This window comes from Cimex lectularius, unplaced genomic scaffold (assembly GCF_000648675.2).
Source record: "Cimex lectularius strain Harlan isolate CLEC.00 unplaced genomic scaffold, Clec_2.1 scaffold145, whole genome shotgun sequence".
NCBI lineage: Eukaryota > Metazoa > Arthropoda > Insecta > Hemiptera > Cimicidae > Cimex > Cimex lectularius.
The window spans coordinates 260,329-379,111 of record NW_019392922.1 but is presented as its reverse complement, the minus strand read 5'-3'; the positions used below and the strand labels follow the sequence as shown (position 1 = coordinate 379,111).

The following is a 118,783-nucleotide window of genomic DNA, read 5'->3' as shown; positions in this document are numbered from 1 at the left end:
TCTGGTGTAATGTGTTCTAATCACCACACACTTTAGAATAATGAAAGCAATATCTATGCATAGCATTAGAACACTATGAAATTAAATTATCGTCAAGGCTTTGATCTATTTTAATTTTTTTTTTCCTGCATTCTGACTTAGGAGTGAGGTGACTATGGGTGACACCCATGGAAGTGCGCAGGCAGACTTAAATGGACTTTAAAAGTTAAAATTCTTCAAGGGAAGGCAGTAACAGATCTCACGTCTGAGGATGTGACTAAAAGCATTTACAATGCTACAAAACCACATCCAGATGGGATCCGGAGATGTCATACCAAACACCACTTGTAATCTGAATTTCATTTACTTTCAGGACAAGGTGGTAAACCATAAATCTGCTGCCTTTATAATAAAAGTTCTCAAAAGGATTAACCAATCTTCAAATTGCAAATTTTGACTCAGTATTTTGTTAATATTAATAAATTTGTGTTAAAAAATTTAACCGTGCATCAGTGTATTTCGCGTTGTTCTTAAATATATTTTTTAACCATTGTATTCTGCCAATTTTGAGATGATTTTTAATCTAAATATATATAAATAATTAATCGCAATAATCAAAAGATTTTTAAAAAGTTGACAAATATAGAAAAATGGAAACTGCTGTCAAAAATTTGAAAACCTTCTTCTTTGAGGTTACAGACGACCAGGTTACACATCACGCCGGTCCCAAATCCCAGGCAGATTCGAAGTGTGAAATAGAAAGCCAACATTTTCAACCATGAAGTGCGTTATTCCTGGACAAAACGTTAAAAGTAAGTCGAAAAGTAATTTAACAAATTTTTATATTACTGTTTTAACTATTTGTAATAGGGATGTGTAGCTTCTTTTAAGTTTATAGCTGTAATATAAAATGTTATATTACAATGTTTATAAATGACTATAAAATGTTCAAACAAGTTAGTGTTTTCAATAAGTTATTTGAGTGTATGCTCAAAGTTTATGTATAGTCGTGTAATAATTAAGCATGTATAATTAATAATATTGATTTTTGATTGTATAAAGATCTTAGAAATGTGCCAATACTGGCTTTATAATAGTAAATGTGAAAGTTTCAATGGTTACATTATTATCAGTCTAAAAAAAAGATTTGTGTTTTAAGAGACAGTTTTATTTTTGTTCCAGTCCTTGCCCGTGCTTTCCACTCACTTTCAAAAATAGGAGATGAAATGTTTATCGAGCCGTCGGAAAATGAATTGGTCTTCAGGACCACCAACATGGCTCAGTCGGCTTGTGCCGAGTTCAGGATATGGCGGAGCTTCTTCTCGTCTTACATTTTCAACGAGAATGACTTAGAGGCCAAATGCAAAATCACTATGAAGGTAAAACAAACAGGTTTTTTAAAAATTTTATTACTTTTTTTTTTAATATATGTTACAGTCATGCCTTAGCGTTTTTAAACATACACACAGTATGGAGAAACAGGTTGAAAGCTGCGAAATTAGAATGAAGCCTGATACGACGATCGTCATATTCCAGATAAAGTTTACAAACTCTCATATAAAAAAATATTATCTTCCTATTGTCGAAAGTGAAACAGATCTGGTAAATCAAGAACAGTTTGGTTTTTAAACAGAATTTTATTGTTCATTTTTTAAGGCAATCGTTCTGAATGAAATGTCCAATTCCCTCACGACCTCGTCGAAATTCCTTTCTTCCGTAGTTAAGAACTTCCGTTATTCCGAAGACGAAATAGCGATAACAGTCGAAGAGGAAAAGACAGTGATCAAGAACCATCTGGAAATGCAAAAAGGTGATTTGACCGAGTCTTTGTAGCTTTGGGATGTGTAATTTTAATATTTACTTTCCAGGCTAATTTTCGTTTCAGATCAACACCTGATGAGGACGGAGCTGTCCTTTCATCCGACTGAATTCGAATCGTACACGATCGGAAATCCGTCTTGTGTCACATTCTGTTTCAAAGAATTGAGGGCCGTTCTCGCATTTGCAGAACCGTCTAATCTCTCTGTCAAAATTTCTTTTGACATGCCTGGAAGGTAACGTTTACAGATTTAACTCTTTGAATCAGCATTGACACAGTGCTCATCATTGTAAGGTAATGGTCGTGGGTTCAAATCCAGTGACCCTGCATTTGAACCTGACATACTTGCAAATGGGTTGTTTTATTTTTTCAAAAACACCAATACCTCAAGGGTTGATGTAACCTCTGCTGTAGTGACTCCTCATTTAAAAAACAAAAAATATACATAATATATACACCAAGATAACGATTTCTTGTGATAAGCCAGAAGAATCACTCACTTTGGTGTTTTTGTCATCCACCCATCTTGCCACCAAGGTGCTATATCCAAAGTTAGCTCAACATGTAGGATGTTTCAGCCCTCATGCACATTTCTAAACATAGGCACACTCCCACTCATTATTTCCACTTTACATACCATTACTTAGTGGGTGGTGATGTGCTCGATATTTCTCTATCACCCTTTACACATAATAAACTAATCTAATTGACTCGATATTCCACTAACAGCTCTCTCACCCTGCACATTCACTCTAATAAATACATTCACAAAAGTAAACACAAAACAAGATATCTACCAAGTGCTCAATACAGTAAAGCAGCCCCTTTTCCTCAAAATCGGAACAGGTGGCCCAAATACTCGCCATGCTCGACGACAATATCAAGTAACATTTCAACTTGCTCTCTATATGGAACGAAGGAATGACACAATTAAGTGGGACTCATTGAGCAACCTTTCTCTATATGCCAACTTTGCCCGGAAAATCAGTGTCCCTGTGTTAACCTCATATAGTTCATTACTAGTTTAGTATGATCGATCATTTGATTCAGATCCTCCAACCCCGAGAGTGTCACCCGCCCACCTATCAATCATTTATTGCAATTTTAGCATCCATTGGTCCAGAGATTGGGATATCCGGGCTTTAACTGCCTCCTCCTTTCCATTATATTTGAAATGCTCCAAGTTCATGGTATCTCTCAAACAGGACATGAGGCAGTCAAGGTTACAGACCATCCACTCAAGTAGAGTCCATCACCCTTTATCACTATATCACTAATCTAATTAATGTACTCAAAATTCTACCAATGCCCTCTCACATTATACATTCACCCCAATAAATACATTCCCAAAAAGAAACACAAAATGTGATACCTACCAGTAACCTTCCTTCAAATATCGGAACACATGCTCTCTATATGGAACCAAGGAATGAAATAATTAGGTGGGACAAATTGAGCAGCCTTTCTCTGCCAACTTCATTTGGTTCTTGCTTAGTCAAGTTTTCTTTGATTCACATCCTCCGAGGACCACGTATCAACTGTGCTCTGATATGTCTGAGCTTCTCTGCCGATCCAGACTACCAATGCTGCCGCTTCCTTTTAACCATGTTTTTTAATCCATTTTTAGTGCCTGCTAGGTCCAGAGGTTGGGATGTCATGGCCTTAGCTGCCTTGTCTGCCCTTTTATTACCCTCGAGAGATGGCCCAGGACCATGACAAGAGGGTTCACGGAGGGCTGTTGTTAATGATGATGACAAATGCTCTGCTGAATAAGCATTTTTAAACTAATAGAATTGGGTGTTTGAAAATAGAATGAAACACCCCAAAAAAAATTTTAGTTAAAAATAATAATAATTATTATATAAAGGGAGAAAACACTCGGTTCTTTTGCGGAATATATTCCCCCTTCATCAGGACTTTAAATCTTTAATTAATAATTTAAAAATTTAACAGGGGCCACAACGGTTTAGGCGTTGACACAGCACTCATCACTGTAAGGTAAAGGTCCTGGGTTCGAATCCAGCAGTACTGCATTTGAACCCAACACACTTACAGATGGGTTCATATAACCTCGTAGTTGAAATACCCTTGTAAAAAATAATAATAATTTTTTAAAAAATAGTTTAATCCCTATAGTTTAATCTTAATTGAAAATTTTGATTAAATTTTAGCCCAATTGTCTTTCGAGCGATGAATCAACCCGTTTATGAGGCCAATTATATTATTTCAACACTGAACCCTTCCCATAATAGAACAAGAGTCGGCAGTCTGTCAAGAGTTCAGTGCGAAAACACACCATCAGGACGAAAACGGAGCCTCGAAACGCCTGTACGCCAGCCGCTGAGCCCTTTCAGTTTCACCAATGAAATCGCGAACAACGAAGCCAGACAGGAGCTGAGGCCGAACGCCACGACTCCATTGCAAAATAAAACGCCATTGATCCCGTCTGATGAAAGCCAACCGATCAGCGAGAACGTCCACTCAGAGTACGACGCGCTCTCGAGTCAAGCTTTCCAGACAACACTGGGCAGTGACAAGTCATACAACACATCACCAAATCATTCGAAAGAACTCATACAAACAGTTTTCGCAAGATGTTTCAGAAGGAAAAATCTACTTGACGATTTAATAGGTGCTAATGATATATTAGTGGAAGACTCAGATAATGATCGACTGTGACATTTACAACTTTTATAACTTATTAAATATAACATTCTTAAATTATTTCCAAACTAATTAATCACCTAATTAATAAAAGTTCGAAATTGTCATTATGTAATAATTTATGAGTAAAGGAAAATAACATACAATTTTGTTTCATTAAATAAAATAGTCAATATTTTATTTATATACAGACTTTTTTTTAACAAAATAAATTATTATATACACAAAAACATTAAATAAATATTATATACATTGCAGTTTCATTGGGCAAAAATTAACGTTTGAAAAAAAAACAGTTTTTAACTTTGATAGATACATTAATATCTTTGGCCGAATTGTAAATTTCTTATCACAATTTGTAATTAATTCTTTAATTAATTATAAAATTCGAGTATGTTAAGTATCGTCTTGCACAATAAATAATAAATTGATTTTATATATGTTAAAAGTGCGTCTAAAAAGAATATTTTCCGAGGAGGAAATTCAAAAATTCACTTTGTATTATTTTAGTGATGTCTGGGGTTTTTTTTTTTTCTTTTTCTCCAACACGGACGTTCAATCATTATTTCTGTTATCTCATCATTCTCCGAAAATTTTCAATCTCGTGTATGCTCGTCGATAACCTAAGGAGAGGAAACAAAGAATGAATAATCAGCGACGATGTCGTTAAGGACTGATTTACCTTCCGAGTGCATTAAACAGGGAAACAATTTCGCTTCTTTCGAGATGGAAAGTTTTGTTGTTTCTATACTTCTCGACATTGAGAGGATTGATGCTGTCGAACTTTTTCGAAAAGAGTATCTTTAGGGCCGTCCCCAAGCCTTGAACCTGTAAACGTAATCAAAACTTTTATTCTCTTTATTTTTTTTAAATATTTTTTTTATAGTTATAATGACCTGTAATTTCCCCCATAGTTTGCACTTTTCACAGCCCACGCAGTCCATTATTCTGGAAATGTTGTGAAAATGAAGGCGGAACTCTTCTTTCAGCTTGGCCGCTTGCTGACCACCAGAAAACATGCTGCGTTCGTTAAAATGGTCTGGAAAAGAACTATAAACACACTATTAGAACCAAAAAAATAAAAAATAATAATAAATCAAACCTGACAACTTGGAGGAAATCCTTAATGGCAGTACGAGTGTCTGCGTCCTCCATGCTATTGCCCGTATAGTAAAGGTCGTTTGACAAATACGGTGCCGCCTTGGCTACAGCCCTCAGTTCAAGCAGGTATAAGAAGTACAGGTTCTTGAGCCACTGAGGACCCTCGAGGGATGTCTGTTCAGGACTGAACCGTCGCTTGAACTCTTCCAAGTTATGGCCCCAGTGATCGCCTTCGCTGCTTTTTGTCAGACTGAAAGCCAATTTGTCTGCAAAATTTAAACAATAAAATAATCTACGATTCTTCAGGTCACAAGTTTTCTTTTAAAATTTCTTTTTAATTTTGCAAAAAAATTATGTATATTGCAGTCCAAATTATGGAAAAAAATGACCAAAAATATTTTTATCCTCATAAAGTATTGGTTTGGGAGAACCATCTGTAATATATTAATTGAAACAAAATAAAGTTGATAATAATTTACCTGTGAATAAATAGTTTGCACTTAAATGAATGTTTATGCTAGCATGCAAACCAGAGATGACCCTATAAAAAGCTCGTTTTTCCAAGCAGAGACCTGTAAGAGAACAAATAAATTTTTAAAAAAAGTTTTTACAAATATGTGTGGTGTTTAGTGACCATTAGTCAATTATTCGGAGATCATGAGTTGCGGTCTGGTGTGATGTAGGTTTTAGAAAAACGTTTTCTTTATCGTGCCAAAGTTTCGATATTTATTGAGATCATCTTGAGGGCTTTTCCGTGTAGCTGGGTCATTCTTGTGCGTCATGTTGAGAGTGCCCAAGACACCAAGGTGGGCACCTGAAGACGATCTCAATAAAGATCAAAACGTTGGCACAATAAAGAAAATGTTTTTCTAAAACCTTTGTCACTCCAAATAATCATTTTTTACAAATAATTTACCGTTTAACTTGGAAGATGGTATGTACTCGGCGTAACTGTTCTTAGGCCGGAAACAGTTTTCCATGTAGATGCTACGCCAGATGCGATGCGCCGAGTCGCCTTTGTAACCGGTGTACCGCTCTGGGTTCAGCATAAGGTCGACGTACTGGGCGTCGCTCCCATCGTCCGGCATTGTACAGAAGTTGTCTTGCGCCGTATCGTGAGCGTTCCAAAGTTCAAAATCCTTCGCAGCCGATGCGCTTATCGTCATGTTCAAGTAGCCGAGTTCGTCGACCGAGTCCGAATTACATTCGGACTCTTGGGGATTTTGCGACGATTCGAGATACTGTTGAAACATTTCGTTTGTAGAATTAATTTTTTTGATAACAAATTACAATTTTTAATCGGTTTTACCTTGACGTGCATATCTTCATTATAATGATTATCAACACCTTTCAATCCAGGCGGTATCTCTTCCTAAAAATCAAATTTATTGTTTAAATATTCAAATATATTTAGTATATCTTGATTGAATTTGTCCTTTACAATTTACAAGAGTAAATAAAAAATTTAACATTGTAGAAAAGTTTATTTATTAATTAACACTGATAAAATTCATCGTTTCTGCCTTAGACAATAGTGATGAAAGATAGCATTGAATGTTAATTTTCAGAGCTGAAAATTTATATTTTGAACTGCCAAAACTAAGTGTACAGAATATGAATATGATTTAAAAATAACAAGATTAAAAAACAATTCAACACAAGGAGGACAGAAAGTCTTTGAAAACTTTCAAACTTGAGCAAAAATAAAATTATATTCATAACAGGCAATTCTATAACATTAAATTCTGATAAAATGTTAATCAGTGCAAACATGATAAATTAGGGGGGGATTAATTTGTGTCAACACTGAAAATGGCAAAAGCCAGAGCGGATTATGAACTTATTTCTTTAAATTAATATTACCAACTGGGTAATAGTACAAATTTATGAATTCAGTCAAAAAACTCATCGTTTAAAAAAGAAAATTAAAACGGTAGACCCTTCAGTCATGGGTTCAATTCACACAATCACTCTTGTTTTTTTCCCCACGCCCCCTTCCCCAAAAACTTAATATAAACAATCTGGCTAATACAGAGAAAAAATAAATAAAAATAATGCTATAAAAAAATTACATTTACCTCTTTTGTAAGCCCAATAAAACTAATTAGTTTGGGTAAAAAATTAAATTTTACATAATAATAAAGAAAACAGTCTATGAAATTAATAGCTGGCCAAAAATCTAATTTAGCCTATAATTAGCTGCCGAAGTTTTCAAGCATTACACCAAGTCAATAAAATTGAAAAAAAAAATTATCCAAATAATCTTGTTACCAAAACTAAATATACGAAATCATTCAATTGTAAAGTGTAAGACTATTGAATTCTTTTGGAATCTGGTGCATCACGCAAAATTACAACAAAAACACATTAAGGTTTTTAATAAAAGAAGTTTAGCCTAAAAATAAGTTTTACTGGCCAGAAAATAATCCAAAAATGTAGCCTGTAATTTTTATCTAATAAATTCAGAAAGATAAATAATAAAAACAATAATAAAACAACCGTTTTAGTGTAAAATTTGCTATTGGACAAAATCGTTCCAACTAGTTTTTTTAATCGATCATTTATCCTGATACAATAAAGCAATCAATTTGAGCAACAATAAACTTTTGTGTAATAAAAAAAGAGAACAATTTCATCCACAATTGGATAAGGGATATAAAAAAGCTATTTATCGAATCAGCTATTAACTTGTAACCAACTCAACCTGTGTTTGTCGAGAACTGACTTTTACCCATGAACAGTGGCTAATATAATTATAATACAACAATTTTAACAATTTTTTATAGAAGCAGTTAATGAACTTGTAGTTGCTTTAATCAATGCAATTAAAAACAGGAAAAAAAATTCATTAAGCAATGGAGGCAAAGAACCAAAGACTGTATAATCTATAATAAGAAAATTTATAAAATCTATCCGAAAATAATATTAAATCTGCTGATAGGGGAATCTAAAGGAACATTGCATATTAGAGAACTTGCAGGACCACTGGAAATAAGGAAGCTTCGTAAATGCGAAAACAGGGCTTTTTCACCTTCTAAAATTAAATAAATAAAATACCAAGAAGAAAATTAATATTAACACTATTTAATTTGTCAAATTTAAATGCAAATCTTACGAATTAAGCTAAAAAAAATTAGGTGTTTACATTACACTAGCATTTGGACTGTTATGAGGTCAGAAAATTCCAATAGTTAAACTAAATGTGATTATGACAAAAAAGATGATCATCTAGGTTTAATTTTTTTCTGTTTCAGAGCATGTGAGGCTTGTGCAGCCTGATCATCACTGATGATATGATTGGTTATGATGAAGTTACATTTAGCCTCACTGTTAATTTGATTTTTGCTGATCATTTTGATCTTCTTATTCTCTCTGGATTGGACTGATATTTGTCGTTCTTACAGCTGCATGATTTATTTAAAAATCATTACTTATGATTATATTGTATAGTATTTTAATTACACTTAGCTAAAAACTAAAATATTAAATCAAAACGACTCCCAGGTTAGTAATGGGTTTCAATAATCCGCAGTAACTGATGTCCCGGATGGCTGATCCAGGGTTAATAAACAACTAACTTATTAAGTCTAAAAGTCTGTAGAGTGTAGTGGGTTAGCATAATTTTATCAGCTCTTGCAACAATAAAGGCAAAAAACCCTGGAACTGGAAAGAAAAAAAAAGGAAAATTCAATCTGACTTAATCGTGCAATTACTTGTGTTAATATCAGACCTGAGACTTGATCCCAGAGTTGGGATTTTTTGTATGGAGGACGACCTAAGGCCTCAGATTACCAACCCCCAAAGCATAAACTTGAGTAGGACTTGACAAATAATGAAAGTAATACACTATTTTAAGTAATAAATTAAATATATTAACGCTTTACAGCCCCTGTGTGTGCAATTTAATATATCCTATTTAATTGGCTTTTTTTAATCAAGCAATTAAAAACCTCTTGAATGAGTTTATAACCTAGAAATTACTGTAGTTAAGCCTATATTTAATGACAATTTTTAATTTGAGTTAAATTTTGAATGACAGCAGTTGAGCAATATTTTTTCTAATCTACCATTCTATAATAAGAAAGCATTACTACTTCGCACATATGGGTGCCAATTGAATAAATAATTCCTTAATTGTAAAAACATCAGTCGTTAAAAATTTGTTCAGTGTCGTAACAAGAGGGGTTTACGCAAAATTAACATTGTAAATAATGTTAAGTGAGCAATGCTTAACTTGTTCAATATATAATAGTCTTTTCTCCATGTATAATTAATTATTAATTGGCAAATTTAATTGTCTGTACAGTTGCAGTGATCAGTTACAGTATGAAATCAGCCTAAGAGCCAAAACAGCAGTTTTCAGTCAATTTGGTTGAAACAAACCAGAACAAATGTTTGATTGCAACTGAATATGCCTGGATGACACTGGCACCGTGATTTCTGATGAATTGGTGCGATCATTTGACTACTTGAAATGATAAAATCGTACATTTCTTGCTCTTCAAATGGACTCATTTATAACTATCTGTTTTAAATTTTTGTTTACTAGCCTCTGATAATTTACCTATTTCTAAAATTAAACTTTTAAAAAATGTCAAGTTAGGTTTTCTGGCACTTTTGGCTTTGTTCTGGACTGCAAAAAAAATTATGGGTCCGGAACCTTGTCAATAGTAGGAGATGGTTTCTTGACAGATAAGAGTCAAGTGCTACTACTTTCCTACTTTCATTCAAATGCTACGAAGTACATGCTACTTTTCTTTGGTATTATTCGAAGAAAACCAGGACTCAAAAAACATCATTGGCAATGACTGTGCCTGGAGTGTACTGAAGCAGAGAAAACATTTGATTTGGATGGTGTGGTTTATCCTCACTTGACCCTTTATTAAAATGGGCATCAAGGTTTGCTTGAAGCTTGAAACATCCAAAGGCCATTTGGAACAATCCTTCAGTTTTGGGTCTAAGATTTGACAGTAAGGTGAGAAGTGTTTGGTGTGGTTTATCTTCTCTTAACCCAATATTAAAATGGCCATCTCAGTTAACTTCAAGCCTGGAACACCCTCAGGCCATTCTGAATAATCCGATGAGTTTCGGGTCTAAGATTTGTCAGTAAGGTGAGAAACGTACGGTGGTTTTTACGTACCTCTTTGCACGGCTTGACATTGCAGAACTTCAAAGCACACATGCTGTCGTCCGACCAGAAAGGGCAGGCCTTATTAAGATTGACCTTCAAAAAAAAAATTATTTTTATTGCATTATGGGTGGCTCATCGACAAGCTTACCTTGTAAAAACGAAAATAGTCCCTACGCAGGAGGCTCAGGAGCCTTGGGAATATCTTCACATTGTTGAAGTAGTCTACGGTGTCCACTTTGCAGCTGCAGTCATCGATTTGCCCTTTCAGCTTAAATTGTATTCGGTGAGAACTGTCATAAAATAAAATAATACAAACTATGAGCTTACCTTGCAGAAACAGTGGTCACCGGCTTCGAGTGGGTTTTCACAAATGCTACCGCATAAAACCATAAAAATTATGAAAATGTTTGTTAAACTTGGCATTTCTTATGTGTTGATTGATGTAGGATCGGTTTCAACCAAAGACATTTTTTTTATAATGTAAAATGGGTTTTTTCTTTTAATAATTCATGTTTTTCAAGGGAGTTTGACGATATTTGAAATTATGAAAAAATAGAAATGGTGGTACGGGTGAATGACAACGTTGAATGGAGTTCGATGGGGGACTCAGCAAACCTATGTTGAGTGAAGCACGCTCCCCCTCCAGGTCAGAGCGATCAACCGGCGAGCACCACGCAATCTCACTATCCCGTCCCTTTGACTGTCGAAAGACGACGAAATTCCACGAAAGACAACACGTCCCCGTTTTTTTCTTTTTTAATTTATTTTCTATTTTTAATCCACTATATATATTTTCAGCATACTGTCTCGCCGATTGTAACTTGGGCGAGTTACACCGGGTTGCGTGGCGGCCGAGATAGGACACGTAACACGGATTCTATGGGGCACGGGTCACTCCGCTGCCGTCATCCGTGCTTTTTCGAGCATGAGTAAAACGTCGAGTTATCAATGAATTGTACATAAAAACAAATTGGGTCAGGGAGAATGACGAGCTTTTTGTTCATCCAGTCGTAAAAAAAAAAAAAAAAAACGCATTAACCGAGACCCGGTCACCAACAATGGACATCGACGGGAAATTCCAATTTTGGCCGACAAGAGAACAAAACGAACATTCATCCTAATCTCAGCTCAAAAAAACAAACACTATTAAAAAGATAATTTTTCAAATTACAAAAACAAAAACGATGACAGACCGAGACAGCAATGGCGCAACATGTTCAAAATCCAACATGATGGAGTGTGTTCGATAGTTCAAAAGGATAATTCTGCTCGAAACCAGCCAACAGAACAGAAACGTCCTTTTTTCCCCAACATTATTCTCAGAATAAAACCGCATTAAAATATAAATTTATAAATCCAAAACTTATAAATACCTATATATACGAACGACATGCATTTAGTTTTCGAATACTATGAATAAAACTTTGAAATTATTGACTTATATAAGCTGAAATCTGCACACGAGTGTACAGAGTTCAGGCAATTCCAGCTTTTCTAATTTACGAATTGCCGTCCAACTGCTGAATTGAGCTACAGGGGCAAACAGCAGTTAGGTCATGTCAGCCCCCAATGGACTCTGTTCCTAAATCTCATTGATATTTAGGAACGATATGTATACATTCGCTACCAACTACTACGGAAAAAACTTTGTTATTACGGAATTATATAAGCTCAAATCTACAAACCCATATACATTCATATAGCCTATTAACTCTCGCAGTACACCAGCAACTCCAGCTTGTGTAATTAACAAATGACCAGCAGCCCTCGGGAATCACCCAGGGTGTTGGCAGTGCCGGTTCAGATCTCGTTTTTATCCGACCAGCTACTGAGGAAGAGATCCAGGGGCTATCAAAAGTTAGGTCATGGCTGCCCCCCCCCCCCAAAGTACTCTGTTCCTAAATCTCATTGATATTTAGGAACGATATGTATACATTCGCTACCAACTACTACGGGAAAAACTCTGTTATTACAGAATTATATAAGCTCAAATAAACTCACATTCATATACGCGCGTATAAATTGAGCCTATTACCTCTCGCAGTACACCAGCAACTCCAGCGTGTGTAATTTACAAATGACCAGCAGCCCTCGAGAATCACCCAGGGTGTTGGCAGTGCCGGGACAGATCTCGTTTTTATCCGACCAGCTACTGAGGAAGAGCTCCAGGGGCTATCAAAAGTTAGGTCAGGCAGCCCCCCCCCCCATGCACTCTGTTCCTAAATCTTATATGACTGTAATGTAGGAACGACAGGCGAACATTCGTTACGAACGACTAAAAACTTTGGAATTACTGATTTATGTAAGCTTAAGTCTGCCCACGCATACACGCGGGTACAGAAACTATTACTTCTCGATGTTCAACGGCAATTCAAGCTTTTCTAATTTACAATAAATTATCAACATGCCTCGAGAATATTCCATCCCGGGCGTTGGCAGTGCGAGGTCTGAATTCAGTATTATCCGTCCAGCTGCCGAGAAAGAGCTCCAGGGACTACCAACATCTAGGTCATTTAAAGCCCCCAACGCAATCTTTTTTTTAGATTCAAACCTGCTCACACACTCTACTCGCTCTTAAATGCATTCATTCCTATACCTACCATTCGGGTGGTGGAGTACATGATATTTCTCCATCACCTTTTGTATATACTAACCTAATTGAGGATCGATGGGGTACTTAATATCCCGCCATGTCCCTCTCCCACTATACATTCAAGCCAATAAATACATTCACTATCAATACATGCTAGGGATACAAAACTCTCAGTACATGCAATAAAACAACTCTAATTTCTGTAAGAAGTAAGTGTCGCAAGGCCTATTATTAACCGGGTAGGATGACCCTTCTACGAATCAGGTCCTCCATAGGCCACCTGTCGACAATGTTCTTTATACGCGAGAGCTTTTCTGCCCATTTTAATCATGTTTTTTATTTTTTTATCTTCAAAGGGACGGATCGGTAATGTCCGGAGGTTGGACGTCCCGGATATAGCCAGAGTATATACTAGTAGATTTAACGTTTTGCTGATTATCAGCCATCAATGCTGGGTTGATACCAAACTACTGATTTTTTTTTAAGGAGTATGGGTATTTGCAGTTCCTACAAAAGTGAAGATATACGGAGAATAAAATGAGTTGTTTAGAATCTTGTGATGAGCTGTTAGTATCTGGCTAGTCTCGGGAATAGACGATTAGACCTAGAGGAAATGATTTTCTTCAAATCAAGTTTTCAAAGTTCGAAGTTCTTCAAAAACTTCAAATCGAGAAAGACACGTCTGGAATATAAAGACATTTCTCCAGCATTTGCGTGAGGGCTATTCCGGAGAGCATCTTTGACCATCCTAAGTCCTGTATGCTGTACTGTGTCGAGCAAGCTGATTTTATTTTCGGTAGTAGAATTGTATGTATTACATCCATAGTCCAGTCGTGTTCTTACTTGATTTTCATACAATGTCATAAGACCGCGGCGGTCAGCACCTTAAGACCTTGACCTTAGTACAGCTTGAAAGCATTTTCTTTTTAATCGTTTTAGATGGGCATTCCAGTTCAATGTCCTGTGAAAGATGACCACCAGGTATCAGACTGTGTCCGAGTCCGAGGGAAAACTGTCCGATCTGTTTTCTTTGACCCCAATTTGAAACACGGTTTCTATTTTAATGAATTCTGGTAACTTCACGACCTCCGTCATATATTCCAGAACAACAGCAACAAGATCATCTAGTTTGCGCGCCAGATCATGCATGTAATTTATCCAAAAATTTATCATTATTATGATTTCCTGTTTTGCTAAGATCACAAATCCCTGCTATAAATGTCATGAAAACGCAATATTACTATGGTAAAGAGTCATTTAAAACTTGACATGGCAACATGCGAGTAAAAACGGTTCTTTGATCAAATCTCATCAGAAATCTCATATCATATAACACACGCATAGACAAAAATCGGACACTTGTATTTATTGGTTTATATTCCATAATAACTTGGTATAACAATTTAGGCTGACGGACTTAGTGACCGTTACATAGCACAAGCCCTGGATGCCATGTTCTACCATGCACGATAGTCTACAGGGGTTTAGGACCACCGGAAGACTCGATCGAAGAGAAGGTGCTAGCGTGATGTACCTCAACTCGAGCTCATTTTACTGTTCTTATCGCATTCCGGAACCGTTTAACGGCTTCCTTATGTAGGTAGTCAACTCCAAACGGTTTGAAACGTAAGGAAATTAGCATGTCTCTTGGACCCTTGAACATGGGGGTATGGTATGGTAGAAAAGGATACTAGGAAGCGGGGTTCGTACTACCCAGGCATTGGAGCCTTCTGGCTTATTGTACCTTCCTAGTTCCTTAGTTCAGTCAATAGACTCAATCCTTCTTCTTAGCAGTATCAGGTCATTGACTTTTGCTGCTGTAATTTGATTCCTTAAGTTTTTTCCGTACGTTAGGTTAAACCTCCATTGAGCTGTTGCTTCGCATGCGAAGATGATATGAGTGGCTGTTTTCTCCTCCTCATTATATAATCTGCAAATGGGATCATCGCTGTATATACCCATGTTGTGTAGATGTTTTCTCAGATGCCAGTGACCGGTTAGTAGTCCTACCACTCCTCTGAGTTTGGCCCTCTCCAATTGCAACAGTATTTTTGCCAGTCTCGGTGAGGGTTGTGAACATGGGGGGGGGGGGCTGTTCTCTTCACTGATGAGCGCCGGTTTTGTTTGTGGCAATCAGACTGAGACCATGTGTGGAAGAATACTTTGCTTGATATGCCATGAATAAGTCACAGCTTTTTCAAAGAGTCAGTTAGGAAGGATTATCATACAAAATGGATCTTACGATAGAAAAAAACTCGTGTCTATAGACAAAATTCTACGATTGGCTATAGACAAATCGCTTGTTGTGCTACTATCTGCAGACAAAATCTCAAGCCTATGGTCTCCCAGCTTGGATGGACTTGAGAAATGTTACGGTACATTTCGTTACAGAGAGGCTGACATGATTGTTCTGAATTTTCTTGCTTGCTTATTTTATTTCCAACCATAAATAGCAAATTTTCAAAATCCGTGGAGGTTAGCCGGGTGAAATCTGAACCATATTATTTTTCCAGAAGATTCAATCCAAATGTAGGACCTGCTAAAACGTTCCTTGTCCACTATCTTTTACGATTAATTATCTTTTGATCCAAAATTAAAACTGTACAAGCAACAAAGTCGCAGACCGCTATCTTACTCGTCCTGCTATCGCGGAAACTAGTATAACTGAGCTGTGCAGGTGTGGAAGTGTGACAAAGGTTCTAGATCATCTTGGATTTGTTCCGCAACAGATTACAGATAAAATCGGCGATTTGTCTATATACAGCCGAGCTATTTTGTCTACGAGTACTAGTCATTTGATTGTCCTAATAGAGTAAGGTCTTCTGGTTGCTTGTCATCCCATAAGCTCCATTTATTGGTGACAGCTTAGTGTTAATGCAATTATGATGTGATTATGAGGATGTAGCTCGAGTAACTACTATCACCCATCACTTGGAGGTTATAGGGATTACTACTATGATTTGGCCAGTACGTTCTCCTGACATGAATGTCATAGAACACTTATGAGACTTGATAAAGAGATGAGTCAGACGTTAAACAGCTTCAAACTGCTCTTGTCATAAATTTCTAATCTCGTTTAATTTGGTTTAATTTAAAATAAGTATGTAATTGGCTTGGAGATAAAAATACAAATTTGAAAGTGTATGAACAGTTGTACAGGTTTTTTAAAATCAAATTTACCCTTTTGTAAAACAAATTTCTATTTAGTCATTATTGTTTACGCACTCTGAAAATGGATTAGTTAAGGTGTTTTTTACTCGTCCGTTTTCCTCCAAATCTGGTATTTTTACAAAGTGATTAGATATTCAAAATTGAGGAAAAATAGTGCGTTTGCGTCATTTAATGCTCTTTTTATTCCTGCAAAGAGAAATCACAGCTCAGACTTCTAGAAATTTTTCTGTGTATTGTTTTAATTATTGGGTCTTTAGAATTACTTCCCAAGCAGAACAGAAGATACTGAATATGTGACTGAATATAAGCATAGTAGACCTTCAATAAAGAAGTACAGCTCTGTCTGGTTTCTTCGGACTTTATCAGTCATTCTAATCGTTCATCGATAATTAATCCCAAGTGCTTTATCTTACTTGCTTGTTCGATTTCAAAGCATTTAATTCAAAAATTATTCATAATATTTCATAATCATACTGATATTAGAACAGAATGGTCTGAATCATCTAAATTTTGGACTTAATATCAGAAGATTGCGGGGATTCGCTCCACTGGGCTTATATCAGGTTCCACTTGAATTTGCACGTTCTACCAACTATTACCAGAGTACTAAATGTAAACATCGTCAGGAAAGCAGTCAATGTCGGTAAACATCAGAAATAAAATTGGTCCTAATATATTTTATGAGAGTATAGTGTCATTGAAAGGCTGACATAATTGAGAATGAAAAGGTGGACAAAATGGTGAGAGAGGCTCAACGGTTCTCCTCGAAATGAGGTTCCAGTCAGTGACCTCAATTAGGCAGCTCGTCTGGCCTCTAGGCGTGAATGAGGTGCCTGTACAGCAATAAAAAAAGATTTAAGAAAACGAGAACCCTTTTCCAGACCACCCAGAAAAGAAAAAACCTCTCCGAACCCGGCTTTCAATTGGCCACCCCCGACTTTTCCATAGTTTTCGTCTTGAACCAACCCTTAAACCCATATATATATCCTAACACTATATCCCAGATCATAATTGATTGTCCAGAACCCGCCACCAAATCTCCAAAGACCTCCATCCATACTAAGCAGTAGTACATGAATAAACAAAATTTTTAACTTCTTAACAGACAATCAAACAATAGTTAAAGTGCATTCATTTCCCCTTAATTCTCGTATCCTCCCATGTTGGCGGTCAGTTTTGGGGTTAATGGGTGCCTTCCCAGATTCTGAGATCAAAGTATCTCCAGTGGCTTAGAGGAGATGTCGATGGTGACTATCAGTATAAACCGGCAGAGTTGCTGTCTATTGGTACAATTTGGTGGCGCTTGGTTATGGCGACGCCAATGCGAGGTCTAGGATTGAGGGTGCCTACCCGGACACAGATCAAAGTATCTCCAGTGGTTTAGAGGAGATGTCGATGCCTACCCGGACACAGATCAAAGTATCTCCAGTGGCTTAGGGGAGATGTCGGTGCCTACCCGGACACAGATCAAAGAATGTCCAGTGGCTTAGGGGAGATGTCGATGGTGACTATCAATATAAACCGGCAGAGTTGCTGTCTATTGGTACAATTTGGTGGCGCTTGGTTATGGCGACGCCAATGCGAGGTCTAGGATCTAGGGTGCCTACCCGGACACAGATCAAAGAATGTCCAGAGGGTGGGAGGAGATGTCGATGGTGACTATCAGTATAAACTGGCAGAGTTGCTGGCTATTGATACAATTTGGCGGGGCTCGGTTATGGGGACGCCGATCCTGGGCCTAGAGTTGAAGGGTGCCAGATCAAAAAATCTCCAGTGAGCTTGAAGGTGTAGATAATGACTAGACATCGATTCCTTCTCGATAAACCCCTGCGCACAATTAACTTAGGCTAAATGAGGAGTTTGTCCTAGGGTTTTTGATCTGGAAATCCTCGTTTTAAAACTGTTTAGATGCATTTTCACGACATTTCAATCTAGAAAGCAAGTTTTTTCTCCGCGTTTTTGTCGTGAATTTTTTTTATGTTGACATTTTACCATTGTAATAGTGTATTTTCATGTAATTTTACCACTTTCTTATTGTTTCTGATCTGACCAAGCATGTGGGAATGCGTTTATAATTTTTTATTAATGAATTATTATTTATTTTTGTGAAGGCTACGACGTTATTGGTCTTTAAACCTTAGATATTCCCGTAAAAAATCTAGAAAACTGATCTTTCCACCCAACATTTGAAAAATTATTATTTTCACGTCAAAAAGGCGAGGAAAGCCTGTTTTCTGAATTCAAACATCGTGAAAATGCAACAAAGCAGATTTAAAAACAGGATTTCCGGATCAAAAACCCTAGAACAAACAACTTATTTAACATAAATCAACACTACAAATTATGATTTCTCTGTAATAACGTAGCGAAATCATGATTTTTAAAATACACCACTCCAGGGAAACCAGGATTTCTTAACTTAATTTTAAATTAACTGTCTACAGTAATCTGCTAAAAATATTTTTGTATTAAAAACTCCATAAAAACTTTTTTAATGTTCTTTAATCTTTAATTTTTTTTAAATAAGAAAGACGGTTTTATTTGTTAATCCCCATAAAGAATATTATGTATTTTTGTGTCCAAATTTCATGCAAATATATGAATTTCATAGTTTTAAAACTACTTTGATCTACTCTAACGAAAAACTAGTCTAGTCAACAGTTTTTATATTATAACAAAATTTATGACCAATTACATGCTTTTTGAATCAAATGAGAAATTAACATTTTTGATTAATTTTAAATTTAAAAGAACTTTTGTATGTAATTGTAAGACCTTTTTTTTATAAATGAAATGTTTCTCAATTATCAATTACATATTCATAAAGCAGCTGATTAAAACATGAGTAACGAACAGAGTAAATTTATGTTACCAGATGATCGACTCACCCTTCAACTTCATCGGGAACGCGTCCCGTCTCGGGCCTGTACTTTTCGTCAAGGTAGAACTTCTTGCAGAGGAGGATAAATAGGCAGAAGAATACCAAAATGACCCGTTTTCGTATGGCTGTCATCTTGAAGAGCGCGGCCTCCGAAGGCGAACGTTCCAGAAGCCTCCTGATGACCATCTAGCCCACGGAGTCGTGATGACCTCTGAGCTATCACGCCGTTGATGATCCTCGTCTTATGTTTGCTGTAGTGATTTTGGCTTCTGGGCATGTGAAGCTGTCAGTTGTTTTGTGTCAGCTAATTATTTTTTATCTGAATAGGGCGTTCTGAGATAAAAAGGGGGAAAAGAGTTTAAAAACTGAATACTCTGGATTAAGACAGATTTTGGTGAAAAGATTAATAAACTATTAAAAACGAATATTTTCTTTTTAGATTTCTCGCCTTAATCCATTAAGTATGACACAATTATCTTTACAATTCGATACACAGTGTTAGAAAGAGTTTTAGCTTCATAATTTTTACTATAAATTTACTAAAGTTGGTGAATAATAATAAAATAGAACGGTTGTGAAATAATTATTTATACAGGGTTAGTAATTACTAGATACAATTATCAAGATCTATTATATTAACATGTGACTAGAAATAAAATAATTTAGTATTGACAATATTTGTACATTATTTACATACAAAAAAATTGTCATGATTTTTCAATAAAAACTCATATACATGTCTGGTTGGAATAAACCTTTTTTTGTCGAAGTATATAACTTATAAAATTATTATAAATTAATTTAACTATAGGTCAACTCGGTTTGATTCACAGTTGGTTTCGATATGGATTGAACTTTTACGATAATTATTCCATTGAATTTATTGTTTGTTTCATTAATGTTAAATTGGTCATTTTTGGACATTATTAATTTTTTTATTGACATTACTCGTTCAATTAAATTTATTTATTTAAATGAGCTGTCAAATGAGTTCGGTGTTATGTGACGTCATTGAAGTATACAATGAGGCGACCTGAAGTCATTAATGACATGTATAGTAAGTATACAACAACAATAACCTTGCTTCTGCACGCTTGTTTTTCCCTTTCTTTTTGATCTTGCCCGAAATATCAAATAATTTCTGGGATGTCGGATGTCGAAGAAAATAAATACGGCGAGTTGGCCAATGAAAAAGAAGTGGTCGAGAATATCGAAGCATTCTCTGGCAGTATAACCGAGGTAATATTGAATTTTACTAAATAATTTGCACAGAATTATTTTTTTTTTATTAATACAAAAGGTTCAAGACTTACTGGAGACTCTGATAAAGGAAGACGTTTATGACAAACTGGGCACAGAAGACAGGATCAAGCACGATTTGTTTCTGTCGTACGCCCTCACATCTCTGTACTGGATGTATTCGAGGACCCTGGGCGAAGACCCGTTCACGAATGTGGTCAAGAATGAGGCCGACCGGGTCCAGGATTACATGAAGAAGTACCAGAGGATCAAAGAAAGGAAGAACGCGCCCCAGCTCAACGTAGCTGCTTCGAAACGGTTCATCAAATCCGGACTGTGGACGCCTAAGGACAACTCTAAGCAGAGCAACAAAAGAAAAACATTCGACAACGATGAATAGAATCGACGTTCTATTTTGTTGTAAATTTCTTGTATATTCTCATTTGTACATTAACATTATTTTGGTTTTAATACACGTGTGTTTATTATTTATATTTTCTTTACAAGTGCCACTGCTGGTTTCATCACCATCTTAGTCAGGATTCAAACACAATATGCAATCCTAGCCTTTTATTTAAAAATTAATTTCATTTTAAACCTGTGGTAAAAAATAAAAAATAATTTTAAAAAAAGTTTGTTTAGTGATAAACTTACATCCATTCAAAAACTGGAAGAAAAGTCTGGATGAGGATTTTCGCACAATATATTATTTAAAAACAACTAAATTTAGATCACTTTAATGTTTCTGACTTTCACCCGTAAAAGAAAATCAATTTGAGATCGATTTTCTTTAATTAAGACCAAAAAATAAATTAAAAGACATGCATAAAAAAAGCTAACCCTAAAATTTGCTAGGCTAAAAATAAAGGCTGGGAACTTATTTATTTATTCAATTTTACCTGATAAAAGCAACCGGATTTTTTGTCAAGAATTGTCTTCCATCTATAAAACAAAAATGGAAGAAAAGCAATAATCCAAAAATAGTGTGGGCCAAAATTGGCTTTTACCTACAAGCTTTAAAACATTTAATTATACAGGACATGGTTGAATCATTAAGTTATAAGACTTAATTTACCATACTAGCAGTTCTGGGCCTTCAACTTCAGAATAATTTGAAAAAAAAATGAAAAGTGGTTCAGACCCGTTGGCTGTTAAGCTCTCCTATACAAATTACTTATATTACTATTCATTATTTTTCGTTGTACACTTGACCCAATTAATATCATTCAATTATTTAAGGTTTTAAGTTGAGATAAAAAAGTTGAGGGGATCGAAGTCACGATAGCTCAAGTGGTAGAGCAACGGCGTATCAAGCCGAAGGTCGTTGGTTCGAATCCCGCTCGTGACACTGACTTTTTTATCTCAACTTAAAACCTTAAATAATTGAACTATATTACTATAGTACAGATTTATATTTTAATAAAACCATTAGTTAGCAAAAACAGGACCGGAACCGCAAATTGGCATGCCCAAAAGCTTGCTAAGCTGCTAACTGAAAAAATGGATTGAGAAAGACACAAACACTGGATGAACGTACCAGGTGCAAAATAATCAAACAAGCTACTCAATCAGGAAAAAGTACCTTTCTCCCAGCAGGCAAAAATATTGAAAAAATAATTGGCCATTGTCAATAAACATATTATTTTTCCAAAGATATTTAACAATACAGCAACTACTTCAAGTATTTTTATATGAATTTGTATAAATCTTAAGGTGTGCTTTTACTCTCGAGGATAAAACTCGCAAGTGCTAAGGCTTCTGAAAGTTATCGCCAAAAGTAGTGGGAGAGCTCAAGTACATTGCATCTTCCTCATTAGTGTAAAGATTTTCCCCATGCTCTCAGGGAGTCAATCAGTTTAAAAAAAATTGAATTTGCCGAGAGTAAAAAGCCAAATCCAATAAAAAAAATCCAAGAGGACGTTTGCAAGCTCATTGAAGCATACAAATTGAATCAAATCCTTTTGGGACATCCAGAATGCAGATTTTAAAAATAGAGTTAAAAATTAACTCCTTGTGGAGGATAAATTAATGAGACTTAAATTGTCCGACTCCTGAAATTGTAAGGCAACCATAACACGCTCATGGACAGAATCGCTTCTCTCATTGTACAGTGTCTTTTTTTAAAAATTATGGTCCTCACTAATTCTACCAGCAATTCAACTTCAAGACATGAAAATCTGTAAAAATTCCTAAAATGCTGGCCATCTTCAAGTTTCAATTCCCGTGCTAAAGGGTGATACACGACTAAATGATAACTCCTTTGTTTCCATGACTTGATCCACTTTTTTTGTTTTTGAAGATTTTTTTTTCCAATAAGCACAGTAACGCTGCTGCTACTTTTCTTTTTCGTTTTGAAGACATCTTGTCTAAAATTCATTCTCAGAACTGTCCAGTACGTTTGTGTAAACGGTCTAAAGTAGATTTGTGAGAGTTGCCATGGAGAGTTGCTCTCCGAGATTTAACTTGTGCGAATTTCTCTCTTTCATGCAAAGGGCTCTGAGAGTAACTCTCGAGAGCTCCAGCTGCCAATTCCTCTCATGTGTAAACGTACCTTATACATGTGTAGAGATTAGTGACCGTTAATCGATAGTTATTCAGATATCGTGACCGCATCTCACGATATCTGAATAAGTACCTTATACAAATTATTATTTAGTAATCATTATAAATCGTAAAAACAATTGTATAACTAAAAACCAAATATAATTCATTTACAATAAATTAAGGTTTTTAGTTGAGATAAAAAAGTCAATGGCATGGCAGGATTCGAACCCACGATCTTCGGCTTGATGCGCCGCTGCTCTACCACTTGAACTATCGTGACCTCGATCCACTCGGACACCAACTTCCTAACCCCACCTTTTTTTAATTTTCCTTCCTTTTTGCCATTTTTCAAATGTCGTGTAATCGGATTGGATTCTCGACAGCAAATGAAATGGCCACGGAGAGCTTTAGTGAAGTATACTTGATTTTAAATCATTAAATTCACTAATTTTTTTATCTCAACTAAAAACCTTAATTAATTGTAATATATTAATTGGTCAAGCGGACCACGAAATTAGTGAATTTAATAATTCATTTATAAATGATTATCATACAACTAGCTAAGAAGACATAAAACTTTATTTAAAATATATACATTATTAAATAAAAAAATAAAATAAAAATATTCCAGCTCAATCGCTTATAAGACCTGTAAAAAAATAATGAATTATTTAAAACTTAATATGAAAATTTATTGAAAAGATTCTGTTTTTACCTAAGTAGTCATCCATTAATGTACCGATTGCAAACTGAAAGAAAAAGTTTTCAGTTATTAATAAGATAAAATAAATAGATTTTTTTAAAGAAGAAAACATACAATTCCGGAAGCATCCACCCTGGTACCAACAATTTTCAGCCTGATCACATTTTCAACCGCTATCGTTATTTCCTTTTAAAAATACAATGAATGTGATTTGAATTGAAGAAAATGACTTTTACAAATATTAAAAAAACATACCTCATCTTTTGATTTATAACAGGCAGGGGTTTCATTCGGATAATATTCCATGTCTGCTGGTATGGACTGTTGCAGGGGTAAAAGAAAAATTAGTAAAACTACAACCTCGAATAATCAGAAATACTCACATGATGAGATATGAAGCAGGAAAGGGGTCCGATTTCAGCGAAAATGCCAACCTGTAAATGTTTATATTATATCGTCGGGTTTAACGCGATTTCCAATCGATCTTACCTTGTTGACCTGGGTCACCAGTGCGTCGACGACTTCACCCTTGAACGGGCGGAACACAATCGCTTTATACTTTACAGGATAGACAACGAAACCCTGACCAGGTTGAATCAGACCCGCACCTATGTTGTCAATGTTTGTGACCGCTATTACAAAACCGTACCTGCAATGTAAATAAATTTTACTTTTTTTTTAAAATAATTAACTTGATCCTTACTTTCCCGTGCAAGTCCCTTCCACTTCTTTGTACAACTTCTGCTTGACGAAGTCGTATAAATGAGGGCCGAAATACCTCGGATGGAGGAGGATGTCGTGCTCCAGGGATATCTGAAAGTTCAGAAAGTCAGGCCAGTTTGAACACGGATTTAGGACAGATTTATTTTGTTTTTGTTCACTTACGTGGTAAAACATTTTCAAATATTTGTCGAGAGTACTTTTTATGAAATGAAACAAACGTCGGCCACGGATTTGAATTTTGTAAACAAGCCGAAAACCAACTTGGTAGGTTCACCACAAAAAACATCCCGTAAAGCTTTTCAGTTGGAAGGCAGGTGGCGTAATAGTTCAATTTCAAACATTAAAAAGAAAATTGCAATCCCATCCTATTTTTAACTAAATATGTAAAAAAAATGACATATCCGAATAAATTATAAATCTGATTGATATATAGGATATTTAAATAATTACTGTCATAATATGGAACTATTTTATTAATACAAAGTCAAGTAATTAAAATTTCCTGAAATACTTGCTTTTTCATTTATCTTTGGTGAAATAAAATAATTATTAATATACACAGTAAAAAATCTGAAGGTATTGCAAATACAAACTGCATGGAATTAAGTCCTGTAGGAGTGATGTCTCAAGAATGCATAGAAAACAACACTCAAAATTAATAAAGTAACAAAAAGTTGAATTCTTCAATTAAAATTATCCTGCCATAAGCATTTCATGTTCTATAAAAATTTCTTCCTTTATGTTAAGCTAATGGTTTAAGTATAGTTAAAAAGCAGCGGTAAAAGGAGACAGCCTTGCTTTACCCCAACATTTATCTGAAAAGGTTGGGTAATGACATGTTTCTTCCAGACTGTGGATTATTAAAAAGTACCTTAATTCAAAATTGATTTTATCTCAATTAATTTTTTTTAATGTAAGGTCTTAGTATGATCTCTCTCTCTCTCTCTCTCTCTCTCTCTCTCTCTCTCTCTCTCTGTGTGTGTGTGTGGGTAAAGTTAGTGTAAAACCCACGGTCTTCGGCTTCGGTGGGTTCGAATCCCTCTCGTGACACTAACTTTTTCATCTCAACCAAGACTTTACGTAAAAAGAACAATTAATTGAAATAATTAATACGGTCAATTAGACCACTAAACATAAATGGATTGATTTTATCGTCGCAAAACACAAACCGACAAATTTGATTTATTTGTGAAAAACCTAATTTAAGACTTTTGCCAAGACTTAAAAAAAAGTTTTTCTATTAAAATCCTTGAAAAACTTTATTTTTCTTGTCAAATATTGAAACCAGCTTATTAAGTCCCCAGATGAACTAGGACTTCCCGGTGTGCATTAAGCACAGAACGGGGAATACAATAGTTCTTAAAGGGCACAGTATAATACATCTATCTCTCTATCAGTAACATGGATTAAATATGCCTTCATTATAACTAATTATAACTTTGTTATAGATACTTCATTTTGACCAAATTGTGCCAAATAATGTACTTTTTTGTTTATTCAACGGGGCCCAAAGTCACAGAAACAATTTATTTTCTTCTTATTATTCATTTTCACTGGTTTTACACAATTAATAATGGAGTCAGAACACTTTCACCCAAATCCAATATGACACCACAAGAATAGCACCACACTTTATGCCCTGAAGATGAACCGAATAAAGGTTGAAACATCAGCAAAAAATAAAAAATAAATAAATAAAAAAGGTGTTTTTTTAAAAAATTAATAATGGAGATACACAGTCTCCTACAAAAATTCCTCCCTCTATAGTTTTTTTTCCAAATAAATGTTGGGCTAAAGCATGGATGTCTCCTTTCGCCACTGCTTTTATCACTATATTTAAACGATTTACATATCACAAAGGGAGGAATTAATTTTTTTTAGTAATTTTAATTTAATTTAGCAGTAAAAATATTTTAAATCTAGAAAGTTGGTTTATTTATTTATTTTTTTAAACTAAACACCATTTATTTTTATCCTATAAAATTTAATTGATACTTCATTTCAAGCCAGTCCGCCCTCACCGGTGAGTTCCATTTAGCTAAATAGTGAGCTCTGAATAAGGAACAAGGACATGGCTCAAATTGCATTAGCTATTAAAATTTGATATAAAGGTAATTGAATGTTTAATTTAAAAAAATAAATAAAAGAAAAAAAATATAAACAACTTTCTAGATTTTGTTATTCAAAAGGGCCCAAAGTCACAGAATGCAATTTATTTTTTTCTTCATTGGTTTTACTTCAAATAGAGATATGCATAAAAACCACCTCAACCCTGTACTAAATTTTTAAATCTTGGTTTAGGTATGATGTATTTAGAAAAAAAATGAACAATTATATAAAAGTAAATTATTCTTTTTATAAAAGGTCTTGATTGAGATGAAAAACTAGTGTCACGAGTGGGATTCGAACCCACGAGGATGAGGAATATCCTAGAGGACTCAAAACCCACTTGTTACTCTAACTTTTTCAACTCAGCCAAGGCCTTAGGTAAAAAGAATAATTAATTGAAATAATTAATAAGGTCAATTATAATCGCTAAACATATATGTATTAATATTTTACGGTAAATTGATGGCATATGAGATGGTTGTACCATCTCAGATGGAAAGTTTTGTCCATTTTTAAGGTTTAGTGTAACTGCACAATTGAAATAAACTTACCGAAGACAGGAATTAAGTTAATTGATGAAGTTAAATGGGTGAAATAGTGTTGAACTTTGATGAAATGTCAGCAAGTGTTTTCTTGTTAATCCGGTCATGATTTAGACGTACTTGGAAAAAGTTTCATTTTTTTTAAAGATTTCATTTAAGAATTGAAGTAAGAAATGGGTAAAATTGGTTTTTGTATTATTTTCGTCCGATACAGTTTGAATTTTGAAAACGGAGGAAAGTGTTACGGGTTGCGCGGGGCTTTATGGAGGGGGAACAGCTGTTCCCGGCCTATCCGGGCCGCTTTGCCGTTTTTCCCGCCCGATTCACTCGGCGCGCTGAGGTTGGCCATCGTGGATCGCGACGTTCGACCACAACTACGGAGTTTTCCTTGTCCTTGTCCCGTAAAAAGTCTGCGGCCCCGGCTTCCCCGACGACCCCGGGCGTTTAGCGAGACGGCGACCGGATCTGGGACCCGGCCCCTCACCCGACCCGGGCCATGGTCAAATACAGGTTCCCAGGCAGGCCGGGCAAGTCGAGCCAGAAGCGGAGGCGGCACTCGGCCCAGGACTGCGACGATTTCGACGGACGGAGAGCCGCGGATGAGGCGTACTGCAAGCTGTCCGTCTTCAGCATCCTCTTCTCCGACGACGAGGACGAGGTTCGTCACATTTAAACCTCCATTTATCACATTTTCCCCTTCATAAATACACCCGATGTCTAATGACAACATAACCTGACTCCCGTCTTATTACTCTTTTTACATCCTGTTTGCCATTTTTTTACTATTTCTTCGTCAATTTAACAAACCAAAAACAACAAATTTAAACAGGACATTAAAATCAACAACCTTTAAATCCCTCCCCTCTTTTTTCCTTATTGTCAACATTTTGACAATTCTCGACTTGACAGCGTACTGTCATAACTCTATGTCGCAAAGGTCATGCCTAAATTTCATAAAAACACAATAACTGAATTAAACTGCAATAAAAAAAAGGAAAATTGTTTAATATTGTTCTTGAAAGACTATTGTCAACATAACCTGACTCGCGCTCATTACTTTTTCCGTTTTCTCATCTTTGTTAGATAAAGTCTAAAATGGCAACATAACCTGACACCTCTGTATACATTTTAAATGTTAAATCTATTTAATAACAAAAACAAATATTCTTAGGAGAAAAAATGACCAATTATCTTCTTTTTTTTTTTTTAACCTGATCATCGTTAACCATTTTAATTTACTTAGAACAAATTTGATCCAATTATTAAAAAAGAAAACCAAATATTCTAAAAGTTTCTTTGGTATATCATCCTTTTAAAATCGTTTTCTGTTCGTTCCTGTATCAAAAAAATATTAACGAACCCCCACAGCATCTTGGGACATATTAATTTATTTTTATTAATTTACTACAAAAAAAATGACTATCACAAGATCTGTATTCATTGATTTATTACAAATCATATTTAATCCATTTATGTTTTAGTGGTATAATTGACCGTATTAATTATTTCAATTAATTCTTTTTTATCTAAGATTGAGATGAAAAAGTTAGTGTCTCGATCGGGATTCAAACCCACGACCTTCGCCTCAATGCGCCGCTGCTCTAACCACTTGAGCTATCGTGACTTCAATCCACTCGGACACCAACTTCCCATCTCAACGTTTTGAATTTTCCCTCTTTTGGCCATTTTTTCATCTCGCACAAGACCTTACATAAAAAGAATAATTAATTGAAATAATATGGTCAATTAGACCATTAAAACATAAATTTAGTAAACTGACTTGCACTTTTTCTCTTTCATCTTCATTGGGTCTAAAATGGAGACAAAGCTGACACCTTGGTATAAGAAATTAAATTTATTTAGTAATAAAAGCAATAAATTTTATTAGAAAAAATGACTATCACAAGATCTATATTCATTGATTTATTACAAATCATATTTAATCCATTTGTGTTTTAGTAGTCCAATTGACCATATTATATATTTCAATTAATTATTCTTTTTATGTAACATCTGGTTGAAATGAAAAAGTCGGTGTCACGAGTGGAATTCGAACCCACGACCTTTAAATACACCGCTGCTCTACCACTTGAGCTATCGTGACTTCGATCCACTCGGACACCAACTCCCCATCTCAAATTACATTTTGAATTTTCCCTCTTTTGGCCATTTTTTCATCTCATACAGGACTTTGCGTAAAAAGAATAATTAATGGAAATAATACGGTCAATTAGACCATTAAAACCTAAGTTTGCCTGTTTATACCCTGTGCGTTGTGTTAAGAGTGCCCTGACCACGACACACAAGATTGGCACAATTACGCAGAAAACAAACACTTTGAGCCCTGAAGATGATTTATCGAAACATTGGCACGATAAAGAAAATGTTTTTCTGAAACATGCATCACACCAGACCGCATCTCACGATTTCCGAATTATCATAGACTTACAGTCACTAATGACCACACTTATTGCAATGGCCAACTTTTGCGACAAGTGTCGAACAAGTTTGAACTTGCAACTAACCAGTGTTTACATCTATTGGTTTAGAAATGTTGATACAAATAGTGGCTGAAATATAAATTTCTGATATAAATTCTTCTCTGTTAGGCACAATTTCTGTCTGACATAAATATGCAATAACTGACAGATATAAACGTACCTTTACTGTATTTCAGAAGAGTTGCAGCATTTCACATTTCAAGTGATATACGATAGATAATTTTTTTTTTTTACTCTTCATGTGAACGTTTAAGTCTAAAATGGTTGATAATATACCACTGAATACACATAATTATGCTAACTTTGGGTGAAACAGTCTAAATTTAAAAAAAGATTAAAATTGTTTAATGTTCTCAGAGTTTTGAATTGACTAAACAACATAAACTGACTTCTGCTCTTTTTCTGTTTTCTCATCTTCATTATGGACATGGTATCAAACTTGACACGCCACCTATACACAATAAATTTATTAATTAAGGCAAATATGTTAAGAGAGTTAGAAAGAAAAAAAATTGTGTTCCTCTTGTACCTGATCATGCTTACTCTCACTGATTGTCTGTCACTGTTTCAACATTTTGCCATTATCAGTTCTTAGACTGGTTAATTTTTGTACTTCATCGTTTGAAGATTAAATGCTGAATATTTTTGTTAGTTTATACATTAAAATTTATTCTAAAATATTCATATTTATTTATTACAGGGCTCTTCTTTCCATGGATTCAGCCCACATGAAATCGCTCTGTCAAAGAAGAGAGGGTCAGAAAAATCTAAGCTGAACAAAAAAAGAAAAATTAAAAAAACCGACGAGGATGTCAATGTAGGGGTTGTCGATCGCAAGGAAGTCATTCCCGTCGTTAAACAACCAGAGGAAAACCCTCAGAAGGAGAAGCCAAAGTCGAAAAAGGAAGAAAAGCCCAAAAAAGAGGTCAAAAAAGACGAAAAGCCTTCTAGCAGTCCAGTCAAGTTCGTCCTTCCGACTCGGAGCGTCCATTCGTCCCGCGTTATAAAACCGAACAAGCGATTTTTTCAAAACGAAACCGCGGACGAAGACGGCAACAAGAAACAGCGCTTGGCCAACGGAGACGCATCGGAGAAAAACGAACCGGCTAAATGCATACTCAGAAAGCCGATGCTTAACATCAAATCACAATCTGTGTCGATCGAAGGCCCCTTTTCATCGTCTGGCGGTTCTTCAATTGTCCAAGTCGGAGACCAGGCGCATCCTACAAAAGTTGTCTGTGGTGTTTGCGGCACTACAAGGCCTTGTAAATCCTACAGACAAGCTAGGAAGTTCGGTATCTTCTCATGCGACCCCTGTCGTAGGTTCATTATCAAAATAATCAGGAAAGAAAAGGACAAACTTATTGATAAATTTATCTGCGACTCTGGGACAGGTAATAAACAAATTTTACCTTATAAAACGAGGGTTTATAATGTTTTTTATTTTTTTTTTAAAGGAAATTGTTCCATAAGATACTCAGCTCTTGTGACTCAACCCTTTTCAACTGAGCCGCAGGTAAAAGAACACACAAGGTGTCAAGGGTGTTGGTTAAATCTTTGCCTACGCTCTTTCAAACTTCCGCCTCAGCTGACCAAACGACTGGCTTCTTATTTACCACTCGAAATATCTAAAAAAACTAGCCTTTTTGACAACCTTGTAAGTTTATAAATCAACGTCAAGATGTTTATATTAAAAATAAAAATTTATTTTAAAAAAATGCTTTAGGTTACAAAATGGCCAGATAGTTTAAGTGAAAAACTTCTTTTGGACTCAACCGTCAAAGATGTAAATGAGAAAAGAAAGACGGGTATGTTTCAATAATGGGAAAATAAGCATAAAATATCTCGAATGGTTTATTTTGTGTTGCGCAGGTTTGAAAATTTTCCGAGAGCCCGATTTTAAACAGAAGGGCAAACCAAAGATGACGCCGGCTGGCCCGAGGGTGAAGCACGTCTGCCGGAGTGCATCACTCGTCCTCGGTCAATCCTCGGCCAAACTCGCCCCACGAATACAAAAAAGTACAATAAATTTTTTTCTATACAAAATTGAGTCGTTTGTTTTTAGTTTTAAGTTGTGTTTTTATTAGATAGATTGGAGAAATACTTGGTTTGCGGAATAATATGTGTATTAAAATTGTGTTTGTTTACATTAATTTTATAGGTCCGGCTGGTCAAGAAGTAGAAGAGAGAAAGGTTGAAATGGAAAGAAAAATTCCAGAAATAAGGTAAGATTTTTACATATTTTAACTTTTATTGTAGTTTCAAAGCTATAAGCTTTGGTTAGTCGAAATTTAAGATTTTTAGAAATTTTCTCTGGATAGGACCTCTAACAGCATTTTTCTGATGATAAATTGGTCATGGGGTTTGTGCACAATTGGCTGATGAGGCCCCTTCAGTAATTTTTTTTTTGTATTGAACCAATAAATAAAAAAAAAATCTAGTTTATGTTTGATTGACCCTTCTCAGTCAATAATTTTGTATTTAAACAATAATACTATAATTAAAAGCATAAAGGACTTTTCAGATAATACATGTTAAACTGCATATGAAATTAATTGGTATTTGTTAAAATGTTAATGTTTTTCAGGGTTGAACAAGAAGTAACACTTGTTCCTGAAAAGCCACAAAAGGAAGATGTGTTTCAGCACAAATCTGAACAAGTTCAGAGCAAAGCGGACCCTAAGGAAAAGGAACCAGACAGGCCAATTGTAATTTTTTGCTATTTTTTTTACTTTCAAAATTTTTGCCAAGGTTTATATTTGATTAACTTTCATCGTTTTCAGGCGAGAATGCTGCAGGACCTCGGGAGAGACAACTGCGACCTTCTCGATGGAATCGAGAGGCACGAGTCAGAAAAGCGTTTCGCAAAAGTTTCCATCGACTTTTGGGAGAGCTACGATCCCGATGAGGTCGCCCAGATGGGATTTCCTCTTCTCGCCTGCACCCCTTTGAAAACCCAAGCTCTCTGTTTTCTCTGCGGGAGCGCTGGTTTCGAAAAGGTACAGTTCGAAATTTTTGATAAAAATTTATTTTTTATTCATTTTCTTCCCCCGCCATTTTAGTTAATACATTGCGCGAGTTGCTGCGAGCCTTACCACACTTTTTGTGTGGCCACTTTACGCTTTGCCAAAAAGGAAATCGAGTGGTGGAAGATCGACTGGCTTTGCCCAAGGTGCAGCCAGTGTGAGATATGCCTCAAATCGGGCGCGCAGCTTACTTGCACAAAATGTTTCAAGAACTACCACACAAGCTGCATGCCACAGGGAAGAGCAAACATATCTGAAAGTTGGGTAAGTGTATAAATATTGTTTATTATTTTTTATTTATACTTTATTATTATTTTTTATTATTACACTTTTAGGTCTGCCCTTCTTGCCTGTACTGCAAGAGTTGCAATGATCCAACTGTGCATGTATTTGTCGGAAATATGCCTCTTTGCAAAGCGTGTTTCAAGCTGAGGAAACAAGGCAGTTTCTGCCCGCTTTGCCAAAGGTGTTATGATGACAACGACTATAGTACCAAAGTAAGTTAATTTTTTTGTAGATTTGTAGTTTTATTTTTTTTTTTATTTTTTTTTTTATTGTACCAATCGAATTTTATAGATGATGGAATGTGCTAAATGTAATAGTTGGATACATGCAAAATGTGAAGGACTTTCAAATGAAAAATACCAGGTTTTGAGTTACTTGCCATCTTCAATTGAATTTATCTGCAGGTAGGGTTTTATTTTGCTGTTTGAATAAACGTTTCAAGTCATGCGTTTAGATTTTCTGTTTTATCGTGTTGTTTTTTTGTTTACAGGCTTTGTTGTAAAGACCCTCCGCCGTTTTGGTTAAGGGCTGTCAATGCCGATTTAAAAGCCGGTTATTTGAATGTAATAAAATCATTAAGCAAAAACCGTCTTCTGTGCTCTCTTGTAAAAGCAAGCCCTAAGAAGAGGGTCTGTGACTGCCAGGACATCCACCGAAAGCCGATCCACCTGAGAAATCTCACTCCTCAGAACGATATTTCAGAAAAGCCCTATCTCTCTGGAAACGACAGCCCGACACCTACGATCGACGATAAGAATTCAGACCTCGGACTTCTAACGCCGAAGCTTACTAAAGACGACGAAGAGAGTTTGAAAACTGTCAAAACCGGGTTTTTGGATCTAGTCAGCGAAAAAGAACAACCTCAGTTAAACGATGAGACCATCAAAGCAAGTAACAATTTGCTTAGTATTGCGTTTAAAAGTGACATCACAGTTATAAAGAGCGACGCTGAAAGCTTACCGGCAGTTCCTCAAGAATCGCAAGAAAAAAAATGTACCTGCAATTTGTATAATTCATCACATCAGAGTTTAAGTTTAATGGGTATTAAACATAAAGCGTCCAGTGATGAATATTCATCAGTCGTAGATTTTAACAACGACATGGAAAAAGTCATCGGAGAAATTGGCGAGATGGAATTGACTAAGCTTTATTGGAAATCGTTAAAACAAGTATTTCCTTGGTACGACCCCAGTATAAAAGAAGACGGGTTGGATACTTCAATTCAAGATTTAGATTCTTCATTAAATGATTTAAAAGAAAGGCGGAAAAGTGTTGACGCAGATTCTCCGAAAAAAGCCAAACTTAATGATTCACTTAAAAAACTTCTTACACACGAACCGGATTATTATTACATCGGATTAAAAATACAGGACACGAGGTTTTGCATGTTGTGTAAATCGATCGGCGAAGGTCATCCCAAGAGGGAAGGCAGGCTGCTGTACTGCGGTCAGAACGAATGGGTTCACGTCAACTGCGCGCTGTGGTCTAGCGAAGTATTCGAAGAGATCGACGGTTCATTGCAGAACGTGCACAGTGCCATTTCAAGGGGGAGACTAATCAGGTGTTTCGGCTGTGATAAAAAAGGCGCTAGTGTTGGCTGCTGTGCTAAAAGTTGTCCATACGCTTACCACTTCTCTTGCGCCTTGACAGCAAATTGTATTTTCTTAGAAAACATGGAAGTTTATTGTAAAAACCATGGTAGTTTGGTTGTAAATAAGGCTCAAAGGAGGGAAGAAGATTTTTCTATTTCTAGGTCCGTTTATGTAGAATTGGATCATAAAAAGAAAAAAGACGTTCTGTACAATGAAGTCAAGTTGTACATAGGAGCCCTGGCGATTAATTGTGTAGGTGAACTATTACCGGAATATTCAGATTTAATAGATTTTATTTTACCCTGTGACTATAATTGCACTAGGCTGTACTGGTCAGTGAAAGAACCGTGGAAAATCGTACCGTATCATATTAAGACTAAATTGACAAAGTCTAGTGATGAATATTGCTTTGAAAACGAGACGAATTATACTCTGGATCATTCTTTGGAATTCACACCGCCGCCGTCTCCTGTCGAAGAGGTGAATACTTTCGACGCAAAAGACGACAAAGTTGTAAAAACTGTCGTCTCTTTCCTCATAGATACCGTTTGCTCCAAGGACGATGATAACACAGATCAGCAAACGGCCGATCTTCTACCACCTGAGTTAAAAGAAGCGATTTTCGAAGATTTACCACACGACCTCCTCGATAGAATATCGATGCATGACATTTTCACCAAAATGAATTTCGACGATGACAAGTTGGACTTGGGCGAGACGTCAGTTTTATCAAAAAAGCCCATAAAAGACTCAAAATCTACTTTTAAATACAGTTCCTCGTTAGATATAAAAAAACCGAGTTCCTATTTTAAGGGCATTAACTTCTCGAACAAAGTGGACAAGCAAGAAAACTATTTAGAAAGGGGAAAAGACTACTGGAAAACGCACAATCTGTTGCAGGTTGACGGTGCTATGGATTTCAGCGAAAGTGATCAGTCGAATGACTCAACTGATATAAACATGCAAAATTGCAATGAAAACGAAGAACCCGTTAAATGTACTCGTTGTCGTAGGACTTACCGTTCAAGCGTAGGCTATGAAAGGCACTTGCCTACCTGTTCGGATTACTTGTCGAGTACAGAAAGCGATTCTAGCGAAGAGGAGAAGACACAAGATGCGACTTTTCAACAAAACGACGTTCAGGTCCCTTGCCAAGCCTCATGTCCTCAGAATGTAGAAGTAAACCCTTCTTATGTTCAAGTTGAACAGCCTAAACAAATCGGTATTCAGAATACTCAACCTGCTATAATTTTGCAACCTGTACAAACAGAAATGCCGACTTACATGCCTTACCAACAGCAGTCGCAATCGGGCGTTCAGTACATCACGGTCGATTCACAGACACCGACTTACCACATACAACAACCGATTCAACAGCAAGTAGTTCAAACCGTGCCGACCGTTGTTGGAACGATAATAACTAACGGAGTCGATCAGATTGTCCTTAACAATCCAAATCCTCCTTTAGATGTTTATCCACAACAAAATAATGTCTACCCACAGCAGAATAACGTGTACATTTCGAATCAACCTATGATCGTCGGTATGGAAACAGTCGTAAGCAATACAGTAATGAGCTCGAGTCAGTTTATATCTGGTTCAGTGCCTGGCATGCTTGCTAGTAGTTACTCAGCAACAACCACGCAGGTTTTTCAGGCTACAAAACCTGTAATTGACGTCCCACAGAGCTACGTTGTTGTAAACACAAACCCTCAAGTCGTGAACAACTGCGTGCCTAACATCATGCAAAGCTCGCCGCAAACCCCTTGGAACAATTACCAAGTCAATTACCAGGAATCTTATAAAGTCAATAAAAATGTATCGTATCAGACAGTCACGAGGCAGATTATTCATGAGCAAAAAGAAATCGATGGTGTAAAAATGATAAATTCCACCCAAGAAACTATAGTCATCGAACCTATTACAAAGCCGCAGACACAGCTCAAAGAGATAACTGTGAACCCTATTATCGATTCTGCAACTGTTTCATCCCAACAGCTACAACCGTACGTCCCACCGAAGCCTAACCCAGAAAATCAGATACTGAAGTTAAACCAAATCAAAATTGATCTTCCACATTCTTCTGCGATCCACAAGGAAAAACCCCAACAAGCCGTAGCTCCTGTAGTTGTGAAAAGAATATCTCAGAATATCTGTAACAAAGTTAATAAAATGCCTTTACTGAAACCGATCCAGGAAGCAAAGAAGATAGAACAACCATTACAACAAGGTAAAGTCGAACAAAAGCCGTCACTTGCTCTCCCTCAGCCTCCACCGAAACCAAAACCGCCTGGCGAACCAATGGAAGTGGATAAAGTACCAGAGCAAATTGCTGTAGTCAAAACAGCAGTTAACAAAAACGTTGAAAGAGTCAAACACAAAAAACCTGAGAATCCGTCGAAAAGAAAGATTGTGCAAGAAGAGCCTAAAATAACGTATGAAATAACTTCAGAAGATGGATTTTCTTATTGTACTAGCGATATACAGTCAGCATGGGAGAAAGTGTTCGAGACTGTGCAGAGAGCAAGAGAGGCAAAGGGACTTCCGCTGTTGAGCCAAAATCCGTTTCCCAGTCCAAACTCCATGCTCAAAAAGATGATGGGCCTGGGGAACAACAGCGTCAAATACATTTTGGAACAGCTGCCTGGAATAAGCGGCTGCTCTAAATACAAACCTATCTATCACAAACGGAAACTGTCCGCTTTGGAGCAGGAAATGTCCAAAGTCTCAAAAGAAAATGCCTCCGGATGTGCGAGGACGGAGAGGGTCAAACATTCACATCACAAATACGACATGTTCAGCTGGCTTGCGTCGAGGCACAGAAGACCGCCTAAACTTTTAGTCACTGAAAATGACAGCCTAAGTGTTATAAGGTAATGGAGTTAATTTATTATAATTATATAATTTAATAATAATATTAATAAAATATTTCAGTCGGAGGGCGGCTAGTATGAACCTCCCGATGGCAATGCGGTTCAGGCATTTAAAAGAGACTTCGAAAATCGCGGTTGGGGTGTTTCGCTCCGATATTCATGGAAGAGGATTGTTCTGCCTTCGTGACATCGAGAGCGGTGAAATGGTCATCGAATACGCTGGAGAAGTGAGTTAACTAAAATATTCGCACAGTAGGACCAAAAAACAAAAAAGTGAAAAAATTCAGTAATGCCTAAGCTATTTGAGGTAAATGCCACAAATTTAGTACGTTTAAATTTTTTGGTGCGCCGAATCCAATGAAACTTTTTCCGAATCGATTGGACCACAGCAAACCATCAAAAATTGTGGCCCAAAATCTCAAAATGGAACAAATATCACCAATAATCATCATGGGCATCGTTTTATGTTTTTCTATAAGCTGAATTCAATGAAACTTCTCGAATCAATTGGACTACAGCAAACTGTCCAAAATTGTGTACGATAGACAGAACTGCTACTGCAAGAAAATAATCTGACATACTGACGCTGATGTACGCACAATAATTGTACCTGAATTACTAATATTTACAGAATATTGAAACACAAAGTGTTAAGAAGATAAGAACAAATTCTAAAAACTTTATAGGGAATTTAACGCAGCTCACAAATATAACCTGACAAAGGCATTAAGCTGTTTTTTTTTCAAGTAAATCATCAAAAATCCCGTTTTGAGATAACCAAAATGAAGCTTGCGCAAGTTTTTCTCTATGAAATTCTAACTAAAAATTGTAAAATTGTGTTTAAAATAAAAGCTGAACTCAAGAGCTTCCCAATGGTCATATTTTTAATTGTTTTTACTATTCCTGCTAGAATAGTGAACAGAATTATAAAAAAAAAAATTAAAATTTTGGGTTTTCATTGAAATTGCATACTATTAAAATTAGGGATGGTTAAGTTTTAAAATTTCAAAATACCAGTGAAAGACTTTCTGCAGTGAACGATACGATATTGCATCTCTCTGTCTGTGTGAATGGATAATAATTAGAACACGATCGATCGGTACACTGATCGATTACAATAATTTGTTATTCCAAGAATGTATAATAAATAAAAACTTAAGAACTGACAAAATAACTATAAACTAACAAGTGATAACTATAATTACGTACCTACTAAACAAGTCATCAACTTTTTGCAGTTTCGTCCACAATGAAACTAAAGTTTGTGATCCCTTATAGATATACTTTTTACAAAAGAACGATAATAACAAACAATTTAAAATAGTCTGCAAACAGATAGACAGCTGAAAACCACATAGATTGTACTTCGGAAAAAAGACGGTGCCAAATCAAAGAACAACGAAGCTTTTTTTGAATGTCTAAAAAATCTAATATTGCTGGTTTTCCCTCGACTAATCCACTTGTTTCCATTGCAACAGTCTTTATCCCCAAACTGGGTGTGTACATAAAAGGAAATTAGAATGAGTTTTTACAGCGAACTGCTGGGTGCGAGGGTAAAGGTGACCATTCACAATTGTTCCAAATGGAACTGCGCCAAGCCGTATAGCTCCATTTGGAGTGTCTGAAATTTGAGGGGGCATTTACAACCGCTCCACAGCCAGTCGCTCCGAATGTCAACTAGTGAATTAACTTCTCAAAATGGATGATGAGCTCTTGTACTATGCTGCTGTTTGTTTATATATTAAAAGCAAAAAACTGAAGAGGAAATGGTGTAAGAAGTGGCTCCTGAACAGAAGCTGTAATACCCACATCAATTTGATGAAAGATCTTTTCCTTGAACCCGCTGATTGGAGGAACTATTTAAGGATGGATGAAACGTCTTATTTACTCATTATATTTAGTGTTCTATTGACCAAATTACTTCTTTCAATTAATTAATCTTTTTTTTTGTAAGGTTTTGGTTGAAATGAAAAGGCTAGTGCCACGAGCGGGATTTGAATCCATGACTTTAGGCTAAATATGCCGCTGCTCTACTACTTGAGCTATCGTAACTGACAAAAAAAAGAAAAAAGAAGAAGATTAATGTCTTATTTATATTTACTCCAGCTTGTTACCCCTTGATTAGAAAACAAAAGACAGTCATGAGAGAAATCATCACTCTACATGAAAGGTTGGCAGCCACATTACGATTTCTCGTTACAGGGATGAACTACGAAGAAGTTCTCTACTACGATTTCTGCTCAGTGCTTAGGGGTTATCAATACTGCATCTCTCGTTGCATTTGTATCTTTTGTTTTGAAAAGGTCGACCAACTGGTTGAGGACTGAATTTCTTTTATTTCTATTGTGGTAATCATTGTCCACCACTTTCCATAAATATGGTAAATTTCATTCAATTCAATCACCTCAATGATTGGATGTCATTGCCAATAAAGAATAAACGTTTTCGACTTTTTGAGGATGTACGATGGAGATGTTTACTCAGTGACAGAAAGACAGAGACTGCGCCAAAAAAACACAGGTTTTCCCATTCACTAATGCGCCCTGCCGTCGTTGTGCCGTAGATATTTGGAGTGGCGCGATGGAGTTTGGACCGGTCGAATATTCGGCAGTCGGGCACGTCAGTTCAGTTTTGCCATTGACGTGGTTTTTGTAACGGCATCGCTCCGTTTGGACTGCTACCTTAAGGTTCAGAAAATAGCTGAATATCTTGCAAAATTGATAAGTTTCAGGTTTCAGCAGTGATTACTGGTTTTAATAAATTTTTACCCATAAAACCATTATTACAGCCTTATTCTCTGGCTCAAATACTGTATGAAAAGTGAATTGGGTAATAAAATTTTCAGTTTTTAGGAAATCGATTTTTTGCCACTTTTGCCCTAGTGGCTGCAATGGTTTATGCGTTGATGCGATGCTCATCACTGTAAGGTGAAGGTCCGTGGTTCAAGTCCGCCGGCGCATTCAAACTCGACATAGTTATAAATGTGTTTTTTCCTCTCCTCAAAAATACCGGCTTCTGGTATATATAACCTCATCAAAAAATTCTTTGCCTTGCTGGCTGTCCTGCTGAATAAACTTGCATATTTTAGGTATAGTGCTTTCCACTTGGAATTTACTGCTATGCCAAGTCTAACACTGGTGGATGTAGGTCGACTGAGTGTAGATGATCTGAAGTCTCTCAGACTGCTTCTCCTTTAAGGAACATCTCACTTCCTCTGCCAGATTCATGCAGATAAAGTGGAAGGCCAATATAGAATTTATTAAGTAAAAGATGAGTGTTCCAACCTCCAGGAGGCACCTGGTGTGATGGTAGCTCCAACCTTCCTTCTAGGAGACACGGAGTACACTTCAGCCTTCCTCCTTATCTAGTCTCTCTAAATCCTCCTTATGAAAGATCTGCGTACGCTTTGGCTTTTCCTTCCTCCTTGCTTAGAGAAACCCAATAAGCTTGGTCAATCTAACCCTCCTCCAGGAAGAAGGGTCACAGTACACTTATCCCTTCCTACAATCTTTCTTCCTTGCCTGCTCGCTCCAAACCATCGTTCTGGAAGAGCTGCAGTACACTTCGGCCTTCCTACTTTCCTATCTCCTTGCCTGGAGTTACCCAATAAGCCTGGTAACTCCAAACCCTCCTTTCGGATGGTCTTAGTTCATCAGGCTTCCTACAATTCTTCTTCCTTTCTGGTCACTCCAAACCCTCTCTCTGGAAGAGCTGCAGTACGCTTTGGCCTTCCTACCTTCTTATCACCTTGCCTGGAGTCACCTAATAAGTCTGGTCACTCCAGACCCTCCCTCTGGAAGAGCCTCAGTTCTTATCCCCTGCTCCCTTTGTACTTGATGGCCCTCACCATCATCTTGACTTGGCACTCCACTTAGTCAGGTCTTCCTACTGCTGTTAAGCTTTTAAACTAGGGTTCAATTCCACTGTTGCCCCTGGAATTGCTGATGCTTATCCCTCCCTCGAAAAATATTCTGATAATTGTTCATACTACATGTAAAAAATAACATACCAGGAGTAATTAAATTTTCACAAGGAATTCTTGTTATGTAATTTTAGGTCATTAGATCAGCATTAACAGACAAAAGGGAACGCTACTACACTGCAAAAGGTATCGGCTGTTACATGTTCAGGATAGACGATAAGTCCGTCGTCGATGCTACCATGAAAGGCAACGCCGCGAGGTTCATCAACCATTCTTGCGAGGTGAATACAACGCTACAAACCCGTTTAAAACGAGTTTATTTGACGTATTAAATTTTCTTTCAGCCCAATTGCTACTCGAGGGTCGTCGACATCTTGGGTAAGAAGCACATTCTTATATTCGCCCTGAGGAAAATTCTTCAAGGCGAGGAATTGACGTACGACTACAAGTTTCCCCTCGAAGAGGAGAAAATTAATTGCCATTGCTTGTCTAAGAGGTGCAGGAAGTATCTCAATTAATTTATTAATTTTGAGAGAGAAAAGTCATTCCCCATTTTGCTACTGAGGCTTTTTTTTTTTTTTAATTTAAAAACGTACTAAAACCAAAGATTGATATTTTGAAAAAAATTAATTTGTTTTGGTTAAATTTTTTTTTTCCTTTTTTTAAGTTACCAAATTTTTGTTTGGATGTTATTTTTTATTTATTTATTTATTTTTTATTTTTAAAAACCAACAAAAATCTAGACAAAAAAATTTCATTTTGTTTTAATTTTTTCAGAATTACGAAAGTCGAAAATGTTTAAATTGTGCCTTGCATTTTTCTTCTATTCTTAAAAAAAACAAAAATGTTACGCTTGTAAATATTTTCTTTCTTTCTCCCCCCCCCCAATCTACATTTTTGACATTTTTAAAATCAATATTGTGTAAATATTAAACACATTACAAATCCAAGTTAGAATGATTATGAATTTTTTGCCTTTTAATTATTGACAAAAGCTCCCACTCCCCATTTATTATTTTTATGTAAATAAATTAAATTATTTTTGTTAAAATGTTTATTTTTGGAAAAATATTTGATCATTTGAAAAATGTCAAAATGGTAATATATTTGACAGTTCGGTCATTAAATGTGTGAAACAAACAAAAAAACCCACAATGCTTGAAATGTTTGTACAAAATATATTTAAACAAACAAAAAAGTTGTAAATAATAATGTTTCGTTTATTTTTATGTAAATATTTGTTATGTTGATAATATTCCCCCGATATTCTTTAATAGTTTAAAATAGCCAGTAGTTTTTATTATATGCGACTTATTTTACTTTTTTCTATATTTTTCTAATTAACAAGAGCAATTAAAAAGTTATTTTTACTAAATTGTAAGGGAAAAAAAATTTGTGTATGACTGTGATAAGTTGTATGCGTTAATTGTAAAATGAAATTTAAAAATGTGTTGAAAAAGTGACAGAAAAAAACGTTTGATGTATCTGTGATGAACGTTTATCTTTTTCGAACGATTTAACAACTGTGCCTAAGTATACTCATTTTTTGTTTATAAGTGTAAAATTTAATTGTTAATAGCGATAAAAAAATATATAAAAACTATGTTAGTATTTATGACAAACTAATGTGAGGCTATTTACAATGAAATAAAAATAAAAAAGCACTGTTTGAAAATAACCAAGCCGTTTTCGTTCAACCTTTGTCTGTAGAAATGATTATTGTACTTTTAAATCTTTGTAAAAGGTAGATTTTAAAAATGAGAGCAAGACCTTTCTTAATGGTCAACCCTCTATAGCGGACGTTTGTACAGCTCTGGCAAAAACGATTTTTATACATTTTAAACCTTTCCTTACCCTCCTGGAACGGACAATGTCCGGAATGTATGTATAAAAAAAATAAATTGTTACAATAATTTGTATTTATTTATTTCTGTTTTTAGCGCAAAAACAATTTATAGTTAGGGATGGCATGTAATATTTTACTGAGAAACAAAAACCATGTCACTACTTGGATGGAGATATGCAAAGGGAATGCCAAGAAATCGTCGAAAGATTTTTAGAAGAGGAGATTCCAAGTCAGTGTACATTAAAAAGAACAGGATCAGTTATGATTATCACGCTTTTAATGGTGCTAGTGAAGGGAATGACTCCACTCGCACAGATTTAGAAAATGCGAAAATGAAAAATACTGCCATAGAAATATAAACTTCCTTTGGAAAAAATACAAAACAAAAAAGGAAAAAAAAACAATCAGGAAGTCACAACCTTTTTCTATAGATTTATAACTAAAGCTGGAAGAAGGGTATTTATATTTGACCATGCTACATTATTTTTAAAATAAAAAAAGACTGCTAAATATTTTCCACTTTATCTTGTCTCGTACTCGACCAGGTTTGGAAAAGGACAGGCCTGCATTTTTGAATTTTGAACAACTTACTTTTTTTTACATTGAAAGCAGTTGTTAGATTTTTTATTTTGATTTGTATTTTTGAAGTTATTTTAAATCATTTGTTTTGTGCTGAAGCGAAAAGATCCAGTTTTGGATGGATCCAAAAGATCCATCCATGTTGAAAAGATCCAGTTTAATCCATTTCCGTTTTCCATTTTTCCCTTCCTTCAGTTTTTTGTTTGTTTTGGTCTTACAAGGGGACGACCAGGTTGGTTGGTAAGGATTTTGACCAAATTTTGGTCATTCTATGACACAAAATATCAGATGCGTATCTGCCATTTCTTGGCTGTACACCCTCGTTTCGCCAACTTTTTTTTTTTTTTAATTTTCCGTTTTTTAATATTTTTATTTCGCTGTTTTACTCAAGTCAACTATGAGAATATATCGTTTTACAGCATTTTTTATGTACACTGCAATAAAAATATAGTAAAAGCTATCAAAGTTTAACAATAACCAAAAAATTTCTAAAAACAAAATAATTTTCAAGTAAACTGTCATATTTTTTTTGCGTGAAACTAATATGAAATTTTGTTTTAGCACCTTTAGAGACCTTAAATATAAATTTTGTTTGAATTTAAATATACTGACTTTTTGATCCCTAATTTTTTTTTTTTCCGATTTGTACCGTAGTTATCAGAATATCTGATTGAAATGGCGATAATTGAAAAACGGCTAAAACAATTTTAACTTCCAACATACCATTTGAAAAAAGGAAAACATAGCCTTTTAAGGACGGATGAACCGTAAAAATATTTCTATCAGAAAATACACAAAATATATATAATTATAATAAAAAATACTAAAAAAATAAATATAATATAAAAATATAATAAATTATAATTTTTTTTAAATGCAAATAATCATACAATTTTATTGTTATAAAATGCCTTTGACAATTTCTTTAAAACGAATTATCAGCAATGAAAATTGGTCCAATAGGTTTTGAGAAAAATTATGTTGGAGTTTGCACTAGGAATATCAGTCGGGTCGTAGAAATTATCAGTTGAAAAATTGATTTTCATTTTTTGCAAAAGTGTGTGCAAACTAAGGGTTTTATAGTTTTTAAAAAGTTTTGACAATTTCTTGAATAACGACATCTCAAAAATCAGAAAAAAATTCTAACACCTGCGAATACATAGATCTCATAAAATCTATACAAACATAACTTAATGCAGTTGGGTTCAATTGACTATTTTGCAACAAAATTGACTTAAAAACGGTTAATTACCAATTTATATACTTAAAAAAAATTGATTATGATTTAATTAAACAAAGTTGGTTATGTCGTAATAAAACAATGTTAAAGACTGCTAAAACCAAGTTAGAAATTGTCCACTGCAATGTAATAAAAGTTGGAATACCATTGTTTACAGCTTAAAACAAAGGTTTTAGTCACACAACTTAAAAATCTAGGCTGATTATGACTTAACGAAAACTGCATTGCAAAACAGGTGACTATGGCTTAACAAAATGAAGTTGAAAACAGTTGGTTACGACTTAAAATAATCAAAAAATTAATCAATTTTAATAAATTAAAATGACCATCTGTGGTTTTCATAACCCTAGAGGGATGTTTCTTCAGAAGTTTCCAGTTAAAAAATATAAAGAAAAAAAATAGAAAACAATGCAGGTTTTTATTTTCCAGCTGAGAGTACAATTTTAAATTTTCCAAGCAGGTTTCTTCATGAAACAATTGTACAACTGACAATTACAAAAATGTAGCGAAAAAGATTCATTATGGTAATGTATAATTGGCAAGCATGTGTGTACTGTTTTATAAAGTTTTCTAATGAAACACTTATATATATGTATTATATATATATTTTTTTAAATTCTTCCGAAGGGAGGTTGTCTTTGTTGCAGGAAGCCTATCGATTACGAAAAATTACTTGAACAATTGGTACACAAGCACCGTGTTGTGATATTCTCCAAAACATTTTGCACCGATTCCGACATTGCAAAGAATGTGAGATAAAAATATCTCTTTTGAAATTTACATTAACGCCTTATTTTTACAGATATTCCAAATGGCGGGTGCTGATTATTTAGCAATCGAAATGGACCAACTGCCAATGACTGATGAACTGATGTTAACTCTTATTAAGAAAACTGGATTCGATTCAGTAAGATATTAAAATTTAAAAGTTGTTTATACAAGAATAAATTTTATTTTTCAAGGTCCCTCAGATATTTTTAGATGGCCATTTTATCGGTGGCATACGGGAACTCAAGCTGTATCTGAAATCTGGATTGCTCTACGAGACTCTTTGCCCAAATAGCCCCCTTTGCACGACGACTAAAAATAAAAAAACAAATGTCAACAAATTTATTAAACCGGTACGCACATGCAACAGACGACCTTGCCAAATAAAACCCAAATGAACCAAACAACGACCAATGGCGTATTTTTATTATTACAGTCGACGATACGACTGAAGCCTCAACCACACTTGAGCTTCATCAGGACCTGCTGTATCTTTATGATACATTTATATTTTTGTAAATCAGTTTGCAACCTGTGTGTTTCACTAGAAAAAAATTAATTAATTAAAAACATAAATAAAAGAACATTAGGTGTATAACATACTGCAGATTTTGAGCGTCGATTGTGTTTATAACATGACCGACCATATCTCTCATGTCTTTTGAAATTTTTGCCTGGTAGTATTCAACTGCAAACAGACAAAATTATCAACATTAGGTTGAAAATAATATAGGATATTGTTTTGAACCTATTTCACTGACGACGGCCTCCTGGCTGGGGATATTGAGAGGTATATTATCAGAAGTAGCGACTATTTTCATCTCTTCGTAGTTGCTGCTGAACAATTTATAAAATCAAAAAATTCAAACGGTCACGTAGACCTAATAGTTAGTATTTTAAAGGAAAAAATCAATTTTTGCTAGGCGGCACTGAACGCGACCCAGAGGTAGTTAAATTTTACTTGATGCATTTTGCCCAAATATGTTGGCGACTTTACAAAAAGAAATCAATCATGAATGATTCAGACTGATATTAACATATTGAAGGCTGTAAATTTTATAATTTCCTCCTAAATATTGACTTTTTTATTTTCAAAATGTCAATATTGAACCCGGTGGAATCTCAATAGGGCTGAAATTTCGTGGAATATAATTTTTTGAATTCTATAGGTTGTTCACCAGCCCTGATCCACAGATTCTTGCTGGATTATGTCCAATCATATAGATATACTTTTCCAAAAGAAATGGGAAGAATAGAAGGACCAAGATCAAATTATGAATGGATCATACTGGTATTAAAAATACATATTGTAGGTTTTAAATTTTATAATTGCATCCTAAATAATGGTTCTTTAGTTTTAATACCTCAATACTGAAACCAACTGGCAGTTTACAAGGCTGAAATTTCACTGGGTTATCTTTTTTTTTTTAAATTGCTTATCCCTGATCCAAATGTTCTGGCTGTATTTTGTCCCCTCTTTGGCTAATATCGACCAACTCGACCAAAAGAAACAGGGAGAATAGAAGGACCAAGAACAAATCATGATTATATATGAAAAAATATATGTTGAAGGCTGTAAATTTTATACGAAATATTGGCTCCTTATTTCCAATATGTCAATATTGAAACCCAGTGGCAGTTCATAAAGATGAAATACCACTAGTATGTAATTTTTTGAATTATAAAGGGTGTATATTAGCCCTGATCTGCAAATTCTTGCTGGATTTCATCCAAATGTATAGATACACTAGTCCAAAAGAAACGGGAAGAATACAAGGACCAAGAACAAATCACGAATGGATCAGGCTGGTATTAAAAATACATATAGCAGGTTGTACATTTTATAATTTCATCCTAAATATTTGCTCTTTATTATCAATATGTCAACATTGAAACCCAGAGACAGTTCACTGTCTGATATTTCATGGGGATATGATTTTTTGAATTCTATAGGTTGTTCACAAGCCCTGATCCACTTGCTGTATTTTGTCTTAATTTATAGCCTCGGCCAAAAGAAAAGGACTTTGCATTAAAATGTGAAGGATTCGCTGGTAGGAACTAGGGACAAAACAAAAAAAGGATTCTAGACTGTATTCTGTACATTAGCCTTGATCAACAGTTTCTAACTGTATTATCCAACTATACAGAAACACTGGACCAAAAGAAACAGAAGAATAGNAAAATAAAGCTAGGGACAAAAAAAGGATTCTATAGACTGTACATTTGCCTTGATCAACAGTTTCTAACTGTATTATCCACCTGTACAGTAACGCTTGGCCAAAAGAAACAAGTAGAATAGAAGGACCAGACCTCTACTAAAAATATATATATTGAGGACCGTAAATTGTATTGATTTCATCCTAAATATTGATTCTTTTATTTTCAATATGTCAATATTGAAACACGGTGAAATGTCACTAGGCGGAAATTTTGTGGAATATAATTTTTTGAATTCTGTAGGTTGTTTACTACCCCTGAATTCTTGCTGTATTTTGTCTAAATTTATAAGACTCGGCCAAAAGAAAAGGACTTTAAAATGTGAAGGATTCACTGGTAGGGAAAAAAAGGATTTTATATTCTGTACGTTTGCCTTGACAACAGTTTCTAACTGTATTAACCAAATATACAGAAACACTCAACCAAACCCCCCCCCCAAAAAAAAAAAAACTGTAAATTTTAAATTTTGTCATAAATATAGACTCTTTTATTTTCAATATGTTAATATTGAAACCCAGTGGAGTGTCACGAGGCTGAAATTTCACTGGAATATAATTTTTTGAATTCTCTAGTTTGTTCACTCAACTTAATCCACAGATTCTTGCTGTATTTTGTCTAAATATACTGACACCGTCGACACAAAAGAAACAAGGAGAGTAGCTGGACCAAGATGTCATAAATGGATCAGACTGCTACTAAAACTATATATTGCTGACTGTAAATTGACAAAAAAGCCTATCTGGTGAACATTGTATCGAATATAAGCTGAATAAAGACAAAAAAATTATGTGCTGGGCAGATTATAACCAGAGTACACCAAGATCTATTCAATTATTTTCTGCAAACCCCTATCCTTTTTACTAATTTAGTCTTTTTGCCCTATTATACATTTATTATGAGATACCAGTTTTCTTTCTCTTAAAATAAGTGCTAATTAATCAAATTAATCTCCGATGGATTAATAATACTATTATGAATGGAAAGTATTTTGTATCTATTAAGTATACATTTTTTTATGATATAGAGAGAATTTAATCATGAGACATCTTACGTAGAAGAAATGCCTTGATCCATTTCGTTTAGATAATATTGCCACTTTTGAATATAATTGTTATTAATAAAAATAATGAACTGGAATTATAGCTAATGTTCTTTTGTTTTAAAAATCGTTTTATAACCCTTGTGAAACCTCCAAAGATAATTTTGATCTTGTAACTTCCTTGACTGTTATCAAAATAAACAAGCGGTGTTTCTTTGAGAGCACAAGGAAATTGCAAGTTTTAAAAATATAAAATGTGTTTTTTTTAATTATAAATAATCTAATTGTTGTGTAATTAGTGTAATGCAATATTGAACAAAATATGAATGAAGGTGAGTAGTAGATTTTTGTTGTTTTTAAAATTTTACATGTTGTAAACTTTCAGAGGAAATTATTAAAAAAAGACTCCTTGTCGATGGAGACGGAGCTGGTGACGATAGGAGGATTAATTTACTGTTGAAACAGTTTCAGCAATGGTGTGCTGACGATGAGGCTGATGTGTAAGTCCAAGTAGATTTCTAGTTGTCGGTGTATTGACGTCTTAACGTTTCAGGAAATTGACCAGAGACCATCTCCTCTCTCAGGTCAACAAGTGCGAGTACGCGTTCCTCAAGTCACGGCTGACGGCTACAATGGCAGAAGCCGAGGTCGAGAACTACGAGTTCATAAGCAAGCAGATCGAACAGGAGATTGAGAGAGTCAAGGAGGAAATCGTAAAGACAAAAGAGGATTTCAAAGAGGCTAAGGTGATACGGAAAAACCGGCTCGAGTATGAAGTTCTCGCCAAGGTCATAAACGAACAGCAAGACAGGAAAGAGACAAATGAAAAACTTGAAAAATTACGCTCCGAACTTGAAACACTCGAGGTTCGCCCTTTACAGCTTAAATTGATTCATTATTACATTTTTTTAATTTTCTTCTTTTGTTAAAGGTAAAATACAACCAGTTGGAAAGCAAATTAGACATGAGGCGTAAACAGTTTCATGTCTTGTTCGCTTCGTTACACCAGCTCCAAGTATTGCTCGACGAAGATGACAATGACGAAAACAACCTCATCGACGTTTCTTTAGAGACACTCGACGAATTAGATACAAAACGAGAAATAACAGACGAAGTAATGGATATAGTAATGTAGTTATTTTGTAATATTTAAATATATTTGTAACTGAGTTTAAATAAATCTCTTTTTAAAAGAAAATCTCATTATCAGCCCTTGTTTAAAGTTCATAAATAAATTAAAGTAAATATTATATTGTCACTTCGCTCAGAAGCCTTTCATATAATAAATAATTAATTCACTATTTTCGTGGTCCGCTTGACCAATTAATACAAGACAATTAATTAAGGTTTTTAGTTGAGATGAAAAAAACCTAATGGCACGAGAGGGATTAAAAAAAATGGCAAAAGGAGGGAAAACTCATAAGGTGGGGTTGAGATGGGGAGTTGATGTCCGAGTGGATCGAGGTCACGATAGCTCAGGTGGTAGAGCAGCGGCATATCTAGCCGAAGGTCGTGGGTTCGAATCCCTCTCAACCATTAGCTTTTTTTCATCTCAACTAAAAACCTTAATTAATTGTCTTATAATAAATAATATCAATGAGGAACCAGTGAGGTTCAAGGGTCCACAGCCTCACCAACCAAGATTCCCAAGCTGAGGTCATGTCCGGTTGAGCCAGAATATAAGGAGTTTTTGTTGAAAGTTGAGTCAGTAGAGAAATCGAACAGAACACGAGATCAATCACCTGTGTTCTGGAATTCCTCACTGAAAGGAGAGCACACAGCCACCCATCACCTGCAACATCAAATACCCAGCATCACAACAATCCTCCCCTGCATGATTTATGCAGAGGAATAAAGCAGACTGTAAGCCATGGGTGCCACCCCTTAAACTGGAGCAATTATTTAATTAATTCCTTATTCCTGCGTAAGTCGCGCTACTTCTTTGAGGGAGATATCCAGGGGAACAGTGGAAAGATCTGTTCTACAAGATGAATATAATAAATCTACAACATTAAAAAATAATATTTCTTGATTCTCTGTTGAATATTTCACATCTGGACTATAAAAACATTTTCAACTTTTTAGGTAGCTTTTTGACTTGTCAGTTATGCAGTTATCTTGAGCTTCTCTTTTTGTTATTTATTTCACAACTTGATTATAAAAATTTGTAAGCTTTTTCAACTTTTTTTTTACTTTTTAGGTATCTTTTTGGCTTGTTGCTTGTGTAGTTATTTTTTATCCTCTTTTTGTTGTTTATTTCACAACTGGATTATGAAAATTTGTAAGCTTTTCAACTTTTTTTTTATTACTTTTTAGGTATCTTTTTGGCTGTCGCTTGTGTAGTTATTTTTTGATCCTCTTTTTATTGTTTATATCACTATAAAAACTGTAAGCTAATGTAAAAACACTGAAAAGCTTACAAAATTTTTATAATCCAAAAAAGATTACTTTTTTGTAGTTAAAATTAAAAGTTCGATTACAAAAATGTAAACAAGTTTTTATTTAAAAATATTGAGCTTGAATTTACAAATTTTTGGTACGTTCCTTATTGTAAAAGATATCCTGGTCTTTCTCGTGACCTTTTCACCTTTTTTGGGCTTAATTAAATCAGCATTTACAATCGAATCATCAATCTTATCCTCGTATATTTCTTCAATCGAGTGTAGGTAGTTTTGGTACATGCTGTCTTTAACAATAATCAAACTCCTCGGTTCTAAAAACATAGAAATAGGCTTTTCTGATTCTTTCTTGTCCTGAAAAAGAACAAAAAAAATATCAGCAAAGGGAAATTTTTATCTAACAATGACAACATACTTCATCATGTCGTTTCTTTTGAAATTTTAAAACAGTATGGGAACCGCAGTTAATTGTAACGATCGTCGGGTAAAACAAAGGGCCATCTTCATGAGGCTGGAAAAAGAAAGTTGAGTTTTTTCTTTGACGAACAACTTGCTTTCAGGGACCAACCATAATCCCCTGGCCTGGTAGGTACTCGTTGACGAGGACATGATTCGCTTTAATGTTGTTTCCAAATACGCCCAACTCGTTCACCCTGTCTACGTAGAACTTGAGCCAATCCGGCAACGGCTCCGTAATCATGCCCTTCGGAAGGGGGAGCCCTCCCCAGTTCTGAAGCCGGCGGTTGCTCAAATACGTCCACTTCGGCTTCGGCGCATTGTTCACCTTGTCGACGAGATAACTCTCTTCCATCTCATTTATGAAGTCTGGAATGTATAATATAGTCGCTGGTGCCTGCAACGGTTGCACAATTATTAACCTACGTTCAAATTTAAGAATGTGAAAGAGTAAAATTAACATATATGATTGTACTGCAACAAAGCCAAACACAATTGACAAGTTTATAAAAGCTGAAATATAAAATATATCAATTCTTTGATGTTTTTTACTTTTCATACATTAAGTTTACTAAATTTATTGAAAATGTACCTTTTGTACTAAATAAGGCTCCATATCAATAGTAAATAAATTATTGAGGCGTTTTGAAAAATCAAAACATAACTTCTAAAATAGCAACTTTGATATCAATTCTTATCTTTTGTTGAAAAGCTTAAATCGATTATTTTATCAAAACGATGGCTTTTTTTTTTTTATAAAGCTTAGGAATCTTTTTAAGTATAAAATTGTAATTATTTTCAAGTTTTTATAAGTTAAAACAAAATTTCATATACTTTATTATTCTTTAGACATGTTTAGATCTTTATAGATCAAAATCGAGTTTTATTGTTTAATCGATTGTCTCCAGATAGAGAAACAATCTAACCTTCCAGTAATTTTGATTTTTAAAAGCTAACGGTTTCTATTTGTCTGGAGTGATTTTATAAATCATCAACGATGATTGGCAGATGATTGAAAAATGTCGGTACGCGTGTCGGTGAAGACCGACCCGGTGACCATCAACCGGAGCAAGATCTTGCTTGTGGACGTCGAACAGGCCAAAAAGAAGGAGTTCGAACGAAGGAGGAAGCTGCGACTGCAGCAGGTAAGACAGCAGTCCAGAGACATAGCCGGCAAGGTGAGGAAGAAAGTGTCTGTAGAGTTAAAAGCCATAGAGAAAGAGGAAGAAGAGAAGAGGCAGCAGGAGAAGGAAGACTGGAAGAAGAAGCAGCTTGAACACCTCAAGCAGGAATTCGACAAATGCCTCCAGTCTGTCGGGTCTGCTCATCAGTCCGCTTCTTTGCAGGTATATTTAATTTTCTGTAAGAATTTTGCAGGTATGAACTGGTATGAATGTACATCCGCAGTCTTGATTGCCCGCCATAGTTTTGTTATTACTGACAGAACATTTGCTCTGGTTTTGCAGTCTGATAGCTTCTTCTGCTGCTTTGCACTATCTGCATATGCTGTATTCACAGGCGTCCATACTTTTTGGATGTCTACTTAGTTTGCTAATGCAAGAAAAGTACAGCATTAAGCTTTCAAAATTGTCAACAAACTAAAATATCCTGATTGGCCATCATAGTTTTGTTTTTACTGCCATAACATTTTCTCCTGCTTTGCAGAATCTACGCACGATGTATTCACAAGTGTCCGTATTTTTTGGATGTCTACTGAGTTTGCTGATGCAAGAAAAGTACATCATTAAGCTTTCAAAATTACCAACAAACTAAAATATCCTGATTGTCCGTCATAGTTTTGTTTTTACTGCCAAAAATTTTCTTCTGCTTTGCAGAATCTGCACACGATGTATTCACAGGTGTCCAGATTTTTCGGATGTTTATTATAAGTTCTAAAGCATTAAACATTCAAAATTGCCAGCTTATTGGGTTGATGCTAAAATAATGCAGGTTTTTGATGTTCAGTAAAAGCTACAATTTAACTTCAACAAAATATATTTATTCGCAATAACTTCCATTACTATCTATTCATTTCTGCCAACGCACAACCAATGCATTGATCCCAGAAGAGTAGGAACTAGAGTGTCTGGAAACGACTCCTGAAATGCATTTTCCAAGTTCTGAAATGTTTCTTGCACAAAAAGTTGTTGAAATGTTTAAAAAAGTGATAATTTGTAGGAGAAAGATCTGGTGAGTATGGCGGATGTAGTAAAGCCTTAACCTGACTCTTGAAGTCGTGCCAGAGTCTGTTGTGCAATTTGTGGTTGTGCATTGTCTAAAGGAGGATAGACTCCTGTTTAATTAATGCTGGTCATAAATGTCGCATTGTTTTGATCAATTTCATTAATTTCATTACAGTATTTTTCAGCAGTGATGGTTTCCCCCGGATTGAGGAAGCTGTTGAATTAGTGCTGCAGATGACTACCAGACAGTGACCATAATTTTTTTGGATGTAAGCTTGGCTTTGGAAAGTGCCCTGGTTTTTCACTCTTATCCAGCCACTGTCTATTGTAAAATATCCATTTTTCTTCACACATTACTATACGACTGAGACATGGATAATTTTTCTTGCATACGGAAAGCATTGAACAGATTTCATACCTGTGATCCTTTTGGCGGTCATGCAGACCTCACTTGGTGAGCTTCTTTGCTTTCCCAATAGCTTCCAGATGGAGAATGACTGTGAATAGGTCAACACCAAGTTCTTCTGCCATTTCGCGAGTAGTTTTTTTGGGGTCAGCTTCATCTTTAATCTTTAATCGGTCGTCAGTGACAGGACGGCCATCCATTCTTTGCTCATGAGGTCATAATCTCCATTATGGAATTTTTGAAACCAAAGCTGAGCTGTGGGTTCATTTAGGGTTCCTTGCCCCCAAATGTACCGTAATGATTAGGGACCACAGTAACAATGAGCAGTAGATTCATGTCATTGGCTTGGGTGTATCCTGCAAAGGTGAGCCTGGGCAAGTCCATTTCTCTCAGTCCAATTCCTGGGACTGTGCAGTGGGTGCTCCTAGGAGACTCCAACAACCCTTCCCATCGCTTGGATGCGAGAGGGGTTTCCAGGCACAAAATAATGGTGTAGCCTTGAGAACTTAACAGATTCTCTGGAGCACAAGCTGTTCGTGTTTCCTGGCGCACATGATCACCTTAAGCACCCTCTGCGTGCATTTGGATGATAGGACCAAGGAAGTTTATAGCATGCAAGGATGCAAAGACTAAGCTTACCTAATCCCTAGAAATGTATTAAGGGAGTTGTTTGTTTGTGAGCTGGCTGCGGATGGCGGGTGCTTGATCAGCGGCACACGTGGGTTAGGGTACCAGATCCTGTATGCATAGACGGTAGCACAGTTCTTCAGTAGGGTGCTATCGGGGAATGGATGCGACGTAGGCCGTAGGTGGACCCCTGGCGGGTACCTAGAGAAGACGTTGTTCGGTGGTGCCCCCATGGTTTTCTTTTGCCGAAGATGGCAGTCTCCTCTAGGAGGTGGTTAGAAATTCCACTTTTAACGAAACCGTGGCCGGAGTGGTCNACTCATTAAGGATAAGGGAAGTGGTGCTGGAATACACATACCTAAATTAGGGATCAGCATCTCCTCTCCTCTTGGTAATAATACCTCGGTCTTTCAGGCAGAGGTCTGGGCCATTAATGTTTGCTGTAGAACACTTATGGATAATAAGATTCAGGGAAAAGATATTAAAATTTTTTCCGACAGTCAGGCCAGTCTAAAATCATTACAAAAAGAACGTGGGCTAGGGTACCAGATCCTGTTTATAGACAGGTGAGGGTGCATAACCAGCTGTGCAACAGGATAGCACAGTTCTTCAGTTCCAAGCCCTGTAGCATGCTATGTGGGAATGGATTCGTTGTTGGCCATAGGTGAGCCCCCTGGCAGTTACCTAGAGAAGAGGCTGTTGTTCTGTGGTGCTCGCATGGGCTTCCTTTACTGAAAGCAGACTCCTCTATGGGGTGGTTAGAAATTCCACTTTAAACGAAATCGCGGGCGGAGTGTATCTGGAAGTTTCGACGCTAGCGGGACCCCTACACTCAGGGAGTTATCATCTATCTAGGGCTGATGCATTTCAACCCCTTTGGAAATCCCTTTACACATGGCACACGGTTAAGCACAATGCTGACCCACCCCTTCGGACAGGGCAAGCGGGAGAAGTCGACATGTCAGACTAGTCTGCGGATGTGGTGGTTTCTACATGGAACCTCACGGTGTTCATACTATCTACCATGTGCGGAGGTGAATTGCTCTTAACTTGAGAATCTAAATGTGTGATAAGGCCTATGTGCTAGGTGCGCACGCTCATTGTCTAAAGACATTGTGACCCCCAATACATGCCCCCAAATGTCATTAATATTTCGAGCAGTTTGCGTTGAACTTCGCCAAAGTTTAAATACATAGAAATAAATTTACTGAAAATCGCTTTTAGACATAATTTTTTTGTAGGCGCTGAACAGACTGAATTAAATGTTTAAATACATAATATATAAAACTTAAGGGTTGTAAGAGAAAGAAAGCGAGATAAATAGGCTTTAAAATGATACCCTTAGCATAATGGATTAATTTTGTTTATACAATTCGTATTAAAAGTGAAGTGAAAACGAAAACCTGCGTTTATTTTGCATCCCATACTTTTCAGATTACACTGACGCAAGAAAAGTAAAGTTTTAAACATTCAAATTTGTCAAAAACTTTAAAGTCATGATTACTCACCACAGTTTTGTTTTTATTGCCAAAATTATTTCTCTTGCTTCACAGTCCGATAGCTTCTTCAGCTGCTTTGCAAAATCTGCACATGCTGTGTTCATAAACGTCTAGACTTTTAAAATGTCTATTGATTTTGCTGAAGAAAATAAATACAATAAACAATTCAAAATTGTGAATGAGCTTTCAAGAAAAATGTTGTACACTAAACCATTAAACTTAATAGCCCATTTGTACGTCGGGTAAGTATACTGGGGCCGCTGGATTCGGGTTACTTGATGAGCGCCGGGTCAACTCTTGCGGCCACTGACGCCCCTACACCATTGTGCTTAGAATAAATGAACCAATGTTTTTATTGCTTCCTTGCAGAATATGATCTTACTATGATCATAGGAGTCCAACTTTAGTGGCAAAAAACCTGCCAATATTAAGAGTGTCTTCCTTCATTTGAGTATGTTGAGTATATTTACACTTCTTTACACACATTTTATTTTGAGTGTATTTACACATCCATTATACAAGTGTAACCCGAAGGTTCTCTGTTTCTGCATTCCTGACTTTAGTTTGGACTTACGATCAAGAATTGTATTTAAGCTGATGGTGTTCGGATTCAATGTTTTGATGATCACGTGGATATCAGACATGATGACTTTATTATTGTTTATTTTGATTAAATTGAGCCAAGCTAGCTCTCAGTATTGTGGACAGAAGGATATTGCTGAATAGGCCCAAGGGTTCTTAAATTCTTGGCTTAGGACTGAAATTCTTTTTTTTTTTTACTTTATATTTATGTAGGCCTGTTAGTTTTGTTTAAATGGAAATATCTTGCTCGCATTGTCTAATTATTCCTATGTTCAGCCAGTAACAGGCAAAAGTCAAGTAGATTTTTTGTCTTTTTTCAGCCAGACGCAAAGCTGATATTGAAAGAGCAGAAGAATGTCATGCAAGCTGTCGCTAGGGCGAGGGGCTCCCTTGCCGAGGAAAAGGCCAAAAAGGAAAAACACGCCATCAAGGATAAAGAGAACAAAATCGCCGAGCAGTTGGAGTATGCGCGCAAAGTCGAGAAACTCAGATCAACCATGGTGTCGCGACTTCCGCCTGCTGTGGAGCGGTTTTCAAAACCTTCCAAACCCAGTGAAAAATCCGTGAAAAAGACCATATCGAAATCTTCAAAGAAGAAACAGACAAAAAACGCTGTAACAAGCCCTGTTCATTCCCCGCGTAAACCTTTAAAGGACGTTCAGACCTGCACTGAGTTAAAATCACCAAATCATAAAATGACGTCGCCTTTGAAGTATGTTAAAAGATAATAAATAAATAATATAGAGAGTGTTAACCAGTTGTGTAGATTTCAGGTATGCAGAGAAAGAAACAGAAGCCTCACGATTCCTGATGAAGAGTTTTCTGATGATAGCGACGATTCGAGTGCAACTTGGCCTCCGCGGTCGCAGTTGAGCACTAGACCATCTCTCCATAAGGTGAAACTTTACAATCACAACGAACGGAAAACAACCGAATATTTGAAACCGACGACGAGCGTTAATCGCATAGGAGACGACTTTGTAAGTAAATCGCCTTTTATTAAGTTTCATTGTTTTTATAAGTTTGTTTTTATGTGCAGGACATGAGAATGGAAATTGATAAGGAAAAAGCGGAGAGAGCTGAACTTGAAATGACCAATAAAATGAAATTGGACAAATTGGACAAAAGGGGAAAAGAGGCGATGCAGAGAGAAAAAACAGAAAAAGAGTTCGATCAAATGTGCAGTGCCATCTCTGAGATCAATAAACAAGAAAAGATACAAAATGTTTCCGCTCCACCGGTAAATAATTTCTACTATTACAATTTTGTTATTTTTGAATAGTGACTATTTTGTACTTTTTTTGTTTTGTAATTTCCCAGGGTTCTAGCTTTTTGAAAAAACCATTTCATAATCAAGATAGATTACAAGAGCTTTTGAAAGATTTGCAAGAGAGCCCTGAAAAGTGTCCGAAGCTTTTTGACAAACAGAATAGCCACGAACGAAAAGCAGTAGACAGCCTCAAAGAACTTTGCGATCGTTTTCAGAAACACAGGGAAAAACTGCTCCATCCGAACAACCTGAGGAACCTGAGCCGTTTGAGCGAGTCGTCCGACGAGGAAAATGAAATCGCAGGTTGGATGGAAGCTAATTTACATGCCAAACCTTCGCCGAAAAGTCCCGACATTCAGCCTGTTGCTGAAAAACCGCCTTTGCCTAAGAAAAAACGGCAGGTGCCACAAGCCGAAGAAAACCAAGGCCGAGTCCTGCCTCATTATGACCCCCGACCGGCAAAGATTGAAGAGAGGAAAGGACAGTCTTTAATTACTGAAAAAATCCACGTGGAACCTCAACAACCCGAAGCATCATTTCGGGAAGAATCACCTCATGAAACTTCTCAAGAAAATGAATCGCAGTATGAAAAATCTTCAGAGCATTCACCGCATCTTTCCGAGAGAATGTCTACAAGTGTAAAAGAAGTTGTTTTGACACAAAATCAAAGATGCTTGGCTGAAATTATTAATCAAAAGCAAAGATCGCCGTGTTCGTTAGAGCAGAATTTTGGAACTGTACTGCCTAAACACAAGCGAGTAGAGGATGAAACAACAGAAAATGATGTTTCACCAAGAAGACAACTGTTTCATGATTCTACAGTTTCTCCGAGAAGGTCTTTACCGTGTGGTGAATCATTCGCTCCTGAGAGATCAGTAAGACAAAGCTGGCCTCAAGAAAAAGAAAAATCGCCTTCAGCCAGGGTTGAAAGAATTTCCCTAGACCCTGATTCAACAAGGTCTTCATCTTCAGGGGATAATTACAGGGTTTCTGAAAGTGAAGTAGAAAACATCTTCCGGGGTAGTTTTTCTACAGAAAATTCTGCAACACCAAGGGAGTCATCAGGTTCTGATGCTGTTGAAGTCGTTGTTAGAATATCTGGAAAAGAGAAAAAGCCAAAAGTCAAGAAAATTGTAAAAAAACCGGTTTATGAATCAACACCGGTAAACAGAGTAAAAGAACAATCGAGTTCAACATCTTATTACAGTCCCCCAACCAATCTAAGTCCTGAACAACATTCTCTACTTAGCAACGTTCTCAAAAAGTTAGTCGTAAAAAATAAAAATTCCAAACTGCATGACTACATCGTTGAGCTTTTAAACAAGACAAAAAGTTCGGTGAGTGAACTAGGCGTATCTAGTGTTAGCGACATTACAGTCCAAAGTGATATATGCAACTTGTCAGACATCTCATCTGTTAATAAAATAAAAAAATCCGACAAATTAAGTGTAAAAGATATTAGCAAAAGTAGTGACAGTACAGAAACGACATACACAAGTTCCATTTCTGATGATGTACCGCAGTCAGATATAATAAACGCTTTTGTAAGAAGGATAGAAAAGTTGACAGACATCGTTGATGACTGTAATGTTATTTTCACACATTCGTCAGATGAGTTTAAAGACGAATCACTCTCAAATTATCCCCTTATAAAAGAAACAGTTAAAGAGAAAAAGAAAACAGATAAACAATATCCAGCGCCTGAGGATTCCGTTCTAAGCAATGAAAATTACATCGAAGAGAATAAATCCCAAGAGACTTCGGATGGAATTTCGATAGGTGTACCTTCTTCTTTACACCCCAAACCGTTTCTTACCCAGGAGGAAGAATCTTCAAGCTCAAATGAAGTCCCTTTCATGAGGTGGGTTTTTATTTTTTTTAAATTATTTTTTTTAATTAATTTAAAATATTCTTTTAGGAAAAAAGAGGCAAGGCCAAGACCGTTTGAATTATCGACGATACAAGAAGTTGAAACACCAATGTCTATAAAAACAAAATCTATCAATGAAAAGAACAAAGAATCATCCGAATTGTCTGATTTGACGAACCAGCTTAACAGGCTGCATAGTTTTTACGAAGCTGAAAAAGAGCCAAATTTGGAAAATTCGGTCTCTTCAATTTCTGAAAGCGAGTTCATAACTGACAAAGATGTGTGCAGCATCCTAGAGAGCTCGTCGGACGGGATTGAAGAAGTGTTTCGCAGCTTGGGGATCGGTTGGGCGTTGTCGACGCTTAGAAAAACCAGGGAGAGGAACAAGCTGAGCATGGAATCGTCGTCGACGAGCAATGAACACGAAAGAACTGCCTCTAGGAGCAGGTCGAAAAATTCGACGATAAAACATTCAACTCCGATCAAACGTGGGGTCAAAAAACTGACCGATGCTAAACCCGCTAGTAAAGAATTGTCGGTGCAAACTGACAGTCTCACGCCACCTAGTGTTTCTCTCAACCATCCTTTCCTTAAGAAATGACCTCATTGTTACATTTTGTTTATAATTTGTACATAATTGATTGTATTGTTAATAAAAATGATTTGTTTTTATTTGTGTATAGAGAAATGAAATGTTAAAACCTAGTAATTTCTTCATTTTTGAAATGTGACGTACATTATAATTGTTAACTATGATTTTTGTTTTAATTTATTGTTAGATGTATTTAATTAAGACTTATTTTTTTAAATTTATAAGACTATTATTTCTTCATCCTACATTTTCAGTATTTGGCCATTTTTTCTTAAAATTGAACGACCTGTAAAAAAAAGTTTTATTAAGCTATACGTAACACAAATTATTATTTTTTAAATATGAGGGCTTGAAACAGCAAAGGTCATATCAACACCCTCAGGGTGCCTGAGTTTTTGAGAAAAAAAGCAATCAAACAGCTGTTTCACAACTCCAACTGTAATAAATTATAAGGAGGATTGGGAAACCAAAATGATCGGAAATGATCAAACTATAGGTTCATAAGCTCAAACCACAAGGAATTGTAACAAACCGGTGAGGATGAATCATCAAAATTCATGATCCTCAACTACAATCAATTATAACAAACCAATGAAGGATTGGCAAACCAAAATGATTGAAAACGATAAAATTTCATGACCCTCAGCCACAAGAAATTATAACAAACCAATGAGGATTGGCAGACCAAAATGACTGGAAATGATCAAACTATCAGTTCATAACCCTCAACCTCAAGGAATTATAACAAACCAGTGAGGATTGATAGTCCAAAATGATCAAACCTATTTTGCAAGTGAAGATTTAACTTTTATGTTTTATAATTTATACAATTTTTTCCTTTTAGAGTAGTACGATTTCCCTGTTTTGCAGTAAACTTTTGTCTGTTGGGTCTATTCCAAGATATGGTATTGAGTTCGTTATAGCCTAGGAACAGGTTTTCTAGATGCCAATTTTTTTTTTCTATACCTATTGCAGAGCGACATATAGTCTATATTGGTCATCTGTTAATAATCTCATTATTATTATTTTTTGACTGTGGTATTTAATTTATACTTCTTTATTCTTTTCAATTGAATATGGTTTCCTTTTTCTGTTATTGGGTAGGTAGTTTTTGCAAGTAGTCTTTTTGCTTGGGTGGCATTCCCTTTATTGGGGGTGTATTTTTTAGTAAACCCAAGATTCCATTCTTTTTCTATGTGGTTCTATGTAATTAATGCCACAAAATATATTTTGTCCTGTGTGCTGGTTTGAGGCTCCTTTTTTAGATAGGAACTCTACTGCCTCGTTGCCTGAAATTCCCTCAAGACTTGTGACATTTAATGCTGCCTAGTTATTTGATAATATTATTATTGCTATTATTTTCTAGGGCAAGCAATTGGGCTCGAAATATGGTTGTAGTCGAGCCGTGCGCCATGTGGTTCTAGTTAGGCCCCTTTATGCCCATTCCTGTACTGTTTCTCATCTTTGAGCCATCTTACGCCAGAGGTTGTTCCAGGTTTTTCTTCTTTCGTTTTATTTTCATAGTAATGTGGTTTTTCAAAGTTTTAGCTTTTATGCGACAGAGAAGCCGTGTCGGTTATTTTAACTTTGTCAAAAATGTTGGACTTCCTTGCCATGACTGATCAACTATGAGTTCCTCGATTCCTGCCATCAGTTTAATATATTGTAGGTAAGGGTGGCAGCTTGATTCTATTTTTTTTTCTCAGGGTTTTTTATTATAGTTACACGAACTCTTGGTGTGCCGGTATTTTTGAAAACCTGGGACCTTTACCTTACAGTGATGAGTGTCGTGTCAATGCCTAAACCATTGAGGCCACCGATGCCCCTTGCTATTGAAGTTCTTTATTTCTTTTTCTTCTTCTTTTTCTTCTTCTTTTTCTTTATTTATCACCAGGCAGATGCCCACGACCGGTTTAGTATATATATAAAAAACGACTTTACACTGGTATGTATACTAAACATATACAATGCAATATACATATTATATAAATAATTTACATATTATATATATTGGATACTATGCACTAAAACATAACAAACTAAAAATTATTTTATAAATGGAACAAATTTCACTATAAATGACTAGAGTTTAATATTAGAACTCAATACAATATCTTGGAATAGACCCAACAGACAAAAGTTTAACTGCAAAACAGGGAAATCGTACTACTCTAAAAGGAAAAAATTGTATAAATTATAAAACATAAAAGTTAAATCTTCACTTGCAAAATAGGTTTGATCATTTTGGACTACCAATCCTCACTGGTTTGTTATAATTCCTTGAGGTTGAGGGTTATGACCTGATAGTTTGATCATTTCCAATCATTTTGGTCTGCCAATCCTCATTGGTTTGTTATAATTTCTTGTGGTTGAGGGTCATGAAATTTTATCGTTTTCAATCATTTTGGTCTGCCAATCCTTCATTGGTTATAATTTGTTGGTTTGTCATGGTTTGGGGTTATGAACCTATAGTTTGATAATTTCCAATCATTTTGGTCTGCCAACCCTTCATTGGTTTTTTATAATTTGTAGGGTTGTTGTGGTTTTGGGGTTATGAACCTATAGTTCGATAATTTCCGATCATTTTGGTCTGCCAATCCTCATTGGTTTGTTATAATTTCTTGTAGTTGAGGATCATGAATTTTAATCATTCATCCTCACTGGTTTGTTATAATTCTTTGTAGTTGAGGGTTATGAACTGGTAGTATGATCATTTCCAATCATTTTGGTCTGCCAATCTTCATTGGCTTGTTATAATTTCTTGTGGTTGAGGGTCGTGAATTTTGATCATTTTGATCTGTCAATCCTTACTGGTTTGTTATAATTTCTTGTGGTTGAGGGTAATGAAGTTTTATTGTTTTCAATCATTTTGGTCTGCCAACCCCTTATTGGTTTGTTATAATTCCTTGTGGTTTGGGGTTATGAACCTGTAGTTTGATTGTTTCCGATCATTTTGGCCTGCCCATCGTCACTAGTTTGTTATAATTTCTCGTAGTTGAGAGTCATGCAATTTGATCGTTTTCTATCATTTTGGCCTGCCAAAAAACACTTAATCAAAAAGATTTTTTAAAATGAGAAACTCTGCTGATATAACAGACAGCTAGTAGGAAATTTGAAACTTTTTAAATAATGGAGCAAAGAAAGACAGAACAACTACAACTAAAGGAAGGTGTATTAAAATTTTTGTTTTGATTAAGTGTTTTAAACACATAAACAAGTCAGAATCATACAAGTTATTTCATATTGCATGTATATCTGTATCGGTTGTATTAGGTTGTCTTAAATGGGGTATACAGGTAGTTCTGGGTCCTCCATCGTCGAGAAGTTTGGCTAGTTCTGTTTTTATAATTTTCAAATATTTACGATTGAATTTATGTAAATTGAGTTGTTAAAAAAGCGGTTTAAGGGATCGACTGTCTTAAATATATGTGCAGGTTAAACAACAACCTTCCACTTCAAAGTCATGCAGGTCATTTATGAAGCTACTAATTAGTCGTATTTGTTTTACAAGCTTTTCTTCGGCAAAAACATCAAACGTTTATGATGGTTCTGATACTATGTATGAAATTGAAAGGGTATCAATTGTCGAACGAGAGCATCTTAAAACACTTTCATCACGATATGCGGCGGTGTCGTGAGACGTGAAAGATATTCGCAAGAATTCGTGTTCGGTTTTATTTTATATGAAATCTAAGCTAAAACCTAATTTACAAAAGTATAATTCTATTATGTGTTTTTTTTCCTGGCGATAAGCCCGTTTTGATTCAGTGATCGTGAATTAGTGGCGGTTTCTCTGGTTCACTCGGTTTCTGGTACAGCAGCCATTGACATGCTGCGCGTTGATTCATCATAAGTCAGTGTACGATAGAAAAACAAATCCCTTGGCAAATTATTGACATGATAAATTAAGATGGCTCTTGAAAAGTTTTTTTTAACCTAATACTGCTTGAAAAAACTAAAGGCTCACACCCCAATCGCAAGAAATTATGGCGAACCAACAACGACTGGTTACAACGACCAAAATGATTGAAATGATCAAATTACAGGTTTATCACCCCAATTGCAAGAAACCAGCAAACCAGTAAACATCCGCAGACCAAAATGACAGGAAACCAAAATAATTTTTTATATAATACCACAATACAAGCTTGATCAAAGCATTTGGTGGAAAAAATTATAGCGAGTATTGGTCGACCAAAAATGAACAAACTTCAGGCTCATGACCCCAACTGTAAAAAATAGCGAGTATTGGTCGACCAAAAATGAACAAACTTCAGGCCCATGATACCAATTGTTAAAAATAGCGAGTATTGGTCGACCAAAAATGATCCAACTACAGGCTCATCAAATCACAGGACAATCGAATCATCAAAGATTAGCAGACCAAAATGATTGAAAACGATGAAATTACATGTTTATCACCCCAACTTTCACATACCAGCAAACCAGCAAATATCTGGAGGCCAAAATGACTGCAAAGCAAAACAATTTTTGATCCAATACCCCAATATAAGCTTCATCAAACTACTACTGGCTCATCATCCAAACTGTAAGAAATTATAGCGAGTATTGGTCGACCAAAAATGATCCATCTACAGGCTCATCACTCCAATCGCAGGACAATAATCTAACCATCCAAGATTAGCAGGCCAAAATGATTGAAAACGATCAAATTACAGGTTTAACACCCCAACTTCAAGAAACCTGCAAACCAGCAGGAAATACCCTCAGACCAAACTACAAGAAATTATAGCGAGTATTGGTCGACCAAAAATAATCCAACTATAAGCTCATGACCCAAACTGCAAGAAATAATAGCGAGTATTAGTAAACCAAAATGATCGAAGTTCGAGTTTATCATCCTAATCGCAAAAAATTATAGCGTCCAGCAAACTGTAGGCTCAAAGAATTATAATGAAAATTGGCAGACGAAAATGATCGAAAACCGAAATAATTTCTGACCTAATACCCCAATACAAGTTTGGTGAATTTTTTCAACAAACTGACATTTGGAATTTTATAATTCCTTAATGATAGAAATCAAGAAGCAATTATTCCATGGGAATTTCCGGGTTGAGCTGTTTAACTGTATTAAATACAAATTTTTTTCAAGATCGCTTGGAATCTTGGTCGTTAGTAATCGAAATCCTATCGACAGAAGGTCAAGGAAACATTGGCTAGACTAAGAAGCAAACATTCAATTGTAATAACTGAATAAGGAAATAATAAGAACGTAGAGGAATGCAATCTACATTACAACTAGCTAGATATCATAAAACAGAAATGACATTAAGGAACATATTATTTAGGTCCTAGGAAGAATATTTTGACGTACTTTACTGTTTTTTGACTTTTCGTTGGGTTCAACTTGTGACATTTCATACGTTACAAACCCAACAATTTGTACTGTCGCCGATCTCCTTGAATTGCATACATGAGACCTTTCATCCGGTAAATCCATTCTTTTTTTTTACAACTAGACGGAATTCTCTTTCACTCTTCTACACTCACTTTAGCTATTACCGTTTCGTTCTTTTCCAAAAAAAGATATCATGCGTTATGTCAAGGTTTGAATAAAACTGCTATTATTTTTGCGAAGGTCGAACGCCTAGAGTGTATTGCAATAAACGGAAGAACAATTACAAAATGAACCATTTTATAAGCGATTTGGATAAATCTATATTCCATTAGCTTCGATTCATAATTTAATAAGCGTTAAATCCGCGTTTTCATTTCGTTCCATGATTATAAACACAGAAGAATTCTTACAGTTACAATGCTTTCTCATAAACCTTTTAAACCGTGCATTTTGATTTTAAAAAAATCCAACATAAACGTTATAAATTGTGAATTTTCTTGGGCCCGTTTATTTACGAGATACATGTGGTCCAAATTGTCCACTATGCCAAAGAAAAGTGCATAATCCGGTGTTGCGGACGAGGGGACAAACAACGTTGCAACACATTTTTCATACTGTAATCAATTAAAACGCCATCAGCTCCGTCGGGATTCGAACACAAAACCCTAGCGGAATCTAACCACTCAGTAAATTTTTTAGTGTTTTGAACAAGAAAATCCACGTAGTTTTCTAGGACGAGGTTAGCTGGATTTGTTTGCGTTGAATGTATGTATTTTCTCAATTTTTTAACTTTTGCAAAAAGAAATTATTAATAAAAAATTATTCAGTTTTTAAAACAATTTTTGAAAAGGATCTAGTTAATTAGAACGATCGAAAAGCGTATCGCGATGCCAACAGTTAAACTGTTTAACTAAAATTAACTTTACCCACAATTTTTATCGTTCAACTAATTTTTAGATTAAATAAAATCATTCTTAATTGTTTCTACCACCATTTTTAAAAGTAAGAGAAAATACTGTCAGAGAGAGAGAGAGAGAGAGAGAGAGAGAGAGAGAGAGANGCATCGGGTAGATGTGCACGGGGGTAATGCAACCTTATGGAAAATCGGAGTTTGGATTTGCGTCGGGTAGCATCGGGTAGCGTCGCATGGCGTAGAATCGGGTAAGTGTGTTTCTGGCTTAACACTTGACATCGCTCTCCTAGGACGGAGTCCATCTCGTTCATCGTATTGATGTACTAACGACTACCATCTCTGGTTCATGCTTTCATCCTACTGTTATTATTGTTTATATGCAAATATTATATGTTTTACTTGTTGCGTCGAAGAATGCATTGGAAAAAAAAAATAAAAGGTTATATACACAGAATGACACAACACAGACAGAAAGGAGTAAATTAGGCAACTGTAGAAGGCGCTGAGATTATCATCACTTTTCAAATTTAGTGACTTAACATCAGATTTAATAAGTAACACATCTTTTAATAATTTTCTGGCCAAGATTTTCTCCCTTCCGACCCCAACCACATCATCAAAATTTATTTCATGTCTGGTTTCATGAAGTTTGGCATATATAAAATTTACTTGTTTTGATGACCGCATCCTTGATCTCTAACTTACTGTATCGTATAAACTTATTTTCCCATCAGTCATATTTTTTAGAGCAATAATGCTAAGATGAAGACAGATTGTTTTTTAGATTTGATTTTTGGTGGTCAATTCTCCATTTTTTTCTATTTTGTTAAAAGTTTTATTGTAAATCCATTATATTTCTATAAATTACTTAATCCTGAAGATCGATTCTTAATACTTCCTTTCATACTACTTAATATTTGTTTGCACCCTTCCCCTCGAAACATAGTTCAGCGCAGAGCAAGTCCAGAGGTATTTCATCTTCTTAGTGTCACACCAGGGGGAAGACGAGAAAAAGTCCTGTCATTTCAAAAAGTCCTTTCTCCGGCAACAGACAAGGATTTCTTGATTGTATTTGAATAAAGCTTAAAAAAATATCTGCTTTGTACATCTATGTTTAATTTTTACCTTAAGGGATCCCATTATTGTTTCTTATTCTGATTATTATTTTGCCAATTCAATTCAACTGTTCAACTAAAAACAGTTTTCTTCACACCTTTCTTTCATTAACTGGTTTATAATTTAATAAGCAATTATTGTCAGAATTTTTTGGGTAATTTTAATTAGCTTTCTCTTTTTCGATAAAAAAAGAAGAGCTTTTACTTTTCCTCGGGAAGTTCTTTAACTTGTACCTTCTTTTTTCCCATAGGTTTAGTTTGCATCAAAAACAATCCATCTCGACGATTTCATTTCCAAGTGAATGACTCTTAAATGTAAGATGAATGTGCATACAAAATAAGAAGAAACTTGTCAATTTGCAAGGTGAGGTATTTTGAGACACCTCTATAAAAAAAAAAGAACAGTTAGATGAAATGGTACCCAAAACGGACAAACAGCCAGTTTACAGGATACATGTTCATACGACGAAATGATTTTCCGTTACAAATTACAATCAACCTCAGAATCTAAGATAACTTGACCTTGGCTTAACTCGTTCAAGCTCCTAACTTCCTCAGGATGCTTTATCTGAGAAAATCCATATGTTTTGGACAAGTCACACATACTCTAGTCGTGAAAGAATTAAGTCAGGTGTTTTGAAAAGCCTCTTTTACCCAATTGGCGTATCAACTGGCGACGTCGTCTTTGCCGAGGGGTAGGTGCCATGGGGGTGCATAGACGCGACCGGCTCCCCCTCGTAGGCTAATGAATGGTCCTACAGTGAGTCAGGATCTCGTATATTGATTGCTATGAGATGTTGCGGCTGTCATGGCAACAACACTTCTCTCCCATCCGGCCTATTGGAAAACCTTGACATTTGTTGCCAATAAACAATTTACCTCTTGTGCACCTTGACCGGCCGGCTGCATAATTCATTTTATCTCGAACTCCACTCGGGATTTTATCCGGCCTGATCGTTTTTCCCAACCTCCACATGACCGGCACCTTTAATTCATGTTATTTATAATTTATTTGGAAAAAGCAATCTTAGAAGAAATTTCTCGAGAAAGCGCTGTCAAATCCATTTGTAACACTGCTCTGTAATTCGTACGATTTCTGAAATATGAACAACACGATCATAATAAAAATCATCATCAATTTTTGGTATTTCTCTTTGCTTCTATTCTTATATTACAATAAAACTAACCTGATGATCTATACTACTTCATAGACCGAAAATATTCCATTCCTTCGGATTCAGCAAAATGAAGGTGGTACCTGAGAGAGAGAGAGAGAGAGAGAGAGAGAGAGAATCATGGAAAGAGGGAGTGCATGAGAGAAACGATGGGAGGGAGAGAGATTCATAATCGTGGAAAAAGGGAGTGTATGGAGAGAGGATGGGAGGGAATAAGATAAAGAGAAAGAAAGAGAGAGAGAGAAAAAGAGAGGGACAGAGAGAGAGAAAGAGAGAGAGTCAGTGTGAGAGAGAATCATGGAAAGTGGGAGCGTATGAGAGGGAGGATAGGAGGGAGAAAGAGAAAGGGAGAGCGATAGATAGATAGATAGAGATAAAGAGAGAGAGAGTGAATCATGGAAAAAGGGAATGTGTGGTAGGGAGAAAAACAAGGAGGGAGAGAGAGAGAGAGTGAGAGAGAGAGGGATAGAGAGAGAGAGAGAGCGAAAGAGAGAGAGAGAGCGAGCGAAAGAGAGAGAGATAGAGAGAGAGATAGAGAGAGAGAGAGAGCGAGAGAGAGAGATAGAGAGAGAGAGAGAGCGAAAGAGAGAGAGATAGATAGATAGATAGAGAGAGAGAGAGAGAGAGAGAGAGAGAGGGAGAGAGTGAGAGCGAGCGAAAGAGAGAGATAGAGAGAGGGAGAGCGAAAGAGAGAGAGAGAGCGAGAGAGAGAGAGTGAGAGAGAGAATTATGTAAAGAGGGAGTGTATGGGAGGGAGAACAAAGAGAGAGAGAGAGAGCGAAAACACGAAAGTACGTGTAGTTAATTTAAGTGTATAAATTTATTTATTTTAATAAATAATAATTTAAGTCATCATTGATACATATACAATGGCACAAAAGGAATAATTTTGCAGCGTTGCCGTGAATGCCGTTTATCGCGGTTCATATACCGTTCAATTCCTAAATAATTTTTACGGTTTTTAAATCATTTCCGTCGTAATTTTATGTTTTCGGAGGGAAGAGTACAGAATCCCAAGGAGACGGCGTGTTCGTTATTTGCATCCCGTCGGCTATGATTTCGTTAATAAATCTCAGCCATAACGCAATTGGCATAAAACGGGGGAGGGGCTCCGGCGGAATCCTTACTCATTTTCCAGATCCGAAGGATAGCAGGATCATTCGCAATTAATTTGTGCAATCTCTTCCAGCGTTTGATCTTCTGATATTAAAAAAAGGGGGGGGGAAGGCCGTGAAATTTTTTTATTAAAATTCCCAATTTTAATGAGAAAACTATACCTGGATGAGAGATTGGACTGATTTCTTCTTCTTGAATTGATTACCAGGTCGATAAATATTCATTATACCTTTTTAAAAATGCTGCTTAACAACCTTCCGCATTGTCTGAATTCTAATTTCTAAAACGATCACGTACAGGCTAAAGCAAATTCAGTTACAATCGTGCTGTAATTTACTAAACTATGTTGCAATCGTATTAAAATAATGATTAATGGTTTTTTAAAGTACATCACAGGCACGGTTCTTTTTAATCTGTCGAAAAAATCAAGTTTGGTCCTCTTTGTGATCCGTGTGAAAACCTGCTATTGTTTTACTTTGTATCGTTGCACCACATGTAAAGTCACGAGAGTCTTATGGTAAGCACGTAGGGTAAACAATATACATAAAAGTATAATAGAAATATTAACTTAAGCTATATCGTAATGGTGATTTTATCATTTTTTCTGTTGTGTGCTAACAATGAAGCACCGTGAGAAAAAAAAATCGAAACCGTGCTAATAGTTTCAATAAAATCTGATCTTTATATCAATTTTTCAGTACACCACCGGTCAAATTTTCTGTCATTCTGAAAACATGATATGCATATAAAACAAATTTAACCCTAAAAATAAATTTAACCATTACAGAAAGTTCACAATGGATTCTTTTTTAATTCGTCACCCCTAAAATCGCAGGTTGTCCGTGAACTTTTGAACATCTGGTAGTGTCGCATACGTGGTCCGCTCAATTTCGCCTTTTGTGTAGGTCAAAAAGGTTCGGGCTGCGTGTTTCACACGGATGGATAATTAGATTTTAAACATTACGTGTCTTGCGTCAATGAAGGAAATAAGAATCTCCCTCATTCTCTCTTTTTCTCCCTCCCTTACTCCCTCTCACTCTTACTCCATCTTTTTATGGTGGTCTCTCTCCCTCCCATCCTCTCTCTCATTCCTTCCCTACTCCATTGTTTTCTCTCTCACTCTTCATCTTCACCATGATTCTTTCTCTCTCTTACTCTCCATCTCTTCACGATTCTCTCTCCCTTATTTCTCTTTTTCTCCATCCCATCCTCCTACTCGCTCTCTATATTTCTCTTCTTCGTTCTCTCACCCCTCTCCATGGATCTCTCACCCTCTCTCATCTTCTCTCCACAGTCTACTGTCTATCTCCATGATTTTTCTCTGTCTTTTTTTCTATCTCTCTCTCTCCCATTCTCGCTCAAGGTTTCTGTTTCTCCATCTTTCTTTTCCGCTCCATATTTTCTATCTCTCTTGCTCGTTCTCTCACCCCTCTCCCCGGATCTCCTTTTCATCTTCTCCCCACTGTCTTCTGTCTATTTCCATGATTTTTCTCTGTATTTTTTCTCTTTCTCTCATTCACTCATTTTCTTCCGCCTATCCTCTTTATCCTTCTTCTTATTTCTCTCTCCCTCTCTCGATTATACTCTCTCTCACACTGCCCCCCCTCTCTCTCTCTTCCCCCCTATGGTTTTAATTCTCTGTCCCTCTGTCTGCCTGTCTCTCTCTCTCTCTCTCTTTCTCTTTCTCTTTCTATCTTCTTCTAAGTCTAACCCTATATTGTATGTATTCTAAAAATAATGAAGATGGCTCTTCATACACCGTACAACATTTCTTCTTCATTTGTGTCCAAACTTGGCATATTTGTTTGACGAAGGTTTATAGCACCAGAAAGGAACAACATTTTATTATTTCTCGAATTTGTTCAATTTTTGGACGCTAAAAATATACATGTCAAAAAGGTTTAGCAAACGGCTAATCTCATAGACAAATGTTGGCATACATTCTTGTATTGAGAAACACAAATAATTTCAATATAACAAATGAATCTCTTAGGTTTTTCAATGCTCCTTCCATTGGTATGATCAAAATTACTTTAGCTTTCATATTTTATGAGACATGAGGAACTTTATGGAAAAAAGTTGTGAAAGGTTTAAATAATATGAAAGTTGAAATATCTCGAATACAATTGAAAATCAGACTTGAACAATGGAAATATTGTAGTCCAGTTTGCGATGTAGGGTCATGAAGTATGATCGGTTCACGGTAGACCATGTATAATATAATGGTATGGTATGGTGATAAGGATAAGGAAGCAGGGTTTGTACTCCCCAGGTACTGCAGCCTTCTGGCTTATTGTACCTTCCTAGTTCCATAGTTCAGTGCAATAGACTCTACCCTTCTCCTTAGAAGTATCAGGTCATTGACTGTCGCTGTTACAATAACATTCCCTAAGTTTTTTTTGTACGTTAGGTTGAATCTCCATTGATTTGTTGCTTCGCAGTCGAAGATGATATGGGTGGCTGTTTCCTCCTCGTCATTAGATAATCTGCAAATGGGATCTTCGTTGTATATGCCCATATGTAGATGTTTTCTCAGATGCCAGTGGCCGGTTAGTGATATCAATCCTCTGAGTTTAGCCCTCTTCAGTTGCAACAGTAATTTTGCCAGTCTTGGTGAGGGTTGTTTCATCATAAGTTTACTGTGACCTAGCACCGCTAGAGTTTATCCACTTCGCCTTTGTTTTGTTTGGATCCATTCTGCGATAGATGATTCTATATTTTTTTTGCTTTCCCAAGTATAGGTTCGGGGCCTATGATTCTTGCGGATCCTCCTCTGGCCAGTCTGTCTGCTTTCTCGTTACCCAAAATTCCCCTGTGCCCTGGCACCCAAGATATCATCAGGTTGTTGTGTTTCCCCAGGTTTTGGAGATTTTGGATGCATTCACTGACTAATTTTGATGTAATTCTTTTACATACTAATGCTTTAATGGCAGCTTGGCTATCAGATCTTATGAGGATTTTTTTGCCAGCACAAGCATTGATGGCATGTATTTCTGCTTGAAAGACTGAAGTGTACTTCCCTTATGAGTTTGATTGCTCATGTTTTGGGCTTGTACAGAAAACGCCTGATCGGTTCCTTCGTTTGTTTTGGAGCCATCTGTATACCATATCATTGTGTCTGGTGCTCTCCTCATACTCTAATGAGAAAAATCATTGAGGCGAAATGGGCATCTGCATCGATAAGGCAGACAAATAAAGAGCCGTTTGACTACTTTTAAACTCTACAACCTGATAGGTACAAGTGCGCGGGTGTAGGTTTGACACTAATGTGCACTTTGTAACGAGTGATACAATAAATGCCGGTCTGCATTGTTCCTTTCCTCCGATCACGGTCGCAATTGCTCCATTCCGGAGTCACGACCCTGCTCCGCTTAGTTTCGCCTTAAACTCGGACGGAACATAGAAATCTCCGCCGTTTGATTATTGTCCTTTGATTGGGAAATGTTAGGTCTCACCGGCGGGACATGGTCTTGTATTTAAAATCCAATAAGGAAAAAAAATTCACTGATTATACTGACATTATACAACACAATGGAGGTGTCTTCTAGTTCAAGGTCCACAAATGTTCTCTCGTGCTCATCGTGACCCCCGTCGAAGTAAAAAGTAATCCTCGGAGTTACTAAATTTCGACAGCCCGCGTAGTCATCTGCTCGAAATCAGTTTCAAAAGATCATTTTGGACCGGGGGGTTGATTGAGTACCCGGTTGATTAGTTCTAGAGTTGGTATTTAATTTATTAGATTTTGAGTGCCTCGGAATAAGAATTCTTTTTTTCTTAATCGCCCTAGTTGGATCAAAATTTATCAACCCTGACCCACCTGTCAGCCCGGTGCGTGTGACCCTCATGTTTATACAAAAAGAAGAGGCCAAACTGACCAGAGATAATCATTGGATAAAGTCACTTTAAAACCAAAATTTTATATATTTTTCTTCTTCTTCTAAACATTCACCAAATAATTGTGGTTATTAATAAAACTTTCACTAGATTTTTAATCGCTTGAGATGCTTAAAAAGTGAAGTATCTCAGTCAAGAACGGAATAAATCAATGACAAAGCGTTGAACTTAGCCAAGTTCGTTGAACTTAACCCCGTAGGGAATTTACAACGGTTTATAAAGCTTGTTCCTTAAATGATAGTCTGCCCGTTTTTCTACCCAAAAAGTCTTCTAACCTACCTACTCGGAAAGAACAGAAAATCAACACAAATGAAATGAAAAATATAGTGGACTTTCTTGTTTTTCCTTGAGGAGATATAAGTTTCTTGTCAATTTCATTAGATTTCATGGTCCGATTGACCAAATAACATCTTTCTATTAATTAATCTTTATGTAAGGTAGTGGTTGAGATAAAAAAGTCTGCGTCACGAGCGGGATTCGAACCCACGACCTTCGGCTCAATACGCCGATGCTCTCCCACTTGAGACACTCGGACACTAACTTCCCATCACAACCCAACCTTTCGAATTTTCCCTCCTTTTTGCCATTTTTGTCAAAACTTTCCTGTTGTGGAGCTTTAATTCTTAAGCATTTTACCCTATGCCTAAAACGCACTTAGAAGTTCAGTTGCGACTGCCAAGGGATAAGCAGGGAGAGGGGGGATTTATTTTTTTAAGTCAGTTTTATTCCAATCGAAATTTTATCCCATTTCATATAAATCTTTATTGATGAAAATATGGAACAATTTAAACTGGGAGAAAACTTCTTTTTGAATAAAATTGTCTGAAAAAGGATTAAGTCTCGCCTCTCCTTGCTTATAACCCTAACGTCGTACCATACCTAATAATCGAGCATTATTAGCAAACATTTTCTATGCTCGATTATTAGGTATGGTACGACGTTAGGGTTGTAAGCAAGGAGAGGCGAGACTTAATCCTTTTTCAGCCAGTTTCATTCAAAAAGAAGTTTTCTCCCAGCTCCAAAAAGTCTTTATTGTTGAAAAGGAACAATTTAAAGTATTAATTTTTTTTATGCTCGTTAAAAGAAAATTAAAAGATGTGCACAACATTAGTGTTTCAGGCAGGAAAAAATACTTTGTATCTGTTCAGTCACTTTCGTTCAAATAGTATTTTTCCTCCTAGTTCCAAGCACTCAGTGATGAAAAGATGAAAAAATTTAAAGTGTTAATTTTTTTATGTTCGATTAAAAGTAGTACGACGTTAGGGATGTAAGCAGGGTGAGGCAATATATTCTTTTTGAGCCAGTTTCATTTCAAACGTACCCAATTTTCAATTCGCTGATGGAAAGATGGGACAATTTAAAGTGTTAATTTTTTAAGCTCCATGTGTATTTAAAAAAGGTCAAAACTTTTATTTAGAAATCGTGAGATGCGGTCTGGTGTGATGTAGGTTTCAGAAAAACATTTTCTTTATCGTGGCAACGTTTCGATCTTTATTGAGATCATCTTCAGGGCCTGGGATTTACAAACATTGTTTACATATTACAATTACATTTTGGAAGTGGAAAAGTGAATTTATACAATGCAAAATATATTTTATATATTCAATCAAAGTATTTCTATTCACTCAAAGTGTTTGTCTTCTGTGTAATTGTGTCATTCTTGCGTGTCGTGTCGAGAGTGCCAGTGAGATTTTGCTATTTTTAAGAATGACAAAATTACACAGAAGACAAACACTTTGAGTGAGTATATAAAATATATTTTGCATTGTATAAATTCACTTTTCCACATCCAAAATGTAATTGCAATATGTAAACAATGTTTGTAAATCCCAGGCCCTGAAGACGATCTCAATAAAGATCGAAACGTTGCCACGATAAAGAAAATGTTTTTCTGAAACCTGAAACAGACCGCATCTCACGATTTCTAAATAAATATCGATTAACGGTCACTAATCACCACACACAAAGGTTAAAACATTGTTTACACATTGTTAATTAATTTTTCAATAATTACGGTTAAAACCTGCTTATTTCTGATACCATGCAACAATATTAATTTTACTTTCAATGTACAAATAAGTTAGCCGTTGATTAACCGACTGTAAAAGGTCGTACTCACAATATTTGACGTTAGGATTATAAGCAGGGAGAGGCAACTCGTTGTCAAGAACAAAGCAAAATTTGCTTCATAGTATCTATTCTTTTCTTTGATGAAAATGTGTTACTGATTAAAAATAAATAATTTTTCATTTTTTTTATAAAATCGATTATTTAATCGACATATATTTGTATTTTTGTTTATAAACTTTCAAGATGTTATAATTTTTTAACATTAGCGTTGGGTAAGGTGAAAAGGGTGATGCTTGACTATGAAACTTATTTATTTTTGTAAAGATAGGACAATAAATAATATATTTTCTTCGTTCAGCTAAACGATAAGAGATCCAATTCCCATTCTAGGAGATAGGCCGTAGAAAGATTCTACGAAGTCAGGGTTATAAGCACGGAGAAGCGAAACTAGTCGTTTCATTTCAATCGTTATGGACAGAAACTATGCAATGTTTACTTGGTAGTTCATAATTAGGTTATGATGCATTACTGCGCTTGCTTGCTTATGTATTTTTCTGTTTATAAATTTTCCAGTCAATTCGTTGCCCGTATATTATTTCTGGGGGACTTCTGTATACGTCTAGAGCCTAGTCGGATTAGTAGACGCAAAAGGAGTTTTCTATTTTCTAAAAAGCAGGTTGTAATGCAAATTTTTTCAGGTCGTTTCAGAGTGTTGTGAAATTCGAGCGAATTCTCCTTCCCCAAGTCCCATCGGCAGTTTCCCAACTGGCAGATCTCCAGTAGCGGCTTCTGCTGAAAACGGATGACATTTCTTTGCAAACGATCGGCTTTCCAGTCTGGAATCACCGCCCGAGGGTCCCCGATCCAGATTGGCCCCTGTCACGTTTCCCCTAGAGTACAATGCACCTCATGATTGTATAACTAAGCAGCTTTTTCGTCGATTCCCCCTCTGATAAACTTTGATTTCAGCCTTTTAAAAATAATACAATTGACTTAAAATGATCTTAAATAACCTTTTATTACAAACTTTTTAAAAAATAAAATATAAATTTTAACTAAGCGATACGCCTAAGTGATGCACACAGTATACAAAATTTCAGAAGGTGTAAAAATATGACGTTTATAAAATGCATTGCATAAAAGGTGAAAGCATAAATTTTTTTGTGCGGTTTTTATCTAAACCGAGGTATAGATCATAATAAGGAAATGATGATGGTCGAGTGCAGAATCTCCTTCACGATCTTAACCATTCAGTTAAATATCAAGATTAAATAATGCAGATAGATAAGTTGCCCTTGATTTGGTTTTTTTGCACCTACTTTAAACGGGACGATAACAGCTAGACGTAATTCTTCACGTTGTAAAAACTGAAGGATAATTAATAGCTGTTACAAAACTGACCCTGGGCAATCTGGACCACTTCCTCGCCGGTCTTAAACTATGATTTTGCAACGGTCGTGTCAGACGATTTGACGATGATTAAAAACAATCTATACCGATGGGCAATAAATAAACCCCCGCGTAAAAAATTGAGTTAAACGTGCAATCGAGTAGAGGACAACCGGCGAGGTCTATGGGTTCTTAATTGTGAAATCATGACTGGCATGAAATCAGAAGTACTATTACAACGACCCAAAAGGCAATGCAAGATATTTAACTTACATTAGAAGCCACTTTGATAATTTACAATCATAAGTTCATTACAAAATGACTTATAATTAATTTCCAAGTGCATGCCATTACTAGTGCAAATTCCCTTTCAGCATACGCTGCGTAAAACTGCGTTTTACTCTTTATCTCTGATGACATTAACATTACAGACAATTTTTTAATTTTTTTATTAGTATCGTTCTGCTTATAAAGAAGGCGTATCAACACTCTCACTATTCTACTTTCTGTGCCAAAATTAATGCCATGATCAAACGTCAAAATCTCATATGGACCATAATTAAATAATATTTTAACTAAACTACACATACACATACAAACAAACCTATACACATACAATAAAACAAGCAAGCAAACCTATACAGATAACAAACACTCAAAAATATAAACAAACATGCGCAAAAAAATACATAAAAACCAAGTAAACAAACCTAAACACAGCCACAAACAAAAAACAAACAAGCATACCTACCTACACATAGACATAACCTAAAACAAAACACAAGCAAACAAATTTGCATACATACACAAACAAAAAATAAGCAAACATACCTAAAGAACCAAGTAAACAAACCTATACACATTCAAAAACAAAAAACAAAGAAGCATACGTACATAACATTAAAAAACCAAGGAAACAAACTTGCACACATACACAAACAAAAAATGAGCAAACATACCCACAGAACATAAATAAAATCCAAGTAAACAAACCTACAAATATATACAAACAAAAAACAAACAAGCATACGTACCTACACACGTACATAACATTCAGAACCTAAAAAAACAAGGAAACAAACTTGCACACATATACAAACAGAAAATAAGCAAACATACGCACAAACATACATAAAAAAACCAAGTAAACAAACCTACAAATATACACAAAAAAACGAGCATACCTACCTGCACACATTCACAACCTAAAACCACAAGGAAACAAACTTGCACACATACACAAACAAAAAATGAGCAAACATACCCACAAAACATAAATAAAACTCAAGTAAACAAACCTACAAATATAAAAAAACAAACAAGAATACCTACCTACACACATTCAGAAGATAAAAACACAAGGAAACAAACTTGCACACATAATACAAACAAAAAATAAGCAAACATACCCACAAACATACATAAAAACCAAGTAAACAAACCTATACACATTCACAAACAAAAAACAAACAAGCATACGTACCTACAAACGTCCATAACATTAAAAAAACCAAGGAAACAAACTTGCACACATACACAAACAAAAAATGAGCAAACATACATAAAAACCAAGTAAACAAACCTATACATATGCACAAACAAAAAATAAGCAAGCATATCTATCTACACACATACATAAACTAAAAAAAGCAAACAAACTTGCACACATATACAAACAAACAAAAAATAAGTAAACATATCCACAAACATGTATACAAAACGAACAAACAAACCTATACACATACACAAACAAAAAATAACCAAACATACCTATACAGATCATAAACAAAAAATAAGCAAGCATATCTATCTACACACATACATAAACTAAAAAAAGCAAACAAACTTGCACACATGTACAAACAAACAAAAATAAGCAAACATATCCACAAACATGTATACAAAACGAACAAACAAACCTATACACATACACAAACAAACAAAAAATAACCAAACATACCTATACAGATCATAAACAAAAAATAAGCAAAGAAAGCTGCACACACACCCACAAGCATACATAAAAAACCAAGTAAACAAGAGCAATAAACCGTTGGTGAAATAAGCGTTTTAGCAGACAAAACTTAAAAAAATATTTTTTTCAAAGTTTAAAAACTTACTATAGTGATTGCAAACTACTATTTCCAAACCTAGAGACCAGAAAATTTCAGAAAGCGTACTCCTTTTTAGTGGTGCAATTGATTTTTTTACTTACTTTTTTCAAAGATGAAGAAATTGATGAAGGAAAGGTAAAAACCGTGGTTGACGGATTTGGTAAGATGGAAAAATTTAAAAAAAAATTAAAAAACGTAAGGAAATTTTGAATGAATTTATTAAATGTTTTTTAATTTGGGTTCGAAATAGTGCAATTGTTTACTTTTGCTGGTCTCTAGGTTTGGACATAATAAGTAGAATTACCATAGGAAGTTTTTCAATTTTGAAAAAAAACTTTTTTTTCAAAGTTCTGGCTACTAAAACGCGAATTTCACCAACGTTTACAAGTTTAATATTGATCACATCTTATTGGAAATTTATCAGTTTTGGAGTTATTATTGTTTATTTGAAGTAAGATCGTGAAATGTTAAAAAATCAGAAAAAGGAGAATAATTCCGAAACTGTTGAGATTCGGACCATAGTTAATTAGGACTTTTTGGTTCCATTTTGAATGTAAAATCTACTGGCAAAGTTTGTAACACGAGTAGCCAAACACCTCGTCTAATTCCTTCTAATTATCCATTAATCTTCGCATTGTGTGTTTAATTTGATTTTGCTTCTAATTTATGAAGTTACATTGACTAAAAATGTGTATAATGGACCACAATAATCACGGAAATCCTTGTATATGCACATTAAAAACATCTGGTCCAAAAGTTCTCTTTGTTGTCTGGTTTACATACATCATCTGTATTCAAATAGGAAAAGAGAGACGGAACCGGCCGTGGAGGAGACGCCAACTATCATTATTCATGCTCATTGATGCTTCCCTCGCTTTGAAACAAAACCGTACGCATTCCGATCCGTTTTAAATCCAGCGGTTTGCACGATTCGCGAAAAGGAATTTAATTCGCTCTTTTGCATCAGGATTGCCTTTTCTATTCAGTACCGGGATAAACGAGTAAAAGCAAGGCCTTGGCCGGTCGTCAGTTGCTTGAAGTGTTTGACATTAGTTTCTTATCTGTTTTTAAATCATAATTTCACACCTAGAAACACAAGGCATGCTTATGTTTTTTAAAATAGTATTTTTTCCCGTTTATTTAAACATGTTTCCCTTATGATTATATGTTTTTCTTAATCATATGATAAAATAAGTTGACTTTAAAAAATTATAGAAAATTAAATTACTTATTTTGCATTAAGTTTACAAGATAAGGAAAATGAAATAAAAACATTTTATACATAACTAATTCTATCTTTACCTCTCTCTCTCTGTTTGTCTGTCTCTGCCTGACTATCCGTCTGTCTCTCTCTTTCTATCTCTCTCTTTTTCTCTCTCACTTACTTTCTTCTCCATCACTCCGTCTGTCTGTCTCTTTCTATCTCTCTCTCTTTTTCTCTCTCACTTACTTTCTTCTCCATCACTCCGTCTGTCTGTCTCTCTCTCTCTCTCACCCACTTACTCACTTCTTCTTCATCACTCCGTCTGTCTCTTCTCCATCACTCCGTCTGTCTGTCTCTTTCTATCTCTCTCTCTTTTTCTCTCTCACTTACTTTCTTCTCCATCACTCCGTCTGTCTGTCTCTCTCTCTCTCTCACCCACTTACTCACTTCTTCTTCATCACTCCGTCTGTCTCTCTCTTTCTATCTCTCTCTCTCTTTTTCTCTCTATCACTCACTCACTCATTTTCTTCTCCATCACTCCGTCTGTCTGTCTCTCTCTCTCTCTCTCACCCACTTACTCACTTCTTCTCCATCACTCCGTCTGTCTCTCTCTTTCTATCTCTCTCTCTCTTTTTCTCTCTATCACTCACTCACTCACTTTCTTCTCCATCACTCCGTCTGCCTGTCTGCCTCTCTCTTTCTCTCTCTCTCACTCACTCACTCACTTTCTTCTGCAACAATCTGTTTTTCTCTTTCTTCCTCTCAGTCTGTCTATCTCTCTGTTTTTCGGTCTGTCTGTCTGCCTGCCTGCCTATCTCTCTTGCTCTCACTCACTTTCTTCTCCATCACCCCGTCTGTCTGTCTCTTTTTCCCTCTCTCTCTTTTTGTTTCTTTTAGGAGGAAAACATAGGTCCTTGCCCTTTGCAACTAACACTTCTAGGTCTATTCGTTTTCAAATGTTTGATAATAAATTTAATACAGCTTATTTCCTCCCTCCATCTCTCTCTTTATCTATCTAGCTATCTATGTATGTACCTCTGTTTCTCTCTTCCTTTATTGAAAAGAAAACGGAGTTTAATCCTCTATACTACCAGTTTTTCCGGACCTGTCCTCTTCAGACTATTACTTAAAATTTTTTTTTCTAAATCTTTGTAATATTTTTGAAAAACAGTCTGTCTCCATCTTTCTTTATTTTGCAGAGAGTAATTTCACCAAATTTTCTCAATAGCGGGCTTGTGTTTCTCGACGACTCAAAGCACATCTGGACTTATGTTAGTCTTTTCAAATAAATTGTCAATGTAAATTTTTAAAAACAGAATACAAAAATAGAGGGCCAATAAAGAAGTTTTGTATTTGGGATTTGAACGCAGTTTAAGTCCCCAAGGGAGCAAATTTATTTGTAAAAGGAAAGGGCGATAGACAGAGGCGCTCAATGTATTTTTGCCAGGAAGAAATTTGTAAAGCGGCAATTTTAAAAAGAAGGCAAGGAAAGACCGTTTAAAATAGCAAAGTGCGGTTAAATGTTCTAAACGGTACACGATCTCATTAGTAAACATGTAGGTTGACTCACTCGGTTAATTTCCCAACACTCCCACTGTTGCTGTTTATCGCTTTTTTTTCTCCCGAGGCCGTGAAATCCTTTTCGACTTGTGTTGTTAATGATTTGCAAGTGCAGGGGTACAAACTATTTACAAACGACCTTTAATTTGGACCTGGAGAAAAACACGAATCGTCCAAACCTGTTTCAGCTTGGGTGGAAACGATACCAGGGTTATTTAGGAAAGTTGCCTGGAATTATACTACTACAGGGCGTACTGACTTCCTCAGATATTAGGATCTGCTGGAGTTTCCCCCTGTGAATGTCAAGGTCCGTCAAAATCGAGCGAACGCCTTCCGGAACTCAGAAATTTAGCAAGGGGAAGGGAAGAAAGACGTGAACGTTCCCCTTGATCAAGGGAGGGGCTGACCCCACAACAGTTCTTTTCTGTAAAAACAAATGTCAAGAACAAAGATTAAATTGGTTATAGTTAGGCAATAAAAAAGACGTGAAAGGGATTGTTTTAGATTTCTTATATTTCTGTGGCTTCACTCGAAACAATTAAGTTACTGTATTCCCCTTCTCACCAGGTAGAATTCTAGCTTACCTATGAAGCTTTTCAGACTGGAAAGATGACTTAGTCTTCAATATACATAAACATCTGTCATTCTCAAATATCACTATTGTACTAAGAAAGATTGATAAGAATCTAAGACATGCTTCCTTATTTAGCGTCCAACGAGTCCTTCCCACATGTTGATTCCTGAGAGTCCTAGTTTTACTTCCCAGACAAAAAATAAAACTATAAAACATTTTAGGTTGCTTGCATTTCCATGACAGTCAACTCTCCGCCTACTTTACTCTTGAGCCACAATTCAGAGAGGCAGAAAAACGTCTATGTCCAGGCACAGAGCGAGAATAAACGGACCAGATCGTCCAGCGAATTTCAAGATATACTGTTCTTGAGGTAATGCACTTTCACTTCTGCGAAGTGTTAATAAGTTGAATTGTGTCTTTTTGCTGATTCATTTAAATAAACCAAAAACCAATTCCATAGTCGCACAATGCACAGCAAGAGTCAAGGTCCAAATGTGGGCGTTTTTGAACCCGGAACGATCACTGGAATGATAATACATTTCGAATCTGAATGAGGGAGGAGGCAAAGGCCATACTGGAGCACCTGGCTTTGAGGCATAGCGTATCCTAGTCATCGATCTAAAATGTGAAAGGACCTCCTCAAAAAACCTAGGGCGATCCTTTTTCATCCGAACAGGGACGTTTGAAAACAACCGCCGTCAAATCGCCACTTGAAATACACTATCATTTTTTTTCCTCCCCGTTTGTTAAAAACGTTTCGTACTATGAATATGCATGTATGAAAATGAGAAAATTTATATGTGTGGGACTTAAAATACAAAATAAAATATACGCAATCGTGTACAAGGAAAAGGTTTTGTTGTATTCACCAAGGTTGGAAAAATAAAGACACCTAGTTCAAAGATAAACAGAATTAATTATAAATAAAGGATAAAGGGCAAGGCTCAGAAATGAACTTTTCTGTACTGTTGTATCTAGATATCATCAGCCTTCATGGTTGTTATGCTAATACTAGTAATTTTTTTCTTCTATAATCGATCCAATTTTTCCAGAAGACAATACGACGACAATAATGGCTTTATTGAGTTATCCTTTTATATTTTCTGCTTTAATGCTCTTATAAGCTTAAATAAATTTTGAAAAAATAAAACAGCGAGCATAGACGGTCCCAGACGTCACCAAAAGCAATGCATAACTGATTTAAAACGAAATTAGTTAAATTTTTTGAAAAACTAATTATTTGATTTAAAAAAGTACGTCTAAGGCTAAGAGGAAGTAATAAAAGAACCGGCAGTTTCATTCAGTCCTCATTATTATTTCCTGGGTCCGCCTGCACAAGCTTTTTTCTGTGAGGATCCAACTTTGATAAACATAATAATAATAACAATTTTATTTTCGAAAAAGTACAATAATACAGTAAGATAACTCCTAAAAGAAAAAAATAATGATCAAATAATAATTAAAAATTAAATCATTTTACCAATCTAAAAGCAGTTCTTGTAACAGGTGGCAGGAGTTATGTCAATGAAAAAAATTGCTAAAATTAAATCAAACCAGCTTAGAAGGTGTATAAGACAAAATAAAAGAAAGAAAAAATAACAATAATGAAGAGAGAAAATCATAAATTAAATAAAATGCCACAAAATTGAAATAAAGATAGAATAAAAATTAAAAAATATACCGCAAAGAAAGTGCAAATTATATATTTAAAATTTTTACAATACTAAATTTTTTGAAATCATAATGAGAATTAAATTTGTTAAAATTAATTTTATGATTGTAAAGAAAACTAAAAACAACTTTTAATGAAAAATTAAAGAAAAAATTCGTAGTTGCTTTGGATATAAAAATATTAGTAATTGCTTTTTGTCTTGTTTGATGCTCATTGTTTGATTCAGCAAATCGTTAATTTTGAAGACATATAAACAAGAAAATTTTAAAAACAATTGTTTAAATTTTAGAACCTGAAAAATATATAGTTTATTGGTGTGGAATGTAAAAGTTTCAGAAAGGATAATTATGAAAAGAGAATTTTGAGTTATAATTAATGGATTTAAATAACAATTATTGGTTCAACCCAATGAAAAATACCATAACAAATTATAGCATGAACTAAAGCATAAACTGGGGGCGTCGGTGGCCTCAAGGCTAATGGTTTTACGGCGCTCATCACTGTAAGGTAAAGGTCCCGGGTTCGAATCCAGCGGCCCTACATTCGAACTCGACATACTTACAAATGGGTTTTTTTTTTAAAAAACCTCTGCTGTTGCGAACCCTCGTTAAAAAAAAAACTTTTTTTACTTATAAGCTCAACTCTGCACATACATGATATATACATCAAGATAACGTTTTGTTGAGGTAAGCCAGGAGGGGGGAAAAGAGAAGCATAAGCTGATTTTCAACTATTTTAAATTTAGGATCTTTCTTAATACACTGAATTTATAAAGGAGTTTTAACAGTCGTATAATCAAAGAATCAATGTGAAAGGCAAAATTTAACCTAGAATCTAATACAATTCCCAAGTATTTAGTATTATTTGTAATTGATTTGGGGGAACAGTTAAGGGGAATGAATTAATACACGTTGATTTTTTCATTAATTCAGTTAAAGGTAATATGAATGATAAATTCATTGTTATTGGGTCCGCTTTTACAAGTTTTTTTCATGTGCGGATCCAAATTTGATCTTGTCAGTAATTTAATTAAGTGTAAGTTAAAGTTAAATGAATGATAAATTCATTACTACTGGGTCCGCCTGAACAAGTTTTTTTTCATGTGCGGATCTAAATTTAATCTTTTCAGTAATTTAGATAAGTGTAGTTAAAACGTAAAACGACTGAAAAATTTATTGTTACTGGGAACGCCTATACAAGCTTTTTTCTTTTGCGAATCCAAATTTGATATTTTCAGTAATTTAGTTAAGTGTAAGTTAAAGGTTAAATGAATGATAAATTCATTGTTACTGGGTCCGCTTGTACAAGTTTTTTTCATGTGCGGATCCAAATTTGATCTTGTCAGTAATTTAGTTAAGTGTAAGTTAAAGGTTAAATGTATGATAAATTCATTGTTACTGGGTCTGTCTGTACCCTTTTTTTTGTACGCCCTTTTTTTTATCTTTTCAGTAATTTAATTAATTGTAAGTTAAAGGATAAATGAATGATATATTATAAAATAAATGATAAATCAAAACTGGGTCAGCCTGTACAAGTTTTTCTTTTCATTCCATTTTTTATCAAAATCTTTCTTATTTATTTAAAATTTAGATGCTTATAATTCACTAATAATAAAATAATTGACGACATGTCCTTCTTCACGCATTTTTGTAATATTATTTTAGAATACTCCTGTACAAGCTCTTTTTCTCTCATTCCATTTGATTTTTATGAAGGTTTTTCAGATATTCTGAAATTTTAATCTGGATTTATTAGCGTCCGTTCAATGCTGGCTTCTTTCCTTGTATACTCTAGTTAAAATGGATCAAAAAATTAAGTGTAAGAATAGTATTACCTTTCCGGAAACAATTGAAAAGAGAAATGTCGGACGACCTCGTTCTTGGCAGTGTCGTAATTATTCTCTGGGTCCGCCTGTACAAGCTGTTTTCCATTCCATTCGACATTTATGGGGACAGAGTTAGTCGAGTGGTTAGGGTGGCCGACTCGCATTTGACACGCTAGCGGTTATGATTTCGAATCCCGGCATAACCATGTGAAAATTATTATTTTGATGTTGGTTTGAGCCTACCATCTCAGTCGAGTATTATGAAAATCTTTCGAATATTCTGAAGTTTTTAATTTGGATTTATCGGCTCAGGTAATACAAGCAAGAGCGAAAGTATTAGAAAAATTAAGTACTCGTAAACAAATTGAATACAGGAAGTTCTTACACTTTCTTGATGCATTTTTGTCGAGATCTGAAGAATTATATTGTTGGGGCCGTTAATACAAGCTTTTTCCACTTTCTTTTTACGTTACCTATAATACATTGGATTGAACCCAAATAAAAACTTAAGAAAATAAATATTTCTTGCTAACATTTTGCGTTGTGTTAAGATTTTGGAAATTAAAAGCAGAAAATTCTATTTAAAAACATCCATTTATGGCAATTTCGTAATTTTCTGGGTCCGCTTGTACAAACTCTTTTCCTTCCCTTCCATTCGATTTTTTTGGAAATCTTTTAGGTATGCCGAAATTTTAATATTGATTTATTGGCTTCACTATTATTTCTGCAAATACCATTTTTTTCTGTACTTTAATCTACGTATAATATCAAAAGTAAATATTAGAAAAATTAAGTACCAGAAAATAATTTGAAAAATGGAAGTTCTTAATATCGTTGTAATTTTTGTAAAGGCATCTTTTTGTATCTTAAAAATGATTTGTTGGGTCCGCTAACACAAGCTTTTTCCACTTTCTTTTTACGCTACCTATAATACATTGGATTGATCCCAAATAAAAACTTAAGAAAATAAAAGCTTCTTGCTAACATTTTACGTTGTGTTAAAATTTTGGAAATTAAATGCAGAAATTTCTATTTAAAATCGTCCATTTATGGCAATTTCGTAATTATTTTCTGGGTCTGCTTGTACAAATTCGTTTCCTCCTAATCCTTCTGATTTTTATGGAAATCTTTCATGTATGCCGAAATTTTATACTGATCACTATTATTTCTGTTAATACAGGTTTTTTCTATTCTTTACCTACAATTGATCAAAACTTGAAGTATTAAAAAAATTAAGTATCGTTCTCACTTTTTTGAAGAAATTGTTGTAAATTTCTTAAATATGGCTTTGTTGGGACCGGTCATAACAGCTTTTTTCCTACTTTATTATACAAAACTCAAAGAGCCATATTTTTGAAATAATGGCTTTATTGCGACTATCAACTTAAATCGTCTCCTGTGTTTTTTAAATATCTTTTCTTTAATTTTTTTTAATTGTATATTACAACTACCTTCATTTTGGTATCGAGTAACTGTATGAATAAGTAAATAGGTAAACAAGAGTGGAGAAACTAATACTTAGGAGGTAATACTCCTAAGTATTCTTTATTCAATTGTTGTCACTGGATAGAAGATCCCGTGACCATCGTCTTTTTAGTCGGCGAGGAGGGTTGGAAGGAATTCGGATGAGAGGATTTGAATTTGAGGATTTATAGTGGTTGGGAAGTTTGTGTAAAATTTTCGGTAACGGGAGTGGATTACATCTTGGACAAAAGGAATATTTAAGTCTACGTGGTAGTTTCGCTGGACACATAAAAGGGAGCATTAAGGATTTTTCTGAGGATTATGAATTGGGCTCTTTGGATGCGTAGGTTATTGGGTTTGGATGAACCCCTCACTTCCAGTCCATAAGTCCATATCGGCTTCACTAGGGTGATATAAAGTAGACTTTTGTTTAAAACGTCTGTCAAGAAGTCGTGAAAGTGCTCTGTAACGTTTCAAAACTTCTTGTATCAGTCGTGTGTGAGGATTCCACGTCAGACGTTTGTCAATGTATCAATATACCGCACCTTGTCCGCAGTTGGGAGGGGTATTTGATTGAAGTAGACTGGAGGAGGGATCTTTTTGCGGAGGGTGAAGGTTATGTGGATGGATTTTTCTGGGTTGAATTTTAATCTTTTTTTTTTACACCATTATTCCAGTAGTGTGAGGTGTTCTTGAAGGTTTCGAGTGGAAATGACTCAGAATTGCTTGAAAGGATCGCTGAATCGTCTGCAAAGGTGGTAGTTTGAGGATGAGATGGGTCTGCTGTGTATACTTGGTACAGTACGGGCGCCAGAACACTGCCCTACGTTACACCAGCAAAGGAGAAGGTGGTTTGGTTTTAAATGTCAGACGCTAAAAATGAAAATACCGTATAAAAGAGAGTAAAATTGCGCGACAATGCGGACACAGATGAAATGAAAAATGGTATAATATATTTAAAATAAAATCAAACTCTGTGTATGTCAAAGGTGAAATATTAGACCAAGCTATTAAGAGGGGGGGGACTTATATGAACTTTTTCTCTTTCATTCCATTTTTATGGAAATATTCAAATTAGTTTAAAAAAAAATTATATTGAATTAATAATGAAGTCCTCGCGGTTTTGTTTACATTTTTAATGCGCTGTTGTACTTAGAATTATGTATTACTTTGTTGGGACTGTCAAAACGATTATTCTTTTTTACATTCTCTAGTTTTCGTGGTCCGCTTGACCAATTAATATTTTTAAATTATTTAAGGTTTTTATTTGAGGTAAAAAAGACAGTGTCACGAGCGGGATTCGAACCCACGATCTTCGGCTTGATACGCCACTGCTCTACCACTTGAGCTATCGTGACCTCGATCCACTCGGACATTCCATCTCAACCCCACCTTTTGAATTTTCCCTCCTTTTTGCCATTTTTCAAATGTCGTGTAATCTATTTGATTCTCGGCGACAAATGAAATGGCCACATTGAGTTTTAGTGAGGGTATACTTCATTTACTTATTAAATTCACTATTTTTCGTGGTCCGCTTGACCAATTAATATCTTTCAATTAATTAAGGTTTTTAGTTGAGATAAAAAAGTCAGTGTCAGGAGCGGGATTCGAACCCACGATCTTCGGCTAGACACGCCGCAGCTCTACCACTTGATCTATCGTGACCTCGATCCACTGGGACACTAACTTCCAATCTCAACCACTTTTTTTAAAATTTTCCCTCCTTTTTGCCATTTTTCAAATGTCGTGTAATCTATTTGTCGCCGAGAATCAAATAGAAAAAAAAGTGGCTTATCTAGCCGAAGATCGTGGGTTCGAATCCCGCTCGTGACACTGAATATTTTATCTCAACTAAAAACCTTAATTAATTCTTTTTTACTTACAATAAAAGAAACGATATCCAGCAGATATGATGACAATTATAATTGAATGAAATTACAATTTTTCACCTTTTTTTGTCAAAAAGGCGGATGATATAAATTTGAAATCTTACAAAATTGACAGCTAAACCCGAAGTGTCTTTTGTTTACTTAACACACAGCAGATCTTATCTCGTATCGCACGGTTTCACAAATGAAGCGTGAAATTAATAATTGGCACTCTCCTTGACCCAAAGAGAGTAAATAAGTTTTGAATTTTATCCTAATTAATTGCCTTTTTCCCATTGCCTTGAGAAACGGCGTTCCCTTCGGGGAAAACTTTCCCGTCGACGGGCCAGGTTGGGCAAGACGGAAAGACTTCAGTCATTTTATTGTTATTACTTGCACTTTTATCACCGCGGTGGTCACAAATCAATAAAAAAATATCCAAACGTTCATTATAAGAAAAGAACAATCTAGTATCTATTGATCTCTATTGGGTCAATTGACAATCACAGTAAAATTCTTTTTGTTGAAAAATGAAAAAATAAAATTGTGACTGAACAGCCTAGTTGAAATTTCCATATGGATTGTTTCAAAACAACTATTCCGCGTGTATTTAAATTGTGACATTGAATAGTAAAAGTCATACAGGAAAGGATCAATTTTTGAAATAATTTTCCTTAAAAAATAGTACGTATTGTAATGTTTTTCTATGAGGTAACGTGATTGCAAAGCGTGAAAGCCGAAAGATCCTTGCAAAGCGAACCAGGATCTAAACCGTCACAGTGAAACTAAGCGGACCCAGGGCAATTTTAGAAGACAAAACAATCGTTCATTTATTCTTCCGTACCGGGCAAAATCTTGGTCGATACTGATTTTTTTTTCTTTTTAACCAAACAGCTAAACGAGATCAACAATCGTGATTATATTTTAAGGGCAGAAGTGTGAACCGATATACAGGGTGCAGCGTAGGCAATCGAACAGGAGGGCAGGGCGAAGTACATTCACCGAGTGTCTTCCTCCACTCAGCCAAGGTTAGTTCTTCGGTTTCCCCTTCAGTCTCCTTCAGTCTCTCTCGCGAAATGGACTTCCTTCTCGTAAGTACCCTCTCCATTACTCATAACTTATAAACAACGCGTTGAAATACAATTTAAATGACCTGACCCTAATATTAATGCGTTTTTTAAAAATCTCAAATACTTAAAATGTTCAACGTGGGTAGATTTTAGGCTTTGATTAACGTCAAATTGGCCAATTTAAGAACTTTAAGCTTGTAAAGATAGTCGCATTCTGATAAAAGAAAGTCCAATATTCCAAAATATTTAATTATAAACTATTAGAAAAAAAATCTATAAATATACTGTTTATAGCATAAATTAATTTGTTTACCCATTTTCTTTTATAACAAATAATGATTTTCAACATTTTTTATTTTAATTAATATTTCGTTTATTGTATTGTATAAATATAAGTATAAAGATGTTACTCATTAATATTTAATTATTTTTGATAATTTTATTTCTTGAAGCAATTTTGCTTATTACAATGTAATTTTTCCCCTTTAAAAATTAATTGGCTAGTTTCATGTATGCATGTTTTTTTTTTAAAGGCTCGTAAAAAAACCAGTCCTGTTTGAAAATCAAAAAGGCTACGAATGTGGGATCACCGATGAAACTTTTTTTGGTGATACTAGGTCGAAAATTATTGGACATGTGTCCAGAGATTGGAAGAATTTTCTTTTGCAGCCTACTTAATGTATTTTTGTCTGAAATTATGTATCGAAATAGATAGGGTATGTAAATTAATCCGAGGGAATCTCAAATACTTAAAATGTTCAACGTAGGAAGATTTTAAGCTTTGATTAACGTCAAATTGGCCAATTTAAGAACATTAAGTTTGTAAACATGGTCGCATTCTGATAAAAGAAAGTCCAATATTCCAAAATCCAATATTTAGTTCTAAACTAGTAGAAAAAAATTATACAAATATACTATTTATAGCATAAAATAATTTGTTTACCCGTTTTTCTTTTTCATAACAAAGAATGATTTTAAACATTTTTTATTTTAATTAATATTTCTTTTATTGTATTGTATAAATATAAGGATAAAGATGTTACTCATTAATTATTTTTGATAATTTTATTTCTTGAAGCCATTTTGCTTATTACAATGTAATTTTTCCATTTTAAAAATTAATTAGCTAGTTTTAGGTATGCATGTTTTTTTTAACGGCTCGTAAAAAAACCAGTCCTGTTTGAAAATCAAAAAGGCTACGAATGTGGGATCACCGATAAAACTTTTTTTGGTGATACTAGGTCGAAAATTATTGGACACGTGTCCAGAGATTGAAAGAATTTTCTTTTGCAGCCTACTTAATGTATTTTTGTCTGAAATTATGAATCGAAATAGATAGGGTATGTAAATTAATCCGAGGGAAATTGGTACCTTAAAATAATTTAAAATCTCAAATACTTAAAATGTTCAACGTAGGAAGATTTTAAGCTTTGATTAACGTCAAATTGGCCAATTTAAGAACTTTAAGTTTGTAAACATGGTCGCATTCTGATAAAAGAAAGTCCAAAATGAAGAAAGTCGAAAATTATTGGACACGTGTCCAGAGAATTTTCTTTTGCAGCCTACATAATATATTTTTGTCAGAAATTATGTATCTATAATTATATATATATATATATATATATATTAATGTAATTAAATTATGCTCGGTCAAAAATTACGTATTTCAATATCAACGATACCCTTAGATTTTTTTTAAAACTCCAAACGATTCCACCGACCCACAGGAAATTTTACATGAGATTTAGAACCTTAAACTGCACGTTATGGGATAACCTCTCTCTGTAAGTAAATTATAACTGGAGATACAAAATAAGACGTATGAAGTTTAGTTTGTTAACATTTTAATGAGCACTCCAATGCATTCGTGAATATAAATATTTCATAAATAATTATGGTTTATGCTAGATAGGTAAGCTAGAAACTAGGTGAATAGGGTCGATCACAGAGTGGGTTGTTCTCAACATATATTAATGGCATAAAATCTAAACCATGTTCATATGCCCTAAAAGAAGAGAAATTATACTTTCTATTGGTTGTAGTAACGTTGAATTTGGATAAAATTCAGAGGAGTTATGACTTTTTAAGGCGAACATTTGACATCGGATAAAAATAAAGTACCCCAGGGGAATTTTATTGTGATCAAAGTTCATATTTAAGGATTTTAAATGGTGCTTAAATCGAATCGGATTTTTTCTTGTTGGTTTATTTTACTCGAAGCGTCTTTGGGTGTTTGTAAGTTTTTATTTATCTACTTTCTTATCCTACATAAAGATCAAAAAACAAATATCGACTATATTCCAATCTGACAGCCATACATTGTAAGTCAAAATTAGATTTTATTAATGACTATTTTATTTTTTAATGATAATAACGAATTAGTCCAACAAAAATTAAAACAACGAACTAATAAAAAAATATACAAATATCAATAATTTACCATAATATACAAATCGAAGTGTACAAACTTGTATATGTGAGATAACACATGTGATAGGAAGAATTTGATCCAGTACAGCATATAACCATATAAATTTAGCATTAGCTCTCTTTAAAATTTAAAAACAACGAAAAAACACAGACCAGAAATCAGAAGTACTTTAAATTTGATTTAAATTAAATGTATTTTTTTTCTGTAAGTCAAGAGTGGAAAGTTGGACGACCCTTTCTTGGCAGAATTACAATTATTCTCTTGGACCGACTTTACGAGCTTTTTGCTTTAATTTCGAATTGTAAAGAAATCATCCAGTGGTCGTACTTTTTGGATTCAACTTTTGGTCTGATTCTCGTGATCGTCTTGATTTTTGAAAGCACGTTGTACCCCATCAATCAGCCTCCATGACTGTGTTGGGTCCGCTTATTCAAGCTTTTTCATTTTGATTTATTCATACGGATTTTTCGATTTAATAATAATTTGAAATTAATAGTTTTCTTAAGATTAGAATTTCAAAAATTATTTTCTTTGTGTTGTCTAGATTGCTGAAGGAAAAAAATATCCTAATTGTTCATATAAATATTTTGGTTAAAATAATTCATATTTGCATTAAAGGGTACTTAAAACTAATTAGAATTGTAAACAAAATTTAGGATTGCATAAAAAAACCCCGATATAATGTTTTGAATAATTTTCGTAACTTGTTGATTCGTTTTTCTGTACTGTGAGGTTCTTCTTGCTTAAACACATTATAAAAAAATTGCTAATATTCCAATTGATCTTTTTATCTTTGCAATCAAATTGATGTAAATGGTACAGCATAAAAATATGGGAACTCTCCATAGAACTGTTCTTTAAGGCCAAAATTCATTGAAGTTTGTAAGTTAACGTTGAGTTGTTAAATTTGTCAGGTTAAAATTTAATACCAGGTACGAACTAAGTCTACTTGGATTGACTAGAACTTCGTAAATTCATGTGCTTCTTAGATTCTTAGATCATTTAAAAACCTCAGTAATAGACGTTCCATTCATGATTACTGGAAATATTGTATGTTTTATATTTAATAATCTGTTTTGTACATTTTCTTTTACAAATTAATTATTATTCAAAAATGAATTAATATTTATTAAATAATACAATATATTCTTTTTTGTTTTACGTTCAAATGGTAATTATTCATATATAATATAATTAGAGGTTAAATTTGATTGAACATTTACAGGCTATGTAGCACAGCTCGAACGTCAAATCCACGGATTTAACGGTAAACACTAAATCCCAAGGATTTTTCGGATTTTCCGTCGGACAAAATTGCATTGAAAAAAAGCACCCGGGAGAGCACAGGAGGATCTTTTTGCATTTGTTTCGGGCGATTTTCTACGGCCCAAATGCCGACAGACGTGAGCCAAATTCCAATATGTACAAATGGCGGATACGGACATGAGTTCGAAACGTTTTCTAAATAGCACCCGGGACACTCTTGGGCAATTGGATTTGCATTTTGTTGCGTTAAAAAAAATTTACGACAGAAAGTATAAAAAGCCGAGTATTTAAAAAAAAGTAAAAAATTCAGTTTTTTCTAAATTTCCAACCCGGATAGTTTTAAACTTCAAGAATACCAAACCCTGGACAAAGAAATTTGTATAAACCTTTTTAAATAGCAAAGAATAAAAAAAAAAAAAAACCGCAATCCATTTTTTCCTATATCTTCCTCAATGGCCAATTAATATCAACAATGGTCCATTACAGGCCGGTGGGATTGGGTGGTCGATCTCATGACACAAAGTCCTATCGATCGATCCGCTTCATTAATATTTACAAGAAGTTAACATGGACTTTATTCAGGGTTCATTGTCTTCCCATTCGTCCCAGCGGCTCTGGTTCGTTGCTGGTATGGTGGGAACCTTTTGTGAACCTAATCCCACGCAAAAATATAGAAACATAGATGCATGCGCGAATAGTCTCTGAAAAAATAGACTGAAATAGATAGCTAGGTAAAGTTAAATAGGTAGAGAGAAAGAGAGAGAGAAAGAAAGAAAGTGAGAGATAACAGATAGTTAGAGAGAGAGAGAGAGAGAGAGAGAGAGAGGGAGAGAGAGGGAGAGAGAGGGAGAGAGAGAGGGTGAGAGAGATAGGGGGAGGGAGATAGATAGATAGTTAGAGAGAGAGAGAGTGAGAAAGTGAGAGATAGAGTGAAAAAATGAGAGATAGATAGATAGTTAGAGAGAGAGAGAGAGTGAGAAAATGAGAGATAGACAGGTAGTTAGAGAGAGAGAGAGAGAGAGAGGTAGTTAGAGAGAGAGAGATAGATAGATAGAGATAGATAGATAGATAGATAGATAGAGAGAGAGAGAGAGAGGGAGAGGGAGATAGATAGATAGAGAGAGATAGTGAGAAAATGAGAGATAGATAAATAGTTAGAGAGAGAGAGAGCGAGTGAGAAAGTGAGAGATAGTAGACAGGTAGTTAGAAAGAGAGAGAGAGAGAGAGAGAGAGAGAGAGAGAGAGAGAGAGAGAGAGAGAGAGAGAGAGTGAGAGATAGATAGATAGTTAGAAAGAGAGTGAGAAAATGAGCGATAGATAGATAGTTAGAGAGAGAGTGAGAAAATGAGAGATAGACAGGTAGTTAGAGAGAGAGAGAGAGAGAGAGAGAGAGAGAGAGAGATAGATAGACAGAGAGAGATAGAGATAGATAGATAGAGAAAGAGAGGGAGAAAGTGAGAGAAAGTGAGGGAGAAAGTGAGAGATAGACAGATAGAGAGAGAGGGAGATAGAGAGTGGAAGAGAGAGAAAGAGAGGGAGAAAGTGAGAGAAAGTGAGGGAGAAAGTGATAGATAGATAGATAGTTAGAGAGAGAGAGGAAAAGAGAGAAAGAGAGAGAGAGAGAGAGAGAGGTATATATATATATATATATATATATATATATATATATATAGAGAGAGAGAGAGAGAGAGAGAGAGGAGAGAGAGATAGATAGATTAAGATAAGTACAAATAGATAAATAGATAGAGTAGAGAGAAAGAGTGAGAGAGAGAGAGAGAGTGAGAGTAAAGGGCAAATGAGGAAAATGTAGGGAAGAGAGAGAAAACAAGACCAACTTAAATCTTTCATGAACACTGAGTTTTAAGCTTTTTTATTATCTCCTGAAAGCTTTAAAGTACACTAAATCGCACGAGAACTACATTTCGTATAGTAAAACGTATGGAATGGGATTTCTGCTCAAGAGAGGTGAGGTCATCGAGTCATCAAGTGAGGTCGGTCATTGTCTAGGAAAACGGATTCTGGGTTGAAACCCAATGCCAAACGGGTGGGAGGTAGTCATCAATGATTTACCCGGCGCAACGTGCAATTGTTAACATCAATGATCTAACGACGTGTACGTCCTCCAGCTTAAATATCAACCTACCTCCTACGGATTTTTTGGGCAAGGGTAAACTGCACTTAATTGGGAAACAACACAAACTCTAAAAAAAATCTTACCAACTTTCGTTTTTTTTTTAAATTTGTATCATTATGTTCAATTTTATCTATCTTTTCTACAGAGTAAAATCTCATAAAACGACATATTTCATTTTGATTTATGGTAAACCCATCAAAAAACAATAACAGGATAACAACGTCGGTCGCATTTGCTTTCGTTAACCTTAACACGCCAAAGTTTGCTATTCACAACCCAAGAAATGGTGGGATCAGGATAAAAGAATAGCTGTGTCCTAGGCAATGGAAGCAAGTAGTGAAGGGAGATGTCGTGATATCTGATTATCTGTCTGAGCACACTGGCAGATCGGTATTCTTTCTAATCCGAAGAATCGTTCTGTTATGTAAGAAGGATTAAGTAGAAGGTTAAGGGCACGTTGTATAGGCAACTCTCATGCCACACGCGGTGAAACGATATGACACGTCGAGAAGATCCCCAAAGTCCTCTTTACGCTCAAAGGATGAGGATATTTGGTCCACAAAGCGAAGCACATGCTGAGTTGTTGAGTGTTGAGGGCAAAAATTTGAAACATTAACACATTCGCTTGGATTATCACTTTGGCCTTTTAGCCAAGTAATAAATGTGTCAATGGCGTTGAAAGTTTGATTCAAAGAATTTCTCGAGAAAGCAGTTTGCTAATTTTTTCTATTATTTCACTAACAGTTATAATTTAACTGTTTTAGTTTTTGCAATTCTGGATTACTTTTCACAAGGATGACTATCTCTGGTTTGAATGTCTGTTCATTATGGTCTTCCCAGACATCCACTGGTGTAGTATAGAGTGAACGATATATACATAAAAAATGGGCGGTCCCTGATCATAATCATAATGAATGAGAATAAAAAATTGGATCTTTAACATTTGAAAATTCTGGATTACATTTCACAAGGATCACTATCTCTGGTTTGAATGTCTGTTCATTATGGTCTTCTCAGACATCCACTGGTTTGGTATAGAGTGAGTGGGAAGTTTATGGGCTGACAAACAGCTGAGGTCGTCGCCGGCCTTCTGTGTGTTTTCCTTCTTTTCCACTTCTTTCGCGCGTAATTTGTTTTAACTGCAGCCATTTGAACGATCTGGTTACTGACTCTCTGATTTCAAATATGTACTACGTTGATATCCTAGAATGCTAGTCTCTCGTTTGTACCTCAGGTTGACAAATACAGAATAGGAACAAAACGTACAATACATATATATTCATCACCACAAACATAGATGTCTGGTTCACATTCACTCCCCCAGAGTACTCGATATTCTTCGGGGCGGGGTTATAAGCAACCCCTTCCTTTCACGCTAATAAATTACATTCAATACAATAAAGTAACACAAACACAACACTCGATAGAAACATAGAAGTCTGGTCACCACATTCACTCCCCCAGAGTACTCGATATTCGATATAAGCAAGCCCTTCCTTTCACGCTAATAAATTACTTTTACTCTCCAGACGTCACACACTCACTCCAGAGTACTCGATATTCCTAGGGACAGGGTTAAATCACCCCTTCCCTTCATGCTAATAAATTACATTCATTTCAATAAATTAACATAAAGTCAAACACAGACACAACGAAAATACATATAAAAAAACTATATACATTTAAAAATCCCTATAGCCCTGAGGTACCGGAACAGCGATCTGTCCCCGCTGCCGTGCCCCAAGACTACACTATGCCAAAATATTGTCTATATACATCAAGCCTTCTACAATTGAAAAGGTGCTTGACCATTATTTTATCCTTGCATAACGGGCACCTACGCGATCGCTTTCCGGCCAGAAGGTGCCCGTGCGTTATTCTCTTATGACCTATGCGTAGTCTTGTCAGTATGGCATTTTCCTTTTTCGAACCGTTCTCCGTGGACCAGAGCGGTTTTCTCATTCTCTTTTTACAGAATTTGAAGACACAATTTTAAAGAATTGTTTAAGGTCCGCTGGGAAGGTTGGAAAGCGTCGTGTGGCCTTCCAGAAGCTTCTTTGGCCGCCCTGTCTGCTTCTTCCTTCTCGGCTATGTGGCGGAACCCTTGCCAACACGACCCTCTTGCCAACTGCATCGATCCCTTTTAACTGTTCTATCATCCTGTTTGTTAGGGGGTCCATGGTGGCTCTTCTCCTGAGCTTCTGGACCGGACTGAGCGAATCGGTAATCGGTTAGTCTTGTAATAAATGCTTATTGTTTTTGAATGTTCAAAAAATATTTTCTAAACATTAACTGTTTTGGGCTAACTTTTGCAATTGTGGATTATTTGTCACAAGTTTGACTGTCTCAGGTTATTATGATTTTTACGGACATCTACTGGTGTGGTATGGAGTGAACGATATATACATCGAAATTGGATAGACCTTGGTCATAATCAAAGCAGATGAACAATAAAAAAATGAATCTTTAAGATTTTCAATTTTTTAATGAATTTTATACTTTCGACTTGTAATAAATGTTCAATGTATTTGGATGTTCAAAAAATATTTCGGCCTGACTTTTGCAATTTTGGATTATTTTTCACAAGTTTGACTGTCTCAGGCTATTACGGTTTTCATGGATCTCCACTGGTATAGGCTAGATTGAACATCCAAATACATTGAGCATTTATTACAAGATTAGAGTATAAAATTCATTAGAAAATTTGCAAAGTTAAAGGTTTACTTTTTTTATTATTTATCTGTTTTGATTATGACCAAGGTCTACCCATTTTCGATGTATATATCGTTCACTCTATACCACACCAGTGGATGTCTATAAAAACCATAATAGCCGGAGACAGTCAAACTTGTGACAAATAAACCATATATATATATATATAAACATCGAAAAATGGGCAGTCCCTGGTCATAATCAAAATAGATGAATAATAAAAAAAAATTGAATCTTTAACATTTGCAAATTTTGTAATGAATTTTATTCTTTAGACTTGTAATAAATGCTTATTGTTTTTGAATGTTCAAAAAATATTTCGTTAACATTAACTGTTTTGGGCTAACTTTTGCAATTCTCGATTATAATTATTCAGAAATCGTGAGATGCGGTCTGGTGTGATGTAGGTTTTAGAAAAACATTTTCTTTGTCGTACCAACGTTTCGATCTTTATTGAGATCATCATCAGGGCTCAAAGTGTTTGTTTTCTGCGTAACAAGCGCTCTCAACACGACACGCAAGAATGGCACACTTACTTATTTATTATTATTAAGGAATTATTTAAGGTTTTTAGTTGAGATAAAATTCAAAAGGTGCGGTTGAGATGGGAAGTTAGTGTCCGAGTGGATCGAGGTCACGATAGCTCAAGTGGTAGAGCAGCGGCGTATCAAGCCGAAGATCATGGGTTCGAATCCCGCTCGTGCCATTGACTTATCTAACTAAACTAAAAACCTTAATTAATTGTAATAGATGAAATGTTGGAAGATTAGTATTTTCACAATCTAGGACTAATTTCTCACTGTAGCCATGGAAGATATGTGCCAGTTATGTTGGAGGTTTTTATAAATATTCTCTTAAAGATATTTTAAATTGAATTATTTATTTAATTATTTAAATTATTTATTATTTTAAATTTTTGAATAATGTTAACAGTTTATGATTTATAGTTAGTGTTTTTGGTCGTGAAGGAGACTTTTTTTTTCAATTTAGCACCAGTTTCACAAAATTTGATATTTTAGAATTGTTGCGATGTCTTTATAAGTCCTACCGGACGTTATCCTGTGTATTCGCAATAGGCTCTGTGGTGATCCAATAAGTTTATTTGGGGCGAGGTGAAAAGAGAAATAAGCTAAAAGTACGTTAAAGGCCACCTGGAAATTTGATTCTTTACTTTCTGGGAACGGAGGCGGTTAGCAAACATTGAAATCTCGCCGGACGGAATCGAAATCTGCAAAAAAGGTTAGCGGCGGAGCCCGCGTTTCGATCTCGCGTACTATCAAAATTCCTAAACGAAGAATACAACAAAAAAAAAAAAAAAAGACGCGCCCGCCGTATGGACCTTGGAAGGACTTTTCGACCGTCTTCCTTTCACCCGCACGGACATTCTTTCCAACAGAAGGTTCCCCACTGAGCACGATCTATTAATTTTATTAGGATCCGATCGTATCATTTTTTTCGCTGTTCATCACGACAAAGAAACCGTCATCGTAACAGCGTGAACTGGAAATGTGTGGATTTTAATGACGTTCGAGGCTGTACGCAAACCGAACGTACCTCTTGCAAAATTTCGCCCATGTCGTTAAGCTCACATCAAAAATCATGAACATGATCATTACTCCTGATGAAACCATTAGCCATTTCTACTCAGAATCTAATAAAGAATCTTTACCAAGAAAATAACGAAAATAGTACCACGAACAAGACAAAATTAATTAAAATATACATAAAAATAAACAAATACATATGTTTACTTTTTAATCATAAAAAATAACTCCATTAAATTCACAATTTTTCGTGGTCCGCTTGGCCAATTAATTGAATAAAAAACCTTTGCACAAATAAATCTTGTATAATAATTTCACTCAGATTCCAATAGTAAAAAAGTGAAAGATAAATATCTTCTCTTTATGCGCATGAAGATCATTATCATTATCTTTTTTCTAAAGGAATGCTTTTAAATAATTGTAATAAAGACGTTAATCTTATGGATTCTGTTTTGATAAACGTTTGTATCATATTTGAACACGATCACTGTCGACTAAAAGTCAAGGCTGTTATTATTCTAAGGTGTGGAATTTAATTTATTATTTTAAAAATTTGCATTGTATAAATTCACCTTTTTCCACATCCTACATTATTTGTTAAATTTAAACAATGTTTATAAATCCCAGGCCCTGAAGATGATCTCGATAAAGATCGAAACGTTGGCACGAAAAGAAAATGTTTTTCTAAACCTACATTCACCCCAGACCGCATCTCACGATTTCTGAATAATTATCGAATAACGGTCACTAATCACCACACATTATTTTAAAAATTAAACATCTTTAATTAATAATCAGGCAATTCTTCTATTTTTTAACAATTCAGTGAGAAAATGTAATGGACCGCCAATCGCACCGGGTTACAAAAGAAATTCGACCGGTGATCGCTTAATCTATGACTTTTTTAAAAATATTTTTATTCGTACAGGAAGAAAAAGTATTGTCTGACAATGACAAAAAGCGGGATTCCGCGGACCAGACCATCTTACAATAGAATTGCCGGTGGGACACGCACGTCCGAGTATAATCGACCGTCACTACACGTGTGGCTTAAAGAAAAAAAAAAAAAATATAAAATTTGAATCCGCATCCGAAATATTCATTCCATCCAAACAAAATGCAATCCAAACAGGTTAACAGCGATCCTGAGCGGACCCAAGTTGAGAAACTAATTAACATTTTATTTGTATTCATTCAGAAAGAGCCAACACAAGAACTGAAATTGACAAACTGTGGAATGAAAAAGTGCAAGATTTTGAGGACCTAGAGTTTCTAGGATAAAATTAACAAAATAGTAGTTAAATGAATTAAAAAAATTAAATTAAAAAATAAGGGTAAACGGTCTTATCACATATCTTCACTATACCAAAGGAAATTAATGTTTAAAAATTCAAAAAACTCTTTTTTTTAACATCATTTCGAAATTCTGTAAAATTTAGCGATAATAAGCGGACCCCAGTGCAGGGGCTAGCAAACATTAATTTTATTCCTCAGAAACTGAAACAGTACCACAAGTACTGAGTCAGATTGAAAAACGAAAAAGAGCGAGATTTGACGGACCCAGAGTTCCAGTTATAAAATTACAACATTCCAGTTTAAAAAAAAAATGCAAACTTATTTTGGAGTTTTGAAAAATAATGGAAAACGATCTTATCCCCAGTGTGATAAAGAAACTTGATGGCTAAAAAAAAGAATCTGTTCTCATCCTCAAAATCTTATAAATTCAAAATCCCGTCAAACTTAGCGACAATAATAGGCGAGAATAGTCGGACCCCAGTGCATAAACTAGCAATACTACTTGTATTCATGCATTCAGAAAATGGCATCGTAAGAACTGAAAATGTCAGACTGTGGTGTGAAAAAGAGCGAGGTTTGGTTCAACCTGAATTCTTGAAATAAATTTTCCGATATATCAGGTAAAAATGTAAAAGAACTTACTACAATCTTATTTTCAATCGATTTATTAGGTAGATAGATTTATTATTTATTAGTATTAATAAATAATAATTATTATTTATTGTAATAATTATTAACTTTATGATAAAATAATAAATAAATTTATTATTTATTTATTATAAATAATATTAATAAATAATTATTTATTTATTATTTATAAGGATGTGTCCATAAAAAAGCTTAAAATTTAAACGTTTCTTCTGCACAAGACATTGTGCCGACTGAAATTCAGTCAGATTTGACAATAAAAATAGCGAGAATAGGCGGACCTGTAAAACGTTTTAGGCAACATCGAAACTACTGTTTGTTTTATAAATCAGGGAGACGCTTATTCAAGAACACATCTTATTACGGAGTGAAAGGCAAAGAGCGGGTTTGGGCGGACCCAGAGTTCAAAATCACTTACAACTTATTTTTGGGCCGATTAACAAGGATATGCCACCACATCACATATCTAAGTATGAAAAATACAATTATAAAGAAAATTTAGGTTCAAAAATTCAACAATCTTTTCTGAATCCTTCATATTCGTTATGCTAATTCAAAATACTGCTGGACTAATAATAAAAGCTAGATTAGGCGAAATACTTTAGAAAATATCGAAACTACTTTTTGTTTTATTAATCTGGACAAAGGTTACACAAGAACTGAAAATATTGCATTATAGAGAGACTGACACTAAGAAGAAAAAAACGAGATTGGGCGGACCCCGAGTTCAGTAATAAAATCAAACAAAACAGTAGACAAATTTGACCGAGTTCTTACAATAAAATAAAATATTATGTATGGTCTTACGACAAATCATATTATGGAGATCAGGGATGTTGCCTTTTTAAAAATTAATTACTATTACAAATTTGTCAAGCTTTCGATCTTTTATTGGATCTGGAAATTCTTTATATGATCTTCATCAGGGCTATGCAAAAATAAGTGAACTATTCATCCGTCCATTTTTAAATGAATTTTTTTGGATATCATTTTAGTAGAGCCGTAATGAAGATCATATAAAAAATAGAAAGCTTGACAAAATTATGATTTAAGAACACTCTAAATCAAGGCTTGAAGAAGAAAGCAAATTTAGTTGCTACTGCCAAGCTTTCGACCTTATTTTAAGGTCATCATCAGGGCAAAACTATCTTAAATATGTCTGCAGATTGGCATATTTAATTTTTTTCAGGCATTCCTACACGACTGAAAATATTGAAATTAAAATAACGGTTTAATAGTTAACTACCTCTTTGAAATTTTATTTAACCTATTTTAATTACTTATTTTTCCGTGTAACTTCACTATTACTTTTTGGTAACAATGTGAGTTCTCTGTTAATTTAAAAGAAATCTTGGCATATTTGGTAACAAAAAATTAGGAAACGCCTACGGTTTTATTTAATTGTAAAAAAGAACTTGATTTGATATTGTAAACAAAATTATAATTTACGAACACTCTAGATCAAGGCTTGAAAAAGAATGCAAATTTAGTTGCTACTGCCAAGCTTTCGACCTTATTTTAAGGTCATCATCAGGGCAAAACCACCTTAAATATGACTGTAGATTGGCATATTTAATTTTTTACAGGCGATCTCAAATTTCCTTGAATGTCAGTCCCAACATTGCCAAGGACTGTGGTAATTAGTAATACATTGTTACAAAGACCTCATCCCTGATCTCCATAACATCAACGTCTGTTCGGAGTTGGCTGATTGTCATCATCACTATAGTAAATTATAAAAATCATCAAGAATCCCGACTCAAAAATTGAATAGCTTCCGCATTTTCCATGTTTATTCCATGCAATCGGAATTATATCAGAATGGAAATAATACAAGGGAAACCAGACCCATTAGGCATATGGAACGTTAATAACTTAATTTTTTCTATCCATCACACGCTAAGAAAAAGTGGCGGATCCAGGTTGGTCATCAGAGAGGGGTAAAAAATTCCGACTTTTTTTTAAGGCACACGGGATCTAAAAACGTGCAAATCGGGAGAAAACTACACATCGTTTTTCTCCCCAACGCAATACTTTCTTCTCCTTCCAAGGGAAAAACTTACAAAAAAAAACACGATTTAAAAGTTTCACTACTTTAATTTCAAATAGGAACATAATTTTCATATATTTCCAAAATGTTTTTCCGTCATGATCTGCAACGTAAATATTGTTAGACACCAACATTAACGAATGTAAAAAATTAATCACCAACTTAGAGGTTATCAAATCGAGAGATTGAATAAGAAGATTAGAGGCAGAAATCAGAAAAGCACCAGGACATGTCTAATCACGAAAAAATCATGATATGCAGCGTAAATGTTTTTAGTCACTAACATTAACGAATATAAAAAATTAATCACCAACTTAGATGTTATCACATCGAGAGATCGAATAAGAAGAATACAGGAAGAAATCAGAAAAGAAGGACATGTCTAATCACAAAAAAAATCATGGTCTGCAATGTAAATGTTTTTAGTCACAAACATTAACGAATATAAAAAATTAATCATCAACTTAGATGTTATCACATCGGCAGATCGAGTAAGAAGATTAGAGGCAAAAATCAGAAAAGCACCAGGACATGTCTAATCACGAAAAAATCATGATCTGTAATTTTTTAGCACAAAACATAAACGAACAAAACAAAAAAAAAACCTCAAGGCAGTAAATAGAGAGAGGTAGATTTCTTTTTTTTGCGGTATGAATCCAGCGGTGCTAAAAATTTGCTACTTTAAAATTTATAGAATAATTTAAAAACCATGGGTATATATTAATTTGTTTTATACAAAACGTAACATCATGAACATAGGATAATAAAACGTTGATAATTTAATTTTTTCTATCCATCACACGCTAAGAAAAAATGGCGGATCCAGGTTGGTCATCAGAGAGGGGTAAAAAATTCCGACTTTTTTTTAAGGCACAGGGGATCTAAAAACGTGCAAATCGGGAGAAAACTACACATCGTTTTTCGCCCCAACGCAATGCTTTCTCCTACTTCCAAGGGAAAAACTTACAACAAAAAAACATGATTTAAAAGTTTCACTACTTTAATTTCAAATAGGAACATAATTTTCATATATTTCCAAAATGTTTTTCCGTCATGAACTGCAACGTAAATATTTTTAGACACCAACATTAACGAATATAAAAAATTAATCACCAACTTAGAGGTTATCAAATCGAGAGATTGAATAATAAGGTTAGAGGCAGAAATCAGAAAAGCACCAGGACATGTCTAATCACGAAAAAATCATGATATGCAGCGTAAATGTTTTTAGTCACTAACATTAACGAATATAAAAAATTAATCACTAACTTAGATGTTATCACATCGACAGATCGAATTAGAAGATTAGAGGCAGAAATAAGAAAAGCACCAGGACATGTCTAATCACGAAAAAATCATGATCTGTAATTTTTTTAGCACAAAACATAAACGAACAAAACAAAAATAGAACCCTCACGGCAGTAAGTAGAGGGAGGTAGATTTCTTTCTTTTGCGGAATGAATCCAGCGGTTCTAAAAATTTGCTACTTTAAAATTTATAGAATAATTATGGGTATATATTAATTTGTTTCATACAAAACGTAACATCATAAACATAGGATAATAAAAAAACAGCTGGCGTTAAGTGATATCAGATTTGGGCCATTTTTTCCTAGGCCACTGCAAATAAAGAAAATAAAATAATGATTTACTAGTCAACTGCCTAATTTGAAATTTTATTTAAGCTATTTAATTAATTATTTTTTCGTGTTATTTCACTATTACTTTTTGGTAACAATGTAAGATTTACGGAATAAGACTTGTAATGACCACACCATATTTTTTAGTAATACACAATTTTGAGGGTTTTGCTTTTTACCGTGATTTCTTTGTTAATTTATAAGAAATCTTGGTATATTTGGTAACAAAAAATTAAGAAACGCCTACGGTTTCATTTTATTATTAAAAAAAAGAACTTAATTTGATCTTTTAAACGAAAGAAATTAGGTTTGAAAGTGCCGTATTTGAGGAAAAAATCCTGATTAAAAATGAGATTTTTTCAAATTATGATAACTTTTAAAATACTGCTTGGATTTGAGCCAAACAGGGCTTCAAAGTTACAAGAAGAATCCGATTAAAAACAGTACCAAAAATATAAAAATCCAATAATGAGGGGCTTAGCTAGGAGGGAGTGAAATTAAACCGAGCTGGTTGTTGTACTGGAGAAAACTTTAAAATGGGAAAAATTTTGATTGAATTTTTTATTTTAATCGCCTATAACTCTGCGACCCCAGATCGATTTGGATGAAAAACAATCCCAACCGTCCTTGTAGGATTCTCTACTATTCTGACAAATTTCAATGCAATGCGATCAAAAATGCGACCACTAGACAGCTCTAGATTTTTGAAAGAAATCTACCTAAATTTAAACATCAAATTACAGGTTTCTTGATCAAATCGAGTGATCGAAGTATCCAACCGGGGGCGACAAACCCAAAGTGAGACCAGTTAAGAGGAAACGGATTTAATTAAGGGAAGGTTTATCAGATGTGATCAAGGTTTTATAATCCTGAAATATAAGACTTTTTGACTTAAACTAAACTAAAACATATTACATATAAGATAAGATCTTCACTTGGCTCCATAGAGGGGGTAAGTCCCCTTTTACACCCCTTGGATCCGCCTGTGAAATTAACTAAAAATGTCAAATTGAGAAATTGACGAAGAGCGAGATTTCGCGGACCTCGGAGTTCTAATGATAAATTTAACAGGTCGAAGTGTATTGTTTTTGTATTTTAATTGATTTCACACAATTTCTCTCTTCATCCTTATAAATGTACATCATCAAACTAAGATTGGCCAAATCCTCGAGAAAAAGAAGTACAAACTATAAATAAATGACTTACCCGTGCAATTCTTTTGCAAAAGGAGGCAATCAAATCGTTAGTTTTCTTTTTAAAAGGATAATACAAATCTTAGATGTCTTATCAGTGTAATTTAAAATGGGCTGACGTGTTTCAACTGCACGAACTACAGCCATGGCCTGTTCGTCTTGGCCGCTGTTCTAATTTTTGCGCAACGTGCCTCCTGATTGAAAAAAGAAAGGAAAAGAAAATAGTCGCAGATTATTAGGACCGAAACGAACCAGGCTAAAATCTCCAAATAAACACATTATCTATGATTCATTTTATTCAAATGTCTTCTTCGGGAAGGTGAACGGGCGTTCTTGCGAGTTTCATCTTTCGAATGCGTGCATGTACTTTCTGCACAGCCTTGACACCTTCTTTCGACCCATGCTGTCCGTTCTGGCTGTTGTTCAACCGATTTACGAGAAAATAGCAGAGAATAGCCCGCCCCGTTGGGCAAAAGACAGGGTTTGTTTAATTGCCCTAAATGTTACCGCGACTTAAGTACTGCTCTCGGCCTTTAAACAGGGTAATTTGGCTGGATTTACATCTCATTTTGGAGTCATACAGACGAATTTAAACAGAGCGATTTACTATGAACAATTCCCTTACATTAAATGTCTCGGTAATAACAAATTTAGTTGTAATCATTAAACATGCTTTAAAACAATGAAATGGCTCAGAAGTACCAAGGTATTTCTGCAAAATAGACTAGACAATACTGCAATAGGTAATGAACGATAACTTCGTCTATGCATAATAAAACGCACCACAAACAATTTCCTAAACCTATGTGCAAACAGAAACAGCTAACACATACACACATGTACACCGCACAACATACAACTCAATGATTGAAATGGATTGACTCGAATAACTGTTAAAGGTCATCAGGTCGATTCATAATTTAACCAATGGCTTTTTCCCCATCCATTGATATTTGTTTGTATGTGTGTGTTTTTTTGTATTTTCACCCTACATTACCTCTTCTGTGTGGAAATTTATTAGATAATACTGAACATTATTAAAAAATATAAGAATAAAAACAAACATACATAGATATTTAAAATAAAACTAATGACTAGCACAAATACCAGCACTGCACCGGTAGAACACATGCTTTAAGGAGCCAGCCATTGCTGAGACTCAGAGTGTAAGATTAGGGGTCAAGGTCTTGAGGCCATCGTCGGTTGAGGTGATGTGGTGGGTTGTCAGGATGAGAATGAGTGGATAGGGCTCGAGCAGTATGGTTAGGATGGTTCGAAAGGTTGGTGTGGAAGGTTTGGAATCTGGACTCGGTTAGTTCGTTGACAAAAGGGATGTTGAGGTTAGTGGATAATTTAGATAGTGGATTCTTTGTGGATAGTGAGATTAGTGACGTAATACGGTGCTCTGGCAATTTGTCTAAGGAATTTCGATTGGAAGGATGCGCTGGATATTGGAAGGCTTGGCAGTGTCCCACATTGGTCCATATTGGTCTTAGTAAAGTCTTGTAGAAGGTTAGCTTTGTCTTAATTCTCAAATTCAATTTCGGTCTTAGAAGTCTTCATTCCAAGTTTTGTATTAAGTTGCTGTTTTTAAGTCTTGTGTGGGGATCCCATATCAGTCTGCTGTCGAGATATATATTGAGTGGAAACTGGTATATCTTTGTTGTTGATGTACAGTGAAGAGCAAGACTGCTTTTTCAGCGTAAAAGTACTCTGAGTGCATTTTTCTTCGTTCAGTCTTGTCCTCCATTTTTTACTAAAGGATTTTTTTTAATTAAAGGTCCTGGGTTCGAATCCAGCGGCCCTGCATTCGAAACTGACATACTTACAAATGGGCTTTTTTTTTTCAAAAACACCGGCACCTCGAGGGTTGTTATAACCTCTGCTGTTGCGAACCCTCGTTAAAAAATAATATATATATATATTAAACAATGGCCCATTTGTATGTTATGCAATGGGAAGGAAGAAAATGCCGATCATATTATTTTCAAATTTGAAGCAACCACAATGGAGACATAACCTAGGGTATCAAGAAAACCTGAGAAATAGAGTTGCAGCAATTTGCCACTGACCTTCTTCTTAAAAGTCTTAAAAGAAGGACCAAGACAATTGATCTCAACTAAGGAACTAGGAAATGTGAAATAACGAACACTCTGGATCAAGATATGAAGATTTTTTTACTGAAGAGGTTTTACTGACGATGTCAATTTCCTTGAAGTACCAACACTGTCAAATGACAAATTACACATTGTCAGTCCTTGTCGACTTCAGTCGTCGGTCTTAAGGAAATTTGAGATTGCCTGTAAAAACTTAAATGTGGCAATCTGTATACACGTTTAAGATTATGTCACCCTGATGATAACCTTAAAATAGGTTGAAAGCTTGGCAATAGTAACAAAATTTGCTTCAAGGCCATGCCTTGATCCAGAGTGTTCGTAAGTGAAAAAGTGGTCGATACTACTAATACTGAAGAACTGAAAAAAAGTGAAATAAACCCCCCCTGCTTCCTTGAATCCTCACCATTATCATCATTACAATCCAAATCTAGATGCACACTTGCACCAGAGCATCAATGAGTTGGCCTATACCAATAGCAAAAATTGGATCCAAAAATTGATCCTATTATCTTATATATCCTATATATGTTTATATGTTGTGTAGGTGTTTTCTCAGAGGCCAGTGACCAGTATACATCCCTTACAGTACTATCTTTAACCATGAGTTTACTTTGCCTGGCACCCTTCTAAGTTAAAGTGTGTTTGGTCCTGCTATCTCAATTGTAGTTTTGGGCCGACAAATAGACTTACCTTAAATAGATCTACCTGGCTAGTTTGTCTGCTTGTTCATTACCCAAAATTCCTTTCAGCCCCCACCAGACATTTGTTAGGTAGTTGTGTTTCACCAGGATTTGGATGCATTCACTGACTATTTTGAATGTGTAATTTTTATGTGCTAATGATTGTAGAGCCAATTTGCTGTCTAATCTTAGGAGGATGTTTTAATAAGCAGTATAACCTCTTTTAAGATTTTCTTTGGCATAAGCATATATTTTACCTTGAAAGAATATAATACACTATCTAGTTTTTTTCCTCCCAATTGTAGTTTGTTAAAACTTTATAGGATGTTGCAAAGGATGTTTCCAAAATCATATAATTGAATACTGGCAGATGTGTTGTCAAGTTTGAGAACTATTATTGCCACATGACTGACATGAGCATTGTAAAATCTATTGAGGTACTATTTCATATGACTATGCCCAGTTAAAATTTGTGCCATTTTGTAATTAATTTTTAAGTGTTGCAAACTTTTCTGTTCTGTGTTCATGAAGTGACTCTTCCTTTCTGAGATTATGCCCAATCAAAGGGCCATTTTGGGGGGTGGCATCGGTGGCCTCCATGTTTACAGTGGCAATCGTCACTGTAAGGTAAAAGGTCCCGAGTTCGAACCCAGCGGCCCTGCATTTGAAACTGACATATTTACAATTTTTTTTTATTCTTTTCAAAAACACTGGCATCCAAAGGGTAAGAAAAATGCCACTTTTCTTTTTTCTTTGCAGCTGGCTTTCTCTTTAAGTATTTGATACTTTGTCATAACTAACGATAATGTTTTTTTCCAAGATTGATTGTTTTATCAATCTATCCATTGGTTTTTTTTCCAACCAGACCTGCGCGTTAACTCAATATATTTTTACTCTCTAACTATATATTCTGTGATTATACTTGTTCGTGTGACAATTTTCCTAGGGTAGTTGTTAAAAAGTCAAAATAATAAATAATGACATAATTTTATCAAGCAAATTTTTTTTTTTTAGGTCGTTTGTTCAGTGTTTTTAACACTTGTACAGACATCGTTAAGCGAGCCCAAACTGCTCTACTATTCGCCCCAAGAAGAAAATCATGGAAATCAGGTGAGAAAATTAAGAACGTAAGATGAAAGTTTTGTAGAAATCAATCGCAAGTATTTTCTTATTATTTTTGCTAATATAATCTAGTTAAAAAAGTCCAAAGCAAGAACTTAAAGAACTTGTGCAGTATGTACATGTATAAAAGTATTCAAGTGTCAAAAATTTCAGATAAATTTATGTCAAATTTTATTTAGTATGATAGTATTGTTTAATGTTGTGTTATTCTGTAAAATAGTGATGAGATTTTGGCCAACTGTTCGTATTTTGAGATTTTAATGTCGTGTTGTTTCTCATTTCATGATTTTTTTTCTATTCATGGCTTAATTTCTGATTCCAACTTTAATCAACGTTTATATATTTAAAAAAAATAACATGATTTATTTTTTAAATGCAATAATGGTATTCAATTTGGTCCCTAAGTTTGAAAACATGCTCAATGACCCAGAAAGGCCAATTCGATGAACCATGCTCTTAAAAGTCAGCAGAGAGGAATAAAATTGAATTATGCAAAAAATGTGAAAAAGATTATCATAAAATAAATCAATTAATATGTAATATTGATATAAAAACCAAATTAAATAGTTGTATTTTTTATATTCTTGATTGAATCATTTGCATATTTTTTTAAAGGTCAAGTTTATATGTGCTGTACACTCCTATACTTTCAAAACTCATAAACGGTATTATTACATATTTTTATTAAAGATTTAATTTCAAATTTAATCTGTTGTGCTGGATTTTGGAGAAGGCTGAACAATTTCTCCAGTGAATTTTTTATATAGGTTATATAGGTATATATAGGTATATATATATAGGTTATAGTTTATGTATTTTGTATTGATATTAATATTTTTTTCTTTGTTTGTTACTACATTTTAATATTACTGTTTAGGTTCAATATAACTACAGATATGCCATTGATGATAGATTATCAGGGACAGTGATGGACAAGTGGGAAGAGAGGAGGGGTGACTTTGTCAAAGGGGCGTACAGTGTATTGGATCCAGAAGGAATGATACGGACCGTCGATTATCAAGTAGACGGCGACAGCGGTTTCAAAGCAGTAGTCAAAACGAGGATGCCAAGCATGTTGCAAACTCAATGAAAATAAAAATAAAAAAATTAATTAATTGTTTTATCACAGACCAGTTTTACCTGAGTACGCAACAATTCTGGGAGGCGCAGGCGTCGCACCCACAACCTTCACCTGAACTTTACCTTGGCCCGGTGGTCCCAGATAATTCAAGAGATGATGACACCGTACCGATCAACTACCATGCTGCCAACGCTGAATATCTCGGTTACCAGAGTACAAAAAAACAAAATTTTTTCCCCTTGATCAAAAATTTACGGTTTCTTTTGTTTCAGAACTTTTTGGCAATCATATAGACCGATTAGACTAAACAGTGAAAAAGGTGCCAAAATTGAATTTCCACATTCTAAGTCATAAAAGCCAAGTCTTGCATCAGCATTCGTACAGAAGATACCGTCTCAAATGCTAATGTTGTTTTAAGAATGGTGTTGAAATATTTAAACAATTATTTTTTACCAAAATTACAATTTTCAATATTATTTTGTGGCTCATCGTTAGACATTAGGTGCAGTTTTGTCCAAGATGAATGGATAAAAAAACAAAACATTTACATTGTATAGAACTTTCTTTGTTCTGTCTAAGGTGTCAATGCAATTCTTTTTCTTGTTTTTATACTATAATTCATATTTAAAGTTTAATAAATCAAAAAAACAAATTTGAAGATTTTTTTTACCTCCTGCTGTTTCTTCACTTCTCATCAACTATTTCAGACTGCCAGCACATAGTTTTAGTAGAAAGCCCAAACAACAAAGATTATCTTATTTAAAAGACTGTGATTAGCATTCTCCTTAACGAATGAAACTGAATAGAAAATATGTACATTGTAAAACATACAAGAACCCCCCCCCCAGTACATAACTACTAATTGGCTGTTTCGTTAATGCCAGAACAATATTTATTAAAAAAATACTGACATTTTATTTTTTTAAATTTTATTTATTTTTTGACTGGGGTTTCCGACATCTAAGTTATTTTAGCTAAGTGTGTATTCTACTTAACCTTTCAAATACTACATTCATACAAATAAATACATTCATACACATAACTACACCCATACAGTACACTCATTGTGTACATGTCCGTTTGGTCGGTGGAGTACTTGATATTCCTCCATGGACCTATACTCAAACTAATTGATTGGGGTCGATGGAGCATTTTTATAAATATTCCCATCGACCCCGAACACTCATACCCTCTCAATGCTCGAGGGGCGATGATGACGTTATATTTCACCCTCTCCCCTCGCCATTCATGCTAATAAATACATGTACTCAGACAAAACATATAGACACACAACACATGACATATTATATAGAATAAAAAAACCCAATTTCCCCTAAAAAGCGGAACAGGGGACTCTGAAACTCGCTACCGTGTTCGAGAACTCTTCTTAAGACTGACAGCAAGCCTACACACTTTCTGTATGTAGCCAAGGCATGACACGTCTCTATTATGTGGAACGTCGAGCAACCTTTCTCTGCATAAGGGGCACCTGCGTGGGCCAACATTTTATTACCATCAACTTTGTTTATAATTATTCAGTCAATTTATTTCTGATCAGGTCACATTAACTAACACCATAAAATCTCTATTTAAGAAGGCCAATGATACAGCCAAACTTTTTCTGAATGCCAAATAATTCCCATGGTTTGAAAGGTCCATGTTTATTCTTATTTGGATCCATTTATAAACTTTAGAACAAAACTGAAAAAAAAAGTCAAACAGGTTTGAAATATATAACCAACGAACGCTTCTTGCACCTAAAAAATAAAGATTTGCAAGCATTAATAAACTACTAACCTTCCAAATTCTGATGAATTAACTAACAAATAACATTTTTTTTCCAATATAACTATGTCCCAAATGCTTAGGAAGTTTTTAGCTAAGTTATTATATGTTACAACTGTTTTTATTTGCCATTATTTCAACCTTGTAGAACGATTTGCAGATGTTCACATACAACCGGGTTATATGATCAGCTAGGTAAAAAATAACCAGGCTTATCATACGTTAATGAAACGTCATTACAATTATTTTATGACATAATGGTCAGGATAAAAGCCAACTCTTCAGTAATTAGTAATTCTTGTCCAGCAGGACAGTGATTATTAGAGTTCTGTGTTTCGATTCTTGAAAGAAAGAGGGTTATTTTAATGTATAAAGTGCTCATAGTTTTTTGTGTGTGAACTGTCAACCTAGTGTGTGTTGATAGTGAATATATTTATTGATGTAAATATGTAGTGTGAGAGGACCAATTGCAGAATTTTGAGTACCCTGTTGACACTTAATTAGGTTAGTTATACATAGTTGTGGTGAAATATCAAGTACTCCACCACATTAACTGAGTAAATGGTATGTAAATAAAAAAGAATGTTTTTAAGAGTGAGTGAGAAAGTGAATCGGTTTGGGTTTTACGAGCTGATTGCATTGGGGGTTGAGCTAACTGTATGTAGCCCCCGTAGCCCAACCTCGGTATCTGGACAAATAAAGTAATGAGGCCTGGCCCCGCCTGCTAATGAATGAGGTGGATAATTCTCAAGACCTGCCTATGATTTATTGTAAATTACAAAAGCTGGCATTGCCAGTTGATCGTGAGAATTGATAGGTTCAGGAAGATAGCTTTTAACCTGATCATGAAATGTTATAATCATGATTGTCTGTCTGCTTGTATAAGAAATACTAACCTCATAGTCGAGTATAAGTACAACATTATGAAAATTCTCAATAAGAACTGATTACTGATTTGTATAAGCTCAAATCTCCGCATACGCATGTACAGAATTGAGCCTATTACTTCTCGCACTTCGGCAATTCGAAATTTTGTGATTTACAATAAATTACCAGCAGGCCTTGAGTATCACCCAACTTTGGTGTTGGCAGTTCGGGGTCAGTCCTCGGCCTTATCCATATAACCAGCGAGACTGAGCTACAGGACTATCAACAGCTAGGTTATTTCATCCCCTAACATAATCAGACTCCCATTCCCACTCTCACTCACTCTTAAATACATTCTTTGCAATTTCCTATTCACTCAGTTAGGAACTTGATATTCCATTCTTTCATCAGCCTTTAGCCCTTTTGTATAACTAACCTACGGGTCGATGAGCACTCAATATTTGCCATTGGCTCTCTCACAAATCCACGCTAATAAATACATTCACTTTCAACACACTAGGAACACGAATGATAGTTCATTCCTATACAAAATAAAACAACCCTGTTTCCTGCAATAATCCGAACAGGGGACCCGGTTACTCATATCGGATGGCGTTTCTTCATGCTCTCTATTGGTGCCAAGGTTCAATAAGAACTCTGAAAAAAAAATCTTTCATTGATAAGATAATTGTAAGGATGGTGACAAAAGGAATTGTTTGCTTAGTGGGTCTTGGTAGTTTTTTACTTATTACACAATTTTCAATTAATTAGTTACTAGTTGAGCCCAACAATAAACTGGGAAAACAAGTAGAAAATTAATTTGTAATTATTCTCACTGGTGTTATAATTTTGTAATTTATGACACTTGAGAAGTTAAGTCCTTGCCATAATTTTAATATGACTTCTTTTCATTATTGATTTTGAGGTAGAGTGCGTGGGTTGGGTTAGGAATGATTAGGTTAGGTAGAATTAGGGTTAAGTTAGTTAGGTTAGAGTTATGGCCGGATTAGTGAAAGGTTAGGGGATTTTCTTCCGATCACAAATCAATTCTAAATATTGCAAACATATTAAATTACAACTGTGCTTACAGATTTAGTATTACGTGAGATTTGCGGACGTTAAAATCGAGGTAGTGTGTTTTCCATGGTTTGATAGTGCTATCATTATCTTCCACGTTATTTTTAGGTCAGTTTAGAGCCTTGAACTGACAGTGGGGAAGATTTTCTTTGATTCCCTTTATTGTACTCTTGACCTCGTTTGTTCCCATGATTTGGTTGTTAGTTACGGCTAGGGTTATGATTTGGTAGGGTTAGGGTTAGATCTGGGAACGGAGTAGGTAAAGGTTAGGGTTTTTCCTTTCACAAATCAACCCTGAATATAGGAAGCTTATTAAATTATATCTTTGGTTTCAGATTCAGTTCGTTACAATACGTTGTCCTCGCTCAGTTAAAATTGGAACAGGAATTCTATGAGTTTTCCTTAGATGAATAGGGCTATCGTCTTCCACATTATATGTAGGTGAGCTAGTAGCTCAGACATCAAAGTCTTGATCTGTGCCGAGGATTTCTTTGGTTCTCATATTGTGCTCTTGATCATTTCCCACGATTTGAATTTAGTTATGGTTAGGATTAAGGTTAGTGTTAGGGACAGGTTAGGTAATATGGGAGTATGAAGTTTTTTCAACGTCAAATCGCCAATTATTGCTCGTCTCATCGGTGCAAAATCTTTGTCTAGTTATGATCAGGTTTCTTTAATTGAATTTTCACCTAGGGGAGTCAGCAGAGCGGGAACGAAAAGTTAAGAAACAAATCTCTTCCTAATCGGCTTCAATGCAGCTTGGTTTCACTAATTGAATTTTTAAAAAGAAATTGGTTATGACGAGAAAGGAAAACAGTTTGTTCGAATAGCTTTGCCCGAGGGGAACGCTTATAACATAGCTCATAAAATTTATGCTAAAGAAGTTAATCCAACAAACGTTCAAAAAGCTAGACAGGGGGTATTTATTTTTGTTTTAGGTGAGATACAAGTTAATTTTTTTCAAATCCAAATGTACGATTCTATAACAATTAGACCAATTTCATTAAATTTTTACAATCCAGATCAGGGTTGTAATAATTACCTAAAAACCAGATTCTCCATCAATGCGCGGAGCGTAATCAGAATAATTCATATTTCCAAATTGCAAATGGAATGCGGTTTTTTTTCGAAAACCGAGGCAGGTTCGATGATGCGAAACAAGACGTCGTCGAGGTGTGACGGATCTCCAGGCCGTTGAACGGAGTTTCGACGGAATATTTCGGCGGGAATATTGCATCTTCTCGTCCCCATCTCTCGGAAAAACTTTTGTAACGTTTATTTATAATTAATTCCGAGCGTACGTGAAAGTAATGCAAGAGGTGACCCAAATGTCGGGGAAAAAAAGGTTTTAAGGATGCATTCATAAGACCAAGATGGAAGACTGTCAAGATATAAAGTCTGGATGGAAAATTGTTAAGAAAAAAAATACTGTAAAAGATTTCTCACTGCAATCTTAGCAAATTTGACCAGTTTTGTCCGGTGTTTTCTAAAACAATCTTATACTGGGTGATTCACCACTCGTAAGAAAATCAGGTTCGTATACACCTCAAATAAAACAAAAAAGTCCGCATTAATCCGATTCTCAACCCTTTCTGCTAAACCTACCTCCACTGGATACATTCATACAAGGAGAGGCTAGGAAAAGTTCATATAGGCTCCAAAAACAACCAAATTGGATTGTTGGACTAAACAATTCGGGCGCACGACCACAATTAACAATCAGACACCTATTCATAGAAATGGGGATTGACTATACGATCCCGGAAACGGTCTTTACAATATCCTATA

General features: G+C 35.2%; 10 protein-coding genes and 1 long non-coding RNA gene across 16 annotated transcripts; 8 read left to right on the top strand and 3 right to left on the bottom strand.

Annotated features, from left to right (window-relative positions):
- Window positions 1-661: 661 nt before the first annotated feature.
- On the top strand, window positions 662-4,563 carry LOC106669189 (cell cycle checkpoint control protein RAD9A). The gene is made up of 6 exons (XM_014398504.2): window positions 662-791; window positions 1,162-1,358; window positions 1,417-1,581; window positions 1,636-1,789; window positions 1,865-2,033; window positions 3,970-4,563. Exons 1-6 carry the CDS (start codon window positions 758-760, stop codon window positions 4,475-4,477), a joined length of 1,227 nt encoding a protein of 408 aa, XP_014253990.1. The 5' UTR covers window positions 662-757; the 3' UTR covers window positions 4,478-4,563.
- Window positions 4,564-4,966: 403 nt separating this feature from the next.
- Window positions 4,967-19,898, bottom strand: LOC106669172 (ero1-like protein). Of its 2 annotated transcripts, XM_014398479.2 has the most exons (11): window positions 19,347-19,897; window positions 11,022-11,067; window positions 10,843-10,962; window positions 10,704-10,787; window positions 6,873-6,935; window positions 6,480-6,804; window positions 6,043-6,135; window positions 5,565-5,829; window positions 5,359-5,512; window positions 5,145-5,290; window positions 4,967-5,085 (listed from the first exon to the last, which is right to left on the bottom strand). In XM_014398479.2, exons 1-11 carry the CDS (start codon window positions 19,523-19,525, stop codon window positions 5,034-5,036), a joined length of 1,527 nt encoding a protein of 508 aa, XP_014253965.1. In that variant the 5' UTR covers window positions 19,526-19,897; the 3' UTR covers window positions 4,967-5,033. The 2 variants fall into 2 exon arrangements, with proteins under 2 accessions (XP_014253965.1, XP_014253966.1); XM_014398480.2 differs by lacking the exon at window positions 11,022-11,067 and having other exon boundaries at window positions 10,843-10,984; window positions 19,347-19,898.
- Window positions 19,899-20,233: 335 nt separating this feature from the next.
- LOC106669173 lies at window positions 20,234-21,070 on the top strand. The gene is made up of 2 exons (XM_014398481.1): window positions 20,234-20,578; window positions 20,640-21,070. Exons 1-2 carry the CDS (start codon window positions 20,486-20,488, stop codon window positions 20,976-20,978), a joined length of 432 nt encoding a protein of 143 aa, XP_014253967.1. The 5' UTR covers window positions 20,234-20,485; the 3' UTR covers window positions 20,979-21,070.
- Window positions 21,071-23,730: 2,660 nt separating this feature from the next.
- LOC106669166 (DNA-directed RNA polymerase II subunit RPB7) lies at window positions 23,731-24,854 on the bottom strand. Its single transcript, XM_014398467.2, has 8 exons — window positions 24,711-24,854; window positions 24,529-24,638; window positions 24,315-24,474; window positions 24,209-24,259; window positions 24,081-24,146; window positions 23,940-24,011; window positions 23,838-23,871; window positions 23,731-23,771 (listed from the first exon to the last, which is right to left on the bottom strand). The coding sequence occupies exons 1-8, from the start codon at window positions 24,720-24,722 to the stop codon at window positions 23,755-23,757; spliced, it is 522 nt and encodes a 173-aa protein (XP_014253953.1). The 5' UTR covers window positions 24,723-24,854; the 3' UTR covers window positions 23,731-23,754.
- A 2,278-nt stretch (window positions 24,855-27,132) lies between these two features.
- On the top strand, window positions 27,133-41,994 carry LOC106669164 (histone-lysine N-methyltransferase trithorax). Its single transcript, XM_014398466.2, has 15 exons — window positions 27,133-27,857; window positions 30,401-31,094; window positions 31,158-31,357; window positions 31,427-31,508; window positions 31,573-31,719; window positions 31,862-31,925; window positions 32,288-32,408; window positions 32,484-32,699; window positions 32,763-32,990; window positions 33,062-33,223; window positions 33,303-33,415; window positions 33,502-37,476; window positions 37,538-37,703; window positions 41,533-41,679; window positions 41,743-41,994. Exons 1-15 carry the CDS (start codon window positions 27,696-27,698, stop codon window positions 41,914-41,916), a joined length of 6,651 nt encoding a protein of 2,216 aa, XP_014253952.1. The 5' UTR covers window positions 27,133-27,695; the 3' UTR covers window positions 41,917-41,994.
- A 2,743-nt stretch (window positions 41,995-44,737) lies between these two features.
- Window positions 44,738-46,241, top strand: LOC106669184 (glutaredoxin-2, mitochondrial). 5 transcript variants are annotated; one of them, XR_001340898.2, is made up of 4 exons: window positions 44,738-45,609; window positions 45,691-45,813; window positions 45,866-45,970; window positions 46,026-46,241. XR_001340898.2 is itself a non-coding variant. In XM_014398492.2 (4 exons), the coding sequence occupies exons 1-4, from the start codon at window positions 45,585-45,587 to the stop codon at window positions 46,227-46,229; spliced, it is 435 nt and encodes a 144-aa protein (XP_014253978.1). In that variant the 5' UTR covers window positions 45,488-45,584; the 3' UTR covers window positions 46,230-46,241. The 5 variants fall into 5 exon arrangements, 2 of the variants coding, with proteins under 2 accessions (XP_014253978.1, XP_014253979.1); XM_014398492.2 differs by having other exon boundaries at window positions 45,488-45,587; XM_014398493.1 differs by having other exon boundaries at window positions 45,502-45,587; window positions 46,035-46,241.
- Window positions 46,242-49,273: 3,032 nt separating this feature from the next.
- Window positions 49,274-50,285, top strand: LOC106669183 (THO complex subunit 7 homolog). The gene is made up of 4 exons (XM_014398491.2): window positions 49,274-49,419; window positions 49,473-49,587; window positions 49,641-49,953; window positions 50,019-50,285. The coding sequence occupies exons 1-4, from the start codon at window positions 49,410-49,412 to the stop codon at window positions 50,220-50,222; spliced, it is 642 nt and encodes a 213-aa protein (XP_014253977.1). The 5' UTR covers window positions 49,274-49,409; the 3' UTR covers window positions 50,223-50,285.
- A 1,278-nt stretch (window positions 50,286-51,563) lies between these two features.
- On the bottom strand, window positions 51,564-52,778 carry LOC106669175 (alpha-ketoglutarate-dependent dioxygenase alkB homolog 6). Its single transcript, XM_014398483.2, has 4 exons — window positions 52,535-52,778; window positions 52,055-52,339; window positions 51,902-51,997; window positions 51,564-51,840 (listed from the first exon to the last, which is right to left on the bottom strand). Exons 1-4 carry the CDS (start codon window positions 52,556-52,558, stop codon window positions 51,586-51,588), a joined length of 660 nt encoding a protein of 219 aa, XP_014253969.1. The 5' UTR covers window positions 52,559-52,778; the 3' UTR covers window positions 51,564-51,585.
- A 79-nt stretch (window positions 52,779-52,857) lies between these two features.
- Window positions 52,858-61,062, top strand: LOC106669174 (trichohyalin-like). The gene is made up of 6 exons (XM_014398482.2): window positions 52,858-53,288; window positions 57,560-57,951; window positions 58,006-58,219; window positions 58,279-58,479; window positions 58,560-60,370; window positions 60,428-61,062. The coding sequence occupies exons 1-6, from the start codon at window positions 52,962-52,964 to the stop codon at window positions 60,978-60,980; spliced, it is 3,498 nt and encodes a 1,165-aa protein (XP_014253968.1). The 5' UTR covers window positions 52,858-52,961; the 3' UTR covers window positions 60,981-61,062.
- Window positions 61,063-66,900: 5,838 nt separating this feature from the next.
- LOC112127854 lies at window positions 66,901-84,261 on the top strand. Its single transcript, XR_002910757.1, has 3 exons — window positions 66,901-67,095; window positions 83,676-83,824; window positions 83,915-84,261. It is a non-coding gene; the product is annotated as an uncharacterized LOC112127854 (long non-coding RNA).
- Window positions 84,262-91,317: 7,056 nt separating this feature from the next.
- On the top strand, window positions 91,318-113,869 carry LOC106669157 (cuticle protein 19). The gene is made up of 5 exons (XM_014398459.2): window positions 91,318-91,374; window positions 112,078-112,173; window positions 113,063-113,255; window positions 113,315-113,479; window positions 113,539-113,869. The coding sequence occupies exons 1-5, from the start codon at window positions 91,360-91,362 to the stop codon at window positions 113,571-113,573; spliced, it is 504 nt and encodes a 167-aa protein (XP_014253945.1). The 5' UTR covers window positions 91,318-91,359; the 3' UTR covers window positions 113,574-113,869.
- Window positions 113,870-118,783: the final 4,914 nt, after the last annotated feature.

Coding starts and splice junctions, on each gene's coding strand:
- LOC106669184 (XM_014398492.2), top strand. Junction 45,814..45,865: donor ATTCCGACATTGCAAAGAAT/GTGAGATAAAAA, acceptor TTATTTTTACAG/ATATTCCAAATGGCGGGTGC. Junction 45,971..46,025: donor AGAAAACTGGATTCGATTCA/GTAAGATATTAA, acceptor TTATTTTTCAAG/GTCCCTCAGATATTTTTAGA.
- LOC106669189 (XM_014398504.2), top strand. CDS start 758: ATGAAGTGCGTTATTCCTGGACAAAACGTTAAAA. Junction 792..1,161: donor TCCTGGACAAAACGTTAAAA/GTAAGTCGAAAA, acceptor TTTTTGTTCCAG/TCCTTGCCCGTGCTTTCCAC. Junction 1,582..1,635: donor TCGAAAGTGAAACAGATCTG/GTAAATCAAGAA, acceptor TCATTTTTTAAG/GCAATCGTTCTGAATGAAAT.
- LOC106669172 (XM_014398479.2), bottom strand. CDS start 19,525: ATGGTCATCAGGAGGCTTCTGGAACGTTCGCCTTCGGAGGCCGCGCTC. Junction 10,788..10,842: donor ACTATTTTCGTTTTTACAAG/GTAAGCTTGTCG, acceptor TTTTTTTTGAAG/GTCAATCTTAATAAGGCCTG. Junction 5,086..5,144: donor CTGTTTAATGCACTCGGAAG/GTAAATCAGTCC, acceptor TCCTCTCCTTAG/GTTATCGACGAGCATACACG.
- LOC106669157 (XM_014398459.2), top strand. Junction 112,174..113,062: donor AAGAAAATCATGGAAATCAG/GTGAGAAAATTA, acceptor ATTACTGTTTAG/GTTCAATATAACTACAGATA. Junction 113,480..113,538: donor TGAATATCTCGGTTACCAGA/GTACAAAAAAAC, acceptor CTTTTGTTTCAG/AACTTTTTGGCAATCATATA.
- LOC106669174 (XM_014398482.2), top strand. CDS start 52,962: ATGTCGGTACGCGTGTCGGTGAAGACCGACCCGGTGACCATCAACCGG. Junction 57,952..58,005: donor AAAATGACGTCGCCTTTGAA/GTATGTTAAAAG, acceptor CCAGTTGTGTAG/ATTTCAGGTATGCAGAGAAA. Junction 58,480..58,559: donor AAAATGTTTCCGCTCCACCG/GTAAATAATTTC, acceptor GTAATTTCCCAG/GGTTCTAGCTTTTTGAAAAA.
- LOC106669166 (XM_014398467.2), bottom strand. Junction 24,475..24,528: donor GAAGGGACTTGCACGGGAAA/GTAAGGATCAAG, acceptor TTTACATTGCAG/GTACGGTTTTGTAATAGCGG. Junction 24,012..24,080: donor GTTATAAATCAAAAGATGAG/GTATGTTTTTTT, acceptor TATTTTTAAAAG/GAAATAACGATAGCGGTTGA.
- LOC106669173 (XM_014398481.1), top strand. CDS start 20,486: ATGTCGGATGTCGAAGAAAATAAATACGGCGAGTTGGCCAATGAAAAA. Junction 20,579..20,639: donor TCTCTGGCAGTATAACCGAG/GTAATATTGAAT, acceptor TTAATACAAAAG/GTTCAAGACTTACTGGAGAC.
- LOC106669175 (XM_014398483.2), bottom strand. CDS start 52,558: ATGGAGCCTTATTTAGTACAAAAG. Junction 52,340..52,534: donor AGCCTTATTTAGTACAAAAG/GTACATTTTCAA, acceptor CAACCGTTGCAG/GCACCAGCGACTATATTATA. Junction 51,998..52,054: donor TACCAGGCCAGGGGATTATG/GTTGGTCCCTGA, acceptor TTCTTTTTCCAG/CCTCATGAAGATGGCCCTTT.
- LOC106669183 (XM_014398491.2), top strand. Junction 49,588..49,640: donor GCTGACGATGAGGCTGATGT/GTAAGTCCAAGT, acceptor TTAACGTTTCAG/GAAATTGACCAGAGACCATC. Junction 49,954..50,018: donor CCGAACTTGAAACACTCGAG/GTTCGCCCTTTA, acceptor CTTTTGTTAAAG/GTAAAATACAACCAGTTGGA.
- LOC106669164 (XM_014398466.2), top strand. CDS start 27,696: ATGGTCAAATACAGGTTCCCAGGCAGGCCGGGCAAGTCGAGCCAGAAG. Junction 31,095..31,157: donor TATCTGCGACTCTGGGACAG/GTAATAAACAAA, acceptor TTTTTTTTAAAG/GAAATTGTTCCATAAGATAC. Junction 37,477..37,537: donor GACAGCCTAAGTGTTATAAG/GTAATGGAGTTA, acceptor AAAATATTTCAG/TCGGAGGGCGGCTAGTATGA.